The 121,896-nt window shown below is 48.5% G+C and overlaps 2 protein-coding genes across 10 annotated transcripts; both read right to left on the bottom strand.

Annotated features, from left to right (window-relative positions):
* Positions 1–747: 747 nt before the first annotated feature.
* Positions 748–13,877, bottom strand: PRLH (prolactin releasing hormone). Of its 2 annotated transcripts, none has more exons than XM_005281780.4 (3): positions 13,251–13,877; positions 3,986–4,146; positions 748–1,277 (listed from the first exon to the last, which is right to left on the bottom strand). In XM_005281780.4, exons 2-3 carry the CDS (start codon positions 4,083–4,085, stop codon positions 1,114–1,116), a joined length of 264 nt encoding a protein of 87 aa, XP_005281837.1. In that variant the 5' UTR covers positions 4,086–4,146; positions 13,251–13,877; the 3' UTR covers positions 748–1,113. The 2 variants fall into 2 exon arrangements, with proteins under 2 accessions (XP_005281837.1, XP_023962345.1); XM_024106577.3 differs by having other exon boundaries at positions 13,156–13,313.
* Positions 13,878–18,270: 4,393 nt separating this feature from the next.
* On the bottom strand, positions 18,271–104,084 carry MLPH (melanophilin). 8 transcript variants are annotated; one of them, XM_065562171.1, is made up of 17 exons: positions 103,823–104,084; positions 85,358–85,493; positions 72,714–72,935; positions 71,011–71,147; positions 65,012–65,050; positions 63,348–63,442; positions 60,824–60,952; positions 58,348–58,549; positions 55,844–56,007; positions 46,827–46,910; positions 43,849–44,037; positions 31,693–31,848; positions 30,861–30,953; positions 28,216–28,308; positions 26,469–26,526; positions 22,534–22,631; positions 18,271–21,712 (listed from the first exon to the last, which is right to left on the bottom strand). In XM_065562171.1, the coding sequence occupies exons 2-17, from the start codon at positions 85,465–85,467 to the stop codon at positions 21,686–21,688; spliced, it is 1,896 nt and encodes a 631-aa protein (XP_065418243.1). In that variant the 5' UTR covers positions 85,468–85,493; positions 103,823–104,084; the 3' UTR covers positions 18,271–21,685. The 8 variants fall into 8 exon arrangements, with proteins under 8 accessions (XP_065418243.1, XP_065418237.1, XP_065418238.1 ...); XM_065562165.1 differs by lacking the exon at positions 103,823–104,084 and adding an exon at positions 103,627–103,764; XM_065562166.1 differs by lacking the exon at positions 103,823–104,084 and adding an exon at positions 90,482–90,587.
* Between the last annotated feature and the right edge of the window lie 17,812 nt (positions 104,085–121,896).

Genomic DNA, 121,896 nt, shown 5'->3' with positions numbered 1-121,896 from the left:
TACTTCACAGTGTTTCTCAAGTAACGTAGAGTAGCGTGGCACTCCGGGCTGGGGGCCGGTGGGCCGCAGACGGCAGGATAGCAGCGGGGAGCTCACCCAGCCATGCAGCATTGTTTAAAAGGAGAGCAGGAACATTGTACATGACAGTTTGGTGTAAGTGGGAAGTAAGGCTTACGTGGATTCAGCATCTTCTAGATTTTAAAGCCAGAAGGGACCATTAGATCATCTGGTCTGACCTGACTAATAGGCAAATCTGATGCGGAGCGGCATGGGTGGCCCGCAGTGCGTGACAAACAGAGCTGGGAATTAGAGATGCCGGCTCAGGCCTCAGCAGAGCAGTAAGTGTGTGTTTGTTGTCCTAGGATGTGGGTGGGACTGCACAGATGCACAATGGCAAGATGTCTGCCATCTGGACTGCTGCAAAGCCAGCCATGTGGGGCCTGCTGAAATGGTCATCTTGATTCACCAGTGTATTACTCCTGCTGGCATGACACATTGGTCAGGGGAGTAGGACCAGTTATATTCCACCTCTTTTCAGATGGATTCAGAATCCAGACTAAAAGGCTGGCGCCTCTGCCCGGTGATAGGTCAAAAGACTTTATTGTGTGGAAGAGAAATTGTTCAGGAAAAGAGACGCAATCTCAGGGGAAAGTAATGCCACTCGGTCTAAAGATCCTACTGCCCGGGAGAGTTGAGACAAGTCTGATTCATTTCAAGTCACAGCAGACACATGCCGGGCTTGGTTTCTCAATTTTTTTATTATTATTTTGGTTTGTATAAAAGAGCCCATGTTCTAGGAAGATAATTAACATGGGAAGTTTCCCCCAGCAATTTTCTGGCGCAAATCATCTTAGATTGCAAGCAAAAGCCAGAGATGGGGGACAAATGGGGAACAGGGGAGAGAAAAAGAAAAAACAGGCAAGAGGGAAATTGTCTGCAGAAATACTGGAGTTATCAACTGCTCTTTGGTTTCTATCATTTATAGCCACAAAGATACATTGAAATGAGACCAAACATTTTCATTTGCCTAGAAGAGAGGCTGGGATGTGGAAGGAAGAGAGGAGAAGGGTCTTTTCTTATCATCATTCAAATTCATTCTTTGTCTTAGCCATTTCATTCATCTTGAATGGATTCACTGCTTTCTTCTAGAGGGAGGCAAGCTTGCCTGTGTCCATAGCCCGACTTCTGGGAGCTCCCCACGACAGCTCTCCTCCGGCCAAACCGTCCCACGGGTCTGATCCCACGCCCCGTGTACCAGGAAGGGTCGATATCAGGGTCTAGAAGGCAAAGGCCAGGAAGTATTTAGAACGTGAGGCTGAGGACTAATTCTCCTGAGCATGTGTCACAGCCACCTTCTTGGGATTGAGAAGGAGGGACTTCCAGAGCTAAAATCATGGACTGGTCCAGCTGGAGTTAAAGCTCCGTAGCTAGAGGCTGTGATCGCTCATATCCTCTGTGGCTCAGGCCCAGACCTGTAACATACACTTGCCAGTGGGTTGCACCTGCCTTGTCATTGCCTGTGGTGAGCAGGTAGTGTGGCCTTTGCTTATTTTAAAATGGCAATGTCTTTTGCACAGTAATGAAGGAGGGAAGGGGGTAGCCAAACAGAGGCGGGACTGGGTGACACAGGGAGCTGGGAATGGGGTGCAACCCTCTTCCCCTGTCTGGCTCCCGTTGTGCTGGGCCTGTAGAGAAGCACAGGACTCGATTCTCCGGGGACTCAACCACAGCTAAAAACCACACAGCAGGCACCCTGAGCCACGCAGCGCAAACAGGGCCTTGCCGGGGTGCCGGGAACCAAGGGCCACATTCTCGGCTTGGAGCAGATCCTTTGAAATCAATGGGGCTCCGCTGAACCACAGCCGCTGAAGATCTGGCCCATGTGCTTAGTTCTCTTGCTCTGCAGTGACTCACTTGCTGACATGTGACCTGTGCGTCCTCGCGGCAGTTAGAACATGGGCTTTTGTGCTACTACATTCTGTGAGCACGTGGGCCCCCGTCATCCTGAGACTGCCGGCAGCATGGTGTGTTTATAGGCTGCCCCACCACAAGAGCACCAGGGAATTCCATTGGCCCAAGCTAATTCAGGTGGGCTGGGGAGTCAGGAGAGCTGGGTTCTAACCCTGCCTGTGGCCTTGAGCAAGTCACCGCCCCTGTCTCTTGTGTGTTTATATTGCAAACTCGTTAGGGAAGGGCTGTGTGTTATTGCCAGGGGTGTGCCTGGCGCTTAGCACAGCGTGGTCCTGATCACGTTGGGTGCCACTGGGTGTTGCCGTAACACATGTGATAGGAAGAGATTTTCTGGCCAGGCGGATTAAAAGCTGCACGTTTTTAAGTTCTGCTGTCCGGAAAGTTCCTCTAGCGTTTTCCTGGCTCATTGTACCTGCAAGGTGGCTGGGCCAGGAAACTCTGCCTGCTTTGTAGGCCTTGCTGGGGAGAACGGCCTTTGGGGTGGGTGGGAGGAAGGGGGTTAAAAGATGTAAGGAATTGTTTTAGAGTGTCTAAAGCCCGTCTAAAGGACCGTTTTGAAGTCCAGCTCCTGGACTGAGCCAGAGCGGAGTGGCTTGGGGGGGATGGATTGGGTTGCAGAAGATGAGAGGGAAAATACAGAGGCAGGAGGGGGAAGCTATGGGGAGGGAGTGGGGGATTTTGGAGGGACAAGAACAAAGCCTAGATAATAAAAGGACAGAAAGCTCAGTCATCTCACGCTGCAGCCTTATAGCCTTCTAGTAAGCTGTAATGTTGCACGTTTACAGGCAGAGGGCGCTACTACACAGAACTGAGCACACGGTGGCAAGCCTTAACCCAAAGGCCTTTTCAAAAACTTTTGCTGCATTTGAACAACTCCACGTGTTCGGGGTCAGGTTGGGACAGGTCCTTACACAGGCGTGTGCATGTGTGCAAGGGGACCCCGCTTCTTCCAAGCCAGGACCACGCCCAGCTGCGGTCACTGTGCCCGGGGAGGTACAGGGACCATCCCAAAGGGAGCTGGATCCAATTATCTGGGGGAGGGCAGAGATAACAGGGGTGGGGGGCAGCATAGCCATTTGGGGTGTGTAATGGTGCGAGACTCACCGCTGCGGTGCCTCCCGCTGGTCGTCCAGGGAATTAGCTTTCCAGCCTCCGGAGGGCCCTCTGTCGGCCGGTGTCTCGCCTTTCGCTGGGCCCCCTTGTCCCTCCCGGACCCCGGTGCGCCTTTCTCTTGGGGGCTGCCCCTGGCAGTACCCCCACAGTTTCTGGGTCTCCCCACCCAGGGGAATCCCCACCCACTATTCCCACCTCACCTCAGTCGTGGGCTACTGCCAGTCACCATCTAGCCCCTGCTCACTGGGGCAGACCGCAGTGTACAAGCCACTCATCACAGGCAAGGTGGGTTTTGACCTGCTGCCTACCCTTGGGCTGCCCCCTGCAACCCCAGTACCTGTTTGGCCTTGCACAAGGCTGGCAGCCTGGGGAATTGCCAGGCAGGAGCTCCTCTCGCCTTTCCCCAGCGCTGCTCCACCTCAGGTACCCTGGTATGGTCCCCAGCAGCCAGGCCCATCTCCCTCCACAGCTAGAGGAGACGCTCTCTCAGCCTCTGGCTCACAGCCAGGGCTGCCCAGAGTGGGGGGCAAGTGGGGCAATTTGCCCCATGCCCCGGGCCCTGCAGGGGCCCCCACGAGAATATAGTATTCTATAGTATTGCAACTTTTTTTTAATGGAAGGGGCCCCTGATATTGCTTTTCCCCAAGCCCCCTGAATCCTCTGGGTGGCCCTGCTCACAGCCCTTTTATAAGGGCTAGCTGAGGTCTGTTTGGGGCATGGCCGCAGCTGTGCCTGCTTCCCCACTCAGCCTGGGAGCTGCTTGCCCCTAGCCACGGCCCTCTCCTGGCCTGTTTTAACCCCCTCAGGGCAGGAGCGGGTGACCACCCCGCTACAGGGTGGCTCTGCGCCAGTCTGCACCAGCTAAGGAGCTGGCCTGGCTGCTGCAGTTACAGGGACTTACTCCTGATTTCCATGGATCGCTCGTGAAGTCGGCATTCGGCTTTGGGCAGAGCCAGACAGATGAGCAGCAGGTACATGAAGCAGGCAGCCAGCAGTTTCATTCCCTTCAGCTCCCCCAAGGCTTGTGGCTGGTGCCGGAATGTAGCAAGGAGTGAGCCCAGCCTGCAGAAACAGAGACCAGGGGAGTTAATCAGACAGTCATCTTGGGTGGGGGTGGGCGGAGAGACACCCACTGAATAACAGGAATTACAGCTCTTCCTGGGAAACGGGACGGCCCGGTCCATGGAAATGCCAACGTTTTGAAATGGGGTTTTGTTCCAAATCGGACTGAAAAGCTGAAATTTCCCGCAAAATAAAAAATTCCAAGATTTTTTAAAATTTGGAACCATCAAAATGTTATGTTTAGTTAATGTCCAAACAATGCACACTATTAAATAATCAATCTTAAATACATTAAAATGAATGGTTTAATACAGGGGTCGGCAACCTACAGCACGCGAGCCAAACATGGCACGCGAGCCGATTTTGAGTGGCACGCTGCCTGCCCGGTGAGAGGAGGAGGAGGAGGGGCGGAGGGGCCGGAAAGCGCCACGCTGGGGGAAGAAGCGGAGGAGGAGGGAAGCTTGGCTGCCACAGGACCAAGCTTCTGCCTCCTGCCCCCGCAGGGGAGAGCAGTGGGGGGGGGGGTCCTGGCCCCCCGCCCCACTCAGCCCCCCGCCCACCGCTCTCCCCTGCGGGGGCAGGAGGCAGAAGCTTGGTGCGTTCCGGCCCCTCCTCCTCCCCCTTCCCCTCCCTCTTCCTGCCAGCGATGGCCCTTGCGAGGGGCAGGGGGAGCGGAGCAGAGCCGAGTGGCAGCGTGCTCGCTGCTCCGTAGAGCCGGCAGAGAGAGGTAGGGATGGGCCTGGGGGAAGGGGGTGGAACAGGGCATATCCCTTCCCGCCCCCTACCCTGAGCCGCTCAGGGCAGGGGGCTGGGAGCACTCCACGAGCCGAGCACCCCAGCCCTCTGCCCTGAACCCCCCCACACCCAGCCTTCTGCCATGCACCCCCCCACACCCCAGCCCTCTGCCCTGAATCCCCCCACACCCAGCCTTCTGCCCTGCACCTCCACACACCCCCAGCCCTCTGCCCTGCACCCCCCCACACCCAGACTTCTGCCCTGCAGCCCCCCACACCCCAGCCCTCTGCCCTGAACCCCCACACACCCAGCCTTCTGCCCTGCACCCCCACACCTCCCCAGCCCTCTGCCCTGAACCCCCTCTACACCCAGCCTTCTGCCCTTCACCCCCCCCACACACCCCAGCCCTCTGCCTTGACCTCGAGTCGCCCCCAACACCCAGCCTTCTGCCCTGCACCTCCACACACACCCCAGCCATCTGCCCTCACCTCCCCCCAACAACCAGTTTTCTGCCCTGCACCCCCACACCTCCCCAGCCCTCTGCCCTGAACCCCCCCACACCCAGCCTTCTGCCCTGCACCTCCACACACCCCCAGCCCTCTGCCCTGACCTCGAGTCCCCCCCAACACCCAGCCCTCTGCCCTTACCCCTGAACCCCCCACACATCCAGCCTTCTGCCCTGCACCCCCACACCCGCCAGCCTTCTGCCCTGACCCCTGAATCCCCCCACACTCCTGGCCTTCTGCCCTGAACCCCCCAGATCCCCACTGCCCTCTGCCCTGACGTCTGAACCCCCCCCCACACACCCAGCCTTCTGCCCTGCACTCTCTGCCCTGATCCCTGAACCCTTGCCAGCCGGCATCCCAGCCACAGGCCCTGCTCAGCCCGCTGCAGGCCCAGGTGAACAGAACCCCAGGCTGGAAGCGGGCTGAGCAGGCTGGCGGTGTAAGATCAGCATTTTAATTTAATTTTTAAATGAAGCTTCTTAAACATTTTGAAAACCTTGTTTACTTTATATACAACAATAGTTTAGTTATATAATACAGACTTAGAGAGAGACACCATCTAAAAAACGTTAACATGTATTACCGGCACATGAAACCTTGAATTAAAGTGAATAAATGAAGACTTGGCATACCACTTCTGAAAGGTTGCCGACCCCTGGTTTAATATAAAAGTCAAAACTAAACAAATCAAAATGAGGAGATTCAAAATGTTGTGTTTTGACCCTATCGAAATGAAACAAGAAAGTCAAAATGGTTCATTTTGATTTTTTATGCATTAAAAGTGTTGTCAGAATTGACACATTCCCGCAAAACAGCTGGACTTTGACAAAACTGCATTTTCCAATGGAAAAAAGGTTCCCTTGAAAGTGTTTTGAGCAGCGCCAGTGGGAATGGATGCATGATCCGCATTGTCAACCACACCTTAGTTATTCAAAAGTCATGAGTCAGGTGCCCCCAAATCATGAGATCATGATCATAATATATATTATATATATATACACATTTCTTTTTATATACCGGTCTGGTTTCTGAGCTGTTACAACGCACTTGGGTTATATTTTCAAGCTTTTCTCCTCAGCCAATAGGGTGAAAAACTATTTTTGATGAAAGCCAAGACATTCGTGCAATCTCTGGATTCCAAAAACTGGGGCTTTAAGAAAAACATGAAATATTGCGAGTCCCATGATAAAAAAATCTCGGGAGTTGGCAACACTGTAAGCAGTGAGTGAGTAGTGGCCTTCTTGGAGCTGTAACTAAACCTGAGACCTAAACTTACCCGTGAAACCACACACTGGTGCACACACAAGCGCCTCCGCTGTGGGCATGTAACAGGGCGGCTTGCCTGGGTTCGAGAGTCTGGGGCTAAGCCAGGCCTGAGTACAAGAGGAGCCTCGCCTGAGTGGATGCAGGTGATTTAATATAAGCGGCAGCAGGCTGCGGCAGGTGTGTGGCTGGTTGAGAGGGAGGAAGGAGCAGGAGCAGGAGGGCAAGCAAAGGAGCCAGGGGGCTGAGAACTGGCGGCTTTGGGTACAGGACTCTCTAGAGTGCTTAAGGGGCGCATAAGGGGCTGCTAGAGGCAAGACACGGCAGAGGCATCCCTGGCCAGAAGGGGGCGCTTGCGCGGCAGCAACACTACCGGGCAGATAAGGACAGTGAAAGGGCTGCAAGCCGTACCGCCAGAGTGACACATGCACCAATGTCTTGAACTGGTAACTGCATCTGTGACATGGGTCCGAGGAGCTGGCTGGGGTAGGGGCAGGCCAGCATTGTCCCATCCATTTGCATTGCTCATGGCTGAGATGTAACACAGCCAGGGCTAATAAGTTTTTGCTGCCCATCCATCCGTAAAGCCGCAGAGTAGCTGCTGGCTTTGGAAGTCCTGGCAGTGCGGACACTGGGGAGATCCATGGCATTTGCTCCCTCCATCAGGGGTGTTTGTGGGAGTGAATGCCCTGGGCCCAGAGTTTTGAGAGTACTCTGCCCTGGAGATGACTGAGCCCTGCACCAAAAGCTACATATTTTGAAGGCACCAAGGACCATAAAAACTCTCTGAGCCCTCGTCATCTCTGGCCTCGATCCTGCAACCTCCTATCCTGGCCTCCCCGACAGCCAGATCAAGCCCCTCCCGTCCGACGGCTGGGATTGTCTTCTGACCTTCTAGCTATGGCTACATCACCCTGCTTCCCTGCAGTCAGTTAAACGTCTTGTTCTCACTGTTAATGTCTTTCATGGCTCGGCTGCTTACCTGCGCTTCTTTTTGTCTAGGTCTGCTGCCTCTAGTCTGCCGACGATGGCTACCTTGTTGGCCTGTCTGTCCACTTCTCCCATGCTTCCCCAGTGCAGAGAGCTCCTGTCCCAACTAGGCCTCAGAACTGCCACCCCAGACCTCCTTCTCCTCACGGCCTACTTGTGTGTCACGAAGTCTATTGGAGGTGACAACTGCTAATGGCTCAGTAATGGACAGTGGGGATCGCACAGAGTATTTTGTGCATTTGTTTGCATCTCATAATTTATTTGAACTTGTAAGACGACTCAGACCCATCTACGGTGTATATTCATCCGCTATGCACCCTTTGGTCACCTTATCTGTTGTCCCATCACCTCATTCCCTCACATTGTTTGCTACGCTTGCTCGATTGCTTTTGACTTTGTCTGGGTGTGTCTTGTCGTAACTTGGGCCCTTACCCTACAAGCAGCTGTGTGTGTCCAGAACCCTGCATCTGTGTGGAGCTGCAGTGAGTTCACCATGGCATTGCGTAGCCAGGGTCAGGACCTCAGACCGAGCTGTCTTTACTGTGTGTTTGCCACAAAGGGGCTGTGATCTGATTGAGGGCCATGGGCACATAAAGAATCCAAGACACCTCCTCTGAGCACAGCTAGAGGCATCTCAAGATCTTAAGGATCAAAGCACAACTCTCCCTCTCTGTCCATCTCCTGCTGTGCTACCTGGAAAAGCTTGAAGTCAGGGAACAACTGCAGCCAGTACACTGTCCTAAGCTGACTGTCAGTTCCCAATGGGTGTAGACTCATAGACTTTAAGGCCAGAAGGGACCATCACGATCATCTAGTCTGACCTCCTGCACAATGCAGGCCCCACAACCTCACCTACCCAACTCCTGTAATATTTAGGAAGCACCAACAAAGTGCTTTGTCTATAAATAAAATACTCTTGTCATCTTTCTCACGCCCACCGCAGTTTATTTTTCTGCCTTCCCCTCAAGGAGCAAGGGGGAAACTCCTGCCCCTCTGGCCATGGTTCTTGGAAGTGGGAACAAAATGTTTTCCCCATTCCATAAAAGTATTTCAATATTTTAAATTTCCCCCCCATCCTGACTCAGGATGAGAAGTCAAAATCTCAAAAATTTCCTGAACTGAAAATTTGGGAAAAAAAAAAATCAGTTTGGGCCAATCCAAATGTTTCACTTTGATCATTTCAAAGGGTTTTATTCAGTTTGACCCTTATTTTTTTGAACTATTGCTAGCTGAAATTGTGAAATGAAAAGTTGTTTCGGAATCAGAACTTTTCATTTCAAAAAACGTTAAAATGAAACATTTTGAACATTTTCAAAAAAAAAGTCAAGTCAAGGAATTAATCAAAACAGATCCTTTTGCATGATACATTTTGATTTTTGAGAAGTCAGCATGTTCTGATGAAAAACACCGAGTAAAAAACATTCCTGACAAGCTCTGAATGCTATTCCTTTTTGTGTAGTCCTTGGTGAATGAAAATAAGATATTGTAAGAAAAGAATTGCTTTCTGGTCTATTTCTTCTGTTCATTGTTATTTTCTATCCAAGTTACTGACCTGCTTAAAACACTGAAGTGGTTCAGAAATAGACATATGTCTTCATCCTAGGAAATAAATGACCAAGTAATCTGGCTGTATGAGGAGTCAACACAAGTTTAAGTGTCCATTGTAATCTACAGTCTCAGTGGAAAGTCCTAATACCTTGTTAATTCTTTCCCTTTCACGTTAGAGAGGGCATTTGGGAAGCCATTTCTTATTGATGTTAATAAAAAGGAAACTCGGGCGTGGGGGAGGCTGTCATTTAATGAAGCAATGGTTAGAAAAATATAGGGAAGGATGTAGGCGATCCAAGATCTGGCCCAATGAGCCCACTGGCATGAATAAGGCAAGCAGAACTTGAAGCTGGGTGGGCTAGTGGCGAGACCATTGGGCTGGGGCAGAGAACTGGTAAATTTCTGGGTTTGGTTCTATCACTGACCCTTGCCAGTCCCTTACTCTCTTTAGTCCCTACTTTCCTGTCTGTAAAATAGGCAGAACAATACTTCCTGACGTCATGTTCTGAGTCTTAATGAATGTTTAAGCACGTTATGATCCTTGGATGATGGGAGGTGCTGTATACTCACAAACTATTGTTCTGAACTATGCTATTAAATCCATGTAAATGGATTATGCCATTAAGGTGTTCTGGGAGGACGGCTACCTATTGAAAGCTGTGCACGGGGAAGGAGCCACGCAGTTCCCAGTGACACTGAAGGCAACTGTCAAACTGACTCTTCTTGCACCTCTACATCTGACACTGCAGCTCTAGGGCCTAGCCCAAAGCCCACTGGGAGTCTTTCCATTGATGTCAGCAGGCTTTGGTTCAAGCCCTGAGCGGGCACCCTAAGAATGGTTTCAGGTGCCTTAATAAAGGGCTAGAAGTATTAACCCTTTCAGTACCTTTTGGTATGGGAGGCCAGAATCACCAGTACGTTCCTGTTGCTTTGTGCTGCAAGCAGCCGAAAGCCTGTTTAAATGGCCAGCGAAACAGGCTTACAGATGCTTCAGTGATGCAAAGCAGATGGAGCTCACTGGGGAAACTGGCCCCAGTGTCTGTCTGCAGAGAAGGCATGGATTTGGCCTATGGATTTACATGATGTGGCTACACTGCACATCAAGCCCAGGCACTGACTCGGGTTTGAGCCCAAACCCCCTTCCATCTGCAGACAAATCAGTCTGACTTGGGTCCGCAAGCACTCAGGACCTGGGTCCTAGGACCCAGCTAGAGGGAGGTCAGAGCCTGTGACCTGCTGAGATCCAGGTCCAAGTCCGGTCACTTTGCAGTGTGAATGCAGCTCACGCCACAAACCCGAGTCAGAAAGAAGGTCTGTGTAATGCACTTTGGACATGTTAGCATGGTTGTGAGACCCAGGTCCAGCAACCGGACGCTTAGATTTACGATGCAACATAGACACTCAAGTGCGAGCTTGGACACACCAAGTCCACAAGCCCAGGTCTATGACTGTCTATGACCATGTATCCCCTGTAGCACCAGTCAGGTGCCTTAGGACTTGTCTATACTTGAAATGTTACAGCAGCACAGTTGTTGCACCGCTGTAGCGCTTTGGTGTAGACACTACCTATGCTACAGGAGAGATTCTCCCAACGGTGTAGTTAATCCACCTCCCTGAGAGGCGGTAGCTAGGTGGTTCCAGCAACCTACACGGGAACTTAGGTCAGCTTAACTACACCGCAGAAGGGTGTGAATTTTTCACACCCCGGAGCAACAGGAGCTGGGTTGTTCTAATTTTCTAGTTTAGACTAGCCCTTAGTTGCCAGCTCCTTATTTCTCTGAATCGCGAACCATTAATTCCTATGAGCTGCAGGAACACCCCTTTGGGAGAGCAGGATCAGTCCCGTGACAGAGCCGCATAAGCCCTGACTCTCATACCTGTAACTGGCCGAGCCATCAGTGGATGGCGAGCCCTAGACTGGATTTGCGTTTCCTCCGACGCCTCCCACCACAGAGCTGGTGTGTGGTTTCAATCTGTTAGCATGATTTACTCTGACAAAGTCACATAGCCCTTCCCCTTGCCGGGAATCACCCTGAGATTCCAGGTAGAAACGAAGTGAATCTGTTTGGAAATCTCTTAACAGAAAGGGCAGCTGTTTGCAGTTACAGTGCCACTAGCAGGCTGCTGAGTTTGAACCTTATAGCAGCAAATGGAAGGAAATGGGCTAATCTTTATAGAACCTTCTGTCCATCCACACCTGTTCTTTCCCCCTGGGCTGTATCACCATTTATCGCCTCCTTTTTAGCCCTCCCGGTTTCTCTCCGGCATGCGGCGATAATTGTACATGAAGTTATGCACCGCAGCTGTGTGCACTCAATTTTACAATGTGAAATTCGGTGCTACATATAACAGATGTATTCTGGCACCTTGGGAGAGACGGACTCTGAGCACTGAGGCTCCTTCGCACCCCTTATGGCACAATTTACAGCGTGCGTCTTACGTTCTCGTTTAAAGTGACGGCATCCATGCAGCTGAACATACCGGGCATGGGAGTCAAAACTCCTCACCAGTGCTTCTCCGTGCAACTGGCAGGCTCTCACTGCAGCGCCCTCACCATTCAAGTGGAGGACGGACTTTGAAAAGACTGCCACTGGAGCCGATGCACTATGAATGAGAGTTGGATCCGGCTGCAGGTTCTGCTGCATTTGTCCATTGCCCCATTCAGTACAAAGACAGACTTTTGGGCAGTCCACACCTCACTGCTGCAGGACATAGCCCAGGGACACCAGTTAACGTGCAGATGTTTAGGTGGTAACTCTGAGTATCTGTGGAAGAACAGCATTCCCACCCAGCCCATTTCTAGTTCCTACATCTCCTGGGATGCTCAAGTGTCATATATTTGACCTCTTAATGACAGTGATGCCACCTGTGGCTGTTATAGCTTGAGCAGAGCGCTCAGTTAAATCAAAAGGCCATTTCCCCCTGCAAAGGGCTAGACCTGAAAATCCAAGCCAGGCTCTGAAAATCAAAGGGCTTTTTACATCAGCAATAAAGATTCTGCCATCAGGACGTCCAGAATTTGGCAATTCTGCCGCTGATGCAACAGACAGAAGAGAATCCACCTTGCTTTTCCAGAGCTGGCTCAGTCTGCAGTGGGAACTTCATGCAAAAACTGGGTCAGTGAAGGAAACAGGTATGACCTAAGACACACAGGGCACAGTTTTTAAAAGTGAGTGCACACAGCTGCTGGTGCATAACTTCATGCACAATCACCACCCTTGCGGGTGATAATAAGATCCAAACTGAATACATCATTTTACTCTTTTCTGGCTTCCCCACTTTTTTTTCCAATTGGGTTTTACAAGATGTTTCACGGGCCTTAAACAATGAGGTTAATATTTGAGTATAAATGCACAGGCTAGACGCCTAACATGCCCAGCGTTGTTTTCTTCTGCCACCTGGAATTCAGGAGATAAAATGGAGCATATACAACCTAGAAGGGATGAGAGGTATTGTTTAAGGCGTTCTTAGCATCGGCTGCAGACGAATACAGAGTCAGTTTTACTTTGCAGGCCTTTTGAAAATTCTGAAGCTCTAAACTGAATCGACATAAAATACCTGTTTTGCCATGCAAAGCAACACTGTAGTGGTTATAGTTCAGTAACGGGAAAACAGAATTAGAAGCCATTTTTGATACAAGCTCCAAGGCTCAGACTGTGTATGGACACTTGCCTTTCAGCGCACACTTTATGTACTTTCAGCAAAGAGCACTTTATGGGAAATACTGTTTGCTGAATGTTTAAACACTGCTCACATGGCTGGATAGTACACAGACATTCGTGGGCAGAAACACACACACTAAAAACTTCAACCATGCTAACAAGCACATTTCCACAGCACACAAGGGTCACTGCATGAAAACACCGTAGCTGCGTCCCCAAGATAACACATCACACAAGCAAACAAAGAATGGAGGGAAAAACCAGTGGATTCAATAAAGGTGCAGTTCAAACCCCTTCCAGTTTACCTCTGGCTTATTTTGTTCTCCCTCTGCTTTCACCAGGATGCCTTCGCCTCAGCCGTGTGTGTGTGGATGGCACACAGACCTGCTAAAGTACTTACTGTGTGTCAAGCAGGAGTTCTGGAGTGTGATGCTTCTTCCTTCCTCCAATGATTGGACTCTGTGAGCCAAAGAGCCCCCGTTTGCCTGTTTTATGCCTTGCCTTAGTGCTGATGTCACAGACAAAGCCAGCCCTGGACAAAGCCAGGGCATTTTCCCCTCCCCACAACCCATTATGTTAATTTTTATCAAATCAAGAAAGGGATTTTCATGACTCAGGAGGGTGCTTATTTTATCTTGGGTTTCTAATATTTTCTTCATTTGGACAAATCAGATAGCTTGGAAATACGCTAATCTTTTCCCCATATGGGCCATTATTTCCTACGTAAGGAGTTGGACCTCATCAGGGAATGTATGTTGTGCAGACGCATTCCAGAAGGAGCACACGGGTAAGTGTCTGCATGTGGTTGCTGAATTAAGCTACCGTAGTGTAAATCCCACTCGGTGCTTCTATATTAGGCGTTTGTGTCAGTGTCAATTTCTTTACAGGCTTGTCGGCATTACAGTTCAGACATCCCAAACCTAAGCCCAGGCCCATCCACTCTATTGGGTGTCAGCCCAGCTCCCTGAGGGTCTCTCAAAGTGTCCAGTTCAGTTACCGACCAGCCCCAAGTTTTGTTACCTCCTACCCATCTGGAGCTCCTCAGTTTGGGGCACCGTCGCTGGCTTAGCAGACTTCCCTCCGTCTCTGTGTCCAGTTCAGTCAGTCCATCTCTCGCAGGCTTTCATCTCTCAAAGGGGAGGAATCCAAGTCCCTGCTCCTGGAGAAACCCTCCCAAAGCTGTTGCCGCTCCTGGCAAAGCTCTCAGCCCCAGCCTTGTTGCCTGGTGCCACATGCAGCTCCTTCCCCTGGGCTATCAGTGTCCTTTTAAACTCTTCCTCCACTGGGAGCAGGCTATGCACCTGTTGAGGGGCAGGGCACCCCTAGTCCAATACTGGATCAGTGAGGGGCCTGTAGACCCCATCACAGTGAACAGCGTATTCCCCCCAATAAAAGATAAAGTAGCTACAAAGCTAGAAGCAACTGATTTGAACGAACCCCAAACCTGGGCGGGGAGTTAACATGGAAATAAGGTGACTAGATGTCCCGATTTTATAGGGACAGTCCCAATATTTGGGGCTTTGTCTTATATAGGGGCCTATTACCCCCAACCCCCTGTCCCAATTTTTCACACTTGCTGTCTGGTCACCCTACATGGAAATGAGAAATGTCTAAGAAAAACTAACAAAAAGGTATCAATAAATTTGTGAAACAAACGGAAGCTGAAGCTGTATTGTCTGGTACTGGAGGCAAGTGTGACGAAATTATCTTGATGAGCTGCCCACTTGTGAGTAACTGATCGCCGCTTACTGCGTGGTTTTCCTTAATCAAGATCTGTTAGACCTACTGGCTGAGTAAGTCAATCTCTCTAGCCAACAAGGGGAAAAAATGCTAGAGAAGGAGGCCTGCTAGTACATGAAGTGGAGGGACAGAATGAAATGATATTGACCTCCTTTGGAAATCTGTCTTCGGCAAGAGAGACAATGAGAAGACGTTTGGGCAATTAATAAGAAACGGAGACATGTTATAAACATAAACAGCGGGTCCTACTTAGTATCAAAGTACGTCCAAGTAGTTAAAATTGCTCCTGCCAACGAGGCCAGTCCTGCTGTCTGCAATAATGATCTCAGGCCCAGCATTGCCAACGCTCACGATTTTGTCATGAGAATCGCAGTATTTGGCTTTGTTCTTAAAGCTTCAGCTGCTGGAATCCAGTGATTGCATGAGACTCTCAGCTTTCACTTATTGTTTGTCACCCTTGTGGTTGTGGGGAAAACCTTGAAAATGTAAGTGTAGCCCTAAAGGGTCAGAAGGGGAAGGCAACCCCCACCCCCAAACCCCTGGCCAAGTTGATTTTTAAAGAATCTTGTGATTTTTTTAAGCCAATCTTATGATTTTTGGAGGACCTGACTCAGGATTTTTGAATGTTTCGGGTTGGCAATGCTGCAGGCCTTATTCCTCAATTCCTTGTGGTGGGGTTATAACCCAGCAAATAGACTGTGCTTATGATGAAGAGCGCTATAGGTCAAGTAGAATTAGGTGACATTCTTCATCTGAAAATGTTCTTTTTCAGCAAAAACTGCAGATGCAGGTTAAACTAAACATTTTGTGAAGTTGCAACTTGTTTCGGACAAGGGAAAAAAATAAAATTCCACAAAAATCAAAAACATTTCATTTCACTTTTTTCAAAAGGAAATGTTTTGATTTTTCAATTCAAAATGACTTTTTCATTTTGAATTTTCCTTCACTTTTCTTTAGAAACATTTTTAAATGTAGAAAAAGTGCAATATGGAAACAAAACCTTTTATTTTGGGTTGCACAGAACTTTCCACTGACCCTAAATGATTTTTTTTTTCCTGTTTGGTTTGCTGATTTGTGTGTGTGTGTGTGTGTGTGCACGTGTGTGTGTGAAAAACTGCCAGTGAACCAAAAAGTCAGTTATTTGCCCAATACTAAGTGCAACTGTATAAGCTCCAGTGGTGAGAGTATCAATTTCCAAGGAGCAATTCCTTTTATTTCATAATAACCCTGGATATTCTGGTACGGTAACAGTCAATATGGACACGACTGACATCCATGCCTAAGAGCTATTAAAGATGCTAGGCATCTGGATCCTGAATCCCCACTGCAGCTTGATTGCATCCTCTCTATGGCTCCTTCTCCACCAGTGGTTTTCAACCTGTTTACCACTGTGAGCTGCACATGCAGCTCTCTGTGTTACGTGGGCCACATCCACATAAGATATACATTACCTGAATGGCTTTGAGGATGTCACATGCAGGGACGGCTCTAACTTTTTTACCGCCCCAAGCAAAAAACCCACAAAAACGCCCCGCCGTAACAACCCCTGCCCAGCACCGCCCCGCCGAACAAAAAACAAAACAAACAAAAAAACCCAGCGCCGCCCCGCCGAACCAAAAACAACCCCCCGAGCGCCGCCATACCGAACCAAAAAGAACCCCCCCGAGCGCCGCCCCGCCGAACCAAAAACAAACCCCCCCGAGCGCCGCCCCGCCGAACCAAAAACAATCCCCCCCGAGCGCCGCCCCGCCGAACCAAAAACAACCCCCCCCGAGCGCCGCCCCGCCGAACCAAAAACAACCCCCCCCGAGCGCCGCCCCGCCGAACCAAAAACAACCCCCCCCCGAGCGCCGCCCCGCCGAACCAAAAACAACCCCCCCCCGAGCGCCGCCCCGCCGAACCAAAAACAACCCCCCCCGAGCGCCGCCCCGCCGAACCAAAAACAACCCCCCCCGAGCGCCGCCCCGCCGAACCAAAAACAACCCCCCCCGAGCGCCGCCCCGCCGAACCAAAAACAACCCCCCCGAGCGCCGCCCCGCCGAACCAAAAACAACCCCCCCGAGCGCTGCCCCGCCGAACCAAAAACACCCCCCCCGAGCGCTGTCCCGCCGAACCAAAAACAACCCCCCCCGAGCGCTGTCCCGCTGAACCAAAAACAACAACCCCCAGCACCGCTGCGCCGAACCAAAAACAACCCCTCCCGAGCGCTGCCCCGCCGAACCAAAAACAACCCCCCCCGAGCGCTGTCCCGCTGAACCAAAAACAACAACCCCCAGCGCCGCCGCGACGAACCAAAAACAACCCCCCCGAGCGCTGCCACGCCGAACCAAATAAATAAATAAATAAAATACCCCCGAGTGCTGCCCCGCCGAAACAAAACAAACAAACAAAAACCCGAGCGCCGCCCGCCACTCCAAGATTGGCCGCCCCCTACAAGGTGCCGCCCCAAGCACGTGCTTGGTCGGCTGGTGCTTGGAGCCGGCCCTGGTCACATGGGCCGCAGCTGTGTGCTGATTGGGCCGTGGGTTAAGAACCACTGCTCTACACTGAGAGAGCTGTCTTGTTTCCAGGCACCATTGCAAAACCCCAGTGTAAGCAAGGTAATGCTGCTAATTGTCACCAGTGTAGCTTATCCTGGTTTCATGCAGAGATTAGCGACACCAGTTCAAGACACCATTTACCCTGTCTACAACGCGACTGTATTAGACCAGCTACACTGAAGCCTGGAATCAGGGCAAAACCTTAGTATATGCTTTGCTCAGCTGGAAAAGCTGAAGGTCTTGGCTACAGTGGCAACAGATACAGATACTGCTAAACTAGTCATTGCTCATAGCGGGTGGGATATTCCCGCCAACAGAGCCTTGAAGAGGAAATGTTACTTTATGGAAGCGCTTGTCCTGTTCCAGAATTGAAGGCGCACTGTAGCGTTCAGAGGCGAGGATGTTTCTCATGGAAATTACTGTATAACTGTAGTTAAGCTACATAAATCAGCCGTTGTATTCTGCAATTTGTAAGGCAGTTGTTAAAGAAAAAATAAACCACAGCCCTTCTGGTTTGTGTATCCAGGAATCCTTTAATGTTTTTCAACTTTACAGCTTGCCGTTTTGAACAGTTCACCAGCTCAGCTGACGGAATTCACGATGAAACCGGTCTGCTTGCAAATTGCATGAGCCCTAATTAGATCACAGCATCGGAAAGTGATTTGTTTGGTCTTTGCAGAGGTGTGGCCATTCAAATGAGCAAAGGACTTAATGCACCAATAAATAAAACCTTTTTTTGTTGGGGTGGGCGGGAGGGTTGTTATAAAGAATTTCTCCTGTTCCTATTTCCTTTTATGCATCAATCCCATTTGTAGCTCCTGTGCTTAAAACACAACAGCACAGGACCCAAACATCAAAACGCAGCCAATAGGACATGTATGATATTGGGCATTGTTTGACAAGTCTCCTCTGTAGCTCCTGAATGAGTGTGAAAACACAGGCGTGTGATCCATGCCAGGTTAATGAATGTATTCCCCCCCGCCCCACTGCCAATCCTCTGTTTCAATGCCACAGCTTCATTTCCTGTACTTTAACAATTGCATTTTGCAAATACGATGCAGTTGCACTGACTGGTTAAGTGAGGAAAGTCAGCAGAGAGGCAGACAATTCTGCCAAGATCAAGAGGGAGGAAAACAGACGCAAAATGGGGTGCTAGAATCTCCTAACACAAAATCGGCTTTATTGTAAGATTTAACATATGTACAGATATATAGAGACAGAGGAGGATGAAAGCAGATAAATAAAAATGGCCTGAAAGCTAGAGTCTGAATAATGCCTTATTTTACATTGCCAAGGTTCATGAGATTCTGATAGCCTGGTACTGAACTAAAGGTGGAACTGCGTGTGATGGTGTACCCCATAAGGCTTCATGGGAATACTCTTATGAACGTACATATGATGTAACTGGAATATGTTTATGCTACATATGCCATGTAACGTAGCTATGTAAAGGTTATGATCTACTGAATACATTCCTCCTATTTGTATGCATGTATCATTTTTGTACTTGAAGTTAGGAATATTGGCTGTATATTGCTTGATTTCTAAGTAGCCTTTGTAAAGCATTTGGTCAGCTTCTTGAGAAAGGAATGTGCAAATTAAGTGCTCAATCAAGAAGCACTTAAGAGACAATGGATCTTGGGAGGCTCCAATCCACATAAGAAATCTAGAGGAGGACTAGCAGGTAAGCCATGGCTGCTGCCTGTAAAAACTGAGTCATGCAGGGACATGTGACTTGCCCATGTGACTCCAAAACTCCATCTTGGAGCTGGACTTTGCATAGGAGAGAGTCTCCACCCACAAGACATAGTCTACTTAAACCCCTGGGAGAACCCTCCATTTTGTTTTCAGCTGGCTAAAGAGATACCCTCTCCACCCCCAAGGATACCTGAAAGAGACTGGAACAAAGGACAGTAACTACAGGGGGTGTGAGTGATTGCTGGACCCAGACTAGAAGGAGACTAGTCTGTAAAAGGAAGCTTACTGGAACTGGTGAGGTTTTATTTGTATTCAGTTTTCTTAGTCATAGACTTGCGTGTTCTATTTTATTTTACTTGGTAATTCACTTTGTTCCGTCTGTTACTACTTGGAACCACTTAAATCCTACTTTCTGTATTTAATAAAATAATTTTTTACTTATTAATTAACCCAGAGTATGCATTAATACCTGGGGGGCGGGGAAACAGCTGTGCATATCTCTCTATCAGTGTTATAGAGGGCAAACAATTTGAGTATAAGTTTTATACAGGGTAAAACGGATTTATTTGGGGTTTGGACCCCGCTGGGAGTTGGGCATCTGAGTGTTAAAGACAGGAACACTTCTGTAAGCTGCTTTCAGTTAACTCTGCAGCTTTGGAGCATGTGGTTCAGACCCTGGGTCTGTGTTGGAGCAGACTGGTGTGTCTGGCTCAACAAGACCGGGTGCTGGAGTCCCAGGCTGGCAGGGAAAGCAGGGGCAGAAGTCTTGGCACATCAGTTGGCAGTTCCCAAGGGGGTTTCTGTGATCCAACCCGTCACACTGCACATAGCAGAGGATGTTTTTATAGTCAAGGTAGTACTGTACTGTGGCTTTAAAAAACACCAGGCCGCTGGTTTAAATCTGCATCATTCTATTGACTTCAATTGAGTTGCCTTACACCAACTGAGGATCTGGGTCACTGGGTTATGCTTGAGGTCAGCTCAGTGGTGAGACATATACAATTGGTCATTTAATTTTTTTTCAGGGTGCTGTGATGACATGGTTGTGGCTAGAAGTTGGTTTCTACCATAGAGATAATTATTTACAGTTGGCTATACTTATTTCTCGGAACAGCCTACCCTTATGCCAACTTAAAGAGAACTCAAGATCTCAGCTTGGACTATACTAGTGAGAATGGAAATGACTTCTAAAGGGTCACGAAGGGAATCTGAGACTTTAAGTAGCTTCTGTATGAATTATACTAAAAATGAGGCAGTAGCCGCGGAGAAGTCACATTGGTTCATTTCAGCTAGCATGTCCAAGAGTATAAGAACAGTAGGTTGAGGATACAAATACCATTAGTTGGTCACAACTACAGCTAGTTGGAAATTTTTCATCAAAATTTGTTTCCCCCCCACCCCAAAATGCAAATTTTGTCAAATTAGAATGTTTTGAAAAACATGTCGATTTTGATGAATTTTCTCCACATCCCAAGAAGCATTTTAATAAGGTTGAAACATCCAATTTTGACATATTGGGACTAGAACATTTTCATTTTTCAGTTCAAGATGACTTTTCGAAAAAAATTTTTTTATCTAAAAACATTTGAAAGTTTTGAGATTGAAATGGGAATGAAATGTTTCAGTTTTATTGAAATGAAACGTTTTGATTGACCCCCAAACTTTTTTTGGAATTTGGTTTCACTGGAGATAAAATATTTTGTTTTCGTTCCATTTCAGAAAGGAAAAAATGCCCAAAAGCACAGAATTTCCTGTGACGTGGTAACTCTGGGTCCTGCCCACAGCTATTGCAATTACCATGTTAGGTGACTGCAAGACGTATCTCGAGAAGTTCCCTGCCTCTGCTCATGACCGAAGCCTAGTGCAATGACATGTTACTCACACGAGGATTCACATGGATCATTCTTAAACTAAATGTTATTTTAAAATACTGAGGTGACCTCCAACCCTCTTTTAGGAAGCTTCCCTCGCTCCTGCCCATGGGGGGAGAGGGGTGAATGGACAGAACTTGGACAACTGTGGAGTGATCTTTGCAAACGTCTAGCAGCACATTTTTAAAGTGTTGGGCTGGGTTTTAGCCATGTGACCCCCATTCGAGGCAGTGGGGAGCGGGCACTTTAAATCCACTGCAAACTCTTGAATACTGATGGGTCCAACCACTGACTTCTCTACACCAACCCAAGAGGAAAGCAACTCACTCCACTGACGCCACCAGAATTATCATAGAATCATAGAATATCAGGGTTGGAAGGGACCTCAGGAGGGCATCTGGTCCAACCCCCTGCTCAAAGCAGGACCAATCCCCAATTAAATCATCCCAGCCAGGGCTTTGTCAAGCCTGACCTTAAAAACCTCTAAGGAAGGAGATTCCACCACCTCCCTAGGTAACCCATTCCAGTTCTTCACCACCCTCCTAGTGAAATAGTTTTTCCTAATATCCAACCTAAATCTCCCCCAGCTTGTATCTGGCCCCCTGAGTTAACTCTCACAGCTACCAGCCTTGACAACGCTGCTTTCAAATGCAGACAGATGCCCTAGTTTCACAACAATGGAGACTTGCGGAAGAGACATAGTGGGTGTGTGGTGTGACAGCTGGGGCTGCTTTGCCAGACACTGTGGGCTGGAAATCCCTGTCAGGAACAGGCAGCAAGATTCTTATTGGGACTTGGTTGCTTGAGTAGCGAGGTGGAGCCGGAGCTCTGTCAGCACAACTCGGCAGGATTTCCCTGTCCCACGGGACTGCCTCCTCCTTTCTGTCCAGCCCTTTGGAGAATGTGTTGAGGGAAATAAAGGTGAAGCTCTGAGCTGAGGCCGGGCATTGTTAGTAAAATTGCAGTGTCGGGAGGCTCCATCTTCTTCAGGGTCGATGGGTCATCACAGGCTTCTGCAAGGCACCAAGACACTGAACTGAAAACCTCAGGGCTACAGGATCGAACATACGAATCTCATTCGCCCCGGGACTCGCGCTGTTTGCTTCCCGTTTCCCTTCTCCCAACAAGCTGCGTGCCTCTCCTCCTGCAATCTCCACTCGCCGTGGGCTGCCCTCGCTGCCCCTTCTAGAGCAGGAGATGAAGCCACCAGCACGGCTCCCTGGGGAGACGTACCCCTGGAAGATCCAACTGCCTCCTTTCATCATGCCCATGTCATAGTCTCGTGCGTGCTGCTGACCTAGTCAGATGCCTTGAGATCAGCTCTGCACTCAACAGCTCCATTTCTTGCCTAGCAGGCTCCAGTGACCGCACACTGGCTAAGGGTGGGCAGGCTGAACCACACCACAGAGGAGTGGTTGCTGGTCTCTGGGCACCATTGGTGTCTCAGAGGTTTCAGCAGTGGAGCCCCGTGGAGGCACCAGGAATGTCTTGACCAACATTAGAGGGGTGAAATACAGTTTGCTAAGACTTCTGTGCTAATTTATTGATGTAGCAAAATGCCCAGACCCCGTATGGCCGATCAGCAAGAACTCTAAGCAACCCTCCGCTCCTTTCAACCCCCAGTGTGTGGGGGGGCATCTGGCACTAAGGAGCAGGACCGGACCCACAGCTGCAGGAATGGCCTCTTTGCATACTCCTCCCCCCACACTCAGGTGCTGCACTGAGCTGAGCCAGACCAGAGACTGGCAGCTCTAATCGGTTTCCTGCCCCTGCAGGTTGACTGAAACCCCTCCAATCACGTGTCGGGTCAATAAGTGAGAGTCTGGAAGGTTACCGCGAAGATGCGATCTGCTTTCCTGTTCTTCCCGTTGGGGTTCCTCTGTGTCAAAGAGCCTCGGTAAATGGAGTTTCGATCAAAGGATTCGTCGCCGTCTTTACAAAAATAAAAGATAAAATAGCGTACGTTGGTGGTGTTGATCTAAGATCACGCCTGGGTGACAAGAAATGCACCTGGATCTTTTGAAATAGCTTCCTTGCCCTGCTCTGGGCCTGAGTCTCCTCTGACTCACAGCAGTTTTACACGGGTGTGTAATCAGTGAGTTATTCCCGATTTACACTATTGTAAACCAGAAGAGAATTAGACCCTTCAGATTCGAGGCGAACAGCGCGTGAGCCAGGTCATATTCCACCTCAGTCAGAGGTGTCAACTACTCACTGAGCCACTGTTATTTCCATTCATAATTCAGTATCTACATTTCCTGAATGTGTCTGAACAATTCAACCAGCTGCTCGCCTCTGCGTACTCATTATTCTATCAGTGACTCCTGATTTATATTTATACGTCCCCCCTCTTCCCGTTCAGGGAAACGGTAGGAATCCACCTTGGAGACCATTTGAGAGGCAGCTTCACAGAATCTATTACAGTAGCGTGTCCAGCTACGCTGGAAGTGGCTTGATAATTTCTCAGAACAAGTTCTTGGCCAGCATAGACAAGGGGTGTTCAGGGTGCAGGTGAGAGCACCATGTGGCTGTCTTACAGCCGGACTGTACTGTCTGCATGTGGAAATGTAACTCCCAGCTAAAGGCCTGGTTCTCCTTGACTTTGCATCTGTGTCGCCTTTACGCCAGTGGCTTCTCTTTTGACCTGGTCCCATGACTGCGGTGGGACCTGATCAAACTCAGTGAGACAGTCAGAGAAATAACAGCAACTCTTGACTTGTGCTCAAATTAGTCCAGTCACCTTCACTGCTGCTGTTCAAAGTAGACACCAGGGTACCTAGGCACCATGGCAGGTGCATTAGAAGTACACGGGGCCAGATCCTCTGTCCCTCCCATGCCCCCTGCAGCACAGATGGGACTGTTGCAAGGCAGCAGCTGGGGATTCTCCTAGCAGAGGGATCCTCAGCTGGCATGGGGGGGTTGTGCTGGGGCAGGGCTGTGGTTCCTTGGGAGCCATCCTCCACCAGCACCAGCGGGAGGTGCACATACTGACCACCCGAGCACCGCAGATGGGGAAGGAGAATTCACCTGGTAGAGGAACAGCACCGGGCACTGTAAGTGGCTCTCCACTGCTCCTCCCTCAGAGGCCCTGAGGAGGTGCGTGCCGGGGCTGGAGGCCGGAGGAGAGGTATTGGGCTGGATGGGGAGTGGATTAGCTGCTAGGGCCATTCTGGGCTATGAACAGCTCTTAGGCAGCCCTTGGGAGGCTGCTGGAGCTTAGAGCAGATCCCTGCAGCGGCCCAGAAATAAGCTGGTTTTAAGCCCCTTGTGTGCCAGCTTTGCCCATCCACTCCCTGGGGTGCATCTTTTGCGCTGTGCTTCCAGGAGCCCTCTGCCCAAAAGGACAAAGGCTCACGTACCCGCTACGGCTGGGTTCTGCTTACACAAGGTCTTTACGGGATCACTCTGGTCAGAGCAATGGCTGCTCTTTGAAAGCAGGGCTGCCTTTACTCTCCTGCAATGATCCCACAGCAAATCTACTCAGTTCACAAGATCAGGCAAGGTCTGCACTGCCAGCTCAACCCGCTGGCTAAATATTGAGCCGCGGCCCCTCGGCCTCATGCCTCGGCATTAACCAGAAAGGAGCTGGAACTAGAAAGTAGCTGAGGATGTAGCGGATATAGGAGCGGAATGGAATGCAGCCTGTTCTTCAGCAGCTACACTGGCACTGGGGCCGGAGATACAGACTTGTTTCTGTCAAACTAAGACAGGCTTCAAAAGGGATATCCAGGAGGAAACGCGGCTGTTCTGATCCTGACTGTGCACTGAATTTTAAACGATCAAGCGTTTTTCTTTTAAAATCTATTTGCCGGAGGTTCTTAGCGACAGAGAAAGACAAAACATAACATTCTGCATATTAACCGCAGTACCACCGAAACACGGACTCGGGTTCCTACGCTTAAAGCATCAGACAAAGCCGGGGTATCATCTGCAATTCTCCCTTCCTGCACTCAGAGCAGAGCAGCTGGTGGGCTCTCTGGTTCTCGCGTGGTTCTGCTCTTGGCAGACCTTGCAAACACCTTTCTGATAGGAAAGTCCTTGGGTGTGCTGGAGCTGTGGGGAGGAGCGGCAAAGGGAGCCTTACAAGAGCTTTTTGTCTCCCCTGGGAACAGCTCAGCCCGTCTCTGCCATTACACTGCCTAGAGATCATGGTGCATTCCAGGCATGTCCCCAACCCAGCCCTGTTATGCCTGCCTACACTGGAGGAGCTGGGAGGAATTCTCTGCTGCACAGTTCGGTCACCTTCAGTGACTCTCTGCACCACCGAAGCCTTAGCACGGGCCAGGATCTGGCCCCATGTTGGGCATGGAGGCTCCCAATAGCAAGTTAATCACTTCAATTCCTTGGTAAAGGGACACAATGGGCCAAAATCCCCCTTGGAATAAGCAGATGCCACTTGGCTGATTTCCAAAGAGTTGGGCCCAATTACAGCCACGCTGAGCGTGGCCCGTTTTTGTGGTACATGGCTGCATCCGAAACCCCAGCTACAGGGGTTCTTGCCGCAGCGAGGCACAGACCGGCCTATTGGTCTCCACTGCGGCATATGGGGGCAAAGTATAAACTCCCGTTAGTTAGCCCGCCGCATTGAGGGGGACTGCATGGTACACTGTGTAATGGAAACGTCCTTAGCACCAGCAAGTCCCCCTCTGAACTCCCGACATCCCTACGGACCCGGAAACGCCGGGCTTAACGAGGCAGCTTTTTGAACCTCTACATAATCTCCCATTCGCTCTCGCCTCGTTCCAATTTCCTCTATCTGCATTCTCCCTTGCACGTCATTGACCTGTTGGGAGAGTGGCGAGGAGATACAGAGTCATTCCGCTCCCCTGTGGGGGCGCCTGGGGGATTAGCCTCCTGCCCTGACGTCAGTGGATTGCCCCATCGCTCTCTCTGCATGCCCGGAGCGCAGCACCCCAGTTATCTAGCTGCCCTTTCAGGGGAAGAGCCGATGACCCCTCCTCACCAACAGAGGGAAGGGACCTCGCTCCCTGTGAGATTCAGATCAGGAAACGTGCCTTGCAATTCGCTTTTAATGGGGGGGGGAGGGAGAGGGATGGTAAATTCATTCTCTGTATTCAATGATTGCTTTTCCCTTTCCTCGCCACTCCTTCCCCTGCTCAGCACTTATCTAGAAGGAGAGCAGCTCTTTTTTCAATCCCGCCTGCAAGCTTATGATTCAAGATAAGAGAGAAGTGGAAAAATCATTTCCTAAGGGCTCTTGCTGACAGCGGCCAGGGCCTAACATAGCCAGAGACCTTCCCTTCGCCTGGCCACGGCGGCTAGCTTTCGGGTCTTTGTCTTCTCTGAGACACTTCTAGCAGCTGTAGTGTAGCTGGGCTCCTGCCCCTGGAGAAGAGGTCAGAACGGTGACTGTCCGGGGACTGCAAAGACGCTCACATCGAGGAAAAACCCAACAGGGGAGGGGCAAATACCGTAGACATGAGGAAGAGGGGGAATGCTGGCGATCTGTATTGCCTTAGGGGAGTGGAGAGGACAGAATTCTGTTCTCTGCTGGGAGGGGGCCAGGAAGATTTTTAGCCTTTTGCCTCAATCTGGCCAGCGGACTCTACTTCCTTTCCTGGATCCCGCAGGCCTAGTTCTAAAATCCCACTCCCCTGCACTTGCCATACCAGCTCCCTGGTTGAAAACCATGGCCGGAGGCCGGACAGATGTGACTTGCAGCCCCCACAGTGTGGGACATGAGTCCCCACAGGGTCCGACATTACCCCCACCCTTTCCTCAGACACAAGCAGAGAACACAAGCCTTACCGGCAATTTCAAGGGAACTGTTGAATTTTCTCCTTAACACCTGTGGCATAGACATTACCTAGAAGAGAAAGGAGAGGAGTCGTCGTTAATCTCCGGGACTGTTTCCTTTCTCTCAAAGCGCTGTGTGAGGGGGGCAGTGGATAGCTTTAAAGCTAGGCTCTCTGTCTGGGTTTAGGAAAGATACCAGTCTCCAACATGCCTTCACATGTCCATCCCGGTCAGAATCAGTCAGCTGAGCGTGTACCGTGGGAACACTGTGTTTACTAGCTGACTGTACCAAGAGTACACGGCAGGCGGGTGCGGGGGAGACACACAAGGGGAAAAGCAAAGCAAAGATCATTGTTTAATTCTTCCCAAATGCAGAACTCTATTTGACCAGAGAAATCCTGACAGCCCTCCTGGAACTAATTCTAGTGCTGGGAAGCTGTACCTTAGGGCAGGTCTTCACTACGGGGGAGGGGGGGGTCGATTTAAGATACGCAAATTCAGCTACGCGAATAGCGTAGCTGAATTCGACCTATCGGAGCCGACTCACCCCGCTGTGAGGACGGCGGCAAAATCGACCTCCGCGGCTCCCCGTCGACGACGCTTACTCCCACCTCTGCTGGTGGAGTAAGAACATCGATTCGGGGATCGATTGTCGCGTCCCGATCCCTGAGAGATCGATTTCTACCCGCTGATTCAGGCGGGTAGTGTAGACCTAGCCTTAGACAGCACTTTGTTAAGCTCAAGGTGAATGGTTGGGAGGCTGGCCACCATACAGAAGTCTGCATTCTCCAGAGGGCGACGAGATATTATTGCACATTCAGAATGAAAATCATGCAGCATTCGTAACAGGTGACAGATTTGTGGCCTGATAGTCAGAGGGACCCTCTAGCTACCGAACAGCTAGCACCTGTGCAAACTTCCCTAAGCGGCTATGCCGTCATGCCTCAGCCCTGAGCCGGAGTAATCGCTTTAGCCCCAAGTCAACAAAGCATTTACGCGTCTGCTTAAGTCTTCTCCGATTCAGCCATGTTTTGCTGACACGGGGTAATTTGAGTCGGTGGACCAGTGGCTACCTCATAACACCACCTGGTGGCCTCAGAACGGCCCTGCATGCGGCCCCTCCTCTGTTTCCCCTCTTGGATCCCCAAATAAACTCCATGCAGGGTTTTCCCAGTCAAACCACAAGAGCCCTCCTAGGGGTCTGATTTATTAACTCAAAGCTCAGAACTAAACACCCCTCAACGGGGTACAGCCCAAATGGCCCGGTCTGGTCAGAGCCCTTCCTGCCTTAGCAAGCTATGCCCAGCCCTTCCTAGCTGCAACCATTCCCCTGGTCTCGGGGCCTGCAGTCTCACTACAGCCCCCAGAGCTTCTGCCTCACTGCAGTCATCTTCTGCAGGAAATTCCCTGGTTCCCTTCAGGCGGGGCTCATCCCGTTATCAGGGTTGGCTTGGTCCAGCCCAAGGCAAGCCACCCTGCTCCAGGGCCCTTTATGTAGGAGAGAACAGTGCAGTTCCCATGCCCATTACTGGCCTTTCTGCCGAGTCTGCCAACAGCAGCTACCCATTATGGCTGGTGATACATCTGTGACGTGGATATGTGTCCGTTAGGAATTGGCTGAATCCCCCAAGCCCAATTCACACAGGCTACTTGATGTCTCTTCAAAGGGTAGTGAATCACAATCGCTCCAGACTACCCAAGGTTTCTCTGGTTTGTTTTAATCACCTCACTGACAGCCAGGAGACATCTATGTACTCACTTTGAAGTCATCTGGCAATGCCATCTCTGAAGAGTCCGTACTTTGATCTCCTGGGCTGCTACCTGCGTTCCTGGGAGGCTGGAGCATAAACAGCTTGGGACAGGAGAAATGTAAAAGATTTCTATGACTTCTTCAGTGCCATAGGACAAGCGAGAGGCACAGCTGTCCAGTGGGTTGACCACAGCAGTTGGGACATTTGCAGCGCTGGTTCTCCATGCCAGCTCATTCACCGTGGTGATATCAAGGGAGCTATGAGTTACATTAACTGATGGCTCAAAGAGCGGCATTGAGTGAATAGCTGATCCCATGGGTAGAGCACTGGGTACTAGGCCCAGCCCTGCTACTAACCGAGGTAACTTTGGGCAAGTCGCATCACCTCTTTGTTTCCCCTCCCAATGTTTGACTGTCATAGAATCATAGAATATCAGGGTTGGAAGGGACCTCAGGAGGTCATCTAGTCTAACCCCCTGCTCAAAGCAGGACCAATCCCCAAACAGATTTTTGCCCCAGATCCCTAAATGGCTCCCTCAAGGATTGAAGTCACAACTCTGGGTTTAGCAGGCCCCTGAGCTATTCCTCCCCACCCCAATCTTGTCTGTTTAGATTGGAAGGATGTCCTGTGAGCTCTTGCGCCAACTGGCAGAGTGCATAAGGGTTACAGGAATCTCCGGGGTCTGGCATTTACATTCTGGTTCATCAAAGAGTGTCATGTGAGATGTCTACAGAAAGCCGGTGTCACACCGGCCATCAGTGTTGTTGTGAAATGCGTGTGCGTGTGTTGTGGAAAGAGTTACGAACCTACACTGAAAATTATGTTCTTAAGGTCTAAGGACTGGTGAAAAGCAGGTTTTCTTTCAGACAAGAAACATTTATCGGTCTGTTTACATGTAAATTAAGTCTTGTTTGGTTCACACTGGGCCTCCACTCACAAGCCTGAGCCGAATGCTAATGAAGCTTGTGGAATCTTCATAGAAAGGAAATTCACAGGAAGAGGAAAACAGCAAGAGTTTTTCTGTTCAGGGGCAAGACACTGAACTTCGGAAACCATATCTGAGGTACATACGAAATTCTGTGCATTCCTTCAGTTTGGGAGGACAACTTATCAGCAGGCTTGAGCCTATGAGAAGGGATGTCAACCAAACCAGCTGAAAACACTAGGGAAAGTACTTGGGTAAGTTTGCTTTCTTGGAGGAGGTAGGGGAATACCTTGTTAGTTACGTTTGGCTCCAGAAAGCACATTATGATTTTGTTTTATATGTAACCACTTGTTTCCAATATCCTTTCCCACTCTCACTTGAATCTCTGTTCTTTGATAATAAACATATCCTTGTTTTCACCATAGACAGAGAGCCTGGAAGTGAGCTAACAGCTGTGGTGATGCCAAGTTCCATCCTGCACGGGGGTATGTGCTGTTCCTTTGGGAGTGTTGTGAGAATTCAGTGGAGCAGAGGTGGGGCACTACAGAGGGGTTGGTGTGTACCCATTGCTAACCTGCACAGAGACAGCGAGGCCTGCAAAGGCCCGGCAGGCCGTGCTCGTGTTGCCAGAGGCTGTTGGTTTCAGGCATAGACAAGGTTGTTTCCCACTAAGGGCACGTGGTACCTCCCAATCCTGGCTACTCTGGGGGAGTGTCACAGTGTGGTTTTAGGGGCAGGGCTGGTCTCCTACTGTGTGTGTGTACAGTGCCTAGCCCCGTGGGGCCCTGGGACCTCTAAGCACCACCACAATTCCAATAACAACAGCCAGGAGATAAAATCCCCTTTTACAATATGGATCTCAGCTCCCCTTGGCTGACTGATCCTAAGAAGGTGGGAAAGTTCTTGTGTCCCAGTTTTAAGGGGTGGTACGCTGACATGGCAGTGGTTGCTGCAGACGAGGCTCTCAAGTCTAAAATGAATGGGGAAGACTGAAGATTTCCTGTGACAGATGGGTGGGATTTCTTTCTTATAAAGGAGGAGACGACAGCGTGCAGTAAATGAGTTCCTTATGAACAGAGGGCAAGGGGCATGTAAATATGTAAATATATGTGCAGTGTCTAGAGCACTGGAGTGGGACTCAGGAGACCTGACTTCTATTCCCAGGCCTGCTGGGTAACCTTGGGCAAGTCACTTCCCCTCTCTGTGCCTCAGTTTCCCCATGTGAGAGAGGGGGATAATGCTACTGCCCGCCTCTGCAGAGCACTTTGAGATATGCTGATGGCAAGTGCTGTAAAAGAGCTAGGGACGGTTATCCCAGAGCTGTTTTGTTTATACCGTATGTAGAATAGCACTTGGGTTAAGGGCCTGATGCAGGAACCGGCAGGGGAGGCTTTTAGTCCTGGGCTATTCAGGCGGTCAGACCAGATGATCATAACCATCCCTTCTGGCTTTAACACAGGGATTTTCAAACTGGGGTCAGGACCCCTCAGGGGGTCACATGGTTATTACATGGGGGGTCGTGCGCTGTCAATCTCCACCCCAAACCCTGCTTTGCCTCCAGCATTTATAATGGTGTTAAATATATAAAAGAGTGTTTTTAATTTGTAAGGGGGGTCACACTCAGAGGCTTGCTACGTGAAAGGGGTCACCCGTACCAAAGTTTGAGAACCCTTGTATCCCATGCACATCTGAATGCTGGGGACGCCCTCTGCAGGCAGACACACTCACCTGTGTGCTGTATTTCTTCTTTGGCTTTTCCACTGGTTTCACCGTCAGCCCAGCAGCACTCAGGGCTGCGATTCGAGACTCTATATCGGAAACCTAAGAGAAAAAATGCACATAACTTCCCCCAGGTGCGCCCCCAGGAACGACCACGGGAGCTGGGCAGATCCCAACCACCACCAATGCCTCTGGCGCCACCTCCGTTGCAGCCACCGGCCCCAGTGCCTCGCCCGCCAGGTCCATGCCACGCTCAGCCCCCGCTGGGTTGGAGAGTGAGCCCGCCCTGCACTTATTCCGCAACAGTGGTTCCTGTCCCTCTCCGCCCTGGGTGTTGCAACCTGGTGCATGGCATTGCAGCGTCACTCAGGTCTGGCCCAGCCGCCCCTCCATAGATGGAGACAGAAGGGCGGATGGGCCAAATTTGATTGGTGTTGTGACCTAGAGAATGGGGGTCGCGGCGTCAGTCAGGTTGGGCCCGCCCACCCCTCCAGACAGGCCAAACCTGAATGGCACTGTATTCCCCACGTGCAGGGTGCGCTACCACTCGGTTTGGGGGCCCTCGGCAAATTGTGCCCTGCTGCCAGTGATATACACCGTGCGTAATGTGCGTACGGCTGTGAACACTACCATCAATATGGCAGTGTAAAGGAAACGTTCATTCAGAGTTTATTTTCTTACTGAGTAAATGATGAAGCATTTAGTCGTTGCCCAGCACTGTGTTTGTACAGTGCCTAGCACAGCTGGGGGTCTGGTCTGAGCCCCTAGGCACTAATAAATAACAATGCAAGAACCAGCCTGACCTCGCTGGCTCACCCACTTTGTATAACTGAGCTATTACCTCGCTCTCGGCACGCTGCATCTGCACGGCCGCTGATGCCACTTTGTCCTCCAGCTCTGACAGCTCGGAGTCTGTGGTCCCGCTGTGCCGCGCACGTTCCTCTAGGTCCCTCGGGGTTTGCTCCAGCCCGGATGTCTTCCCAGCAGTCGCGCAGACCTGAAAAAAAGCCCTCGTGTGACTCACCTCGCAGTCAGGCATCGTCTGTTCTGCCGTCTTCCCATTCTAACCCCCGCTGCGTTGACACAGGGGGATTAGAATGTCTTATGCCTAGTTAGACAGTCCTCAGGTTACCATGGACTCAGCCCCAGATGGTCTCCATGACTGGCGAGATCAGCGCCGTAGAACTGCAAACTTCTGTTTCGCTGAACAGTCTGTACCTTTGGACTCCTGCAGGGCTTCCTTCCTCTAAGTGACTGGGCCATTTCCTCCCCTTTGCTCTTTTTCAAAAGCAATTATTGCTATGGCGAAGCCGTCAAAGCTCCCTGTGAAATACCAGGACAAAACGCCACGACCTGAATGCGTGGCGTCAGCGTCTGAGCAAGGATCCTCATGTCGTGCATCGAGACTAGGAGGTAGGCACTTAGAAACAAGCACAGGCTGCTGTGTCCGGCTCTAGCATGTTTGCAAGGAGAAGAGAGAGCGAACAACACTGCCAGGTTGTGACCAGCAGATCCAGACACAGAAGACAGGAGGCGAAGAGCTCTGTGCGGTGTAGAGATGCTACACTTTGGGAGCTGGAGGCAAAATTAACTCACCAGTCCCTATCTATAGCATCCTTATGTTCTGAAAATACATTTTTGGGTAGGGATTCCTCCATGTGTCTGCCAACAAGGTGTAGCATTCACATGCTGACTGGGGTCTATTTGAAGATATGTGTAAATGTTTCTTTCTAGATAAAAGGGTTAAAGAAACATTATTACCCATCCTAATACACCATTTGATTACCACTACATTTTCGATTTATTGAAAAACGCGTATACTTGACGATTCCCATCAAATTCTAAAAAAAAAAAAAAGATTGTTTTACTTGATTTTGAGAGATTTTCATGAAAATGTACCGTACATCATTTCATTGTTGTAGCTGTTGGTATTGTTATAGATCCAGTACAACCAACGTACAAAATAATTGTATTCAGAGCCCTTTTTTTTGGTCTAAGCTTCTTGGGGCAGACACTGTCTTTTTGGTCTGTGTTTGTACAGCGCCTGGCACAATGACAGCCCGGTCCCTGATTAGGGCTGCTCGGCACTATTGTAATACACCTAATAAATACAGGACAGTGCCTGGCACAATGGGGTCCTGCTTAAGGCTATGATATTGACATGGAAAATTGCTGGTAAATTTCACGGCAGAGGTGCTGGAAACAATCACGGAAAGTCACCAAATAATGTGGTTTTCTCTACATCAACATACACATGTGTGTGTGTGTGGGTGTCTGGAAGGTAAGGGCCATGGGGGGGGGAGGGGTTGGAGAGCAAACCTACTTGACACTTACCCCATAGTGGCGGTTCCTGTCCTGGAGGGCCGGGCCCTGCTTCCTGCTCTGGGTGTTCCAACCTAGCACACAGGGTCGCCACACCACTTAGGTTTGGCCCAGCTGCTCCTCAGTCTCCATTTATGGAGGTGCTGCCGGGCCAAAGCTGAATGGTGCTGTGACCTCGTGCGCTAGGTTGCAATGCCACTTGGTTGGGAAGCCTAATCAAATGGGTTTTTATAGCGGTTTCCAAGATGTCAATGATTTTATTCAAATTCACAATTTCCATGACAAAACTGTAACCATGCCTGGGGTTCCCAGGCACCATTGTAATACACCTAATAAATAACGTACAGCGCCTAGCGTCATGAGAACGTAAAAACAGAAGAACATAGTACGTTCGTACTGATGAATACACACATCGAACACTTGATTCTAAGTGTTATGTTGAACAGACGTGCCACTACTACCTTGATACCCACAAGGACTGAGTCAACGTTTGATTGTACGAGACATTAATAACTAATATGCAAAACAGCCCTGTTAAAGTAAGAGTGCCAGCGTACCGCTCACACGCTTTGCTGAATGATCCCATCATCTTATTACTGCAAATAGTCTCTCCTCCCCCATCCATGGCTCCCTGGCTTGCTGTCCCTGTGCTGTGTAATGTGTGAAGTCAGAGAGTTCACTCTCCAAGGCAGGAGGCCTTGCACTGGGAGGCACCTAGTACAGGGTAAAATAAATTCAAGTACTAAGAATCCAACCAGGGAAGAGAAACCTGCCATGTGCCCGAGGTGTCCAATGAAACCCAAAACATCAGAGTGTTGTGTATTTCTAACTAACTGCAATTATCCGCCCCAGCTATTTCGTAAATCGTTTCAGTGTGTCACTGACCATCGCAATCTGTTGGTGGACAATTAAAAACCACTCCGAGAAGTTACTTTACAAACACTAATTAATGCTCGGAACATCCAGGGGACGGAGACGGGAGAGGGGAAATGACTCCCCCAGAGTGGCAGTATTACTCTGGAGTGGGCAGCTCCCACCTCTGCGATCTGGTTCCACCCCCTTCCTGTTGCTTGTGAACAACCTCGCTGAGGTGAGTACGAGCCCCCAATGGTTTTAGAAGGCACCTAAAGTCCATGGCTAGATTCCCTCTTTGTGGGGAGGAATTCAAAGATGGAAGCTGATGTGAAGGGTCACTGGGATGTGGCATTTCATTCAGAAACCAGCAGCACTGTGGTATTTCTGAGAAAGTTTTGCCTTTTGTGACTATATTTTTATGACTAAACTCTCTGATGAGTGAATGAAACACACAGTATAAAAACTATTCCCAAACTCAAAAGCAAAATCCACCAACCCAGACCTCACTTTGCCCACTAAAGCGTCCAACACTATCTACCCAAAGAAATGACTTGGAGGTTTAACAGTTACACTCCCAGTCAAGTGATCCATTCCCAATATACTATAACAATACTATACAGCATTACTTACTACAAAACACCGCATGGGAAATGCTACGCAACAGTGAAAATACAAACTTACCAGCTCTACCCACACTTGCATAAACCTAGCAACAGACCGATCACTCTATTCCTATTCATAAAGACATTCTCCCACTCCACTGACACACCGCATTATGAGAAATTGTATAGAACCTGAACATAACGTACTCCATGAGCCTTCTTCAAGCTTTACTACACATTGATCCAAACCCCGGTGTAGTTCATGGAAAGACTCAAGTTGACTCCAACAGGCTTTGGATTAGGCCCTTACAAGTATAACGTCAGCGATATCCACCCAACGGCACACTTGGTAAGGGGTGAAGGAATGACATTTTAATCCAGACTTTCCCGCTACCATAGAATCGATCGAGTGACTAATAGTTAAACGGAGATTGTGTAAAATGGCCACAGGAGAGGAGACTTGTGCCAACACATCAAAGCTGGGCTCCTCTCCTGAGGACTTGGGCACACCCAGCGGAAGTGTGTGTGTGTGTTAGTTACACTTGGGTAGGATATGAAGTAGTAGATGGCTGAGGGCCATGACAGGGAGATTCTCCCCATCTAAAACAGTGGGCCAGATCCTCAGTTGCAGCTGAGAAGTTCTTGGGGCAGCTTAGGGGTGGTGGAGCAAAGGTGGCATAAGAGCTGTTCTGACAGCTGGGGATTGCCGGGGTCAATGTGCTCTTTCCCCCGGCACTGGCTGGAGGGGGAGTGTAGGAACAGCTATGGTGGTTCCATCCCAGCCCAGGAATCGGCTACGCTGGGTCATTCTCCTGAGGTTGGCTCAGGAAGCCATAGAGTGCTGCTGACACACCAGAGGAGCTGATGCTGCACATGCTTTAAGACCTTTTAAGCGTGTCATTGTCTAGTTATAACATATTAAAGTGGAGAACAGACTCTGCCTTTCTCTGACCTCTATGCCCTTTCTCAATGTCCCCGGGCTCCTGTACAATCATCACTCACTCCTCATCAACCTGCCATTCTCCCGAAGGAACCCCTCCTCCCAGTGAGAGAATGGACAACTTAGTAAAACATGCACAAGGGGCTACAATATTGGTTGGAGGCAGTGGGCCAGTGTGATAGAATGTACCTGTGTCCACACCCTATACACTAGCATAATAATCTTTGTACAAAGTACGCCTTGTGAGATATCATTTGAAAACTCATAATTTGCTGGTCACTATTGTCCGGATAAAATACATGCGACAACATTGTATGTGAAGTTAGAAGATTCCACTGTATGGTGTTCTTAACACATCTTCCAAACTGAGGCTGGCAAACAGACCTGTCTCAAACAAAGGAATGGGGGCTCTGCTTAATTTGCATCTAAGCAGTAAACAGAGTCATCAAGCAGGAAGGGAAACAAAAGATGCTCCAACAGGTGAGGAAAAAGCAGCAGGGAACATCCTTCCCTATAGACTCTGTCTTCTGAATCTCAGCCGGGAATGTTTTCCAAAAGGGGGACTGACATTTTAAAAAGAGGGAAAAACACCCCCAGGCACCCCCTCCGCTCTCTCTTCATCGATTCACTGCACCAGAAGTCCCAAAGGAAGCAGCATTGAACTGGAGAAGGGGTCCTGACCTAAGAAGTTTGGTCAGTAAGACTGCTGAGAGCATGGGGTGAGAAAACCTTTCTTTGAATTTAACATAGTTTGTTAAGTTAGGCACCAGCTGTGTTTAACCTTTATTTTTCATGTAACCATTTCTGACTGTTATGCCTCACGACGTGTGCTCACTTAACATCTCTAGCTTCGTCATTAATAAACTTTTTCTTATTGTTTTATCAAATCCAGTGTGTTTGAACTGAAGTGTCTGGAAAACTCCATTTGGGGTGGTAGTAGTTCTATTAAAGCAATAATGGGCTTGTTATGAATTTGTACCATCCAGGAGAGGACTGGGCAGTACAGGACACACAGTTCTGGGGGGAAATCTAAGACTCGGAGTGTGCTGGGGGCGGGAGCGATTCCCCTGACATCTGATTCTCAAGGCCCCTGGGGTCCCGACTCTCGGTTTAAAATCTTTGTTTTAACTCTTACGCCTCCAGAGCAAGGGGCTGTAGCCCCCCCGGGCATTTTGCTGTGCCCCGCACACTCCGCGTGAGCCCTGCCGATGAACAGCAGGGAGCCGTACGATTTCTTCAAGTTTTCGACGGGCTTCGCCCCTCTCCTTCCCGTCTTTCCGCCCTGCAGGGAGGGGAGAAGCAGCCTCACCCAGGCCCTCTCCACTCAAGGAGTCCTGCCTGGCTCTCAACGCCGGGGCTGTGGTGTCTCACAAAACCAGAGCTGACGACCTCTGTGAACACCACACGCAGCCAGAGAAAAAAGGGACGTGACCACGTACGCGCACACATGACAGCCCAAACGGGGGAGAAGGGGTGGCCAAGGATGAGGAGCTGTAATTAAAGGGCTCCCATTGTTCCTCGAGGGCTCTCAGCCGGAGATGGAAGTGGCTATTATGGAGTGCTTTGATCTCAGATCAGACTTCGTCGAGTACAGCTGGGACAAAGGAACCGTCTCAGAACGCCAGTGACGCGATCCCATTAGCCTCCAGCCTGCACATAACTACAGGCTCCAGGAGCACGCTGCAAGAGGGCAGCTCATGCCCTGGCAGGGTATTTGTACAGCACCTAGCACCAAGGGACTTCAATCTGAGCTGGGATTTCTAGGTGCTGCATTCCGCAAATAATAAGGCTATTTGTTTTGCTTGCTGTGGTACACAATCTTCACGCAATCCCCCCCACCATTGCAGCTGGAAACACTCAAAGCCATTCAGCCCAGTTAGACAAACGCAACCGAGCAGAATTTGGTTCAGGGCTTTGGTGGCTGTTGAACCAAAGGGAAGCTGTTGAATCAGCTTTTTGATCACAGCCACAGCCCTTCCCCAGCGGTTTCCCCTTCCTCACACCACTCCCTCATTTTGGAAAGGCAGAAACAGCCACTGAGAGCTGCTCATTCCACTGGGGCCGGCCTAGCCCAGCCACCCAGTCTACAAACACTTACACGAGAGGTCAATGGCGGGAAACGCAGCAGCTGAGTTAGGGTCGTGAAACGGGGAAGTCCTCGTCCACTCAGGTGCCAGTGGGGCGCACTGCTGCTAACATAGCTCTGGGAGCAAGGGAAACAGGACTTTCCAAATGGTTTTGGGGGGGTTCCAGAGAACTGTGGTGGTGAAGACTAAAAAAAGAGAGCAGGAGAAGCAGACTTGCCATCCCCTTTCTTTCATCGTCTCCCCTCACAAGGGGTTATTATTATTATTGCATTTAGGAGTCTCAGTCACGGACGGAGGCCCATTGTGTTAGGCGTTGACAGAGCAACGTACACGAAGACAGTAAGGCTTCTTTAAACTCTGGGGATGCAATGTGAAGAAGAAGTAGAAGCCTAGAAGCCCGTTTCAAATGTTTACTGGCGGCACGTTGTTCCGCGCTGTAAAGATCCATCCGAGAACGTTCCCAGATTCCACCCAAGAGAAGGAAAGTGACCTCCCGGGCTGGCCAGGGTTAAATCAATACAGGGCAAATTCTTAAAGGAAACGCTGTGGTGTATCCGAGCGAAAGCCCATCCCTGAACGCCGCAGGTTGGAAACGTCAAGCTGACCCTTGTATACGTAAGGGACCAAACCAACCCAAGATCCAAACACCCTCCAGATGCTGCACCTCTCTAGACAGAACAATTAGAGAGACGGGACATAAATGCACACAGTGCTTTGGGTGAGCGGTGACTGGGAGGACCTGGGCCATCATTACTGGGCAGTCTTTAACCTGACTACAATGCATCTGGCTGCTCTGCTCTCTCTCTAGTGATGCTTTGGCTTTGCACGTGTCCAGGGGCACGGCCCGCAGCGGGCAGCCTGCCAATGGAGGCGGCTGTGAGCGGCTACACAAAGCGGGCAGAAAACCTGCTCTTCCCGCACAGCCCCCAGAACTGGGTGGTGCTGGCTAGGAAGGGGGTGTGGCCAAGTGGCCGATCAGCACATCCACCCAGCTGCCTTCAATGGCTGGTCTCCTATGGCGCCGCCAGTGGATTTTAAAACTACCCCCCCAGGCAGAAACCCTGAGGAAGGGCACGTGGCAGCAATATTGTATATACTTCCCACTCTGGCACTCACACCGCCCTGCAGCAGGTGCAGGGCCTCGAAGGCCGGCAAACACAGGTCTGGGTCCTGGGTGGAGCTTCATTCCAAATAGCTTGGATGGCACTGCCAGCTGTCCGGCGCTGGTTTGGAAAACGCTGGGTTGGATTAACTGCTGGGCCTTGTGTATTTTGGTGGGCAGGCCTGTCACTAAAACAGACAACAGCCAAGAGGAAGGATGGGCATTTGGATAAGGCAGTGGGCTGGGACTCAGGAGAGCTGGGGGTCAATGGCGAGCTCTGCCACAGACTCCCTGGGTGAAGTGTTTAGGGCGGGAGTTGAAGGGAGCAGAGTTAGGCCCATCCAAAGTGCTTTTGAAAATCCCGCTCAGCCCTCTCTCTGCTTCAGTTTCCCCATCTGTAAAATGGGGATAATCCTGCCTTGCTGGCTGATCTATTCAGCCTGTACAGTCTTTGAGGCTGGGATTTTCTCTCACTATGTGCCTGTCCAGCACCTAGCACAACAGGCCCCGATCTCAGGCAGCTACTGGAATACAAATCATTCATAACAGAGATAGTTGTGGCCCAGCTTTAGAGGCAAGTCCCAATGCTTTGCCTCTCTTCCTTGTGTGGCCTAAGAAGAAAAGCCTTCATTACTTGCATAACCCATGAAATTCGTGCCGCTGCTGCGGCCCCTTCCCGGCCACCCCAGGAAGCTGACACTTGCATCAGGCTGTTTACTTATCTTGCCTCTACTTTCCATTTGAGACATCTGCTTCTCAACAGGCAGCCCAGGGAAGCGGGTGGCTGTTATTTCCGGGACGAGTTCCCGGAGCTGAATGCTCCCTTCCCGTCCTGTAGCCCAGCTGTGTTCCTTGATGCTACACACACCTGATTTATCAGGCCACAGCTGCTCTTGGTGGGCAGCCTTGACAAGCTGCAGAAAATGTTCCTTTTTCTGCCTCTTTCCCCGCGTCGTCCTGTCTGTATCCTAGGGTAGTGCTGATCTTACTAACTGGTCCGTTCTAATGCTGCACAGAGAGAGTGCTTAGCATCTAAATGCAACATATGACTTCATGGTACCGTGGATCTGATCCTGGATATCAATACTGTCCAGATTCTGTGGGGATAGGAAAAGGCATATTACTTCAGCACCGCCAAAACCTAGGAGCAACCCTTCTGAGGAGTAGTGTCCGAGCTGGATGATAAAGCTTGTTCCGCGCCCACCTGTTTCTGGATCAAGCTAGTCAGCCCTGTATTTTGATACACTTAAAAACAGTAAAAAGAAAGACACCATCCTACTCCCTACTGATAACTTCCTAGATACCATGGTGATAGACGCAATATGAACACCATGGGCAGAAACTAACAAGTGTGCTCACAGGGTCGCACCCTAGACAAACATGGTTCCTGGCACATCATTTAGCAAGGAGGTGGCTAACTCTGTCCATTTGATATTTTGTGGTGTACCTGTGGGTGGAAACAGAAATCTGTCTTTTCCAAGTTGCTTTTCACAGAAAAAGGAGTCTGTTTTTATGACAGTTCCTTCCTTTTGTGAGGCTTTTCCTGAGCAGACATGGAGTTGAATAAAAAACCCAGATCCAATCTTTGGGGGTATTGGACATGCAAACCTGGATCGGACTTTTGCAAGTGGCCCCGTTGTCTTTAACATGGATTGAATCAAAACCGTGACTGAGACCCATCTAGATTTTGGGGTGTTTTGAGTCCAGATTCAAATGGTGCAGCTTGAGATCACGTTTGTTCTCGGACACAGAGTTTTTAACAAGAAGCATTTTCTAAATATCTGTAATGAACGTCGGGGGAATAAAAAGCACAGGATCTGTATCTGCTACTGCCCTGTTTGTCGACCAAGCAGTACTGCAAAGCTTCCTGGGATACCCTGACTCTAAGCATGGAGCCAAATTCTACTCTATAGCCAGATTCTCTCTGTCTTAGCCACTTTGTGCCCCTGGAATCTGGTCTGACCGAGCCACCTGAGAATTCCTTTGCAAAGGGGAGCTCTCAGGTAGCTTCTATCCCAACTGCCCCCCCTCCTTACGCCCAAGTGCAGGGGGTATGTTGGGGCTGGGATGCGCCTGCTTTTGCCAATTCATGATTGGTGTTTGGTCTTATGAGATCGTAGCCAGTTGACAAAGTTAGAGCAGACCCAAAGTTGCTCTTATTTATGCAAATGGACCCGGGCCAGTGCAGATGCACCATGAGAATCTGGGAGGTGCAACCTGATCCCTGAAGAGAGAATGTGGGACTCTGTTAAGTAGTTTTCTGGCAAAGAGCCGTTCAGCGAGGGTCCAGCATATTGCTGGGGGATTGTGAAGAAGAGAACAGCAAGCTGTAACCCAAGGAGTGCATGTGGAATGCCGGTTGTCCCTAGAATTTAACTTCAGCCCCGGGCTGGGAGACAGATCGTCTCCCAGCACGCGCACACACAAACTCAGCTCAGGCGCCCCGTTAAGCCACTCGCCACGGCTGAGTCATTTACATCTCTGCAGCCAAGTGTCTTCTTGCCGGATTCAGATGAACAAAGAGAAAAAGGCCTCGTGGAGAAATAAAAGACTCTCCGATCACGCAGATGAAAGCTGCTTTGCACAAGCAGTTACGTGCAACATAGTCCAGCCTCGCTCCTTTGATAGTGAAGCTGCTCATTAAAAGGAGACGTGTCAAAGTGCACAACAACAACAACACGGAGAGCCGGACAGAGGAGCCATTAAAACCCAAAGGAATGCTGACCTCTCCGCTTTGTTCTAATGGAACACCTCAGAAGGAAAGAACAACTTGTGCGAGGCCTGCAGGATACACGAGGCACCAGCCCTTTCTTCCTTTAATTAATATTTGACTCACTTCCCATCCTTTATGGCTTGCCATCAACCACTCATCACCAAAGTTGTCAATACAGATCGACTGAGTCATACAATTTAGGGATAAAAAAGACCTCTGAGCTCATCTCTTTGAGAAGGGACTGAGAGGAGAGGTTCGAGAGTATTAACAGCGCCGAACGCCCCTGTCTGCCGGGGCTTTTCAGCTTAATAAGAACACCAAGTGAATGACCCTCCTCCTGCAGAGCAGGCCTGCCTCTGGTGGGTTAAGCCAGTGAGCGGCTCTGCACTGCCCTGGCTCACGTACTGAATGGAAACAGCTACTTTCTAGGTGTGAAAAAGTGATTCCAGTACATGAAAGTTCAATACAGCACAAAGGACAAGGATGGATTTATTGCAAAACCTGTCTGGGGCTTTTCATCACTGATGTACCCTTGTGCCACATACACTGCCAGGCCAACACGGGAGCCTGAGCCCAGTGCAGGGTGGGCTGGACGCTGGGTACTTCCCTATGAGGGCTAATAGCTAGAATAGTCTAGGCAGGCCTCCCTGAAGACTGGAGGATCTACTCAGCAGCAGGTCCTCAGGCCCTGCCCAGCCACCAGCCCTTCACCTGCTCTTCAGGAAGCAGATATGGAGCAGGGCTGTCGCACACAGGATCCCCGCATCCAGCCCGATTGCCCAGCTGAACCTCTCCTTTAGGAGCGGCTGCGCCACCACGGAGGGGCCTGGATTTGCTCCCAGTAACACAGAGTGTCCCCACTGAGATGGCACGATCCGTGTCCGGGGCTCCAGTTCTTTCACTGGCGGCGCAGGTCACAACGCAGCAAGAGACGCCAAACGTGCGGGTCGCCCTGCTCCCTTTTGCAGTCCGATGGCAAAATCTGCTTGGGACTCTGGGAAGGGCTGCTCCAGGAGGAGGGGACGGGAGAAGTGGGGCTATGTCCCCGGAGGCTGCTCAGGAGACATCTACAGTTCAAAAAACCACCCCACAGCAGCGAGTCTCAGAGCCCGGGTCGACTGATTGAGACTCGCACTGTGGGGCTAACCGGAGCAGAAAACACGTCCCTGTGCAAGCTGGAGTCTGGGCTCCGAGACCCTCTCCCATCACCAGTTTTCAGCGCCCGGGCTCCAGCCCGAGTGGGAGGCCTTCATTGCTCTTTTTAGCCCCACAGCGCGAGCCCGAGTCAGTTGACCCGGGCTCTGAGACTCGCTGCTGTGGGTTGTTTTCTTTTTTGGCTGGGCAGGCGTACCCTGAGCCCAGCGGGTTAGCACAGGCCCAGCTGCCTGTCGCTCCTGAGTTCTAGCCCCATCTCCGGCACTTCCCTGACTTAGCACTGCGCGTTTACAGAGCGCCTGACAGCTATTACTGAGGCAGACCTCCTACCAGACCCTGCTCCCCAGCCCTTACAGCCACATCACCTCCCTGATGCCCAGCCCCCCTTGGCAGGGCAGAGTGCTGGCATTATCTTACACAGGGACCCCCACCCTGGGTTTGCATGAGTGGCTGCTGCTGGGGAGAGCAGCTTCCCCCTTCCCAAGCCACGATCCCTGATGATGCAGAACATCATGGGAAGAGGCCACCAATGAACTGAGGTTCCCCACCACGCGCACACACAAAACGGTGAGCAAATCTTTCATATTTTCACCCCTCTTCTGCATCAAAGGCGGGGGCAGGATTTCACCATTATACCTCACTACATTCCCCCCCCAAAAGAAGCAGGGAGGGCTTTGTACCGTCTCCACTAGCACTTTAGTAAAGCGTTTGCTCTTTTCAGCAGCCCAGACAAATGTCTCTGTTGAGTAGAAAGTGCGCACCCTCTTTGGTGTCCGATTAGACTTAGGGAGGGGAAAAATGCAGGTAGTTTCCTGGCTTCAGTTATGAGAATGGTTTGTCTGAAATGCAGGCTAGGGGATTTGTGGGTTGGTTTATGAACCACCCTAAGTCATGGGTTCTCAACTTCGGGCTCATGCACGGGCTGGAACCACCTTGCACTTCCCTTATTGCTAAATGGGAGAGGGAAGTCGTGGGTGTGCGCGTCCCAGTATGGTATAGATTGAGAACAACTGCTCTAGTCCCCAGTGTAAGCATCCAACCAGGGTGAAAAGGCAAAGATCTTAGGTGCCAACATGGAGAGTCCAAGATGGGGCGTAGGAACAGCCAATAGTTACTGGACTGTGGTGCAGTTATAGGATGTTAAGAGCAGAGGGAAGAGTAGTAACATAAATGGAAACATGGAGAATGGTATTGAGTTTTAGAGGGTAGGAAGCATGCTACCTTCTGAGCATCACTGGGTGGGTCACTCCTGGGGGAGCTCATTTCGGGTTTTGGTTCACCCTTCTTCTTTTCCTCGTCTTCCTCAGACGAAACTCCTTTGTCGCTGATGTTGCTGGCTAACTCTTCCAGCTTCCTCTTCAATTCCTCCTCTTCCACATCTGCATCGGTGTGGGACTCAGGGACCGGAGACTAGAGGTAGAAAAGCAAGCAATTCTCAGTCTGTTGGTGTTCACGCAATTTGAATGTTGTTGGTATTTTAAGACTTCCCGGGACATGTCTATGCTAGCAAAAGGATAAAAGAGAAGGTTTATTCAGTCATTTATTTGCTCAAATGTCATGCAATGCTCTTGGGTGGATTGTCGGCAGCAGAATTCAAACCCAGGACCTCTGGTTCTAAAAAAATACGCCTCTACTGAGATGGCTGTACAGACTCATAAATATTGATGTGATCCAACCACTAGCGCGGGAGAGAGAGCCACACTCCATGGAGGTGGGTTATCTAATCACCACTTAGCATCTACCACTCATCTTCTCAAACAACTAGACCCTGGAGTCTTCCAGCCCACGGACCTCCGTGAGATTCCATGGGTAGTATGACTCCATGTCAGATTTCACGTGCAGTTGGCATTTCACGTGCAATATGGAGTGGGGGGAGGGATAGCTCAGTGGTTTGAGCATTGGCCTGCTAAACCCAGGGTTGTGAGTTCAATTCTTGAGGGTGCCATTTAGGGAATTGGGGTAAAAACCTGTCTGGGGATTGATCCTGCTTTGAGCAGGGGGTTGGACTAGATGATCTCCTGAGGTCTCTTCCAACCCTGATATTCTATGACTCAGGGGCCAACTATCTTCATGCAGTTTAAGGCCATCTCTCACATAACAAATACAAGCTGGAGCACAGAAGCGGCAGGTTGTATCCTACAATAAGTTAGCTTGATCTGAGAATCCAGGCTAAGAAGCACACAGTGCTATCAGATCCTGAGCTGGACAGGCACCAGCCTAGTCACTTAGAGCAGCCTGTCCTAAAGAACTGACCTCTGAATAAATAAGGCTGGTTGAAAATTTGCCATAAAACTTTTGACAGAAAATGGAGTTTTTGACTAAACAACATTTTCTTTGCAAAAAAGTCTCTGCTTCCTGCAGAAGATTTTTGATTTTTCTGTAAAAAAACTGAAATATTTTGGCTGAAACCCAAATGCTGAAATACGATACTGTCACTAGATGCAGCATGGCCACAGGCTCCCATGATGCACTTCTTCCCTTCTGCAAAAGGGAAGATTGTGGTGCATCATGGGAGATTAGTCTGACCGGGGAGCCTGGCCTATTGAGGAGAATAGGAGCATGAGGAACACAAACTACAACTCCCATGAGGCACTCTGGCAGCATTTCCAACCAAATCAAAATATTTCAGTTTTTGACCAAAATATTTTGGTATTCAAATTTGTGCTGAAAAAAAAAAAATCAAAATTTTCAACCAAGGAAAAACAAAAATCAAAAGACCAACCCAGCAGAGCTAGTTGAAAAATGGTAAGTAATTTTCTTTGCTCTAGACAGGCAGTGCATTTAAATCTTGGATCCTAACACCCCTAAATTTTGATGATGTTTGGATCTGGAGCAAGCACCAAACTTTTCAGCTTGAACCCATCTTTAATTTTAACCAGGCAGAAATTACCCTCCATTCAAGCCAGACCTGCATGAATCTTCAAAATTGGTTTTGTCCCTTCTACTGAGCTATCAAATGTCATATCAATTAACTGCACGATCCCACGTAAAGGAAGCAAAGTGCATAAATATTCTACAACTGGAAACTCAAATTAGCACTAAGTGACCTACCGATATACCAGCTGATTCAATGTCACAAGAGAATTTAAAATTAAATTGATCTTCCTTGATGGCCATCGAACAAGGGCAATAACATGGAAAAGACAAATGTCCTTCTCAATTAGAATCTGCTACTCACAACACACCGATTATTACATTTAATGTAGCTATTGATTCCTGTGTCGTAACCCCAGAGTTCTCATCCATTCTGGAAGCATTAACAAACATATAGGAACATTCCTTAGATCAGTATAAATAAAACAGTCTTGTTCGTGCAGAGAAAGGACTGAAGTGGAGCTCATTCGAGCACCTGTCAGAACACCACTCGCACGTTTGATAACCATTCATTTTCCATTACATTCAGTTTTCTGATGAGGCTCACAAGCTGAAAAATGACAAGGGTCTAAAAGGTTAAAATAAATGGTTAAAAAGAGGAATCATCTGCCATTTGAAAACCATATTAGCCTTCGACGCAGCTCCAGGACCTGTCTATCAATGGAAAGATGCACACTCACCAGCCAATGCTGTGCCCTCCTGGGCAGAAAGTTCTGTTCCTCTTTCAGGAAGCTGCAGAGAGACTGAAGCTTGTGGCAGGTGCTGGTGTACATTTGGGAAGGGACAGAACTAAGCGCCTTGGGGAGCTGGGTTATATGTTAGTCTGTCTATTGGTGCAATCAACAGCCCAGGATTTAAACAAATGACTTCATCCCTGTCCTTTTAGCCACCACTTCTGTGGCATGCAGCACCCTGACTTACTAGGTGTGTCTACACTGCAGTCGGGAGATGTGAGAGCAGAATAGCAGGAGATGGCTTTAATCAAGCTAGAATGGGCGCAGCAGAATGGTTGGTGGCGCAGCTGCCTCCCTACAAGCCTGCCTGGAACCTGGGTATATGTACCCAGGCTGTAAGCAATGTAACACTCCTGATTGCAGTGCAGACATACTTGCTGATGCAGCCGGCAGCACTATACCTTCTGTCAACAGAAGCACCTCTCCTCCCCAAGTGCTGAGTTGTACAGCAGATTTCTTGTCTACTGCCTATGTAACTGGGAGCCACGTCTCCTGACGATACAACACAAGCTGCTTCAAAGGCGTCTGAGGAGACTGCGAAAGGAAATGCTTTCGCCTGTGGTGCATAGCCCCCCAACTCGGCACTGTTACCTCTTCTGAGTGCACCAGGATTCTTTCCTCCAGACGGTTCAGCATGCGTTCAATAGCTGACATGCGTTTGTTGAGTTCAAATATCTACAGGAGAGGAGAGAGAAAGGAAGACAATATAGAACAGGTCCCACCACCAGCACCAGAATACAGTCCAGGGCAGATCTAATCAACAGAATGGAGAATATGACAGAGAACACAGCCCACCACCGGTGCCCTTGGCTAAGCATGAAATGCAGAACAGATCACTAAGAGAAAGACAATGGTTGCGCTTTTCAAAAGGGCCTAAGGGAATCCAGAGTAGAGCTGGCCAAATTTTTCAGCTAAAATTTTTTTGGGGATGAAAAATGCAGATTCGGGTTGACTGAAACATTTCACAAATTCATGTCAATTTCATCATCTTGTTTCACTCACCTAGAAAAAAACATTTTAGCAAAAATTGAAACGTTTTGTTTTGACATGCTCGGTGTGATTTTTCAGTTTGAAATGTCTTCCAGTTCTAAATTTCCATTTTATCTAAACGATTTAAACTGTTAAAAAAACAACACCCCACTTCAAATCAACCCCGAACTTTTCATTTTGGGTTGAACTCAACGTTTTGTTCAACCTGAAATGAATTCTTCTTTCAGCTTCTCATTTTGACATATTTTTTTTTTAAAAGTTGTTTTCGGGTTGGCCTAAAACCATTGTCTTCCCCCTGAGTTTCCAGAAAATTGTCAGTGAACCAAAACACCAGTTATTGGCATAGATCTATCTACTCAAGAGTACAAGTCAAGGGGCTTAGTGTAGAATGAGGTAGGAAAAATAATATGCCTTTCAAATGCCCTTGGATTTGTTCCACCTGAACCTTCATGGCAAACTTGGACTGGAAATGCCAATATCAGAGAGAGGATAGGGAGGGAGGGCAGTTTGCCTGATGCAGGGTTTGCCTATTGGTCAGTCAGGACATTGGGCACTCCATTGTGTTGCCAGTGTTCCCTGAGCCTTTCCATTGTTATTGCCCCTGGGCCAGTGAACGGTGTCAGAAAGAAAATCATTTCATGTTCATTAACACACTGAGTCAGATTAAAGTTTGGCCAAGGTTCCACTTCCCATTGATAAACCTTTCAGCCAGCTAGCACCACATCAGCCTCTCTCTAATACACCAATGGAAATGCTTGAAAGAAGGTAACTATTTGCCATGACACTTTTTGAATGGAAAACCACACAAAGAAGTGTTTCCTTTGAAATTTTCTGATTTTTCAATTAAATGAAAAATGTTCATTTTTGGTTTTCAAAACCCAAACGTTTTTCAGTTTTATTTATTTATTTTTGGCTGGTCTGTCCAGTGGAGAAGAGAAGACAGAAAACTCAAAAATTGAAAATCAAAGACAAATACTTTTTTGATTTTCAAAGGCCAAAATGAAAAAGTTCATTTAATCAAAAAAAAAAAAAAAAAAAAAAAAAAAAAAAAGGAACATTTCAAAGGAAACCAATGCTTTCATTAAATAATTACATTTCCTTCTAAAAGCCTTTTTTTTTAGGTAGGAAAAAAAATGATGAAAACGTGTTCTAAATGGAAATGACAATCTTCTCCACGTCATAACCTGTTCTCATCAGATGCATCCCATTAAAAGATGAATGGCCAGTACATGAAACAAGAAAGAGAAATGTGTGTGTGTTTTTAACACTTCCTTCTTTCTTTTCATGTCGCTTTTGTATTTGTTAATAGATGATTAATTAGATCCTCACAAGAACTTGGAGTGGCTGCGTCTATTTAAAAGAATAAAGTAAGCTCAGTAGATGAATGTAAAAAAATGGGTCCTTCAGAGAGAGTACTGTAATTATCATCCTTAATAGAAAGCACCTTTAGTAGCATTAAACCCACAGAGAGGCAGTAATCCAATAATTTCTAAAGTGAAGTCTCAGTAAACACTGTTGGGTTTGATGTGACCAGCGCTTACATCACACCAGGGGCAATAAGCAGGCTTGCAGCTGTGTCACTAATAAATTAATCCATTAAAAGAGATGGATATAAGAGACGTACCTGATAGGTGATAGGTAAAAGATAGCTTAAGGTTTAAAGCTGAAATGCAAGCAACCTACAGGCTAAAATATTTAGCTTAGCCAAATTAGGCCTTAGGAGAAATTTGCTATATTATAAAGATAAGTTAGCGTAAGTAAATTAATAGTAAACCTGCTAAGCTTGTGTCCGTGTTTGTGATATGCCGATGTTTTGAAAATAACTGCTGAGTTTGGATAATAATGTCAGTGAGAGCTCAGTAGACGTCACAAGACGACTCTTAGTAGCTGGGATGAAATGTTAAAAACGTCCCGAAGGTAACTTGCCTGTGACTATTGTGATGAAGTGACGGCAAGGGGAACTAACAAGCTAGCCTTTTGGAAATGGGGCACCCCAAAAGTACTGGGGTGTGGAAGTTCAAATAAAGAAACAGGGATAAAACTTTCATAAACACATGCGAATGTCAATGGGCATCATTGTAAAACCTGTATCCTGGCCTGCCTGCCTTGGGAGATACCATGATGGTGACCACTGGTGAGGAAGATGATAGGGGTGGTGAGGATGATGACTAAATCTTGTTTTTTCCGCAAAGGATGGTATGTGTCGGGCAAAAGCTAGACGTTCCATATTGTACTCTCTCTCCTTTACCAGACTCAGGGTGTGTATTGTTGTTTGGTTGGTTAAGAATAGCAATAATTGAAGGAAGAGTACCCGTTAATCTCTGTTACGCGACATTGGGTTCCCCTTCCATTGATAACCTCTGTACTGTAGTTGATCTGGCGGCTGAACTCTCACAGGTTAGAGTAGGTGTAAGCCCTCACCTTGGGGTGGGTAATTAAAGTAACTCATCACTCTACATAAGGCTACAGCTTGACCATCCGCTTTGAGAAGGGAGTCCAGAAGAGAGGGCAAAGCCGCACGCCCTGATGTTAACAATCCAAGTGGTAGTGCTGCCTTGATGAGGCAATACATTGGGTTAGAAAGGTCAGATCACAAAGAACCCATATATAAATCTATAATGCCTGTGGCAGGGCGACGACTCACCGCTGCGGCGCCTCCTGCTGGCCACCCTGGGAATTAACTCTTCCAGCTCAGAGCGCCCTGTCTCGCCTGCCAGTGGCCCCTGTGTCCCTCCCGGACCCCGGTGCCTCTTTGACTTGGGGTGCTGCCCCCTGGCAGTGTCCCCACACTTTGAGTCTCCCCTCCCAGGGGAACCCCCAACCCTCTATCCCCACCTCGCTTCAGTGGCTACTGCCAGTCACCATCTAGCCCCTGCTCACTGAGGCGGACTGCAATCTGTCAACCACTCATCACTGGCGAGGGGGGTTTGGACCTGCTGCCTTTGCCTGCCCTGGGCTGCACCTCTGCAATGCCAATACCATTCCCGGCCTTTAGCAAGGCCCGCAGCCTGGGGGTTTTCCAGGCTGGAGCTCCCCAGCTCCTCTAGCCTCCTCCCAGCCCTGCTCCACCCTAGGTACCCTGCTCAGCTCCCAGGCAGCCAGGCCATTCTCTCTCTCAACAGCTAGAGAGAGATCCTGTTTTCCTGGCTAGCAGCCCTTTTATAGGCCCGATTGGGGCGTGGCCTCAGCTGTGGCTGGTTCCCCAATCAACCTAGGCTTTTTCTCAGCCGCAGCCCTCTCCCAGGGCTGCTTTTAACCCCTTTTCTGCAGGAGTGGGGCAGCCGCCCCACTACAATGTCAATGAAGGGCTCCTTGGGGATACCAGAGGCTGTTTGTCCAAGCTCTGAAAGTTTTAGTACAAGCTAGCCACAACACGAAGTCAGACTGGGCTAGCCGCTAGGTCCGCACTGATGCACTCTCTTCCTGAGAACCAAACCCTCCCAAGGGCCCAGATTGTACCCACGGTTACAGCCACCCCACCCCACGTAGGGCAGGAGGTTACAGGAGTGTAAGAGAGCACATTTCAGCCCCAAGCGCTCCAGTGGGTCTACTGAGCGATTTCAGCGGTAATACGGTTACACAGAGCCACGCTGTAAAACTGCAAAGACTCAGGCAGGCAAGTTGAAGGTACAATCAGATTAGGCCTTAGGCTCTGCCCAATTTATTAGAACCTACTATATGCAGCGCCAGTTAGAATCAGGCTGGCGCGTCCTCCATAAATCTCCATTAGGAGCTGTAATGTTGCTGTATTGGTTGCGTGACGAGGGCTGGCAGACAAGTGCTCAGCACAAAAGTTTTTTTTAAAACACAAACTAGACAGTAGAAGACAGCTCCTCAGCTGGTGACTTCAACGGAGCTAGACAGCTTACACCAGCCGCCAAAACCTCAATTATCCTGTGAAGATTCAGGAGACATCTGAAATCTTCCAGAAACTGGGGGTTTGGTTAATTCAGAGACCCCTAAGTTTCTTGTTTGCTTTGCTTTCAGTTGGCATTTGCACATGGTATCAACTCTCGTCCCTGTATTAGGAACAGGCAACAAGGGTATTCTACATACAAGTATCCCAGAAGACTGGTTCATCCATTATGCATTCTGTTCACTTCGGACCTGATCCAATACCCACTGACTTCCTGGGGGTTTGGACCAGCCCTAAGTTGTGCCAACATACGAAGGATATGAAGAAAGACATTTGAGGAGAAAACCAGGAACACATAACTCCATTGAAACACATGGGACTAGGAGAACTTTTGGAGGGAAACTATGGAGAAGCGGTAAATATTCTGTTATAAAAGTAAATTACGATGGTGGTTTCTATTCTTCTTGAAGCCAGTGGGAGTGTTCGCACCAATTTCAACGGGGGAAGGACTGGGCCCAAAACAGGGACAACTATGTTTATCCATGATTCCACTGTTGCCAACTCTCATAATCTTTTCACAAGTCTCAGGATCGCTAATGTTTTTCCTTAAAGCCCCAGCTCCTGGATTCTGGTGATTATGTGAGAATCTCCATTTTAAATTTTTTTTAAAGTAAGTTTTTAGTCCTCCGGGATGCAGAAAAAGCCTGAAAAAGAGTTCCTGCCCTCAAAGACTCAAAAAAACGAGAGGACTAGTAGGAATCCTCCACCCCAACTTTTATTAAGAATCTCATGATTTTTAAGCCATTGTCATGATTTTGGGGCCGACTTATGACTACAATAAGGCACAGTTCTGTTGTGGTTTATTTTACCAATGAGGGCGATTGACCTCTGGAACAAACTACCCAAAGAAAATTGTGGATTCTCCATCTCTTGAAGATCTCAGATTAAGACTGGATGCCGTTCAAGAAACAATGCTTTAGTCAGACACAAGTTATGAGGTTCAATACAGGGGTAAGTAACTGATTAAATTCTTGGGGCTGTGCTATAAAGGAGGTGAGGTGGTTCCTTCTAGCCTTGAACTCACTGATTTTATGATTTTTTTGAACACTTGGGGCTGGCAATACTTTATGATGGTGTTTCATAGAATCACAGAACTGGAAGGGACCTCGAGAGGTCATCTAGTCCAGTCCCCTGCACTCATGGCAGGACTAAGTAGGATCAGCTTTGTAGGATCAACCCAATTATCTGTAAAGGAGTCATCATTACTGTGGGCTCAGGGTTGCCAGGTGTCCTGTTTTTGACTGGAAAGTCCAGTTGAGAAGGGAACCTGGCAGTGTTCGGTCAGATGTACTGACTGGACACTAAAAGTCTGGTTACTGCCGGCAGGGGGGGTAGTGGCAGCCTGTTGCCCGGCCCTGAAGTGGCGGCTCCCGCGGCAGCACGTATGCACCAGCTCGGGCCGGAGGCGGCCCCTTTGCAGAGCATGACTTGTGGGGCTGTGACAGAAGACCGAGTGTGAGTGGGGTAAGGGCTCTCAGCAGACACAGAACGTTCTCCCGGAGGGAAGGAACATGAGCTGCCCCGCCAGCCAGCGCTTCCCCATGCCGCACTCTCAGGCAGCTCCAGGGCGGGGAGGGCTCGAGAGGGTGGGAAAGGGGGCTGCAGGGCAGTTAGCACAAAGAGAGGCGGGGGGGGGGGGGGGCTGCATCCTATCTTGCCAGCAGGGCTGCCTGGCTGCTCCTGAGTGGCCGCAGCGCTCTTCTGACCTGCACTCGCAGCCAGCCTGCTGGAGCTGGGGTTTGCAAGTCCCTTGGGGCTGCTCGCGCTGGAGTTGAGGGGGGAAAGCAGCAAGCGATGGAGGGAGAGGAGTGAGCGGGAGGGGCGGGGCCTTAGGGAAGAGGCGGGGCAGGGCCTCAGGGGCAAGAGGTGAGGCAGGGGCATCCAGTTTTCAGACATTAGAAAGTTGGCCACTATGTTATCATCAGAGCAGTTAGACTAGGGCATCATGGATAAACATTAGGACAATGTTGCAAGGCTTAGCTTTGCGCCTCTTATTGATGGGCATTATATTGCTAGATCTCCCGACTGCTATAGGCAGACAAGTTGGACTCCTTTGGCTGAAAGGCTGCCCTGGAGAGCTTTGTCAGTGGTGATCTGGGGTGAGCTTCGCGATACCATCTTACCGCTTTTCCAGGCTAGCCCATTTGTTCTCCAGTATGAAAACCAGTTGTTCCCATTTTCCCTCAGAGGCTTTTTGGCCTGAAAATAATATTTGGTTGAACAATTCTTCCTCTAAAAAACAGAAAGGCCTATTCAAGCAGGTAATTTTTCCCCTTAAGAGTAGAGCTGGTTGAAAAACAGGATGTAATTTCTTTGAAAACTGTTGATGAAATTATCAGATCTTTTCTCCCATTGAAATTGGTAGCAATTTTTATGAAGATATTTGCCAAAGTTGCAAGTTTTGTCAAAGAGTCTTGGCGAACTCTACCTAAAACTGATGCTGTGGGTTGGACCCCAGAATTTGCTTCGTTACGGGGAAGAGTGTGGCCTAGTAAATAAATCACGTGGCTGGAACTCAGGACACCTGGGTGCTATTCCCAGCTTTGCCATTGATCTGCTGGGTGACCCTTTGGGCAAGTCCCTTTGTGCCTCAGTTTCCCACATGTAAAATGGGGATCAGGATCCGGCTCTCTTTTTGCAAAGCTGTTTTGAGATCTGCTGATGAAAAGTGCTAGAGAAGGCGCTAGGGATTATTATAATTCACATTTTCTAGTCATTTCCAGAAAAGCTATTTTGTAGTAAATGTGTGGTTTTCCTCTTTTAGGTTTAAATCTGTCCTTTTTCAATAAACTGTCACACTGATCCGAGTATTGTTTTGAAGTCAATAAGCCAGCGTGGCTGTATATGAAAGCGGAATTTGGCCCTACTTGCCCATGGTAACGTACTGTGTTCATTGCTTGTGGCTACATATATCCGATTCATGTTTTATCGTTTAATGTAAAATGAAGGACAGCACTAATGATGATATGCATTGACGGAATTGAGGAAGAGGAGGGAAAGCACAGTATTGATTAAAACTAGCTTTCAACATGTAAGCCTCAGCTTTAACGCTCCTCGAGTCAGATTGCACATTTGTTGCCCACCCCTAGGCTCCCACTGAGTGCAACTGGTCTTTAGGATGTGCACAAAACACAGACACGTCCACTTCTTGTAAATGTAACTTGGAAATTGGCCTGTATGTTAACTGCACATTTGCTTGTTCAAACACCAATGCACGCTTTTGTTTAGCGGATGAGCAAGGTTTTCTGCTGAATCAACCTGCAGTTTTGTAATCTGTTTAAAACCTTCAATGCGGGGGGGAGGGAATCTAACTCCCTTCCCCTCACCCAAAAATAAGCAACATTTGCAGCTTTTCCCCTTGGTATCACTGATCAAAGGTATGTGACAAGTCAGAGTGACCGTTTCCGACTGCCATTGGAACACTCCAAGAGCTACAAAAGAAGAAGAGGATGACAAAGATGAGCAGCTATTCCACTCCAAGGCTTCATTTGCTCCTAAAGCACTGATCCATTCATGTGAGTAAAGCCCTTTTCAGGTGCATAGGAAACTACAGGCCGCTTATACAATAAATGGAACAGGCTGGGCTATTTATTACAGATAAATGGAGCATGAAGTAGAACTCCGTTTCCTCTTGCTAAATGAAAAAAAACGTGGCAGTGAAGAGGATGGAGTGGGGAAATGATGATAGGCACAGCGATGTTCCGTGTAAAAAAGGGGACAGAGACAGAAGGATCTGGTCTCTCTCCGCCCAGGCACGTAACTCAGGAGCATTGATAGCTTTAAATGTGCACTTCCAGAGCCACATCTGGTTACACCGGTGCAACCCGCAGTGGAATCAACCCGCTGCCTTTCTGGATCTGAGAGCAGAACGTGGCCCACAATGTGGCACGGGATAGGAATAGTTAGGTGCCAGCCAGCCATAAAATGGTACCAGGAAAACACCTTAAAAGACAGATCCTAGACTCTGGGCAGGTCTACACTAGAGCCAGGATCGCTCTGAGATTGATTCACCAGCGGTCGATTTAGCGGGTCTAGTAAAGACCTACCAAATCGACTGCAGACCGCTCTCCAGTCGATCCCTGTACTCTACCCCCGACGAGAAGAGTAAAGTAAGTCGATGGAAGATTTTCTCCCGTCGATCCCCCGCGGTGTAGACCCCGCAGTAACTCGACCTTAGGTACGTCAACTCCAGCTACATTATTCACTTAGGTCGTAGCTTAGGTCGACTTACTGTGGTAGTGTAGACATAGCCAAAGTTACAGCTCCTTTCCCTACTCTGGCAACGCAAAGCGGCTGCAAAACCAACGCAGCCAGCCTCCTGGGGATTCTCGCTGCAGTGGTGGACTCTCTGGTCTGTGTGGATCTGGTCTATCTATTCCAGGCCACACCGTTCTTGGCCCCTAGCATGGGGCTTGTGGGTGTGGCTGGAGTGCCCCTGTGCGGCTGTACTGATCCCTTGGTTTTACAGGCAGTCGGAGTTGCTTTATTGATTGCATACAGTGTGCTCTCTCTGCCCTCTCACTGTCCATCAGAGCGGCTAGTCCAGCTCTGCAGAAGATTAGTATTGCACTGTACGGGAGCCACCATTTATGAGACCCATCTGCCTGAACCATTCTGTTTCAAAGGTGACTCAGGTTGCAGAGTCTCAGGCATGGAACAGATCATACGAGTTACTGGGAATGGTTTAAAATCTCTTTGTTACCTGATTTCCAGAGTGGTTTATATTCTCCTGGGAGGAGGCTCTGTTTCGGCGTTTCACGTGATGGGGCTGGTAGACAGGTATCTTCTGGGCTCCCTTTATGTCCTCATCCGAGGTGTCCATATCCGCTGAGTACTGGGGTCGGTGCTGCTCGGTCCATGGGCTGCCTTTGGGGACAGAACGGGTTCGAGTCACTGGAGGCTCAGGGCAGGGATTATCATCTTAGGTTTCAGGAAAAGCCCGCGGAAGGATGGGCAAGGAGAGGTGAAAAAGGAAACAGCAATAATATTAGGAAAAATCACTAAATAGCTTTACAGAACACCAGGGACCTGGTCCAAAGCCCAGGGAAATCAGCGGAAAGACTCCCACTGACTTCAGTGGACTTTATATCAGTCCCTCAGACCAGACGCTCACACACCTGCTAAATAAATCACACCACGATGCCTCATTAGAAGAGCTGTCAAGCTCTTCCCTTTCCAAACCGTGGCAGTGGATACTCTAACAGCAACAGCTTATTCAAAGCAAAAGCGAACGCATCCTCCGCTAGAATAACCATAGTGTCCTATACGCACCACGCCAAGCTTTCAGATAGCAAAGTTAGAGGGCTTTTCACGCCAGCAAAGAGGAAGCCATGAAACGCTTAGATAGAACACGCCTGAGCTCATTCAAGGAGTGTGTCAGAAATCCCGTACTTTCAGTGAACTGCATCATGTAGGCGTGGAAAGACAACTGTTTCATCGGGGCTAAAGGAAGGGTTGTTATCCAGAGGTAACATTTAAGAGCGCAGATACATCAGTGGGGCTTGAAACCCAGTTTAAAATAATTCGAGTGCCCAGAACAAAAGGATTGAGATTACAATTTCTATGCCACACTGGAGGGGGCGTGGTCTAATGATCAGAGCACACAGGAACCGTCTCTTGCTACGTGTATGTACAGTACCGCTCTGTGCCTCTGCTTTCCAGTCAGTTAAACTAGGAATTGTCCCTCTGAGGGTTTTTCCAAGACTTAATTAAGAGACCCTCACCCAAAAGATGCTTTATAGGGGGAAAGTATTATCACACAGTGAAAAGCATCTTACAGGACTTCAGGAAGGAGGCTGGACTACAGCGGATTGACAATGGGCTAGGGAACTTTTCACTGCTATATTCACGGGTTCAAATCCAGCCCAGGTAGCTGCTGTCTGAGCTCTATCTAGCAGCTACTTCCCTTATCTATGTGACATCCATTGGTGGTCTCAGCCTGGTTCCTTATGGAGACAGGTCCACATCCCAAGACCCACTTGCCCAACTGGCACCGTTGCTGGCAGGCTCAGTAACAAGACCAAGGACTGAAACTATCCCCACAGGCGACGTCTCCAGAACAAGATGTCGGGGCAGGGCAGGGAAGTGTGAATAACCACAGCCCTGGGTGGACAAAGGATTTCACCCACCAGACAGTAAAGAGTCTACATTTTCACTAGCCTTGGGAGCTGAGCTCAGAAAACCTAATCCGAAAGCCAATGAAGTCAAAGGGAATTTTCCCATTGATTTCAGTGGCTTTGGATCAGGCCTCAAACCTGGGAGAAATGAATAAAAGCCTTTCTAAATGCTTTTTAAGTCAGTTCCAGAGTGTTATTTTTATTCTATATAGTACCTCCATTTTATTTACCTCTAGCTCGGCTAATCACAGTGCTCACAGTCACCTGGGTGTTAATAAATCCAGCCAACACGGGAAAAAAAACCACACGGGAGATTATATTTTAGGATGACCCATGTTTAAGCTACGCACCATGCACATTTTGCTTTGTTACCCTGGTAGGAGAAAGCACATTAGTGACAGAAGAATTTGTTTTCTGTAATCTCATTCGCTAGAGTACTTATAGTATCCATAAACTCCTGATCCCCTCAGGAGAGGGTTTGATTGCTCAGGGCTCCAGAGCCAGGGAAATCTCCCCAACCAGATTTAAGCATGACAAATGACTACGTTTGGTGACAAAAGCTGTCGTCATGCCGTAAGCAATCGAGCCACTGCTTTGCCATGGTGGCCAAATCCTCATCTGGTGTAGCTCAGCAGTGCTCCACTGACTTCATTAGAACCAGGATGATTTACACCAGACGGGGATCTGGCTGAGCAAGTTAAAACGTGGCCGCGCTCAGGCCTGAAGCAAGGCAACTTTGGCTTTCGATTTCATCTGACATGCTAAGCAAGGTAGGCCTGAGAAACCTCCTAGCACAGCCCAGAGCACGTAGGGAGTGAGGCTGGTGATTCGGTAGGTGGCATTCCTTGCTTTGGAGTCAGGGTGATCAGTTGCTCATGCCCAAATGACCAGCTAGCTGCGTAAGCTGATTTGCATATGCAAATCAGATGTATGGTTATGCACCTAGCTATGAAAGCCAGGCCCTCTGTGGTTTAGTAGTTTAGTTATTTTTTAAGAGCCTGGAACCATTAATGTTTCCATTCTGTTAGAACTGCCGGCCCAGCTGCTTCTCCTCTAATGGGACAGGATGACACTGGTCAGTGTAGCCTACCGGGTTTGGGATTCCTTTCCAGGCTCTTCCTTCGTGAGTTCACTGTCAGCCGGACCTCGGTGCTAAACTCCTGCTCTGGAGGGGTCATATGTTGTCCCTGCTCCTGAAGGATCTGGTGGAACACTGCAGCCAGGTCTGCTTCAGCAATCATTGTCTCCTTCCGGGAGGTGTCCTCACCAGCATCTGGGAAGTCCGGGAATGACTGAGAAGAGAGGACATGGGTCAGTACCTATAAATGAGCAGTGTGTTTCCTTTCCCCATAACCCACTTTCGAGCAAAATATTTGCAGGTTATTTTTTAGCCTTCCCTAAGGGATTTGTACACCCCACTGTTAATAGTTTTAATTGGAATCGGGCATCACAATCCCCTAAGCAGCCTGGAAAAATCTCAGCCCATGTGTCTATGTTTTTAAAATGTCAAGTCCTTTTACTAATTAAACAATAATGTGTCTCCCCATACCCTGGTTATATGCAGATGGTTCTTAAAGAGAGATCTTTTTCTCATAGGCTACAAGCACAGTGTCCTTCACAAAGACAGGCTAGAACCATCCTATATGCTTTGCCCCAAAAGCTTTATCAAACTTATACTGGAGTTTGAAAACTCCAAGGTTTGTTTGACTTTTAAAATAAAAAGTTATTGTTACATTTCTCACCACTTCCTGGTTCTACCCAGGAGAAGGATTTTAAATGATGAGGTACCAGAAACAACAACAACAAACAACAAAAACAAAAAAAGGCAACTTGGTATTTCTGACTTAACCAGAAGCAAGAATGGATTATCCAGTCCTGCAACTCCATGAAGTCTGGACGCTGTGAATTAAGGCTAAAATCAGCATCCAAACATCTGTGCTCTTGTTCAAATTGAACCAATCCTCCTTACTTTGGAGGTTTGCACATCACTAGCCTGTATGCAAGTCAGTTCGAAACATTTCAGGAAAACTCTGTCTGCCTTTTGGACATCAAGCAAGAGATGCTGCTTTTTTGTGCACCAAGTAGAATACATGAATCTTTTATGACAGAGACAAGGTGGTGAGGTAATATCTCTTTTGGACCAACTTCTATTGGTGGGAGATAAACCTTTAGAGCTATGCAGAGCTCTTCTTCAGGTCTGGGGAAGGAAGAAGAATCTCTTATGTTGTATATGCTACGTTGAGGTGTGACTTTCACAGTCATTGGGTTTGTTGTTCAATCTAGGCACAGTAGAACCTCAGCGTTAGGGACACCTCGGGAATGGAGGTTGTTCGTAATTCTGGAACGTTCGTAACTCTGAGCAAAACATTCTGGTTGTTCTTTCAAAAGTTTACAACTGAACATTGACTTAATACAGCTTTGGAACTTTACTGTGCAGAAGAAAAATGCTACTTTCCCTTTATTTTTTTAGTAGTTTGTGTTTAAGGCAGTATTGCACTGTATTTCCTTTTTTTTGGTTGGTCTCTGCTGCTGTCTGAATGCATACTTCCAGTTCCAAATGAGGTGTGTGGTTGCCTGGTCTGTTTGTAACGGTGGTGTTTGTAACTCTGAGGTTCTACGGTACTAACGTCTCTCAGTTTGCAATGGCTGGTAACAGCACTGATGACTGGAAGAAGTGAAGCTGGTTTTGCACTCTTCTGCACAACTGTTATGCAATAATTATGCAAAATTGTTGTTTTTCAGGTTTGGGAAATCTTCCGCTACCCATACAATTCCCTCTCTTTTTCAAAAGGTCAGTCTCCATGTGGCTTGCTGTGACTGGCCAAGGAGTTTTGCAAACAATAAGAACAGCGTTGCCTGTCAGGACTTTATGGATCAGTTTTTTTAGATGGCCTCAGCTCCTCCCCAGAGGGGCTTGCCTCAGTGTAAACACAGGAACAAAACTACAGACAAAACAGATGTGGGTTGGTTACATGCCTCTCCTGCTTAGAGGTTACATGCCTCTCCAGCTCTTTTCAGTTTCCCACAGAACAGGGAGAGAAGGGTCTTCATATTTCCCACTCCCATATTTCCTCAGCTGGCTTTGACAGAACCCAGTACTACAATTGTGGATACAAGGACTACAATTCCCAGCCTGCCTTGCTCTCCATCTCCAGCGAGAGCAGCTGGCTGGAACCACAAGAAGCCATCTTTATCCCTGACCATTGAGGCTAGAAATGAACTGAGCCCATGTTCATGTGGGATTGCAAAGAAACAGGGCTTTATCTGATTTCTTCGGGGGCCAATTTAAAAACAAGTAATGAAACCCAGAAGAAAATGAGACCAGAGGACACGATCTTTTCCGAATCTCCTGCCATCCTAGCTCACCAGTCCTCACTCCAATTCACTAGCCTCATTCTGATTCATGGCCTTCAGGAGTAAGGTCTATTGTGGCAGAAAACAAAGCAAGGGGGGGAAGCTAATCAACATCATACCCTTGGAAACTCCAAGCAGCTGAACCGCGGAAGAGAAGAAAGGAAGGGAGCAAGGAACGAGAGAACAGCAGTCCCCAACCACCTCCCCAGTACCTGGTGGCCATCCTGGTTGACCGGAGTTTGAGAAAGCTGCACAGATTGACGGCGTGATTGAGCGGAATATTCCGAGTCCAGTTCAAAATCAAAAGGATGAACAGATAGCAGGCGCTTTGTCTTGCGCATCTTAGAAAGCATAGAAAGTGCAAGAAAGCAAAATTCAGTGTAAACACAACTGGTCTTTAAAAAGGGGTCTGATGAGTCTTTCAGCCCATAACTCTCTCTCTCCACCTATGTTTCTGGTTGTGTCTTTTCTTCTCTACTGGCTACAGATCTGACATTACTGGTTTGCCTAATTGTATTTATGGATCGAATGTTGCTCTCTCTTTCTGCCATGCAGCTCTGCTGACCTATCAGTATTCTGGGCTGTGGAGGAGAAACTCAACTGGAGGTTCATTGAGGAGTTATGGGGAAGTGAGCTTGGCTCAAATTTCACAGAGAATTCCAACAGCTGCTGTGGAATCCTCAAACAGGCGTCCCCCTTTTCAGCCAGGGAATCATTCAGAGATAGCCACAGCTAGGAGGCACTGCCACCTCCGCTCCTTAAAATGCCCCTTGCAGCTTTGCAATTAGATCAAATTTATTTGGCCTGTGTGGAATGTTACACTTCACTGTCTGATGCTTATGCCCCCTTAAGAGAGACTTTACCAAACTAAGACTATGTCTACACTTTTGTCGGTAAAACTTTTGGCCGTCAGGGGTGTGAAAAAACACACCCTTGACCGCCATAAGTTTCACCGACAGAAGCACCGGTATGAACAGCGCTATGTTGGAGGGAGATGCTCTGCTGATGACACAGCTACTGCCGCTCGTGGGGATGGGGGAGTTTAATTATGCTGATGGGAGAGCTCTCTCCCGCAGGCATAGAGTGGCTACATAGGAGACCTTACAGCTGTGCCCCCATAAGGGCCGTAGTGTAGACATAGTTCTGGGGAAGGATAGCATGTATCTTTAATAGGTTAGATTGAAATGAAGAGACTGCATTTCCAGGAGACCAACTGAAAGAAACAATTACCTCCCCAGATAATGCCAATGATGTAACAAATGGATGTGGTAATGAAGTTGGCTAAGAGGCTGACCTATAGCATGACAAGGCAGAAAATGAAATGTGACATTTAGAATCTATTTAACAACACCTAGCTCACACGTAAGGCTTTTCATCTGAAAAGTGCTGTATAAAGGAGGGTCAATATTATTATCCCCATTTTACAAAGAGGGAAAATGAGGCACAGAGGGCCAAAGTGACCTGCAGCAGGTCACCCAGCAGGCCCAGGGCTAGAACCCAGGTCTCAGTCTAGTGCTCTGCCCTCTAGGCCACACTGTTCCTTCCTATTTAGAAAAAGGTGGTTGGTATGTGTGACAGGGTGCACTCACCCTGCACTGGATGGGGAAGGGTTAACTCCTCACTGTGGGAGGAAGCCACGCCCCCCTGTCCAAACTGGGCATGCTCACGGTGTAGCACCAGTATAAGAAGGAGCAGCTCAGTTCAGTCTGGTCTAGTCGCCGGAGAGGAAGGGCATATGCTGCAGGCTCCAGCCCGGGAGCTGCGGAAGCCCCGGACTGTGGGAGCCGGAGACACTGAGACTCACGCAGATGCCCAGGTACCTGAGGGTGCCACTTGGAGGTCAGAGCCCCTGGGCTCAGCACAACCCGAGGAGACTGGAGATCCAAAGACGTCTAGCTCAGGACTGCAGAAGTCACGGTAGGAAGTAGCCCAGGGAGGGACTAGCCATTGTTCCTACAGCAGTCAGCATGTTCTGGCAGATCCCCGCTAAGTGGCGAGCCCACTTGCCATTACCAGGGCCCTGGGTTGAGACCCGGTGGAGCAGGGAGGGCCCAGGTCTTCCTACTCTGGCTGCCGCACCTCTGGGAGGCAGCCCAACCCTATTGACTCTGGCCACTAAATTTAACTGCCCTGGGAGTCAGGCTATGGGTATTGACTCTGGCCGCTAGGCCTCACTGCTCTGGGAGTCCGGTATTGTTACGGACTCTGGCCGCTAGGCCTCACTGCCCTGGGAGTCAGGGCATTGCTAGTGACTGACTGCTAGGCCTTACAGCCCTATAGCAAGAGCCAGTCAGTAGACTTGAACCCTTAGGCCTCACTGCCTAGAGGCAGGAGGCGGATTGAGGGATGGGGTGCACTCACCCTGCACTGGACGGGCCCCCTTCCACCCCGTCACAGTGTGTCACTCTGAGAGAACCAGGATGCTCATATTAATCAGGGGGAAAGAAACCTGGTCAAAAGGGGCTAGTGATTTTGGGAGCATCAATTTCTGGGACCTTGACACCACAAAGGGGCCTGATTTCCAGAGGGCGGGAGTCCAGCACTTTCTTTACAGCATTTACATTGGCGACAGAGGCAGATAGGTTTGTATCAGAAAACCAAGGCAACGGAAACCCCTGCGGAGTGCTGCAGAGAAAGCCCCCCCACCAGCTAAGAAAGCCCAGAGCGGGGAAGAGCACAGTCCACACGGAAGCATGCGGAACGAGGCATGGCACGTCCACAGAGGTAAATGCTCACCCTAGTGTAGTGCTCAGCTTCGGCGCCATCCACGAGGTCGTCTTCATCATCGCTGTCACTGCGCACCCCGCCGCTGGCACGCAGCTGGCACTCACCTGGGAGGGAGCACAAGAAAACGGTGTGCATCAAGGGCTTGGCAGCCCCATACCACTCAGGGGCGAGATTTCAGAGTGGCTGGCTGAAGCATCCCAGCCATCGCGTGGCTGAAGGAACACAGTCTGTTGGCTACCCTTGGGTTGCCACTTGGCTGGTTTTCTTACTGCCACAGCTGCTGGTGAAGATTTAATTGGTTGTTTTTTCTACTTGGGACAGTTTAATATAAAAATACATTTATTGTGTTATGTTGTGTGTGCATGTGTGTATGTACAATGGTTCTCTAGAACATTTCAGTAACCGTTAGCCATGGTCGGCACTGGGACCCTTTTTGTTGGTGGTGCTGGAGGGTGGGGAAGCCAATGTGTCTCGGAGATGGCAACCCGATGGGCCCATACTGGTGTTCCTCTTATAACGCCTCTTGGGGCCAGCTCCTCCTCCTATTGGAGTCATTGGCCTCAAGAGGTGCTCATGGGCCCGTGCTTTCTGAACACACTGCCTTAGTGTGTGATCATGTCTCCCTCTAGTGGCTGATCCAAGGAATATACGCTCTGTCACCCTACTACAGCAAAAGGAAGTCTCCTTTAGCTCAAGAGATATAGGCCAGCGTTCCTGGAGCTGATGGTCCCAGATGTGATGTGTCTTGATGACAGTGGTGTACGTGGCCGTGGTTCACAACCCTTATCTTCTTATAAAAACGTATATCATCTTATATCCTCTCACTAGTTGCTCTTCCTGCTGCAGACCCATCTTCTAGCTCTCTGATGTATAAGATACACCAACATGGACTCATTAGGCCAAATTCAGAGGTGATGGTTAAATTCCATGACAGGAGATTGGTGTGAGTCTGAGAGAACCTCACTGAGTCTAAGCTAGACTCTAAAGTGTAAATCACATCAGTTCAGTTTAGATTTGCTTATTCTTACCTCTAACTCCAGCCCAATATAGCTTTGCTCCTGATTCTCACCTGCCCCCTTATGGCAGGGACAATCAAGAGAAAATCCAGACCTCTTCATCCTTCTATATTAATGGATCACAACCCTTGATTTCCAGACCTGATACTACTGTAAGGAGTAGCTCCATTGATCTCAATGGGAGTCAATACTGCTTTTGAAAGCAGAGATAATTCACAACCCCAAACAGTAACATTCCCAGAGAGCCCTTTAGCCAAACCCGAGATGGACAAAATGCCCATTCATAGGAATGGGAGAAGTTTTGATTATCACTGGCAAGAACCCCCAGTTATGACATTATGAAGGCCCAGATTCAGAAAGGTACTCCTGTGATTAAGAGCAGTGCTCAATCAGAGCTTAAATCTGAAAAACAGAAGTCTCAGAACAGGCAGGAATTTGTTAGAGTGAAAAAGGATCAACATTATGGAGATTCCAATTTTCCAATGCCCCTCCTGATATCCATTGTTCTGAAGCATACAACAACAGGCTGGGCTTACAGGAACCAAGAGGACCCGGGAAGCAGAAGCTTTGGGGACCTCCATTAGTACTGCACTGAGCGATCAGACCAGCCCACTGCTACAATTTCCTTTAAACAGCATTAAAAAAAAATTGACTTACTGTTGATGTCTGGCAAGCTGTAAACTCTGCCATGAAGACCTAAGTACAAAGAAAAATTGAGGGGAAAAATAAACACTTTCTACGGGTATGTTACACAAAGCAACTTCCAGAACCAAGCATAGCAGGAGCTGGAGTTTGTCTCTAGAGTTCTCAGGGCACAACCAGTAAAGCAAATTTAAAAAACTGGTCCGTGAGTTTGGAGTCACAACTAGACTCAGAATCAATGAGATTTTTCCATGTGCTCTAGAGTCACAAAGAGGCTTAGTGCCGCTAGTTCACACTTCATGTATTCGGCACCAACATGTGCGCAGTGCTGTCCTGCCACGAACAGGCAGTTGGTTTTGTTACCTTATTTAATAGCCTGACTAGGTAGTTGTGGGTGATCGGCACTTCTCAGTGTCAGGCCTTAGGATAACATAAGGCAAAGGTCCTATTCCACTGGGATTCATTCATCTTCTTCACGGGACTGAGTCACCTCCCAGTGGAATCCATGGAAAGATTCTCACTGACTTCAATGGGATCTGGGTCACGATCCAGGACAGCAGGCATGAATGTGGCACCACGTCTGCAGATACTCCTGAGGCACATATGGGATCACTTGAGTGGCTCTGCTACTTCCTCCCAAGAGCTCAGAGAGGGCATAGTTGGATCGATGCTCTTCTGCTCATGCCAAGTTTGCACCAGGCTGCATTCCATCATCCCTTCCTGTCCAGCATGTCTATGGAGCCAGCCAGAGCAAGTAGGCATGGACTATAATATGCATGACACCCACCTAAGCCAGCTGGTTCAGGGTGCTCAGTAACTTAGCCAGCACCTAACACACAGTGGGGCACGCATGAGGGACAGCTAGAATAATAGAATATCAGGTTGGAAGGGACCTCAGGAGGTCATCTAATCCAACCCCATGCTCAAAGCAGGACCAATCCCCAACTAAATCATCCCAGCCAGAGCTTTGTCAAGCCTGAGCTTAAAAACCTCTAAAGAAGGAGATTCCACCACCTCCCTAGGTAACCCGTTCCAGTGCTTCACCACCCTCCTAGTGAAAAAGTTTTTCCTAATATCCAAGCAGAGACTCAGCCAGGAAAAGAACAAGAATGCTTAAACCAAAGGGAAGTAACAGATGGAAGTGACCAAGAGGATATATTGCTTGACTGCGGAGTATGCTTGCCATTTATTACTAGGCTCACAGCTAGGGGGCGCCGTTGGCCAGCTGGCCAGTTAGTGGTTGCTAAGAATGCTAGGTGACTGGGCAACAAAATGGTAGATGAAATTTAATGTTGATAAATGCAAAGTAATGCATATTGGAAAGCATAATCCCAACTATACATATAAAATGATGGGGTCTAAATTAGCTATTACCACTTAAGAAAGATCTTGGAGTCATTGTGGATAGTTCTCTGAAAACATCCACTCAATGTGCAGCGGCAGTCAAAAAAGTAAACAGAATGCTGGGAATAATTAAGAAGGGGATAGAAAATAGGACAGAAAATATCATGTTGCCGCTATATAAATCCATGATATGCCCACATCTTGAATACTGTGTACAGACAGGGCCGGCTCCAGGGTTTTTGCCGCCCCAAGCAGCCCCCCCCCCCCCAAAACAAAAAACAAACAAACAAAAAAGCCGCGATCACGATCTGCGGCACTTCGGCAGGGAGGTCCTTCGCTCCGAGCGGGAGTGAGGGACCCACTGCCGAATTGCCGCTGAAGAGCCGGACGTGCCGCCCCTCGCTGGTGTGGCCGACCCAAGCACCTGCTTGGTAAGCTGGTGCCTGGAGCCGGCCCTGTGTGCAGATGTAGTTGCCCCATCTCAAAAAAGATATATTGGAATAGGAAAAGGTTCAGAAAAGGGCAACAAAAATGATTAGGGGTATGGAACAGCTTCCATGTGAGGAGAGATTAGTAAGACTGTGACTTTTCAGCTTGGAAAAGAGACAAGTAAGTGTGGATATGATAGAGTCTATAAAATCATGACTGCTGTGGAGAAAATAAATAAGGAAGTGTTATTTACTCATAAGACATGAGCTAGGGGTCACCAAATGAAATTAATAGGCAATAGGTTTAAAACAAAAGGAAGTATTTCTTCACACAACACACAGTCAACCTGTGGAACTCCTTGCCCGAGGATATTGTGAAGGCCAAGACCATAACAAAGAGAACTAGATAAATTCATGGAGGATAGGTCCATCAATGGCTATTAGCCAGGATGGGCAGGAAAGTTGTCCCTAGGCTCTGTTTGCCAGAAGCTGGGAATGAGCGACAGGGGATGGATCACTTGATGATTACCTGTTGTGTTAATTCCCTCTGAAGCATCTGGCACTGGCCACTGTCGGAAGACAGGATACTGGGCTAGATGGACCTTTGGTCTGACCCAGTAGGGCAGTTCTTATGTTCGTATACCATTGTGTCCTTTTCTTTCGGCTGCTGCCCATGCCACAGTTATCGCTGCCCTTGCCACCTCCAGGCTGGGTTACAGTACCATGCTCTGCCTTACCACCACCGAGAAACTGCAGCTGGGGCAGAAAGTGGCTGCTTGCTTGTAAAGCAACACTCCACGCAGTGAGCCCACAACACCCGTGCCCTGATCAGTGCTGCCTGCAAAGTGATTTCACCGTGAGGCTGCAGGCGCTGGAGGCCAGTGAAGCTCGGAATGGTTTGGGCCTTGACTGAAAGACCCTGTGATGCGCGTGCAATTGCAAGGAGCCAAGGCATGAGACAGAGCTAACCAGGCCATCCACAGCTGGCTGGTGGCGGCAGAGCACTTAGGGCACAGTCCTCGGCTGTCCAATTCACTTCCCCACTTGGTCTGAGGGCTTCTGAAGCTCCTGACATACTGCAAGGCTCATCCATTTCCCCATGTTTTTCAAGGGATGCAGGGATGGAAAGGAGGGCAGATAAATATATGGGGTGGGTTGTATTGGACTGCATGGCCAAGCACAGCATTAGGATGACATTAACAACTAGTTAAGACCCCGAGTGACCAATATAATTAAGCAAATGCCAAGCGTTAAGTTTCAATGGGGCTAAACACATGTACTTAAAGTTAAATTCCCTGCAGAATCTAGGACTCAGGTGGAGGACAGGGTGCTGCACAAATCAGAAATCATATTCTATCACATTGCCCGTAGTAAATGCTAGTTATTATAAGATTAACTCCGTGAAGGGAGCCTTCCAATTTACCTGTATTTTTTAATTGATAAAAAATTACTAGTCCTTCTGTGATGAAAAAAGACTAAGCAAATTATTATCCTTCATTCTTATTTCAGTATTCCCTTTGTTTTGTTTTAAGCTAAACACCTCAATGCTCTTTACTCTTTCAGTATACTGCGGAGAAATGTGCAAATTAGATCCAGCAATCATTTTATTTTCATACTAAATACTATCTACACCATGGGCTTCTAATTGTATTTCTATGAACTAGTGGATTTGGGAAAAGAATAAGGATATACAGGCTTAATCAATGTACACCTATGGCATTAGTGCAAACTATTTGCTGGGACCTCACAGTGGGAAAAGAATTCCCCCACCCCCGATCTCACCATAGACCCGTGGTTCTCAAACTAGGGCCACTGCTTGTTCAGGGAAAGCCCCTGGCGGGCCGGGCCGGTTTGTTTACCTGCCGCGTCCGCAGGTTCGGCCGATCGTGGCTCCCACTGGCCGTGGTTCGCCGCTCCAGGCCAATGGGGGCTGCGGGAAGGGCGGCCAGCGCATCCCGCGGCCCGCGCCGCTTCCTGCAGCCCCCATTGGCCTGGAGCGGCGAACCGTGGCCAGTGGGACCCGCGATCGGCCGAACCTGTGCATACTGTAGGTAAACAAACCAGCCCAGCCCGCCAGGGGCTTTCCCTGAACAAAGACCTGTTCCAAAGGCTTTGGCAACAGTGATGTCAGTCTTTAAAGCTGTCCAACACTGCCATCTACTGGCAAGTCAGTATACAAACATTTATCAAAAAGAGCAGGAGTACTTGTGGCACCTTAGAGACTAACAAATTTATTAGAGCATAAGCTTTCGTGGACTACAGCCCACTTCTTCGGATGCATAAACCAAACATTTATCAGTGTGCAGAAAACAGGGGTGGAGGAGAAACCGCTGCGATAAAGGGCCAGCTCTTCAACTCCTGTAAAGTGCCCTCGCTCGGCTGTCGTCCATTATTTAAAAACAGCCGTGCTCCTTGGTTTGTTTTGTATTAGGAAGCATAAACGTTGGTTCAGGACTAACTCCTCTGCTGCTCTGGAGCAGAGCATGGCACAGAGGAGATTGGGACGGGGGGAAGGTGAATTCAAACCCCGTCCCTGCAACTGGTTGGGGGCCAAACTAGAGCGAGTCTGAATGACCTAAGGGCTGCTTTAGCTTCCATTGGCTTGAAATAAGCCCCTCGGGGTCACTACACTGACCGGGCTCGCCAAATCACAGTGCACTCCAGCCCTGCCCCCAACACATCTCTGTCTCGGGTTCAGAGGAGACCATGGGCACCAGGTTTGTATAATTTTTGGTGGTGCCCAGAACAGGTCCAAGCAGAGCTGTCCCGTCCATAGGATAGACCGGGGGTTTCACCTCAGGTCCTGTGCTTTGAGGGGTCCAGTCCTTCAGAGGGACGCGGGGTCCAGGGCTGCCTGGGGGGCTGGCACCACCAGCAGCGAGTGACCCAGCCCCAGCCCGCCCCGCTCCTCCCTGCCGGCGCCCGGTGTCACTTGGGGGAGTGGGAGGAAGCCGGAAAGAGGCAGGACGTGGGGGTAGGGGTGGAGTGGGGGCGGGGAGGAGAAGAGGCAGGAAAAGGTGGGGCGGGGTGTAGCAGAGCAGTGCGGGCTGGGTCTGGGTCGTTTGCTGCTGCTAATGCTGGACCCCTGCTAACCCCCAAGGCCATCCCCCTGAAGTGCGGGGCCCCCCAAAGCGTGGGGCCTGGAGTGGTTGCCCCAGTCCATCCTATGGACAGGACAGCTTTGAAAAAATAAGCCCAAACATTGGTGAGGCTGGGCCCACATTCCTAAATATTGGTGGAGCACAGGCACCACGGTCCCATATAACTCGCTGCCTATGGAGGAGACAGCTATGGCAGCTGTTCCAACCCAGGAGAATTCTCAGCTGCCCTTTTAGGGCAGTTTTAGTGTCCCGGCGTGCTGCTTTGGCAGTGCAAAGAGGCTGGAATCTGGCCCTCACTTACAGGCTTAGAGATATTTTAAACAACAGTGCGAATACAGATATAAAAGCACCATATTTGTATATTTTTTGTATATAGATGCACAGCATATATATACATACATACACACACACGTCCACATTCATCCCTGGTATCAATGGAGTTACACCAGGGATACATTTTACCTAGTCAGTTTGAGTCCCCATTTGAGACAATCCAAATTTTGAAGCTGGTGAACTGAAGCACAGAAAGATTAGAAGACTTGCCAGAGGTTACTCAGGAAATCTGTGGCAGAGCAGATACTTAAGTGAATCCTAATTAACTGAATCTTTGTCTCATTTATTAACAGCAAAATTTACCAATAACTTAGCGTTAATTGGTATTATATTATTATAAGTACTATTACTAGCATGTAAGCCTCTGACTGCCAGGTACTAGGACTAGATGATATTCAATAATTGCCCTGTTCTGTGTATTGCCTCTGAAGCATCGGGCACCAGCCAGTGTTGGAAGAAAGGGTATTGGGCTAGATAGGCCATTGGTCTGACCAGTATGGCCATTCTTATGTATCTGCATTGTATATCTTCAAAGGGTCATGTAACACCAACAGACCCTGGTCATCAGAGGGCAGGATTGAACCTGGGACCTCTGGAGCTAAATACATGAGCCTCTACTGCATGAGCTAAGCGCTACATGGCTCTTAGCTAAGGCTGTAGAGCAGATTTATTTTCTCTCTCTCTAAGCGGTCTCGGTGCCACTAGATGGGACAGAACACCACACCCAGGTGTGTCTGTTACAGTTGCTCAAGCATTAGTTAAATAAGTATGCGAGGCAGATCAAAAGGAGCGCAGCCCTTTGCCATACCTAGCAACGTTGGATTCATTTTCTGCCCATGCTGTAGCCTGCCGTAGAGAGACCGCATCACTTTAGCACTTCCAAACCGCTTGAAACGGGACCTCACGTGTTCATAATACCACTCCAGGGAGCCAATCTTCACAATCCTGCCCAAAGAGAAAGAGAGAGAGAGGCGGTAACTTATAGACACGAGCCAGAGTGGTTGTGCTTTCATTGGTCAATGTCTGATCCGATCCACCCAAGTCAATGGAAGGACTCTCGCTGACTTTTGTTTAGTGGGTGTTGGATTGGGCCCCAATGGAAGACACAGAGAGAAGCAAGATGTTGGGTTTATTTCCCTACTGTTCTACCATCCACACACGTACATATCCTTCTTTCCACTTAGAGCCAGTAAACAATATTGGACCTGGAGCCTCAGATGTCTCTTTATGTCCCCATCTCTCTGGAGCATCCACAACATATAAGTGTAACCGCAAAAGGGATTTTCACACTGGTTAAGGTGCCATGCTTTCAGGGGGGTGGTATGTTACCTGGAGTTTCAATCTTAATAAAAAGGCCCCCTGCCTCCAGTACAAATGTGGCGGGTGTCTGGAGTTGTTTTGGCTTTTGGCCACTATTTGCTCCCCCAGCGCTAATGGTCTAACCTCTCTCTGACTCGTCATCAATGGAAACGCTGGCTGTGCGCAGCAGAAGGGTCTGACAGCCTGTTCCAGAAGACAAGATCACGAAGGGGCCCATTCTATGCTCGGGCCCAGAGCGCTGACACTGCTTCCGAGAGCCCACGCCCAGGGTGACAATCCCTTCCACTCAGCTGCCCCCAGACAGCAGCGCCTCCGGTTTCAGACTGTGTGCTGAGACTACAAGGAGCGTCCTTGTATAGTGCATCTCAGGCAAGGACGTCACCATCCGAGTCCCTACACCTGGGGAGTGCAAGGTTCATTCCCTCCCTGCACCCTGGGAGAAGAGGGGCATGTTGTTCCAGACAAGGGGGAGGGGAAGAGACAGGGATGTGGCACCATCTCCTCCTGGGGCAGAGAGGTCCTGTTCAGCGTCCATCTCCGGCCAGACCCTTTAAGGCCTAACAGAGCTGTCTGTGCTGCACTCGAATGACTCCTCACCCCTTTTCTTTGCCAATATGGCAGTGAGAGTTCCCGAGCCCATCTTTAGGTCAGAACGCGGCCCAGGGCTGCCCGAGGGATCATTAGCCCTGTTCCCTTACCCACAGGGGGAAAGGTGCCGAGAGCGGCAGTGGGTCACTGCGAGACTGTGCTCTCTGCTACTAGACACCCAGAAGGTGTAGCGGGGGCCCAGGAAAGTGACCTGAAAATAACAGGCACTGCCCAGCAACTACAACATCAAAACTCTTTGGAGTGGGAACTTGCACGTGAGATCCTTTGTGGTCCTTGACCATGGCTTTACTTTGCCTAACCTTTGGGGTTACTCATAATAATAGTGCCTAGCTCCTATGGAGCATCATTCATATGTAGATTTCAAAACACTTCACAGTATTATGAACCCCATTGTACAGATGGGGAAACTGAGGCACAGAGCGATGAAGACCAGCCAATAGGCTAATGGCAAAGTCGGAAATAGAACCTAGATCTCCTGTCTTGCTTAGGACACGCCCCCTGGGCCACTCTGCCTCTCATCTCCAGCCCCATTCCATTGTGAAACCCCTTTGTCCGCAGGGCTGCTGCTCCCTGTCCTTCTACCTGGATAAGCGGCAAGGGTCGCAGATCCAGGCTTGCTCCTTTTTGTGGTAGCGGCTGCAGTTCTTGCAGGTGTAGAAGTGGCAGTCCAAGCACTGGCGCTTGCTGTTCACCAGGAACTTGAAGGGCTGCAGGCAGTGGACGCAGTGGGTCTCGTTGAGGTGGGACTGGTTGGACAAGAGCTCCCTCTTGGTGCCCTCTTTTTCAATCTTGCATTTCAGGTCCCTATAAAAGCCAGACACGGATGTCAGGAAACGAGGAATAGACATGTCTACGCTCCATGGGTTGAGTCTGGAAGCAGCCCTGAGGACTCTCAGCTGGGAGACCAGCTGACTCAACAGTAATCATTAAGCACACCAACCCCGGCTCTGCTCTGAATTACGTTGCTGTAAATCTGGAGTGAGCATCCCCTGCTATCACACAGCACTTTTCATCTGCAGAACTCAAAGTGCTTTACAAAGGGGGTCAGAATTGTTATCCTCATTTTACAGATGGGGAAACTGAGGCATACCGGAAGACAGGTGACTTACCCCAAATCACCCAGCAGGCCGGTGGAAGAGCCAGGAATAGAAAGAACCCAGGTCTCCAGAATCCTAGTGTAGTGCTCTATCCATTAGGCTATACTACCTTTCTACTGTACAGCACTGAAAGCAATGGTGACACTCTGGATTTTCATCAGTGTATCCACGCATGGAATCTGGCCCATTAATGGATTTGTTTATCCTGTGTGACTTTGACCAAATATAATTTCATTTAGCTCTGCATCCTTCCACATGACAAGCTCCATGACATTTATAAATCACTCTCGACTAGTATTTTCCAAGCCCCATGGCTTGTTGAAACTCTGCTCTGTTATCACTAATGAAACAAGTATTAGAAAACAGCACAGCTGGGCCAAAGAGACAGTGTTTGGATCTAGATCCAGATTAGATTTAGGCTAGGGCTTGGGTTCAAGGTCAAACGGGCTGTATGGTTCAGCTTTGCTGAAATCCTGCCAGGTAGCCCTGGAAGATTTTGGTTGTAAACAGTAAAAACCTCCGTAGATCAGCTGTTCTCACAAGATTTTGACTGACTCCAAAACCACAAAACAGACCTGTTGGGCTTAGGTTCCACTGTGGAATTAAAAGCCGCAGGAGCAGATGCTTAGAACTTCAATGACGCTTACACTGAAGATCTGGCCCAATAACTCTAGACCACAGCCTAAATGTGTTGCTCACTATTGCCTCGTTGTTGTTTACTTGTACTCCCAGATCTGTCTCTACCATCTGTGGTCTCGTCTTATACGCAGATTGTAAGTCTTTGGGGACTTTTTGTTGGCGATCTATAGAGCACCTAGGACAATGGGGTCCTGGTTCATGAATAGGGAATCTAGGCACGATGATTATACAGATAATATACACAATAATAAATAATAAAATAATCATAATTTGTTTCTGCTTTTCAATTCTCCCCTCGGCCCCTTAGGAGCTACACGAGTAGGGTTATTTTCATAGGAGTTTGGCTGTGAATTGGGGTTTTGGACATCATCAGTACAGACCCGTTACCTAGAAGAAGAGGAGCTGTTTGAATACATATGTCTTCACTGGAAAGTGCTCTATTTACAATGAACATGGTAGGGAACCAAGATTTCACTATCAGTTCTTGGAGTTTTGGGGCCCATTCCACAGTCCTGCAGTACTAAAATCCATGAAACAACTACAGTTTAAAAAAGGTAGAAAGGTCTCAGAACAGCGTGTGTCAGTTACGAAGAAGGCAACCACGTGAGCGTTCATGACAATCCCGTGAACGGCTGTCTAATACAGAGCGCACTTGGAAAGCAATCTTGGCTGGAACTTTGTTAGCAGAAAGAGTCTATTGTGAGGCAAACATTTCATTTGCTTTTAGGATACGCTACCCGGTCTGGACAACTGGCACTCCTCAACGCAGGAAGTGCTCCGTGTAGCCTGCGTTTCAAGCAGCAGTCAGGGTTGGCTAAAACACACATTCCAAATCAGCTGAGCAAGAACAGTGTCCTAATGGAAGATCTGCGGCAATCCCTGAAGGATTTCTATTTGTTCTCAGCGCAGTGCGTTAGCTAGTACATACCACAGCTTGTTTGCCTTTTGGGTTATGATTAAGAAGCGTAATGTTTGATTTGTAGGAAGGGTCCTTGAAGGCTTGTTTTCCATCTAGGCAGGGCTGGAAAGCCGCCCCTTCCTGAACACAGTTAACAGGGCTGTTCCACATGGACTAGAAAGCTCAGCTGTTCTCACAAGTTTTAGCTGCGTCCAGGGTAGCCACACTAGCTGTACACCATTGCAGTGCTTTTATCAAGGGGTTAATAAATGGGTGTCAATATGACCCACTAACAGGAAGGTTAAAATGCCAGGTCAACAAAGCCAGTTCGTAAGAAAAGAAGACACCGTTCGATTTCATGAACATTTTTCAATATTGGGTGGTAGTGGAACGGATGGGAAGATCCCAGGGTTGTGCCGCCCCAAGTGGCGAAGGGGGAAAAAAAAAAAAGAAAAAGAAAAAGAAAAAAAAGCCGCGATCGGCGGCACTTCGGCGGCAGCTCAACCGCACTACTTCATTCCTCGGCGGCAATTCGGCGGCGGGCCCTTTGCTCCGAGAGAGACTGAGGGACCCACCGCCGAAGACCCGGACGTGCCGCCCCTTTCCGTTGGCCACCCCAAGCACCTGCTTCATTCGCTGGTGCCTGGAGCCGGCCCTGTGCCTGAGGAAACACGCAGGGCAGGATCTGTGGGAATTCGCCCATCAGAAGCCCGTGCATAAGATTTTCCAGGAGGATGGGTACGAAGTGTCACCTGGGGCCAGATTCTGTAAATCAGCACCGCTCCATTGACTTGAATGGAGCTATGCCGGTTTATATCAGCTGTGAATCTGGCCCAGTGTGAGCCTGCTCCATGCATTTCCATTGGCGCTTCCGGCCATGAGATGTTTACAGTAGCAATAAGTTGTTCATCACTGAGGAGGACTTATACAAGTACCCCAGCAGCCACCTTTTGTCTACATAATTGAATTCCCAGTCTCGCTTGCTTATTCGGGAAAGCCCTGGCTTTCGCGGCTTCTGGGAGCAAAACGCTTTCATAAAGAAGTTGCTGTCAAGGGACCAAATCCGGCTCCCAGTTACACACTGACTTTGGGGGAGCTATGCTATTTGATGCTAGCTGGCACAGGAGGAAAATCAGCGTGAGAGGTGACTCAGGCCCAACCCCTTTATATTTAGTAAACCAAATATCTCTCCACGGTGTCTCTGTTAAGCAGCACATTTACCTGTGGTTATGACACACATCGAGGCTCCGGCTTTACAAACAACTTTCTAAAAACTGCTTTCGGAAAGAGGGCTGGTTTTTAGCCCTTTCCAAAGGCGGTTTTTGGCAGGGATGTCGGTGCCCAAGACAGACCCTCATTCTTAATCCCAGCTGAAGAGCAGCAGATATGTGTGCGCTCCGATTGGCCGTTTGGGTTATGGAATGAAAGAACTCAGCAGGCTAAGCGGAATAGGAGTCTCTGGCTACGTAGCTACAAACTGTGCCCCCCAGGCAGCCCTCCTCCTGCATTCTGAGAATTGCTCTTTGGAGTAGGGATTGTCCTTTTTTATGTTTGTCCAGCACCTAGCGCAAGGGGGCCCAACCTACGTAATACCCCAATAGAAACATTAACTAATAATGTTCGCTCTGTGCTGTGCCCGCTGAACTTTCCCTGTGTACTCGAAGATCAGAAAACTTTCACTAGACCAGTTTTTCCTGTTTTCAAAGCCTGCCAGTTCCTCCCTACCCCTGCCAAGGAGATAACAGGTCTCAGCTGAACCAATTTAAAACCCAGAGGAACCACGTGGCCTTTGTTTATTCTTTTCAATAGTCAGGATCGCAGCCAGCTCTTTTGTTACTAAATTCCCCGTAGAATGAGTCAGCGAAGGTGTGGCTGGCATGGGCTGTTATGGAATTACCGGGAAAGCCTCTAGCAGATTGAGGTCCAAACCCACAGTGGCATTCCAGAAAACAGCCGGATATCCCAGTGGTGGAATACCTGTTGCAGAGGGATGGTTTGCTGGGCGGCGTAGGGCTGGCATACCACTCCCCAGTATAGAAGAACACCGAGGGGATGGCAGCTGGGAGGGTGGGGTGAGATCTAGTTATTCTGGATTGCAAATGGCTCCCTTGAGCCTGTTCCAGCCTGGGCATAAACGAGAACAGTAGCTGGGCTGCTCTAGGCTACACCAAAGAGCAAACCATTCCCTGCTGTCTTCAGACTTTCCTCAGAACACCTTTGCCCCCATCTTCCCAGGCTGTGCTTCCAGAGAGGCTCAGAATGGAGAGGGGTAACTAGTGATGTTCCCCAAGGGTCAGTCCTAGGATTGATCCTATTCAACTTATTCATAAGTGATCTGGAGAAAGGGGTAAACAGTGAGGTGGCAAAGTTTGCAGACGATACTAAACTGCTCAAGCTAGTTAAGACCAAAGCAGACTGTGAAGAACTCCAAAAAGATCTCACAAAACTAAGTGATTGGGCAACAAAATGGCAAATGAAACGTAATGTGGATAAATGTAAAGTAATGCACATTGGAAAAAATAACCCCAACTATACATACAATATGATGGGGGCTAATTTAGCTACAACTAATCAGTTCCCTGAAGACGTCCACGCAATGTGCAGCGGCAGTTAAAAAAGCAAACAGGATGTTAGGAATCATTCAAAAAAGGATAGAGAATAAGACGGAGAATATCTTATTGCCCTTATATAAATCCATGGTACGGCCACATCTTGAATATTGCATACAGATGTGGTCTCTTCATCTCAAAAAAAGATATGCTAGCATTAGAAAAGGTTCAGAGAAGGGCAACTAAAATGATTAGGGGTTTGGAATGGGTCCCATATGAGGAGAGATGAAAGAGGCTAGGACTTTTCAGCTTAGAAAAGAGGAGACTAAGGGGGGATATGATAGAGTAATACAAAATCATGAGTGGTGTGGAGAAAGTGAATAAGGAAAAGTTATTTACTTGTTCCCATAATATAAGAACTAGAGGCCACCAAATGAAATTAATAGGCAGCTGGTTTAAAACAAATAAAAGGAAGTTCTTCACCCAGTGCACAGTCAACCTGTGGAACTCCTTGCCTGAGGAGGTTGTGAAGGCTAGGACTATAACAGGGTTTAAAAGAGAACTAGATAAATTCATGGTGGTTAAGTCCATTGATGGCTATTAGCCAGGATGGGTAAGGCATGGTGTCCCTAACCTGTTTGTCAGAGGGTGGAGATGGATGGCAGGAGAGAGATCACTTGATCATTACCTGTTAGGTTCACTTCCTCTGTGGCACCTGGCATTGGCTACTGTCGGTAGACAGGATACTGGGCTGGATGGACATTTGGTCTGACCCAGTATGGCTGTTCTTATGAGAATGCAGGATAGAATCTATGGGTCTGATTAACACCGGCACAAAGCCGGGCAATTCCATTCACCTCAAGGGAGCTACTCTGAATTTACCCAGGTGGTAATGGAGACCAGAATCTGTCCCTTGCAGTCGCTAATGATCGAGGTCTGCAGTCATATAGCTTTCTTCTCGTAAAATGACCTGATGTTAAATTAAACTATGTAACTGGCATGAATGAACTGAGCAACCAACTCAAGGTAACATAAGACCGAGAGGACAACATTCATAGTCAGTTTGAAAATCTAAACAACACAATCAAGGGTCTGTAGAGCTGAAGCATTTCCTTTGAAATCTTGAGAGTTAGCTGGATTTGCAGCAATGGTGAGTCGAGATGCGCGCACACACACACACACACACACACACACACACACACTTACTTTAGTTGAGAAAAACTGCTCATTCGGGGGAATAGTAGTGAGGGAGATTGGGATTTTGCTATATATGGATGAGCATGAAAGCTGGGTGAATAATGGAGTTTTTGGTGCATTGTGAATTACAACAAAAAAAATCAGGAGAAAAAGCTGTTTAAAAAAAAAATTAAGCAAAATTGAAAAAATATCAGGTTCAATGAAACCTTTAGATTTTGAGCCCTTAACCTTCTTGACATTTGCTTTAATTTTATTTTTAGAGAATTAACCACAAAAACTCATTTTGAATAAAAAAAAATCAAAACATTTCCTTTTGAAAAATGTTCAAACAAAATGTTTTAATTATTTGGGAATTTTTTTTTTTTAAACTGAAACTATTTGGCAAATGGACTCCCATTGGCAAAGTGGTTTGGTATCACCAAATCTGCATTTTTTGCCTAAAGTTTGGATTGAAAAATGTCACCCAGCTCTGAAAGAGAAGGCACTGAACCGATTCAGAAGACGTGGGTTCAATTCCTAACTCTACCACACACTGCCTGTGGGTACGTCTACACTGCTAAAAGACCCAGAGCACAGCCATGGCTGGCCTGGGTCAGCTCACTGAGGTATGTGGGGCTTGGGCTGGGAGGATAAAAACTGCACTGTAGGTGTTCTGGCTCAGGCTGGAGCCTGGGCTCTGAGATCCCACCAGGTCTCAGAACCCAGGTTCCGGCCTAAACCCGAACATCTCCACTGCAAGTTGTAGCCCTGTGAGCCTAAGTCAGCTGACCCCAGCGCTGAGTCTCGGTGCTGCAGTTTTTTTAATTGCAATGTAGATATGCCTTTAGTGACCTTGGAAAAGTCATTTGGTTTCTCTGTGCCTCACTTTCCCCATCTGTAAAATGGGAACAACAACACTCCCTTCTTCCCACCCTGGGGCTGTCTATTTCGATTGTAAGCTCTTTAGAGCAGGGACAGTCACTTACCATGTGTTCTGTACACACAACAGAGCCCCCTGATCTTGCTTGGTGCTACTTTAATACTCTGCTGCTGCTCTACAGCCAAGACATGGTGCTAAAAATGAAAGCTTCTATGAAGAATATTGACTAATAAAAAGGACCACCCTGGACTCTGCCAAGGATTCCACTCTGTAGGGCATTAAAAAAAAATAAAAAAAAAATAGAGAGAGACAGTGGATGGTGCAGCGGTTCTGGAGTGGTTTCTGGAATCCTTTGTGCACGCTTTCTGTGGTGCTCGGGCACATCGTGGTGTTTCACACTCTTGGGCCCCAGGGTGATGTTGACAGATCGGCAGAGGAGAATGACGGTCACGGACGGAGGAGGCTCTCCAGCCTGCAAGAACATCTGTAGCCATCCCATTGGGGGCAGGCTAGCAGAGAGAGGGGTGGGAGGTTCATGGAGAAGATGCTACTGTCTCTCCAGTTAGGGGTAAGGCTATCACAGACAGGTCTGTGGGGAAGGAGGCACTGATGGTGAGAGAAAATGGTGAACTTGCTCCAGCAATAACGCCTGTCACACCACTTCCCCCCTTTGTTGTAAGTGGTGCTGCACAAGGTTGTGTGGGCACACTCCTACTAGAGTGACCAGACAGCAAGTGTGAAAAATCAGGACAGGGGATGGGGGGGGTAATAGGAGCCTATAGAAGAAAAAAATCCCAATATATCAGGACTGTCCCTATAAAAATTAGGACATTTGGTCACCCTAACTCCTACACACCAGCGTGTGCAACATGCTAGGAGACGGGCAGGCATCAAGTCCACTGTAAGTTAGAGGCCAAGTGCTTCCAACCCGGGCGGGGGCAGTTATTTGAGCTCGGCTTGTTAGGAGCGTGCTGTGTGTATATGTAAATAGTTAACAGACGTTTGTGCTCAGGGGCATGTAGCTCCGTGATGGGTTCGGTGGAACCAGTCAGGTTTGTTGTGCGCGGCAAATGGCTTCTTTTGTGCAGCTCTTTACATAACTCACCCTACACTTCACTGCACTGCTAGGAACTGATTCTGATCACACTGATGGCGGTGTTGACTTAAACCGGAGCTCTGTATTATAAATGGGCAAAATGCCCCAGCACTATTTATCCAAAGCACCTGCACGTCAGACAAAACAGGCTCCTTTTCTTATGCTCTAGTTTGGATCCAAAACACCCCTCGGGTTGGGGTTTCACTTTGCAAAACCAAAACCTGCACGAGGAGGTTCTGAAAAATATCCAAAGTCAACCCCTCCCTTGGTTCTGCCCATTTCTACAGCCTGTCAGATCTGTGGCTTAGACCAGACCAGCCCAGCCCACATTGTGAACCTTAGTAATAATGGACATAGCAGAGTTCATGTGAAACCTTTATGGCATGCAGCCTGTTCAATGGAATCCGACAGAACATTTTCAACACCGCACCATTCGAGCTGCCCCTCCGAGCGTGGCCGGAGCGAGCCGTCTCCCTGCTCCGCATCCATACACGCGAACACCTCTGCCGTTCAGATAGCAGGTTCTTCACCACTGCGGTAGAACATCTGTGGGCTGTAAATGGCCAGGGGCTAGACTGTCACTTGGGCTACAAGTCTGCACGGAGGAAGGAGAATTACTGCTGTCCCCCAGAACGGGGTGCATGGACCTAGGATCTGGGCACTCATGGTAAAGCACTTACCCACCTAAGCAGGGGGGTGGGTATGGGAGGAACTTTGGATGTTCCCCAGCCAGCGTAGTGCAGCCACCAAAGCAGGTGGATGGGCAGGGATGGACAAAGCCTTGGCTCCTGCTGAAGACACACCATGCACCAGCCAGCACAGCGAGGCTAGTGCATTGCTTTCCTTATCTGCCGCTGGTACAGGCCAACAGCAAATTACACCCCCTCAGCCCCAGCAAGGGAGAAGTAGGGATTGTGCCTCAGAGGGGTGTCTCTGAAGTGCAGTGGCTTGTGGTGCTAGGCCTAGGGTGATGCATCTTATATGCCCCATTCCAATCAGGGCTATGCCTCAAGGCACAATCTAGCCCTTGTGATCCCCACAGCTCAGCACGGAGCCCCAGGGACCTATACAAGCCAGCCAGGCTCCAGGGCCAGCTAAGCAGATCTGGAGGGCTCTCCCCCTGTGGAAAGGTCAGGCAGTGGCTGGTACATCCCCTCATGGCCAGGCAAGGTGCAGCAGCCTCTTGATTCTGGGGTCTCCCCCATTGACAGGCCCTCCAAGCCTGGGGTGACTTGCCCCTTCTCATGCCTCGGCCCTCCAGCCAGGTCATTTACAGTCCCCACCTCTTCGGGGGTAGGAGAGTTCAACAAACAAAACAGTCTAATGACCTTCTGGCAGGTCTGCAGCCCACTCTGGACTCAATGGTCCTTCTCCCCTTGCATCTGCAGGGCTTTTACCACCCTTCTGCTGGTGGCTAGCAAGGGTTCCAGTCCAGGGACCCCCTACGGAGCAGCTAAGGTCTGATCCCTCAGACTCACTGCTGCTTCCCTGGGCCACCTCCTACCTTCAGGGGCCTCCAGCTGCTTTTGCAGAGTGACTTATTTCAGAGCTTCGTCTCTGGGGGTTCCAGCTGCTTCCTTGAGTTTGATGCAAAGCCCCCCCCCCCCCCCCCCCGCTCAGATTCCCTGGCCCCCCCTTCTGGTCTGCAGGCTCTTAACCCAGCGAGTGCTGGTCTGCCAATCAGCCACAGCTGAGGAGGTAGCTACTGTGTCTTAACCCCTTCGTGGCTGTGGCAGGATAGCGTTTATACACCCCATCAAATGCCCATTCTGCAGGATTGCCTGGTACCTTCTACATCAGTGGGGCCTGGTCCACAACTATGAACAACCACAGGCAGGCCGGGCAATTTTGTAGGGACCACACGTAGACAAGTCTCCAGCAACTCAGTGCTGACTATGGAGGACAAATTAGCTTGTTTGTGTGAGCCAGGATGGAATCAATGTGAAGCAAAGAAAGATGGTAATGGTAAGAGCTTCACTGTAAGGCCCAACCTTAAACCAGAGGCAGAAAGGAGCGGTGTGCTTGAGTATAAAGCATTCATTTGTAGCCCCGGCAGGTGGCTTGTCCCTACCTGCCAGCGCTCAAAACACATTCAATCTCCTGGTCTCACCCCCCTGGTGACCAGGCAGCATAAAGGGTTCATTGCATTGGCTGACCCTTGTAGGTCTTACATTGTGGAACAGGGTAAAAAAGGAGGAACTGATTAAAAAAAAAAAACAAAAACAAAAAACCCCACAATGTTAGTGATAGAAACCAGTTGGTTTCTAGGCCCTGCAAGCTCGTGCTCCCAGCCATCAAATGATCTAAAACATTCCTGTCTAGCCTTAGCATTTGGCAAGGTAGCTTCTTTTGAAATCACATGGGAGAGACTTTTGTTTAGCTGGTGAATTGGTACAAAAATGTTTTCAGGACCAGTGACCAGAAAGAAAAAAAAACGCTGCTCCCTGCCACACTGAATCAAACTCACCGACTCGAAGCATTTAAAGGGACTATTTAAAGGGCCTGGCATAGCAGGATCAAGTTTGTCCAGCAGCGTAATTGGCCATTTCTGCTCAGGAGAGGCTCACGGGGAGTTTGTCGGTCCGGAGGGAGACCCGTTGGCAGAGCTGCGGGGAAACTTGAAGGTATGTCAGCGTCTAGCAGGTGTTAGTTGTTCCCGGTTGCCATGAGCACTATAAATTCACTCCTCCCTGGCCCTCCTGAACTGCCGGGAAGTCAGCTCACCGTGGGCACAGGAACATGTTTTATGGTTCTAGACACTATAAAGGAGTCAATGCAAATGGAATCTCCAGGAAGTCACCCACAGTTATGATTCATGGTGGAGCTGCTCTGCTCTCTTACCTCAGTGTACAGTATAAACAATTCCCTCCCCAGGATGGAATTAGTCTTTCCTGTCTCTTTCCAGGTAACTATGTTACTTTAATGCCCTTGTCGTCGCTTGCCAAGCTGCATGATTAACATGGCACAGGCTTTGGGACCACGTAACGCATAGAGGATCTTGTAGGGGAAAAAAAATAAATAATCATTCAGAGTAACAATCTCTGCCTCCCACGCACATAGCATTTCCCTATTCAAACTCCACACGTTTTGTGAATCTGAGCTCATTTCAGGTGTGTGTGGGGCGCATTGGTCCCGCCCATTCACTATTTACTGCTGTTGGTGCATTGGGTTAGAAGGGGGTCTGCTCTTGGTGCATCAATATCTCTCTGTATGTGTGTATATATATCTCCTCAATATATGTTCCATTCTATATGCATCCGAAGAAGTGGGCTGTAGTCCGCGAAAGCTTATGCTCTAATAAATTTGTTAGTCTCTAAGGTGCCACAAGTACTCCTGTTCTTCTTTTTGCGGATACAGACTAACACGGCTGCTACTCTGAAACCTGTCAATATCTTTAGTGCATTTACCCTCCCAACACTCCTGAGAGACCAGGCAGTGCAATTATCCCCACTGTACAGGCGGGAAAGAGAGGCACAGAGACAGAGACTTGCCCGTGGGCATACAAGAAGTCCGTGCCAGCGCCGGGAACTGAACTCAGGTCTCTAAAGTCCTAGGCTAGTGCCTGAAACACTGGACTTTACTTCCTGATCTGCAAGAGCGCAGGTGCTCTGAAGTCTATTCTGAGACTAGACTCTGTCCAGAGGAAGCTGCTGGTAGTGGGGACCCTGCAGTGGCCATGGGTAAGATGCTCTGATGGCTGGTTCTGGAGACTCCATTTACTGTTAGGGATTATTATTTTTTCTGTTTTAAAACATCCCCTTTGTCAAAGAGAAACTACAAACCCCAGCAGGTTGCCACAAAGGACCAAATTCAGCTTAAGTCAATACAACTCCTTTTTAAAGCCACCACAGATGTATTTAATTACACAAAGACTGCATTTGGTCCCAGGTTTTTTGCTGGGACATCCACCACATACAAACCAGGGTGGCTCATGCATATACTATGTGCATATAGGCATGAGACGGTCACTCGTTATTCCATTCTTTTGAGCCAAAGGACCGAAATCAATGAGCTTCCTACCCCCAGAGCACGTCAGAGGATAGCGATTTGTCAGTTTCAATCTCCTCTGCTGGCTCACCAGTTCAGTGCCAACAAGGTCAGCAGAAGTTCAGCATCACACAGAGGATGAAATAACTAGTTCACATAAAACTAAGTATTTTGTCACCCCTCTGTTCAAACCAGAACTGGACATTTCTGCTGTTCAAAGCTAGTCCAGTGAACTTTCCCACCATACATTTTTCAGGATTGAGAGGAATAATACATACTATAGAACACAGCTGGGCAAAATCTCAGATTAGAAATTTCATCCAATTTAGGTGCCAAAGTTCCAATTTTAATGAAGAAGAGATCAAAATGTTATCAATGTTGACCTATTTTTAGCCAGCTCTTTTGCAAACTGCCCACACACGAGAACCACGCAGGTATTTGAATTTACTCTGCCGTTGTTAAGTTTTATTGGCAGCAATGGAGCCAAATTCCGTACTTTGTTCCAGACACTGAAAGCCGGGCCTCTTTGAAACCAGACTTTGGCCCATGACATTTCTGGGGTGAGCGTACTGGACTTCAGGTCAGATACTTAGCTGGCAAAAATTGGTGTAGCTCCACTGATTTAAAATCAGTGATTGATCCTGATGGAGCTATGTTGATTTGCACCAGCTGAATAGCTGGAGCCTCCCCTTCAGACTATAACCAAATGCAGTGGACTACTAGGTTAATGAAATGGGCTGCTCCTTTCTCCTATTGGCTTTGCCCAAACTATTTTTTCTTGCCCAGATTTTCAAACTGTTGGCTTTGTCTGTTCTCATGTTAAAAGCGACCTCAGGGATCTGAGCCTGTTATTTCCTTCTGTGAGTCATCAAAGCCTTGAAGTGTGCTTAAAGCATGTACTCACTCCAATCTTTCTTCCTCTTTCTTCCGCAGATCAAAGTCCCGTTGAACCACCTCCCAAACGTGCTTGGCCTCTTCATCCGTTAGCTTGGAAAGATCCAGTTTCCTTCCCATCTTGGCAAGCAGTTGGGTCAGGGGAGCTAAACAATGAGAGCAATAAGAAATAAGTCAGTATGGTTACATAAGAGCCAGTCTACATTCAAAGAGACATTGTCATGTTTTGTCAGACAAGGCACATGCTCATGCATCTCCTGGGAGGTATTTCATATTGACAGAGGGAAGGAACTTACTCCACCTCTGTCAACATCCGTATGAGCTGGTTCATTCCAATGGTTTGGTATGTGAGGTGAAGATGTGTACAATGGGTGGCCGGTACAATGAAAATCACTTGCTGACACAGCTTGCCTTCAGAGAGCGACACTGTAGTGGTCTAAGGCCTATGGACAGCTTCCTTGGAATTAGGGGAAGGCTCGATCCCTTTGCCCAGAGTCATACTGAGAGAGCTTGATGCAACTGAGGCCTTCATTTGGAAAGTAAAATGCTCATTAATAATGCTTATTAAACAGGCTGTTTACAAAGTGTACCTGAACTATACAAATCTTAAACATTTCCCAAACAAGTCAAGGCCTGATGTTTGTGAGGGGTTGGGGTGAGAGGACTTCTAGAATCTTCTCTGCTTGCCATGGCAGCTATAGGATGGAAAAAAAAATGTCCTCCACCTGGACTCCAAGGGGAGCAGGGTGGCTTTTGTCAACTTCTTGCCTCTCCTTTCCTTATTTTCTACACTAAACCGCAAGGCGAATGGGTATCAAGCCAACCAGCCCTCAGGCCACGTGGTCCTGAATGTGGTCCCTGCCTGCTGGTGTCTCCCTGCTGGGAGAGGTTTTGCCTGTCAAACTGATGTCAACTACAGCTCCCCGGTCTTTAGCCTGACCTGAACGTCCATGGACAAGGGTGTTGCTGCCCCTCAGAGAGGGTGCCAGCTTTGTCCTGATGTAAGCACTCTACAAACACCTACTACACCCAACTGTCACAGAACAGCTTCCCCCTCTCCCGGTTTGTTGGCTTGTTTCTCTCTCTCATCTGATTTGGTCCCAGCTTTGTACGGAAGCCAAGCATATTTTGGTTGCAACTTATTTAACAGGGTCATCGTAACATTAATATTGTCACCATGAATTCACTAATGTCTCCACCATAACTTAAAAGACAAGTCTGGTTTCGTTGCATGCATGTGATCACTGAAAGGCAGAAGGTGTAAATCTCTAGTTGTTGTTAACAAGAGCCCAATACACAGTACAACCCACAGGGTGCAGGCCAACACCTAAAATAATCTGATTGCCACAACAGGCCTAATTATCACCCTTGATTCTCATTCACTTAATAAAACATTTCTCTATCACCGAGTGGGGCTCTCTCCTTGAGAAAGTACTCTGGGTATCCAAAGGAATCGATTTTCTTCCTTTGCAGGAAGAAACATTACTTTACATGCTTCCCCGCTCCCCCCCCAGGTATTTAAGGCAAGAAGAAGACACACTAAAGAGGTACAAAATTCTGCCAGGATGAGAAGTTCTATCTGCTGAAACCATGCTCTCAACATAGGCCATCACCCAAAATGAGTTCTACCCATGTCACCTCCATTTCAGATAGTCTCCTACAGTCCAGGCCAGAAATTCCTTGACACAGCTAGTTAGCTACTGTATTTCATCTGCCAGGCAAGAGGAAGAGTAATTCAGTCTAGCAATTCACTGGGGGGCAACAGATGGACTAACATCAACCAGATTTGGGCCTGAAAAGGACTTTAGATGAGCTGAATCCAAATTCAAATGAATTTTGTGTAGAACTGGAGTTTTCAGGAGAAGTCAATATCGGAGGTGAGCACATGCTTTTCCTTTGAAGTTGGGAAATCTATTTCTAGCTCGTCCAGCTGAGTTGGGAGCCCAATAAGAACAATTAGTTAACTGGCAGAAGTGAGCAATGCATTTATCAGCAAATGACGTAAGCAGATTTGAGAGTGGCTTTGCACCAATGAATCCAAACAGCAGGTCAATAGATGACAATTAGCATCCCAACAAGAGCCTGTCTAAGGGCTTTTGCTGCAATTATCCCAGGACCTCTCAAGCATGGGTTTGCTCCTGTTCTGAATTCATTAATGAGAAGAAGAAAAAATACATTCTAACTATTCATACTGTACTGAGTATCTACATGCCTGTTTCCAGTCCCTTCACAAACACAACAGCACATATGCTGCTCAGACAAGTAAGGAAATATTTTGTTGACAAGACAGTCACAACTTTTAGTCCCACTGGGCAAAAGATCAAATGGGGAGTGTCAATTTTCACTATATAGAAACTATAATTTCAAGCAGAATGCAATGATTTGTTTAAAATTGGCATCTATGACCAATTGCTTGCACTACAAGGATGAAAAGTTTGACATCCTGGTCTTACTTTTGTTGCTATTCAAATAAACGGCCATGCTCCCTACTAACTTCAGCAGGAAGAGGATCACTCCTTATTTTACAACATGGAGTCTCATCTGAAAAGGACTGTGAACGTGTCTCAATGGCATAGGGTCAGATTCTGCCACCCCCATTTACCGAGTGGCCCCTCTCACCAAGGAGATCAATGGGATCGCTTATGAAGGAAGGTACCACTAAGCCCAAGAGCCGAACACTAAGCATTCAGCATTTGCCCGATTCTCATTCCACTGAAGTCAGTAGAACTCTCATTGACTTCACTAGTTCAGCCAGGAATATAAGCACAAGGCTTCACTTTAAGAACTGGAGTAGACTCACTGGAATCGATGTCAATGGAACAGCCGACATGCTCAAGTGGTCTGCTGAACTGAGACAGCAGCAGAGTTGGTCTAACTGTCAGCCCTGGTTTTACAGTTATTAGCGGGGCCTCAATATTGCAGTTTTCAGGTTATTTTTGTCAGCAACGTGCCCACACAGAGGTCAGACACGGCAGCATCACATGAAAATGACATTTGAACGAGAATTCAGGAGCCAAAAATAAATAAAAATCTTAATATATGGAGATATACCTATCTTATAGAACTGGAAGGGACCCTGAAAGGTCATTGAGTCCATCCCCTGCCTTCACTAGCAGGACCAAGTACTGATTCTACCCCAGATCCCTAAGTGGCCCCCTCAAGGATTGAACTCACAACCGTGGGTTTAGCAGGCCAATGCCCAAACCACTGAGCTATCCTTCCCCCCCTTGATACAGTTCTAGTAAACAAGCTGCCGCCGCTTTTAAATATGAACCTCTCTCAGAAATCAAATGGGAAAGCTATTGCCTGCTAGTGAATAGCACGTACTAGCTGAAGTTGATTTTTTAATGTTTGTTCATGGACTTTTGCAGCTTTACACAAGAGCATTCACCAGCATGAAAGCCACCAACATAACCTCCTATTTTAAGAAAGAAAATGAAATCAACATGACCATCAGCTGATTTCCTCATTCCTTTCCCTTTTACAAATGTATGAATAAAATGCGCAAAACTCATTAACTTGAGTCAGCAGATGTTTTATGTATCTGGTGACCATGGAGGAGTCACAGGGACTTGATCTCCATCTCATGAACATCGATGTAGAGCCATGGAAGGATAAGCCAGTTACACCAGCTGAGGATCTGGCCCCAAAGGCTTCAGAATGACAACACTCCTGTAAGATCAGTTTATATAAGGCTTTTTTTTGCCATCTCAGCTGATAGCTATATTGGTCAGGGGGTTGGATTTCTTCACGCCTGACTGACATAGGTATGGCGGTGCAAGTTTTCCATGTAGACCAAGCCCAAGAACCACCAGGCTTCTCAAACTAAACTGACAGCTTGATTTTCAGAAGAACGGGAGCCCAAGGCTGCACACAAAGCGAGGTGTGCAATTGCATGCCTATTTTGCACACAGGGTTCCCACAACGGTGCACAGAAATCAGACACTTGTGCATACAAGTCAGGCCATCACTGGCTGGGTATCAATGCAATTATCTGACTTGCAAGCGCTGCTGCAGAACTTGCATATGGAAAAAGCAGCACGTACCACTAAGCCTGCTTAAATGAAGCTGCTTTCGCCTTCATACTCCCAGCAAAACTAATGCACTGCAATGGAGATTTCAGTTCTCCATGTCCTCAGTGTAATAACTTAAGCAGCCTTAGAGATAGTGCAACAGGAATGAAATAGGAATGAGAGCTCTCGTTGTGACAGCAATGAAGGACGAGGCGCTATGTGAGAGTGCTGCTAACTCAAGCCAGGCAGAAAAGGGGGAGCCCCTCTCTGCTTTTAGCTGTATTCTCCCCCCCCCCCCCGCACACACACCCACCCTTGAACTCCTGCTTAGTAATAAGTATACATGCATTTTGCACTACAGTTGGGTGAAGTTTTTCAGAACACAAGTGGCAAATTCAGGTCAAATTTGGTGAACAGTTCTGGCTCAAACAAACAAGAAAAAAACTCAAGAAGTTGCAAGGATTCGGTTTGGCCAGTTCCAAATGGAATGTTTCAACTTTTCATTTTGAAACAGTGAATTTAGCGGAACTTAAAAAAAAAAAGTGACAAATACTTGAAAATAACCCAAAATGAAAAATCAGGGGGAAAAAATACTTGTGGGTGTGTGACAGGGGCCACTCACCTCTCGTGAGTGCCCCCTTTTGGGTGGGCTCAAACCTGCTCTCTCTTGGCAGTGTCCCCTGTCAGCTGTTGCCCTCATCAGGTGGGTCTTCAGTGGCTCAGCCCTCTGGCCAAGTCACACCCAGAGAATGTGCATGAACTCCCTGTTCCCTTGCTAATGTCTGCAAACCTTTCTCTGGTCTCAGTTCTCAGCCCTTTCTGGACTAGCTTTAAGTCTGTCCCTGCCTGGGTACAGAGCAGTGACCCCAGGACTTCCTATGCCTTTAAATTCTAGCCCTGTGCTGGGGCTTCTAAATTAAACTTGTCCCCTTCTTGGGGCTTTGGAAACTTCTCCAGTTGGAGGGAGGGGAGGGAACGGGGCCCACCCACTACTCTGGGTTCCAACCCACAGAACCTACAAATAGCAGCCATGTGCTGCTCCTATTCCCTGGGCCACTTCCCACAGAGCCCCTTGCTCTTCACCCTTACCTCAGGGTTCTCTCTCTCCCAGGCCTCTTTACCTGTGGAATTTCACAGCCTTCCAGTCCTTCTTCCCTCTTCTGGTCCCAGCCAGCAACTGACCTGCTTAGTCCCTGCAGGGTCTTTTAATAGAGCCTGCTGGGCTCTGATTGGCTGCTTCCCTGCAGCCTTTCTAGACAGGCCTGGAGGACTCACCTTCACAGCTCCTTTTCTGCGGCGTGGTGTGGTAGGACCACAGGGCCTCCAGCAGGGGGCTTCAAAGGCCCTGGTACATCCTGCCACAGGGTCAAACAAAACATTTTGTTCAACCACAAACAATTCTCCCCCCCCCCCAATTTTTCCATTCTGGTGAGAAAAACCAAAAGAATTGACTTTTGGTTCAAACTGAACAATTTTTTTTTTTTTTAAAGATGTTTTGGTTTGGCTCCTGAACTGAAAAATCAATTATTTGCTCAACTCTATCATGCACATTTTCCCAGACTTGACTTTCTGAAAATCAGGTCGCCCATGTTAATTCAAAAATCTGGTGTCTCTCGATGTATCCATCAGCTAATCTCTTCGATATTATGGGCCAGATCTTCCGCTGGTGTAAATCAGTGCAATTCCAGGGATTTACACAGAGCTATGCTGATTTATACCAGCTGTGAACCGGTGCTGGTGTTTCCTCACCAGGCCACCAGAACGCAAGACTCCCTAATGGCCTATGCACTCAGAACGGTGGCAAATTCCCGCAAGTGGCCGGGGAGAAGCAAGAGGTCCTGGTGGTGCTGAAATTGAGATCTGGGTTTTGCAGCTCATGCCCGTCTCTGAGCTGGAAGAAGGCGAGCAAAACTAACACAAAGGTTCCAATTCACTGCAGGGTGGAGAGATTGCACAGTATCCAAACACGGCAAGCAGAAAGCCCTCCCTGCCAACCCCGAGGAAGCCTCCACTCATGTCAAAGGCAAGTTCACTGGCTGATGTTCGCTCTTTGGAACAGGCACAGAGTCATAAGATGTCTCAGGTCTATAATCCCATTTTTCCCCTTCACCCGTTTGTAGTTTTCTACCGCGCTCCTATCGTTTGCACTTTGCATCCCTGCAGAACATTGCAACGACATCCAGTACATAGCACGCTGGGCGAAAACAAGTTCAAACAGCTCTAACTGCAAATCGGATCTACACCAGGCATCCTACGGTTTTACGTATTACTATTGCAACTTTTATTTAATGGTCCAATCTCATTTTGGATAGCGTTTAAGGCAAATCTTATCACAGTTATAACTTTATGCTAAGGAGAAAGGGCTCTCATTTGTCTTTGATCAATTGCTGGAGCAAGCATCGTCACGACATTAATGAGGGTTAGAAATTGATGGCCACTGGGAATTAGAAAAGGAAGCTTTGTTTAGCAGTTTCTACTGGGAACTGACGATCTGCTAACCCTCAGCGTAGGCTGTAATTTGTAAAGGCGTGTTTTCCGGATTTGACAGCAGTGTGTATGATTGACAGTGGACATTCAGATGGATAAATGGATATACTAGACACAGATTGGAAACTAGTGAGATTATTTTTAGGATTTTATAAAGATTGGGATTTAAAGGAGGAGGAAGACTGTTACTCTCTTTAAGGGGCTACATTGTGGCTTTAACGCTAGCTTTGAAGGAAAAGTTGTGCATTGTTGCACTGCTCCAGGCGGGGACCAGGACCCAAACTGTGGCTCAGTCAGGATTCTCCCTTGCTTCATGGGAGAAGTAAATCATGCACTACAGCCCTATACCTGGTGCGGCCTGGCTGTGCTGGCTGGCGCATTGGGGACGAGGTGGATGGACTCAAAGCTCTGCCTGGCTGCTGTCTCCCGCCCATACTACAACACGCAATGAGGGTAGACCAATTTACAGCCCTGTACTTCTATGGGTGGGCTCTCAGTGATTTTCTAATCTGCTTGATATCAAAGCAACTGACTGATGTCAAAATACAAGCCAGCCGGTTTTAGGAATACTTATATGACAATAATGCTAAAATCACAGGAGCATTGCTGCTGATGGATGCAGTGATGCCATGCCATGTATTTATTATTCACATACCATTTTTTAAACTATTATGAGCCAGATTCAGACGTTCTTACTCTGCTTTTGGTGTGTCTTTAACTAGGACCAGATTCTACTCACACGAAGTTCCACTGACTTCAACAGGAGTCAGCTGCTATTTAATGGGAGAACAATCTGACCCTTAGGAATACAGTTACAAGGTTTTTCGGTTTGAGAATCAAGGGGCAGAATCCCATCCCTTTCCTCATGTTGAGTAGTGGCTTACTCCAGAGGTAGCAGTCCCACTGAAATCAGTGGGAGGAACCCTGGAGTAAAGGTGTGAGAAAGGATAGTAGAATCTAGCCCTATGTCAGGAAGATAGGACTTTTGCCCTGAGAAACCTAGCTTGACCATGCCTCAGGGGAGTTAAATTTTGATCTCTGTTATAAACCGTGTAAATCTGATGTACTGCCTTGGGAATTCCATTAGTAAAGAGGTACACTTGCTTTTATTTTTTGGTACTGTTTGAATGGGTTAAATTGAATGCATGAAAATATACAGAAACAAGACACTATTGTACCTGCCTCTGTGCAGATGTTTAATACTTAGCGAAGCCAGCTGCACTGTAAACCAATAAAAATTAATGGAAATGTGCAAAGTAAACAGTAGCTAAACAAACACAAGTTAATTCCTTTCCTATCTGACATGAGTTCAAGCATACAGCACGCACAGGTGTTTAATGACTTAAATATTCCTATTACAGCTAAGCAGTAATGGATAGGAACATAAAGCATTGAATGGCTTGGCTTAAACTGGCCAGTGGGAACAATGCATGAATGCCAACCACATTCCAGGAGACATGGCTGAGAATCAACAGGCAAATTCATCACTGATTTTAACGATACTGACTTAGTGGAGTTACACCCGGGATGAATTTAGTCCAACAAGTTTTGGGCATGAAATGCTGTTGTGTGGGGTCTGGAGTTAAAGCATTTCATAGAATCACAGAAGTCAGAGATGGGACCTAGTAGTAAATTACCCTACTGCCAGTGCAGGAGTGCTTCCTACCACACATTCCCAATGCTTTACAAATCTAGGGTTACCATATTTTGTGCCTCCAAATGGAGGACACTCCACGGGGCCCCGGCCCCGCCCCCGCCCCAACTCCGCCCCCTCCCCAAAGTCTCCGCCCCCTCCCCTGCTTCCCGCGAACATTTGATTCGCGGGAAGCCTGAAGCAGGTAAGGGGGAGTGTGGGGGGAGGAGGTGCGGCCCAGGCTGGCCCCCCGGCGGCTCCAGCCTGGGTCGGCTCGGGCCCTGGGGTGCCGGCCCCGGCCCCCGGCCGACCACCCCCGGCCCGCCCAGCACTGCCAGCCCCCGGCGGCCCAGCGCACCCCCCGGCGGCCCGGCGCACCCCCCGGCTCCCGGCCCCGCGACCCCGGCCCGGCCCCCGGCCCCGCGACCCCGGCCCCCCGGCCCCGCAACCCCGGACCGGCTCCCGGCCCCGCGGGCCCGGCACCGCGACCCCGGCCGACCGGCTCCCGGCCCCGCAGGCCCGGCTCCCCGTCCCCGCGACCCCGGACCGGCTCCCGGCCCCGCGGGCGCGACCCCAGACCGGCTCCTGACTCCGCGACCCTGGACTGGCTCCCGGCCCCGCGGGCCCGGCCCCCCAGCCCTGCGACCCTGGACGACCGGCTCCCGGCCCCGCGACCCCGGACGACCGGCTCCCGGCCCCGCGACCCCGGCCCGGCTCCCGGCCCGGCCCCCGGCCCGGCACCGCGCCCCCGGCCCCGTACCCAGCCCGGCCCGGCACTGCGACCCCGGCTCCTGGCCCGGCCTGGCCCCCGGCCTGGCACTGCGCCCCTGGACCCCGGCCCGGCACCGCGCGCCCGGCCCGGCTCCCGGCCCGGCACCATGCCCCCGGCCCCACAACCCCGGCCCGGCCCCGGCCCCGCACCGCCGACCCCAGCCAAAGAGGCCCTGGCGGAGCCCTCCCTCCCTCCCGATTTTCCCGGACATGCCCGGCTTTTGTGGATTTCCCCCCGGACGGGGATTTGAGCCCCCAAAAGCCGGACATGTCCGGGAAAATCCGGACGTATGGTAACCCTAACAAATCGATTGCACCAGAGAGCCAAGGAGCCATTGGGCCAAGGAGCCATTGGGCCTTCGGAGATTATTCCACAGCCTCAGACATCTTAATGGCGGAAGCTTTTCCCAGATATTCAGCCAGAATGTCTTAGCTTCATCCAATCAATCAAACTTCTACTCAAATGGTCTATGGTACAACCCCAGTGGCTCTCTGATATCATAAACTGGAAACTCTGTGGCAGCTTAATTCAACTCACTTGCAGTTAAATGAGCCATGACAATAAATAATATGTTCATTATGGTAGTCCCAGTGTTATTCTTTTGCTATCAATTCCATTTGTGCTGGGCCCACATTTTCAGGATTTCAACATACTGCAGGTTTTTCTAATGATAACTGCACTGTAGAAATTGTTATGGGGGAAGCTAGATGTTTCAGGAGCTAAGGAGGAAGCCCTTGGGATTTTTAATACCTAAGAATCATAGAATCAAGTTTTAGTCCAACTCCCTGCTCAAAGCAGGACCAACCCCACTAAATCATCCCAGCCAGGGCTTTGTCAAGCCGGGCCTTAAAAACCTCTAAAGATGGAGATTCCACCACCTCCCTAGGTAACCCATTCCAGTGCTTCACCACCCTCCTAGTGAAATAGTTTTCCTAATATCCAACCTAAACCTCCCCCACGGCAACTTGAGACCATTGCTTCTTGTTCTGTCATCTGCCACCACTGAGAACAGCCGAGCTCCATCCTCTTTGGAACCCCCCTTCAGGTAGTTGAAGGTTGCTATCAAGTCCCCTCTCACTCTTCTTTTCTGCAGACTAAATAAGCCCAGTTCCCTCAGCCTCTCCTCGTAAGTCATGTTCCCCAGCCAACTAATCATTTTTGTTGCCCTCTGCTGGACTCTCTCCAATTTGTCCACATCCGTTCTGTAGTGGGGGGCCCAAAACTGGACACAATACTACAGATGTGGCCTCACCAGTGCCGAATAGAGGGGAATTATCACTTCCCTCCATCTGCTGGCAATGCTCCTACTAATGCAGCCCAATATGCCGTTAGCCTTCCTCGTAACAAGGGCACACTGCTGACTCATCTCCAGCTTCTCATCCACTGTAATCCCCAGGTCCTTTTCTGCAGAACTGCTGCTTAGCCAGTCGGTCCCCAGCCTGTAGCAGTGCATGGGATTCTTCCGTCCTAAGTGCAGGACTCTGCACTTGTCCTTGTTGAACCTCATCAGATTTCTTTTAGCTCAATCCTCCAGTTTGTCTAGGTCACTCCAGCATATCTACCTCTCCCCACAGCTTAGCGTCATCCACGAACTTGATGATGGGATGGATTGCACCCTCAGCCAGATCATTAATGAAGATGTTGAACAAAAACAGCCCCGGACTGACCCATGGAGCACTCCGCTTGATACTGGCTGGCAACTAGACATCGGGCCGTTGATCACTAACCATTGAGCCCGACAATCTAGCCAGCTTTCTATCCACTTTATAGTCCATTCATCCAATCCATACTTTTTTAACTTGCTGGCAAGAATACTGTGGGAGACCGTATCAAAAGCTTTGCTAAAGTCAAGATGTATCACGTCCACCACTTTCCCCATATTCATAGAGCCAGGTATCTCATCATAGAAGGCAGGTTGGTCAGGCATGACCTGCCCTTGGTGAATCCATGTTGACTGTTTCTGATCACCTTCCTCTCCTCCAAGTGCTTCAAAATTGATTCTTTGAAGACCTGTTCCATGATTTTTCCAAGGACTGAGGTGAGGCTGACCGGTCTGTAGTTCCCCAGATTCTCCTTCTTCCCTTTTTAAAAATGGGTGCAATATTTCCCTTTTTCCAATTGTCCGGGACCTCCCTTGATTGCCACAAGTTTTCACAGATAACAGCCAATGGCTCTGCAATCACATCAGCCAACTCCCGCAGCACCCTTGGATGCATTGGATCTGGCCCCATGTCCAGCTTTTCTAAATAGTCCTTAATCTGTTCTTTCACCACTGAGGGCTGCTCACCTCCTCTCCATACTGTGCTGTCCAGTGCAGCAGTCTGGGAGCTGACCTTGTCTGTGAAGACCACGGCAAAAAAGGCATTGAGTACTTCAGCTTTTTCCACATCATCTGTCACTAGGTTGCCTCCCCCATTCAGTAAGGGTCCCACACTTTCCCTGACCTTCTTCTTGTTGCTAACATACCTGTAGAAACCCTTCTTGTTACCCTTCACATCCCTTGCTAGCTGCAACTCCAATTGTGCTTTGGCCTTCTTGATTACACCCCTGCAAGCTCAAGCAATATTTTTATACTTTTCCCTAGTCATCTGTCCAAGTTTCCACTTCTTGTAAGCTTCCTTTTTGTGTTTAAGCTCACCCAAGATTTCTCTGTTAAGCCAAGCTGGTCGCCTGCCATATTTGCTATTCTTTCGGCACATCAGGATGGTTTGTTCCTGCGCCCTCAATAAGGCTTCTTTAAAATACAGCCAGTTCTCCTGGATTCCTTTCCCCCTCATATTAGCCTCCCAGGGGATCCTGCCCATCAGTTCCCTGAGGGAGTCAAAGTCTGCTTTTCTGAAGTCCAGGGTCCGTATTCTGATGCTCTTCTTTCTTCCTTGTGTCAGGATCCTGAACTCAACCATCTCGTGGTCACTGCTGCCCAGGTTGCCACCCACTTCTACTTCCCCTGCCAATTCTTCCCTGTTTGTGAGCAGCAGGTCAAGAGGAGCACGGCCCCTAGTTGGTTCCTCCAGCACTTGCAGATGTGCGAGGTACCTTGGTACTGTAGGGAAAGGACGTTAGCTGGATGTTTCTGCTGAAGTGTCCCAGCAGGGTCACAGTTAACTATACTAACATTTAAATGGTCAGGGTTAGTACTCAGATGTAATGCTCTGCTGAGATATATGGGGCAGCTCACACATTGGAGCAATTATTTCAGGTTGTCTGCAGACTCAGGCAGTTATCACTGCATTGGTTTACACTGGGTTCAAGGTTTTTGTGCACCACCATAAAAACAGAACTGATGAATTAGGAGTGAAGCCCCAGGTTCGCTGTGGTTCCCCAAGGAGCTGACCCTTAACAATAACAGTGTTCCAAAATCCCCTACTGCAACAGGGGAAAGGGCCGGATTCTCCTCCAGTGTGCACAGGTGAAAATCAGGAAAATCCACTGAAGCCAAGGGAGTTAAATTGGTGTAAAACTGGTGTAAGTGAGAGGAGATTCTGGCCTCAAAGCTGATCATGCCACATCTGGAAGCTTGATGTACTAGTTGGGAGAGGAGAGAACAGATGGATTCTATCTGTGGAAGACACTAGAGTGAAGAACCTGAAGCTGGGTGTCATGAAGGATCAATTTTATACTTCGTGATCCCTATGAGGAAACAAAGCAAGAATTCACTTGGCTTTTCCCCTTTTCAGACATTTGTGATACTGACTGTGGCCAGGGCGAAGGGGTAAGAAGGGGTTAATCCACCTCCAGGATATAAGCCCCATGACACAAGATCAGAGGGCACTTAGTGAAATTAGAGGAAGGTTGTTGCCAGAACATGTGCATGCAACCTTACCACACATAGCTGTGCCGTGTGCCCTGCACACAGACAAGAAAACATCTATTCTTGGAGCAAAGACCCTAAAGAGTGGCGCAAACAGGGAAGAGGAAGACCCGGGCAGCTGAATTCCCAGCTATAATTAAGCCGCTTGAGTTTAATAAGGCACATTTTGGTTGCTTCTTTCCTCTTGCTATTTCAACCAGTTGGAGGAAAGGACACATTCCTTGTCGCAGAATGTTGGTCTGCTGGTTGTGCTGTCTTCCAGTCCTGGGGGGGATCTGCAGGGTGGGTGAGATGAAAACTCTCAGTGGGGACTCAAGTAGCCTCTGCTCTCACTGGTGCAAGACGGCTTGTGGATTTGATTTTCACTAGAGCAACCTCTTTGCTACCCGGCATTATGGTCTCGATTCAGCAGTGAACCTAAGCCGGTGCTTAATGTTAAGCCTGGAATGGTCCCACAATAGGATTGCTCAAGTGCTTAGAAGTTCAGCTCATGCTTAAGTGCTCTGTGGAATCAGCGCATATGGGACACACTGAATTGAAGACGCACCCTCTCGGCTGAATGGTAGATTGTAGGGCAAATCCTTAGTTGGTGCAAATGGTTAACAGAGCTAGAATTTACACCAGCCTTGGATCTGCCCCAAAGGCGGCATGTGAAATAACATTAGGCTAACCTGCTGGAACATGTGAATTTACTTTCAAGCCCAGACAGTATGGGGGTGCACGTGCTGTGTCAACCCCCCCTTCTCAGAGGCAGTGAGCCTTTGAGCCCGGGTCAACACACTCATGCTCACGCCGAGGCACTAAAAGTAGATGTTGCAGCTTGGACTGGAGCTCAGGAGTCTCTGACGCCTGGGGAGGGAAGTGGCCTTCAGAGCCCAAAGCACAACCTCAAAGTGCTGTCTACACAGCTAGTTTTAGTGCAGTAGCGCCAGCCCTGTGAGCCTGAGTCTGCTGACCCAGCTGGGACTCCCACTGCTGCGGGCTGTGTAAACATACCTTCTGTGCTCTAATTCCCCATCTGTAACGTAGGAACAACACTTTCCTACCTCACAGGGGTGTTGTGAGGGTGAATATATGAAAGACGGTAAGGTGCTCAGATGCTACAATAACGGGGAGCCATACAACTATCTTGAATAGACAGAGGTTTGCCCGAGTTGAGGCCAATAGTGACTGTATTTACTGAAAAGCTATTTACAGCTAGAAAAGAAAATCTTCAACTATAGAAAACCATAGCCCTGATCAAAGGGGTACAAATGAATTAAGCTTCTTTTTAAAAAAGAGAACTTTCCCATTCATACTGATTTTTAATGTATCGGTTTTAAAATCATTTCCATGAAAACAGTTTGAGTTTGCATTCAATCGGTTCCCCGCAGCACTGGCAACCCAAGCCCCACAACAAAAGGAAACTGCTAGGAAACCGACAACCGGGGCTGGGATGTGTGAAATTGCCTAGCAGCTTTCCCCCTATTGTCTCAGTTGAGAGAAATGAAACAAGTAAATTCCAATATTTTAAAGTAGTGGACAGTGAATTTGATTTAAAAAAAAAATCACTCCCTTTAATAATCGACGTCCTGATTCAAGAAAGCATTTCTATCCAGGACAGCACATAAGCATGTGCTTAAAGTTAAGCATGTGCTTAAATTCTTTCCTGAATTTACATCCTAAAGTATTATTAGCAGCACAGGTGCAATTAATTTTTTTTTTAACCTGACAGTGTCCCTTTAAAGAAATGAGCATTGGATCTTAGGCCTGGTCTACACTGGGGGGGGAGGGAGGGAGAGGGGAGAATCGATCTAAGATACGCAACTTCAGCTACGAGAATAGCGTAGCTGAAGTTGACGTATCTTAGATCGAATTTAAATTACTTACTTCGCGTCCTCTCAGCACGCCGCGGCTCCCCCGTCGACTTTGCTTCCGCCTCTCGCCGAGCTGGAGTTCAGCAGTCGACGGGAGAGCGATCGGGGATCTATTTATCACGTCTACACTACATGCGATAAATCGATCCCCGATAGATCGATCGCTACCCGCCGATCCGTCGGGTAGTGTAGACGTACCCTAGACGCATGAGATATTTTGGCTAGAAATTCTCATGGTTAGTGCACCTCTCAAATGTATTTCCTTTCAGGAGGCGTCACTCATGTTAGGCCCCAACTTACTTCTGTTTCACACAATTTTGGTGTCCTCTTGCTTAAATTACTGAAAATGATTTGTATCAGAAATAAAGACCTATGAAGCTGAGCCTGCAGAAAGAGTTGGCTACACTAAAGGGAGGAATCCCCCAGACTTGTTAAACGTCCCACATGGCAATTTTTTTATATTCTTCATTTTTGTCTTTGACCCACATTACATCCTGCATTTGGGCTTTGGAAGATGCAGCGATATAGCGTCTAAAGAACGCTTCATTTCTAACCTCCGATTATGGAAAGGAAATCAATACACAGGTGATAAGATAAATACTTCAACTCCTCAGCTGTCTGTGTGCCATTCACATGCTAGTCTTTGATCTAACGTACAGTAACTAATTCAGTTATGTACTTAAGTCTTCTGGAATACGTGCATTAAGATTAGACTCGCACAAGGATAAGATAATAGGTGCCCGATTCTCAGACGTGCTGAGCTCCCATCAGCTTCAATGTGGGAGGTTAGCAATTCTGGAAATGAAACCTCTTTGGGAGAGTACCCAACAGTTTCTGGAAGAAGCAGGTGCAATCAAGGAAAGCCTAATATCATTGCCTTAAAGTTGGTTTGAGTGAAACAAAATCTTTTCCAACATGTCTTCCCCTAAGAGAAGAAACTAATGCTTATTGGACCTAATGATTAAATTAAAAAAACAAGAAAAGTAAGCAGCATTACTGTAAAACTGCAGTGTTTTGAATCATTAAAACTCTAGAATATCATAGTTTTGTTATATGGTAATTGCTGAACATATACTGTAGTGTCTGTTAGCATTTACATGATAAAATCAACTATACTGGGTTTAAAACTCAAACACATGGGCTTGTTCATACAGGAAAGTTATTTCAGAATAAGGTCAGGTATATACTTTGAACCTGAGGCTAGAGGGAGGTCCTCTGAGCTCTTTAAGTTTGATTACCCTGTAAAGTTATTTTCCACACTGATTTTACAGAGATGATTTTTACCTTTTTCTTTAATTAAAAGCCTTCTTTTTAAGAACCTGATTGATTTTTCCTTGTTTTTAGATCCAAGGAGGTTGGATCTGTATTCACCAGGAGTTGGTGGGAGGAAGGAGGAGGGATGGTTAATTTCTCCTTGTTTTAAGATCCAAGGGGTTTGGATCTTGATCCACCAGGAGTTGGTGGGAGGAAGGAGAGGAATGGTTAATTTCTCCTTGTTTTAAGATCCAAGGGGTTTGGATCTGTATTCACCAGGGAATTAGTGAAGAGTTTCTCAAGGCTTCCCAGGGAAGGGAATCCACTTGGGAATGGTGGCAGCGGACCAGATCTAAGCTGGTAGTTAAGCTTAGAAGTTTTCATGCAGGCCCCCGCATTTGTACCCTAAAGTTCAGAGTGGGGAAGCAGCCTTGACAACATTTAAAGTGAAATAGCTATTCTGGAATAACTCCATGTTTGGACATTTTATTCCAGAATCTGGTGGTTTGAAATCTGAACAGTAATTGTACCTTTTTGGCTCAGCAAAGCTTTAAAATAGGAAGGCCTGAAAACCCCACAATTGTTTTGCTTTCATAAGCCTTGCCGAGGAGTGGGGCCTTTTATAATTTTGGGAGAATTATGTAAAGAGTTGTTTTTAAAAGTATATAATGATCAAGGTTCACAGAACATAATTTCTAGGTAATAGTTCTTCTTAACCATGCATGTTTTTATAAAATTATAAACGAGGGGGGGAGGGAATAACTGATGGGGTGACAAAAAGTGAAGGAGGAAGACACGGCACAGGCGAAATGGCTTCAGACCTTCATTGTTCTTTTAAAGACTTTTGAGGCAGAAGAATTGTTCTCTGGAAATCACAGGACACTGGCAGGGTGTCAAGTAGACGTCATCAATATGTACTCAGAACTTTTTTAAATAATATCTACTCTCTCACACACCCTCCTCCCCCACATCCACGCCCTCCCCTTTAGGAATGTGTTAATATTTGCAAATCATTAACACTCTGCGGCGTGCTGTATTTAAGAGCCACAGGATCAATAAAAATATCCGTGCTTGGAAGCAACAGCGTTGTTCCCTCGCTGGATGGTTGGGAATTGTTCTCCATTTAAAGACTCAGTAGCAAAAGACAGATAGAAGGTAAAGGAAGGGCCCAGTCTGGCATGGTGCGAGGTGCCTTCTATGTGCCCTCGATTGCCAATGAAGACAGCAGGACTTGCGGGCACCCCGCATCTGCCAGGATCCATTAAGTGGCATCCTGTAAATTCAACAATTGTTGATCTCCAAAAATGAAACTAAGCTCCCCTCTAGACAAGGGCCAGGAGTAGGTTTCGTTTGAAACGATAAAACCTAAGAGACTGAGAGTCTTCAAAGAAAGTTACTTCCCACTGCCCCAGTGGTTTTATAGGAGTCAGCCCTACATGGGGCAGATTAGATAGCCACTCTGTTAACAATAATGGGAGTTGCCCCATTTATTCTGCTTACACGATGCTAAAAATTAACCCGTTGGGGCATGATCCCCTACATCATGCACACCTTGTGGCTCTATTAAAGTCAACAGGAGTGTGGAGGCAAAAGTAGGCAGGATTATATCTTGAATGGATTCTAGATCTATTCTAGATTCTAGGAATGGTTTATAAGCTTCCATGAAGATCTATTAATAATTAATACTGCATTGCAAATGAAATTACCACACACGCACAAAGTAATGATCCGTACATTTTCAGAGATTGCACTAGATTTACCCACACAGCTTCAGCTGAAATCGATAGGCCATCCAGTATGTGGACAATTCCTCCATTGATAGGGAAGCAAGGCTATGTCTTAAACCCATGGGAGCATGGAGATTCAGTCAGAGGAAACTGCCCTGCTTCCCACAGCAGGCTCTTCTGAAAGTTCAGCTAAAGAAGGGCGCCTCCAGCCACGCGGACAGGGTGACCAGACAGCAAGTGTAAAAAATCGGGACGGGGTGGGGGTTAATAGGAGCCTATATAAGAAAAAAACCCAAATATCAGGACAGTCCCTATAAAATCGGGACATCTGGTCACCCTACACGTGGATGACATGGAGTGCATGTGAAATTTAACGAACACACTTTAAATTGGCATTTTGCAGCCTCAGGCTGGGTATCTGCCGTAATATTGAAGAGCGACATAATTTCCAAGGCCTGCTCGAAGGGCGTTCAATGTCAGGGGAGCATACACCGGTTTCCACTGTTCTTTCCTGCAGATTAAACTAGCATAGGACTTTGAGGTACGTTCCAGGCAGGGCTGCGATAGCTGGACTGTACTTCTGGACAAAGTTTAGCCTCTCTGCTTTACAGGTTAATCCAGAATGTAGCTCTCTTTCTTTCTGGAAAGTTTACCTGCGTTGAGCACCACCCCTCCCAAAATAAAACAGGTATTTCTCTCCCTCCTCTCTCCAGACACCATTCTTACCTTTGCTGCTGTCAACATCCTTCACTTGCCCTATCAATTGCAGCAGCAGGGCAGTGCTGGTGATTGCTACAGGGCAGGGAAACTCTCAGCTTAAGAACCGTATTGATTAGCAATAGGCACCCTCAGTCCCTTTCCGACCAGATCCCCGGTTGAACCCCCTCAGAACCGATCATGAGAAGGGGAAGTTGCACTTTACCTTGTGAAGAGCTGCAGCCGATGCTTTGATCTCCCTGTCTGGCTCGGTGGCAATCCAGTCCTAGGGGGTGGAGTAAAAATATGTTTCTGTCACATGCTGGATTCCCATCCTCTGCCCTGGGGCTGGGCAGAACCAACCACCTACTCGGTGCACGGCGATCACATGGGCCGATTAGTGCTTCAGAGTCAACTTCCTCCGAGCAAAGCAGCTGCAGCCGCCGCTGCAGAGACGCGCTGAGCTGGGGGGACCCTGCCCACAGGACTTCCCTCCCCCCCCCCCCCCAAGTCAGGAGGAGCCACTCTTCGGAGATTGCAGTAAAGTGTAAGGGGAATAGACAGGAAATAGGGGGCCAAATGCAACCCTGGTGTAACTCGATTGAAGCCGGTGGAGTTACACCAGAGAGGAATTTGGCCCAGGCACTTCAAATAACAGACACTATCCTATTGGCAAACTTGGAATGCCTTTCCAAAAAATAAAATTCAAAAACCCCAAGGGAAAGGGAAATATTTGCCAATTTTGAACGAGCTGAGAAAAGACCCAGGGTTTTCAGTCTTGGAAATCTTGTGACTTGAAAGCAGGTGATTGCATAAGAGAAGAAAAATATAAAGGAACATACAAAAAAACAAAACAAAACAAAAAAAAAACAACCAGCCAAACAACAACAACAAAAACCAAAACAAAACCCCAGCATCACTCACACACAGAAAATCCAAGGTCTTTAGGCTTTGGAGGAAAAAAAAATCAAGTTAAAGTGACTGTGTGTAGTGGTATCTGCATCATGCTGGGGCTTATTGCGAGAGAAATAAGCATGGGTTAGTTCTGTCTCCATTTTTTTAAACTAAATTTGTCCCAAGCTTGGGAAATATTGAATAGAGTTGAGTCTGCAGCATGCGATATTTTGCCTACTGGTGCACGATAATTAATGGAGACTTTCAGATGCTGAAATCAATATGGGATTAGATTGTGGCGATCTGGGGGGTGATCCTATATATTTCCATTGGCTTACTGATTTTATTTTTGCGGTATGAGTTCATCATAAATCATCATTAAAACTGGGGCCATGGAGATGCAGGCAGGTTAACACACTCCGGTTTTTGTTTCTTGAGACTGGGTTGAAATCCAGTGGTGATCGGTCCGGGGAGTTGAGTTTGGTGGTCTCAGCGAGGGGTTCCCAGGACACCTCTCTGCAAGACCGCTTCAGCACACAACTGGCAGTGACCATCACAAATCATACTGGTTCTATGGAGCAAGATGGGTGAGGAAGTTTGCACATTGCCTGCTGCCACCAGCCAGTACAGCAAGCCTTTTGTTCTCCTGAGCATAGATTCTTTCCTTCTAGCATAGGGCATAACGCCATTAGATTTAGGAAAATATAAACGACGCCTGTAGATGACGATACACGTGATCAAGAAAAGGGAACTGTGGCTTGGAGCAAATTCCACTCCCAAGAACTCTGAGAGGCAACGTAGTCCGGTGGAGCAAGCACAATTTGGAGTCAAGCAATCCCAAATTCCAGTCTGGTGACTTGTGTGTGGCCACAGGCAAGTCTCCCTGCCTTAGTTTCCCCAAAGGGGTGGTCTGGCTGTAGAGGTATGCCTACCCAGAGCTGACTGCAGGATTGGGGGCTAGGTAGACAAGGATTTCCATTTTACAGCGCAGGAACGGAGGCACAGAGAACTCAAGTGACTTGCCCAAGGTCACACAGGAAGTCAGTGGCAGAGCAGGGAGCTCCAACCCAGTGACTTACTCACCAGGTTAAGCCCTCGCCTTGATAGTAAACAAAAATCTGTGTGCTGAAAAGGATGAACAAATCTTTGCTTTCCAGCAGCATAGTGAGGGGAGACAGATATCTTGCCCCTGTTCACACGACTGTTCCTTTCCAAGGATGGGGAAGACTTGGGTCTCATCCAGCGCCTATTGCATTAACAGCAATCTTTCTATTGACTTCACTAGGCTTGGATCATTGGATGTATATATCTTTTGGATTTGGGTGTATTACACTATCAGCTTAACCTGATCTCCTCCCTGCCCGAAGGAACAGTGGCTGGACTGGATTGAACGGAACTCAGAGTGAATTGCCTTGCCTTGCATTTTCTTGCTTGGAAAGGTTCTGTTTAATGGCCCTCTGCAAACAAAATGCCCCAGGGGTGTAATGAATTCAGTGGAATTGTGTACATGGAAGATCTGCAGGGGAGCTTCAAACTAAGCGCTATTAGCTAGGTGAAGTTTGCATCACCTGCCCATTAGTGTCTGAAAGGTGGAGGGTGCGTTACAAGCATTGTGCATGTTAACGCTCCTTTCCTTTCCACATCGGAAAGCCCACGAAAGCTTATGCCCAAATAAATTTGTTAGTCTCTAAGGTGCCTTTTTGCTGTTCTTTTTGCTCCTTTCCTAGTACCCCTGCACTCCAGGTAGCCACTTGAGGGACTGGGAATCGGCCTGTATGAAAACACCTCCAAACTCTGACAAAGTCCAGATCTGAGCTCAGGCCCGTCTCAGTTGGGGTATGTCACCAGCTCACACTCAAGGGGCTCCAACGGGAGGTGGCCGGGCCGGCACGCAGCCAGATTCGGCTGCCAGTATTGAAGCTGAGTAGTACCTGGTAACACCCCACTATAATCCTGGAAAGCTACACACACTACAAACAAAGGCACCTAGCCTGTCATTTACCATGCAGGCCTCCCATCAGCTTCTCACAGGGGATACACACAGCTGTTCAGAGAGGGCTAGATTTAGGGTGACCAGATGTCCTGTTTTTATAGGCACAGTCCTGTTTTGGGGGACTTTTTCTTATATAGGCACCTATTACCCCCTACCCCCTGTCCTGTTTTTTTCACAGTTGCTATCTGGTCACCCTGGCTAGATTGTGACTGAGTGAGCGGACCTCGCATAGTGGTCACAGTGCTCACCTCCTTGCTCTGAGGGCGTGGGAAAGCAGCTCTATCCCCCTTATACACCAGGCCAGCAAGAAAGGCGGCTGAAGCCAGGGGTCCTTCCGCTCCCTGGCTCAAAGAGAAGAGCAGCCAGACAGCCAGGGGGTAGGGATCCAGCCCATCGGCTCAGCTCTGCCTCACTTACAGTGAATGGTTCCTTACTCCACTGGCAACGCTACAGAAACCAGGGCGAGGGAAGGGACCACTTAGCGGGGGAGCTGAATCAGGCCCTCCACGTGTTTCATAGAGAGCGCCGTGCGGGTCCCCTTCAGCTCCTGCTCTGGTTAACGATTCACTTTCTGAGGCCACCATTGGCCGCTGGTTAAAGGCTTGTGCTCAGTTCTCAAGGTTCTTATCTTGGAGGCTGCCACCGCGGTTTCTTGTGTGATTAAACTAGATCAGGGCCCAGGGGCTGTCTGCGCTGGTGACGGTGGCTAGCCTAGGAGAGCCACACTTTCGGGGTCTGGCGGCAGGCAGTGCCTTTAGGTGCCACCTGAGTGATCTCGCTGCCTTGGACGCTGGGGCAGGGGTCGGACGAGGGAGAGCTGCTGGACACCTGCAGGGTGAGCACGAAGCAAGGAAGGGCCCTTTTCCATATCATTCTGTGGAACACTGAGTTGGCCCCTCTCCATCCCGAAGAGCAATAGGCGTGCAGCTACTCGGAGAGGTAGAGGAAGGATGGCTCAGTGGTTAGGGTGCTTGGCAGGTACTCAGTAGACCTGCGTGTAATCCCCTTTTATGGTCCAGGCATCCTGTTCCCCCCACCTAGAGCACAGGAGTTTAGTGGGAGTGTTCTGAGGATAACTGCGTTAAAGGGTATGCGGTGCTCTGATACTGTGGTGATAGGGCCATGTAAGTACCTTAGGAACATGCAACCTGAGAAATGTCTTAGTTTCCCTGTCCCCCCAGACACCATAGAGGAGACTGCCCCTGACTGTATCAGAGATCTGCCTTAAAAGAGTGGGTTGATGCTATTTGTTCAGTATAGGTTCTTATGCTAGGCTCCTCTCTGTAGTATCCGAGCATCTTCCAGTCGTGCTTAAGCAATATCTCTAACATCTGCCACGTGTTTGTTCTCTCATCCTCTCCCCGGCAGGAGAATTAAGCCATTCTATAAGCAGCAGAATATGTAGTAGCACCTAGGAGCCCGAGTCATGGACCAGGCCTGTATTGTGCTAGGCGCTGTACAAACCCAGAACAAGAGGACGGTCCCTGCCCCAAAGCAGAAGAGATAATAGATGGAGACAGGCAGAGGAGAACAATGAGACAGTATCGCTGGTTGGCAGGGGTCACACCGCACCAGCCGCCTAACCCCTGTCAAAGGATTTACAGGCACTACAGGAAAGGAGAGTTTTGAGGGAAGGAGCTTTATTGCAGCTGTTTATGGGGGGTCTCAACCCCACATATGAGGCAGCATGGGTGAGAGGATGAAGGTACCTGTTTGAAGATTTAACAAGTGGGGGATGGAGGCTGGCACTATGGACCCATCGGAGGAGGAGTCAGCTCCTTGCTACTGAATGACAGAGAAGGGGTAGGGTGGGGCGAAGGGCCTTGAAAGTGATGAAAGGCAGCATATGTTTGATGTGATACAGAAGGAGGAGCCAGTGGAGGGATACAAAGCCGGTGACATGGTCCAAGCGAAGGTCTAGGAGAATGAACTTCGCAGCAGCAGTCTGAATGGACAGGAGCAGGGCAAGACTGGGCACTTGTCAAGCCCAGAGCAAAGTGGTCTTTCAGTAACTGAGCCAGGAGGTGAGAGCTCGGGCGAGAGAGCGTTGGCTGTGTGGGTGGGTCGGAAAGGCCGTAGCTTACAGATCTCACTCAGACAGAACCAGCAAGATTTGGACATAGCCTAGATGCAAGGACCTAGAGAGGTGCAAATTGAAGATTTTGCCCAGGTTACTAGCATGAGTGAGGTTAGATCTGGCTTGTGTCCCACAGGCTGGATTCCTCCTTAACTGATATTAGAATTGGAATTAAAAATTAATTGCATCTTAAAAAAGCAGCACTTGGGACTATTTTAGGTCTTCATAGGGGAACTGGCCAAGAAATTTTACTAGAAGTATATGCCAAATGCTCTCTCACTTACACCAAAGCAATGCTATAGATTTAGGGGCAGATTTTTCCCTTTATCTTTCTATTACAGACCTGATTTAGACCACTGCCGCCATGACTCAGGGCCAGATCCTAGCCTCCCCATAGCTCTTCTGCTCCAGCAGCACAAAGCAGCCTTCAAGCCATCTTAGAGAACCCTTGGAGGAGCCCCAGCGGCATGCACAGGGCAGGGGGCATGGCTAGGAAACCAGGTGTAGACCCAGGGCTGCTAGCACTCCTTTGGGCAGCGTTGCCTTCACACCCTCCTTCCTGAGACCAGAACCAAGGATCTAGCCCTTTACAATCCAAAGTGGTTACACTGCACAGAAGGACAGGAGAGTTGTAGGCTCTGGCCCCAATCCAACAAACCCTCTCCCCTGCGTGTAGCCCAACCGAGACTATTCACTTTATGTGCACGAAATGAAGTCTTGGGTGACGGTCTCTTTCTGCACTGCAGTCCGAGGTGTGATTGCAGCACCAATAGACACATCCAAGTGTCACCCAATACGTGGGTGGTCTCACCCTAGTGGCCAGAGCCGGAGTCAGGCCAGATCACATACCAGGAGGTCAGAGTCTGAGACAGGCCAGAGGGCAAACCATGGAGCCAGGAGGGAGTAGGAGCAGGTGTAATGCAAAAGAGACAATCCAAACCAGGGGAAACCGAATTGAAAGGACAACTTCCTGTTCCTGGGCTTGATTTAAACAAAAGCTGGGAACCAATCAGGACCCCCAGCATTGCACCAATCGGATCCCAGGACTGGAGCCCTCTCTCAGAGTTCAGCTTCTGTTGTGGCAGTTGTTAGCAGGTTACTGGATGGCATGGTGGAACTAGTTCCTCAGAGCCTGGGCTAGACAATGGTTCAAGTAGCTGCCCTGCTACTGATCTTGCTAGTGTGAGCATCAACAGCAGTGAAGATGGGTGGTAGATACCCCCTCAGACTGGTCCACAGTGAAGCCATGGTTTCAGTGCTCCTCCTAGCTAGCTATCTTGGATCTGTGTCCACATGTACTTCAATCACAGCCTGCCTGCAGTGTAGACATAGCCTTAGTCTCCAGCGGGGATGAGAGTTTGTGAATTTTGCAGATCTCAAGATGCAGGGTATTAGATCAAAAGCCTACACAGCTAAGATACAATAACGAGCTGTATATTTTAGGTCACTGAATAGAAAGAGCAAGTTTTGCTGCCCTTCTCAGGGCCATGGTTATTTCACATTTCTGATTCAAATCATGACTCATCTGATCACACTCCTCTTGGTTCTAGATTATTATGTAAGCAGAAACAGTAACAACTGTTATGTTCAAATTGGAAAAGAGCCCTAGGCCTATTCATTACGAAGCTGGGAGACATCACCTGACCAGCTTTTCTTTCCACGGTTTTGCAGTTAAAAACAGTGCCAGTTATAGTCTGAGGGATGCCTGAAGATGGGTAGGCAGGGGAACCGTGATCCAGAGTGTTATAGAGAGGACCCTGAGACCACTCCCCGCTTGTTATAACCCTGCGCAATGTTCACCGGAGAACAACCGCAGACGTAACCAGTGAAAAAGTCTTGGTTGTTACTTCCATAGCAGCATCCCTCCCCCACCCTCTAGCACAATTAAAGAGAAAAACTAATCAGCATCAAGGAACAAAGGGTGTAATGAACAGATGAACAAAGAACTGTGCACTGTTATATAATGAGTCTAGAGCCAGCTCCTGCTCCCACTGAAATCAGTGGTAAAAATGGTCGTGACTTTCATGGGGAAATAGTTTTTAGTTTGTGTAATGTTTAGAAACTGCAGAACTGGAATTAATTTGCAAACTGCACACAAATAAATTAGGCTTGAATAAAGATTGGGAGCGGATGGGTCATTACACAAACTAAAAACTATGTCCCCATGCTCATTTTTCCCCTACTGTTACTCACTCCTTCTTGTCAACTGTTTGCAATGGGCCATCCTGATTATCACTACAAAAGTTTTTTTCCTCCTGCTGATAATAGCCCACCTTAATTGATTTGTCTCGTTAGAGTTGGTATGGCAACCCCTATTTTTTCACGTTCTCTGTGTATATATATCTTCCTACTGTATTTTCCACTCCATGCATCTGATGAAGTGGGTTTTAGCCCGGGAAAGCTTATGCCCAAATAAATTTGTTAGTCTCTAAGGTGCCATAAGTACTCCTTATTCTTTTTGCTGATACAGACTAACACGGCTACCACTCTAAAACCTGTAATTAAAGACTATCGTAGTGCAGAAGCTCTGAAGTTGCACAAGCAATCTTTATTCTGGCACTTTCTACATATTGAGTATTTGCAACCTTAATAATGTTCTTTTAGTGTAGTTTTTAGTGTGCAATACCTATGATTAAATCCTGCATATGGTGGGAAAGGTAGTAACTTTGCCTGAAAGGGAATTAACAGTAAGTCTGGGGGCAGGCAGTGTTGTAGCAAAGAGATCTTTCTTAAGCATGCTGAGTGGTGCACAGGCAGCCTGTTCCCAACAGCACACTGAATTTGGTCTCTCTTAAGGCTGTTCTGCATTGGGAACTTTCACCAGCATAGCTACATCTCCACAAACCCCACACCCTTGAGAGACGTTGCTATGCCAACCTCTCCCCTGTGCTAGATGGACGGAAGAATTCTTCCATCGCCCTAGCTACTACCTACGCTGATGGGAGACCACCTCCTGCCAGCATAGGTAGGGTCTACACTACAGCGGTGCAGCTCCAGTTTGCCTCTGTAGCATTTCAAGTGTAGATATACCTTTAGTCAGGGTAGGCTCAGAGACATGCCATTGGCTTCTGTGGATTTACTGGTACAGCAATGCAGCTGCCGGGTTGCCTTGGTGCTTGTGAATAGGACCTCATCTCAAAAAGGATATACTGGCTTAGAAAAAGGTTCAGAGAAGGGCAGCTAAAATGATTATGGGTTTGGAACGGGTCCCATAGGAGGAGAGATTAAAGAGGCTAGGACTTTTCAGCTTGGAAAAGAGGAGACTAAGGGAGTATACGATAGAGGTATATAAAATCATGAGTGATGTGGAGAAAGTGAATAAGGAAAAGTTATTTACTTGTTCCCATAATACAAGATCTAGGGGCCACCAAATGAAATTAATGGGTAGCAGGTTTGAAACAAATAAAAGGAAGTTTTTCTTCACACAGGGCACAGTCAACCTGTGGAACTCCTTGCCTGAGGAGGTCGTGAAGGTTAGGACTATTACAGAGTTTAAAAGAGAACTAGATACATTCACGGAGGTTAAGTCCATTAATGGCTATTAGCCAGGATGGGTAAGGAATGGTGTCCCTAGCCTCTGTTTGTCAGAAGGTGAAGATGGATGGCAGGAGAGAGATCACTTGATCATTGCCTGTTAGGTTCACTCCCTCTGGGACGCCTGGCATTGGCCACTGTCGGTAGACCGGATACTGGGCTAGATGGACCTTTGGTCTGACCCAGTATGGACATTCTTATGTTCTTATGTTCTTATGACCTAGGATGTGGAGAAATAAAGATGCAAAGTGTCATGGTGCAGAGAGATGGAGCAAGTGCAGCTACATGCAATTGGCAATGGAATAATGCCCACGACATGACACAGCACAGCCGTGAAACTGCTCCCAGCAAGGTCATGTAAGGAGAGTCTAACTTGTGTCCCTACACGTGTGGGGAGCTGCCTATTGATCTGGTCTCTAATGAGTTTCCATCTGGCTTGCTGCTCTTTGAAACTGCACCGAACAAGAGGCATTATTTCCTTTTGGATGTTTGGCCGACAGGAGCAGCTTTCCCCCGGACCTACTGGAACGGGGAAGGGAGCACGTGTCTAGAGCACAGACTGAGAGGGGCTGGGGGTGTTGGCACACTCAGTGCGTGGAGAAGGCAAAGGAAATAGCCTCGGTAGATGCTCTCCTTCTCTCAATTCACGTACCTGGCGCTTCTTGCTTAACACTGATTGAGAAACTCTCTCTCATACTCCAGCTCCAGCAGAACGAACTGGGCAACGAGTTAGTCCATTTCTGGCTAACGAGTAAAGAGTCAGAATCAGGGAATATCCGGCATTGTGTCAAGGAGGGACAGGGGTTAACGATCCCGGGTCCAGCCGTCGCTCTAGTGTGTGACATCCCAAAGGGCTGCCCAGGAATAAGCAGAAGTAAGAGTGCTCCAGCTACTGTATCTCCCTGCTCTAGTCCCATCTCATCTGTAGATAGTCCCAATGTGGGCCGTTGCTCAATCCAGTTCATAGCGTAATGCCCGTTTATGGCCAGCCTGGGCCAGGCCCTCGCTTGGCATAGGCTGGCAATGCTCCGCTGACATCAGTGAGCTATGCCTACTGACACTAGCTGAGGATCTGGCCCCTTTTACGGTAAATGCAAGCGTTGTGCTGCATAGTGAACCAGCAGCTAATGGGTCACTTTTTCTGGGTCTGCTGCCCAGCCTGGGTTATTTAGGACACAAGCTGCCTGCTGTGTTCCTACTGCCCTCGGGAGGCTGGAAGCAATATACAAGGTACACTGGTGTTCTAGCCTGCACCTGTGTCTAATCTGACTCCAGAGCCATGCACCGAAGGGTGCTGACCGCTAAGGAGACTGCAGTTCTAGCTGGATTTCTACCACTCCGTAGAGACTTAGCAGGCTGGACAATCCAGCCTTTTGCACTGCAGAACTTCCCCCCAGCGGGAAGGGAGGGGACACGTCTGCCTCCTCCTGTGCCCATCGCGGGCACGCCAGGGCAGGAAGTGTGCATGCTGGAACAGAGCTCTGCTACATCTATCGCTCCCCTGCAGCTTTAAACTTGCACCGGAATCAGACAGGCTCACAACTGGCTCCCTGATGGTGCATCTGGGCAGAGCTCTAGTGGGGTAGAGAATCTGCCCCTTGGGGTTCTGATGAATAAGCTACGCAGCTACCCCGGAAAAGCCAAGTGAGTGGCTCATGACTAGGACCCTGCCAAATTCATGCCCATGAAAAACATGTCATGGACCGTGAAATCTGGCCTTTGTGTGCTTTCACCCTATGCTATACAGCTGTGGTTCCCAACCTTTCAGTGTGGCGGGCGCCGGACGACTAGCCACTGAAATGCCACCGAGGACTGTGGCCGCTGAACAAGCAGCCACCGAAATGCCGCCGAAAAGCGGCAATGCCAAGAAGCGTCGCCGCTGAAATGCCGCCGAGAAGCAGCGTCATCAAGAGGCGTCGCCGCCGAAATGCTGCTAAGCGACGCTTCCTGATGTTGCCGCTTCTCGGCGGCGTTTTGGCGGCTGCTTGTCCTCGGCGGTGGAACACTCCCTTGTCAGTAGGCAGGTGCACATAGATGCCCTGGCGGGTGCCATGGCACCCACGGGCACCACATTGGGGACCACTGCTATACAGATTTCATTGGGGAGACCAGTGTTTCTCAAATTGAGGGTCCTGACCCAAAAGGGATTTGCGGGGGGAGGGGTGTCACAAGGTTAATTTAGGGCATTGCCACTCTCGCTTCTGTGCTGACTTCAGAGCTGGGTGGCTGGAGAGCGGCGGCTGTTGGCCGGGCACCCAGCTCTGAAGGCAGCACTGCCAGCAGCAGCGCAGAAGTAAGGGTAGCAGTACCGCAACCCTCCTACAATAATCCTGTGGCACCCCCAAAACTCCTTTTTGGGTCAGGACCGCTACAATTACAACACCGTGAAATTTCAGATTTAAATAGCTGAAATCATAAAATTTATAATTTTTTAAATCCTCGGACCATGAAATTGACCAAAATGGACCGTGAATTTGGTAGAGCCCTACTCATGACTGGTCACGTCACAGCACTGTGCAGGTTGCAGATTCCTTTCTTTCTCTATCCCCCTCCTTCTCGGAGCCTCACTCAGATCCCAGCATATGCCCTCATTCTTCCTCTTCACTTTCCCCAGTGTCCAGGGTGGGTGTCAGCAACACGCCTTTGTCTGTGTCCAAATCCACCGCTGGTCCTGCCGTTTCCCGTCTGAGACACTCTAGCTGCCCCACAGGGGCAGATATAAAAAACAGTTTTCCTCAAAATTAGAGGCTGAAGACAAAGGAGGGAAGGGCCTTAATTCTTCCAACATGAAGGCAAATAACTTTATTCGCATGTAGGGTTGCCAGGTGTCCGGTTTTTGACTGGAAAGTCCAGTCAAAAAGGGACCTGTGCAGTGTCCGGTCAGTACTGTTGACTGGACACCAAATGTCCAGTTACCACAGCAACCGCAATTGGCTTCTGCCTCTGGGAGGGCGGGAAGAGTAGCTGCTGGAGGAGCTCGGTGGATGGAGAGAAGCTTGATCTGAGGAATGGGCTCCCGGCTCCGGTGGAGAGGTAGGTAGCAGCACCGCCCAGGAGGGATTCTGTGGCATTTGAGTAGCGGGGTTGGAGGCTGGGCTCGCTGCCTGTGACAGCGTATCCCACCTTCTCAGCCTCCTGGGGCCCTGGCTCTGGGGACTGATGCCCCCCCTCTGCCCCACTGTGCCCTGATTGGGCAGGCAGGCAGTCTCCGTGTCAGCTCCTCGCAGCCCAGCTTTGCAGGCCGCATGTGAGTCCTGGGGAAGGGCGGAGTGAGCGACGGGAGGTGAGGGTGTCAGGCGTGAGTGACAGGGGGGCCTGTAGTGTCCAGTTTTTAAACATTGGAATGTTGGCAACCTATTCACGTGGGCAGCCAACGAGAGTTTGCCAACTTTGCCACATTGGACTGAGAGAGTCTAACATTGCACCACAAAGGGATGTTCACTGAGATACCGTGAAGCATGTCTGTGCCATATTTGAGCCAGGAAGCTGCTGGTAGATTGCAGAGCTGTTAAATCTTGCTCGAGTAAAATAGAGGCTCTGATAAACCATCTGCTTATCAATCTGTTTGTATCATGTGCCAGGCTAGCGACAGTTATCAGTGGACTGCGGCCATTTGATAGTTAATCTTTTATTGCTCTGCAGAGGGGCTAGGGGGCTGAAAACCAACCTGGGAGCTGGGCATTTTCAGTTCTAATCTTGCTCTGCCCCGTCTCTATTTGGCCTCACTGTGTCTCTCCCCAGTCTATAAAATGGGGCTCACACTAGTTTGCTGGCATGTTACCAGCATTGATTAATACACTGGGACAATGATTTGAAGATGTAGACTGGGATTCAAAGGAGCTCTAAGCAAGTAGGCACTTGACGCTGATTGGGTTGTAAGTGGGATTTGAAAAATCCCACCTATGAAATGTCATATAATAATTATTTAAATCCAAGTTGCCAGCTGGCTGGACCTGGCATGGAGCAGAATCAAGGGCGGGAGGGGAGAAGTGCCCAGTATTGTCCAGCAGTGACCCCCTCTGAGTCAGGAGCTGCGCTGATAGGACACCAGAAGGCTGGCTCCAGACGCTCCTTGGCCAGAGGAATGCTGCCTGCCACACAGGGATGGCTCCAGACGCTCCTTGGCCAGAGGACTGTTGTCTGCCACACAGGGATGGCTCCAGACGCTCCTTGGCCAGAGGACTGTTGCCTGCCACACAAGGATGGTGAGCAGCGAGAACAGGGAGAAGCGAGTGCTCTGGAGGTACTTCTGGGGCTTCACAGGAAATAAAGCTGCAGCCTGCAACATGAGTGACTCAAAAGATGAGCAAGTGATTAGATAGGATGATAATGTGCCAGAGATAAACCGGGGGGGCGGGGGGGGAGGGGGAGTGAGAGAGGGAAAGGTGTGTGTGTGTGTGTGGGGGGGGTGTCAAGGGGCAGACCCATTTTTAAAGCGATGCCTTGATTCATTGGGGGAACTTGGAGTTCCCAGTTTTCCAAGGGCCATATGCCAAGGGTATAGCAGAATCCTTACGCAACGCACCAAAAATACAGGGGGAAGCTTGAAAGAGAGGGGGATTCATTTAAACCTTGCTACCTGGTAACTGCAATGTCATGAGTCTTTAGTATTCCTGTTGTCAGGTTACAGTACCACCCACCAGACAAATGGCAAGTAAACTTTAGGGGTAAAACGGCCCTGTACACCTTGTAATCATTTAACCCAACAGAGCCCCCTTTTCCCAGCTGCCTTCTGTCCCCAGGATGCCTGTGAGATTGGATAGGACTGGTTGTCTTGTGCCACCTGGTGGAGGTTAGCCCTAACTACAGGCCTAGAGCCACACAGCAGCCAAGGTTAACCTAGCCGAATGAGCGATGGATTCGTTGTTTGCAGGGTCAGAGCTCTGTGTAAGCTTGAAAGCTTGTCTCTCTCTCACCAACAGAAGTTGGTCCAACAAAAGATATCACCTCACCCACCTGGTCTTTCTGAACTGATTCATGAAAGACTTTGATACCCCTAAACAGTCCCATCAGTCCTGCAGCTATGTTAAAAAAATATAACCAAGGGTGTTTTAACAGATTTACAGAGGACAATACCAGAGGCAGAGAGCAGAGCACAGATTCTCTCAGTGCCCCAGCTCAGCGTTACTGAGTTTCTAGACCCCAATCGAAGCAGGGGAAAGTTTTTCCCCCTCACAGGAAGGGGTTAAGATGTTTAAAAAACCCAGCAAGGCCAGGTTGCTCAATAGAACCAGACAGATCACCAGCCAAAATCCCAGAATTTCCCCAGCTAGCATTTTCCTCAACTCCCACTGAAGACCCTGCTGCAGTCTTTGGAACAAAGCCTCTTCCAGTGCCTGATGCAAAGCCCAGTGAAGTCAGTGGGAGCTGTTAGTGGGCTTTGGACTCCTGTGGTGTCCTGGAAAGACATAAATCACTACAGCCCTTGCCCTTATGGATAGCTCCCCAGACAAGTCCTACGCTGAGGACATGCAGCTGTGCTCTTTTTGCTCCTCAGGGAGAAAAAGTTAACCCTTTTCCTGCTAATCCCTAGATATATTCTATACCGTCGCGCTCATGAGTTGTATTCCCTTGGGTTTTGGTGAGCCCCAGGTGATCAGACCTCCCATAGAGGTGAGTGACATTTTTTTGGCCCCAAACCCCACTTATTGGCCAAAAAAACCCCAACCCTGCAGCTTCAGCAGCACAAACATTTTGCAAATGCATGTCCGTTTTTGCTAAATTGTTAGTGATCCCCACAAAAAAAAAAGTTTCCATGGTTCTTAATCTGAAGTGACTTTGCCTGGAAATTTCCTTCAGTTGTATTAAAAAATGGAAACATTCAAAAGCTGGAAATGGAAACATAAAAATTCGTTTTGGGCCTACCTAAATGTGTGTTTTGATCCAAAATATTTGTTTTTTTGGAATTGTTAGCAAACCGAGAAAAAATAAGTCAGTTATTTGCCCAGCTCCAGTCAGAAGTATGTTTCTGAGCATGAGATCTTAGTTAAGAAAGGGAGAGCTTTAGGATTTCCTGCACCTCAAGGAAGAGGCTAATAAAATCGCCCTTTGATTTCATTGCTTGTTAAAGAAATCCTGCAACTCTGCATATTTTTATTTGGAAGTGATGTGGTGGTGCCTCATGGGAATTATAGTTTGTTTTCCTCATGTACCCCATTCTCCTTTCTGGGCTGATCTCCCCTACCAGCCCACATCTCCCATGATGCAACCCCCACCCCCCATTATGAAGTAAGAATGCAGTGCATTATGGGCAGGGCCGCTGAGAGCGGGTTTGGGCCCCCCAGCAAGGGCGGACCAGCTAAACAGGGCCGACGAGGGCGGGGGGAAGGAAGCCGGGCCCCGGCCCCCCTTCCGGACCACCGGGCCCCGGTAATTTGTATTGGCTTCCCCCCCCCTCTCGTCGGCCCTGATTATGGGAGATGTGGTCTGATCAGAGAGCCTGGTCCACAGAGGAGAATGGGGGCATGAGTCATCTCACATAAGTCACCACAGCAACATCTCCTTCTAAATGGAGGTTTTCAGCTTCAGTATTTAAGTTTTTGATTTTTTGCTGAAAACTTGACCTTGCCTGTGGAAAAAAATGTAGACAAAATTTCATTTGAGTCTTGCAGCAAAAAGAGCTCATTTTCCAAACCAGCTCCACCTCTCATGTTTTCCCTAGGGAGCACAAAGATGTTACTCTAGAGAGAAGCTAGACGGAGGGAAAATGCAGTTTTGTGTGAAGGAGTGGGGAGGCGCTGGAGGGAGGCATTGGGAGCCACAGGGGCAGAATAAGAGGAGCTCAATATCTCTATAGTGGCTTTTTGGGAACGACTGAGTGAGGTGTTTGAGAGGACTGGCTGCCATGAAGGGAGGATTAAAGGGGGGGATCTAGGCTTCAGTGGGTGCCGGAGGTGAAGAGTGAGAGGAAATGGAGCAAGTAGTCCACAGGAAGCAAGAGTCTTGTGGAGACTATTGATCCCAGTATGCACTGCTCCACTGCCGTCAGAGAAAAATAACCGGAACCAATTGGCCAGGGTCATCTCTCAACGAATGGACGATGTTACCAGCAGTGTCTGAAACTCTCTCTTAACCCAGAAGCTGAATATTGACAGGAGGCTCAATACTCCATATGAAGAATCTGGGGAAGCGTCACATGGCTTATGTTCTACTAAACCCCTCCCCCCCAGCAGCATAAATCCTGATGAAAAAGGGCTAGATCCTCAGATGGTGTAGACTGACCTTCAGTGGAGTTAGGTCAATGGAGCTACACTGATTTACTCCAGCTGACGAACTGCCCTGAAATATGGATGCACCCAGGTTGGGCCTTTAACATTAGTGCTGAGCTTGTCAAAGCAGATGGTCATATATTGCCCCCCCCCCTTTCCACTGCTCTCCTTTGAGTCTTCTTAGGTGTATTCTACCAAGATGAGACAACCACTGCCTGGCAACAAGGATTTCATTGTAGCCACTCTATCAAAGTCAGATAAGTAGGGCCCTGCCAAATTCACAGCCATGAAAACTGTGTCACAGACCATGAAATCTGGTCTCCCCCCGTTAAATCTGGTCTTGTGTGTGCACTTTTACCCTACTATACAGATTTCACTGGGGAGACCAGCATTTCTCAAATTGGGGGTCCTGACCCAAAAGGGAGTTGCCGGGGGGGTCACACGGTTATTTTAGGGGGGGCTGCGGTATTGCCAACCTTACTTCTGTGCTGCCTTCAGAGCTGGGCGGCCGGAGAGCGGTGGCTATTGGCCGAGTGCCCAGCTCTGAAGGCAGCACCCTGCCAGCAGCAGCGCAGAAGTACGGGTGGCAATACCGCAACCCCCCCTACGATAACCTTGTGACACTCCTACAACTCCTTTTTGGGTCAGGACCCCTACAATGACAACATTTAAATAGCTGAAATCACAAAATTTGTGATTTAAAAAAATCCTATGACCATGAAATTGACCAAAATGGATTGTGAATTTGGTAAGGCCCTACAGATAAGGTTCAGCTCAGTTTCAGAAAAGGAAGCCTCTTGCCAAACCAATAGCAGAGGGAAGAGAAGCCAGAAAGATGACATTTCATTTATTACAAGTTGTGTAACCCCCAGCAGAAGGGAGCAATACTGTATATGGCTGTCTCAAAGAATGTGGAGAAGGAAGGAGTAATGCTAGATTCCCAACAACTGGAGAGCAATGGGAAACAGCTGTCTGACACATTCTTTGAGACAGCTGCTCTGAACTAGGGTCATTTGTTTAAAGTCAATCTCCTTCGGCCAGCCCCTTAATCTCTCGAGAAGCTATTGTGAAAGAAACTAGGGTGATTTTGAAGTTTGCGAAGGCTGAACATTATGCCAGCTGCAGATGTGACAGAGCGTTATCTTCCCTTTTTCATCACAAAGTTCAGAGGACCATATGTTCAAAGTCACAGTGCTGGAGGGGACATGCCTCTTTCAAGCATCGTGGAAGCAATGGTTTTCAGCTAACACGGCTTGGCATGGATTGAGGTGTGAATCAAGATGGATAGAAACATATTGCCACCACGCTAATCACAGCATAATAGTCACCCACTCATAGGAAAGTGTTACAGTCAATAGGCATAAAAGGAACCAAAAGTAATTCTAATACTTCTGCTTCCAAACTCTATCCTTTTTACCTTCCTTTCAGTTCCACCAGACTCAGGGCTGGTCTACGCTACGCAGGCCCTGTTGATACGGCGATACCGGTGTAGCTGTGCCAGCAGAATATCCTCATGAAGACCCAGCTCATGATGACAGAAAGCATTTTTCTGTCAGCATGGTAACCCCACCTCCCCGAACGACATTCGCTATGCCAGCAGAAGCACTCTCTTGGCACGGCTGTGTCCCCCCAGGGTGTTTTGCCAGCAGAGCTATGTTTTCACACCCCTGACCAATGTATTTATGGCAATAAAACCTTGTGCTGTAGACCTGGCCTAAGACCAGCATCAATCTTTCCTTCCTGTAGTTTGTAGATCTGTAGTTTGTTACTCTCCCACTTGTCATCTCCTGAGCTACCTGGTTTTGAGACTGGCAGTGAGAATGAATTTTTATCTACTCTAGAACGATCAAGATGAAACACTCCTAGCCTGCGGGTTTGGTTGGAGCACTGGATGCCTAATGAAGTCATCTATTTTTATTTGTTTTCGGTTGAGAGATAGAGTTGGTCCAAAGTTCTCCAGCAGAACAGTTTTCCATTGGAAAGTGCCAGTTTAGATAAACTTCTATTTAAAAAAAAAAAAAATCAAAGTAAAGCTTTTGGTTAAAGTCAAACGAATGTTTTGATCTGATGACAATGGAATGTTTTGAAATGACTGTTTCAAAAATTGCTTTCGTTGTAGTAAGAGTTATAGAAAAATCTACAAAATAAAGTCAAAGTCCAACATATTTTGATTGACCCCAAACTGTTGTTTTTGTTTTAAACGAGTGCCTGGTTTGGATGTAGCTTTAACCAGTGGATTAAGCTAAACTGGAACAAAGCACTCATTTATTAAAAGCTCCATGTGTAGACAAACTTTCTCTGGGCTTGTCATAGGGGACGACTCTGTGGGTGCTCTGGGGCTGGAGCACCCACGAGAAAAAAAATAGTGAGTGCTCAACATCCCCTGGCAGCCCCACGGATCAGCTCCTCCCCCCTCCCAGCCCTCCTGCCTGACACAATCAGCTGTTCAGTGGTGGGCAGGAGGCACTGGGGGGGAGGGAGAGGAGCAGAGCAGGAAGAGGTGGGGGGAGGGCAGGAAGGGTTGGAGGTGGGAGCTTGAAGGAAGGGGTGAAGTGGGGGCAGGGACTGGGGGGAATGGGGGCAGGGAGGCTCGA

This window comes from Chrysemys picta, chromosome 11, assembly GCF_011386835.1.
Source record: "Chrysemys picta bellii isolate R12L10 chromosome 11, ASM1138683v2, whole genome shotgun sequence".
NCBI lineage: Eukaryota > Metazoa > Chordata > Testudines > Emydidae > Chrysemys > Chrysemys picta.
This window is presented reverse-complemented; position numbering and strand designations above follow the sequence as displayed.

Coding starts and splice junctions, on each gene's coding strand:
- MLPH (XM_065562171.1), bottom strand. CDS start 85,467: ATGGGAAGGAAACTGGATCTTTCCAAGCTAACGGATGAAGAGGCCAAG. Junction 56,008..58,347: donor GGAAAGGAATCCCAAACCCG/GTAGGCTACACT, acceptor CTGTCCCCAAAG/GCAGCCCATGGACCGAGCAG. Junction 30,954..31,692: donor TGCAGCGTGCCGAGAGCGAG/GTAATAGCTCAG, acceptor TTTTTCTCTTAG/GTTTCCGATATAGAGTCTCG.
- PRLH (XM_005281780.4), bottom strand. CDS start 4,085: ATGAAACTGCTGGCTGCCTGCTTCATGTACCTGCTGCTCATCTGTCTG. Junction 1,278..3,985: donor GCGATCCATGGAAATCAGGA/GTAAGTCCCTGT, acceptor TTTGCCTTCTAG/ACCCTGATATCGACCCTTCC.